Source organism: Myiozetetes cayanensis, unplaced genomic scaffold (assembly GCF_022539395.1).
Source record: "Myiozetetes cayanensis isolate MyiCay16 unplaced genomic scaffold, myiCay2020 scf1, whole genome shotgun sequence".
In the NCBI taxonomy this organism is placed as follows: Eukaryota; Metazoa; Chordata; class Aves; order Passeriformes; family Tyrannidae; genus Myiozetetes; species Myiozetetes cayanensis.
The window spans coordinates 141472895-141594374 of NW_026086604.1; the positions used below are offsets into that span (position 1 = coordinate 141472895).

Below are 121480 nucleotides of genomic sequence, written 5' to 3' on the forward strand. Positions count from 1 at the left end.
ATTGGTAGACTGCCATTCCCAGGGCACTGCCTAAAAGCAGCTTGTGGAGCAGTTTAAGCCTCCCAACTAGAAGGTGCACACTCAGCTACTCTTCGTGCCTCTGGACAGCAGGACACCCTTGGGATGCTCACATGGAAGAGAATGGAAAAGATGAGGTGACACACTTAAGGACAACCTTTCCTTAGAAAACTCTCCCTCTGCACGTATTGCTTCTTTGTCTAAGAGAAAAGCATAGGGTTCCAGAGACTACCTGGACATGAGACGATCAGTAACAGCAGCTAAAGTTCAAAATAACTGGAACTACTGAACACCTTCTGGAGCTGCAGAGAAAACACCCTGATTAGTTTGTTTATTCAGAGACTCTGAATTTCACCTCCTCTTACTGCAGCTACAACATCTGATGCAGGAGGGTTGGACAGTAGTATCCCTGTGCTGCTTCTCAAAGGATGGTGGTCTATCTGTATGTTCCCTGGAGCTCTGCCCAAGGTCTGAATTCCTGTTGTCATGAGCAAGACGTGCTATTTGCCCCACTCAGGCATGGCACCTTCTTTGTTGCATTCCATCTGATCATTGAGAGAGGCTCAGTAAGATCATCTATGTTAATAGTTACTGATGCTAAAATTCGATGGAACTTTAATTTTCTCCAGTTAAGATCTTAACCACACTTACTCTAGAGCCACAATCCCCTTTTCCTGCAAACCCTCTCTAAAATCTATTTCCAAGGCTGATGAAATCTTTCCTTAAGTAGGTGGACTACACAGAAAACCCCAAACAACCAACCTAACAAAATGCAGGATGACATTAGAGAGAGCATTTGGGAGGTTTAGGAATACCTGATGAAGACCTAATATCTTCACAAAGTGTGAAGACTTAGGAAGAGCACTCCTTTTGCAAGGAGACTGACGACAGCATTTCACATAAACTCCCTGTAATCTGGAAAGCAGGACTCAAAACACATGAAAAGGTTAAACAGCTCAGGAGACAGCCACTCTTAAAAGAAGCACATTGTCCAAGATGGCTTGTACACATGCTTTGAGGAAATCCTCCCTAGTTTTTCATATCATTTGGGTATTTCTGGCAACTGTATGTTATGCATCATGTGAACAATAGTTGTTAGATGGTTGAACAAAACTCCTTTTAAACAGTGAAAGCAATGGATTTATAGTCTTTATACACTGACATGAACAAGATTTGTGGATAGAATACAAATTGTCAAAACATCTTGAACTCCATAAACAATTTAAATAAGAATTGAGCTCAAATGGGATTGATGTCATTGCTTCACTATGGAAAGCCTAAATCAGCTATATATTGCTAAAACCGTGTATTAGAGGGTTCTGAAGAGAAAGGTGGCCAGGCAGCAGGTACTTGTTACTTATAATTCTACTGGCATGTACTTTTCCTTGGTAGGCAGACTTTGCCAACAGCTGCGATTGGAGAAAAGCTTTTGGCTCCTGCGTGTGCTGTGGGAGCAGAGAACTTACAGTTCCTTGGCACTGCCTGCCACTGTGTCCATTACCTGCCACTGAACTTTCCATTTCCACTTTTACTGACCTCTGGCTCTGCTGATTCAAAATAATATTTATTTCAATCAAAATGCATTTACTTTTCTACTACCTCTACTGTGATGAATTTCTATCCATGTTTGGACTCCATCCTTTCTCTCTGTGTTCATGCTGTCCTTCTGTCACTCCTGGATACCTCTATAAAATCTTTCCTTTGAACTTGATGGGCCATTCTTTGAAATGGCATCAGATCAACACTGACTGTCTACTGTCTAAAATGTTATGACTCGTTTGTTTCTTCTTAACCTATCTGCTCTTTGCTGTGTAAGAATATCAGTCTTGTTTGTATATATCTCCATTCTTGTTCTTTTTTTTTTTTGGCTCTCTACATCTGCTATATTAGGCCATTGAACTGTGATATGTTTAAGTGAAAAGAATTGTAACTTAATTTTCTAGACTTCATCTATCAATAATTTGATTTTTTTCTCAAGAAAAAAAAGCATTTAGCTATTTCTAAACAAAAATATTAGTATTTGATACATCGCCTTCATCGGGTGTCTTTTTCATGTTAAAGAGTCACTGGGATTAGCAACAGAGGAAATGGCTGAGAAATAACTGATGATATTTCTCTTTGCCTAAAAACGCTGATTCATTGAAAACAAACCATCACAAAAAGCTGACTATGTACAGTCTTGTGATAAGAGAGAAGCAAGTTTCAAAACTTTATTGCCAGTTTTAGGATATGTGGACTGCTACTACCCGAGATACTGGTTTCTGTCATTCCACAGAAGGAATAATGATGACTATTCCCAAGACAGTTTCTACACAGAATGTTATCACTAATTTGTTAATTGGTTTCCCAGGCTACTCAGCTTCAGCAGCCTAATGAATCATTTACTCGGAGAATCAAACAGTGGATTTTGGTGTCTGGCAAATCCTGTGTCCTCAGCTGCTGGGGCAGCCCCACTGGGGGACAGCCTGAGGGACAGATCCATGGGGACTGCTCTGGCATTTACTGCTCGAGCACCTGAGGAGCCTTGATGTGTATACATTTCACTGGTGAGAACAGCTACTTTCTTAGCAGGGTGCCAGTCATCAGAAAGGGCAAGAAAGAACTTCTAAAGAGAGAGAAGAGAGAAAGGATTTTCCAAAGCCTTGCAATAACGATACACCAGAATCTTGTGAAAGATAAGAGAAATGGTTCTGAGATTTTTATTTTGGAAAAACCTATAGCTCTTAAGAAATTGTGAGGAGCACATCCAGACTGCCAGTGTCCAGAAGCCCAAAGAGGAGCCCAAAGACGAATCTTGCACAGAGGTCTCAGGAATCAAAGGGTTGCACTGTACAGTTCTCCATGTCTAAGAGTTTTGATCTGAGAATCTACCTGGGAATATCAGAGCTAATGGCATAACCAGGCTCTTCTCCAATCCAGCTGCTTCAGGAGTAGGTGCAATTTGGCATTTCAGTTCACCTGTCACATACAGATTAAAGTCAATCCAAAGAGGTATTATTTTCTGTGACAATGAAAATGCTTTCATTACCTGATCATATGCCATCCTAGAAGTTTTTCTTTCAACATTAATGTTTCTACATTCTTTCTGCTCTCAACATGTAAGTTTTTAACACTGCTCATTACAGTTCATATTATTTCTCTTTAATGATATCACACATTATAATCAGAAATTTCTTCTCAATATATGACAATAATTTTTGCATATGCATTAAAAAATGAAAGTTGTATTCATCTTTTTCGTAGAAGTGTCCTTGGTTTGCTTATGGCTGGTTATTTTGGGTGACATAAGGCTATTTAGTAGAATTTTATGATGCCTTCTCAGTCTGTTTTAATACTTAGTACTCATGTTACAGTATACATAAGACAGTGGAAAGGACACTGTTTTATATTCTCATTCTCAGCTAAAGGCCAGCATATAAGCTTTTCTTTTTCTATAACATGCCACTTAACTACTTACTTTATATGCCTTGTGAGGCAAAACCCAGATTCATGGAAATAATATGGAGTGGCCTTAAACTGTTGGTCCTCTATTGAGATCTCGGAAAAAAGCACCCTTGGGGGGAAGAAAGATTTGGTAATACAGCTGTTGACCCATACTGGGGTAAGATTGACCCTACCAGGGATCACTTCACTCACCCCATATCTGTATGGGGTTTTCATGTGTGGCTGGCTTGAGGGGACCGTGCTCTATATCTTCATGTTTTCACAGGCAAAAGGCACTCCAGTGAGGGCACCGGTGCGCTGTCGGGACAGGCTCTCAGCCCCCTGGGCGTGTATGCGTGGGAAAGGGGTGTTCTCCGGCACCTCAAAGCGGGCAGCGAGGGATAAGTGCCATCCACAGCCCGGGAGAGCAGGGGAGCATCTGCGGGGCGGCGGGATGGGCGTCCCGGCTGAGGGGAACGACCCGCACCTCTTATGGGGGGAGCGACGGCGAGAGGGAGGAGGAGAAAAGGACGGCGAGGAGAGGGGCTGTGGAGACGCGGGCGGGCAGGAGCCGGGGGCCAGAGGAGGAGCTGAGCGCAGAGCGGCGGCGGGCACGGACGCGGCGGGGCCGGGAGCTGGCGGCGGCCGGAGCGGGGGCAGGTGCGGGAGCCGCCCACCGCCGCTGCCCCGCCAGAGCCCCCCGGGCCCTATGGTGCCGCGGCGGGACCCGCATCCCGCTCGCCGCCTTCCGACGGGCCCCGCGGAGCGGCGCGGGGCAGCGCAGCCCGCCGGCCCCGGGAATCCGCGGGCATGAGGAACCTGCCGATCCTCCTCCTCTCGCTCTGCTGGAGCCTGGGGCGGGTAAGTCTCCTGCGGGCCCGCGGCACAGGGTAAAACTCACCCCCTCCAGACCTACGGCTGTTCCTCGAGGTGCCCATGCGGAGCCCCCGGGCCGGAGCTTCCCCGCAGCTCCCCGGGGCGGGGGCTCGGTGGCAGCCGCGGCAGGTGCGGCTCTGGGACATCGGTGCCTCCCGGCAGTGGCCCTCACTGGCATTCCCTGGGCGGGGATGTCGAGGGGAGAGGGTCCTCAGCCCCCGCCGGCATCCCCGGGCGCTCCCTCTCCGCGCCCCCGGGGCGGGCTCCGTGCCCGCACCCGCATCGGCGGAGCCTCCCCGCACCCCCGGGCGCTCCGCAGGGCCGGGACGGCTCCGCCCCGGCCCGGTCCCCATCCCCGCCGAGCGGGCACTCGTTCCCCGCAGTTTCCCCCTGACCGGTGGGGCAACAACAGTTTGCAAAGAGTTTTCACGGAGCGCTGCCCCTGGGGCGGTCCAGCGGGTCGCTGGTGGTCATCGTGGTGGGGAAACCCCGGCCACTGGATTGAGACCTACAAAGCATTCAGAATATTGAAGCCTTCTTTAGGGCGCCTGCTTTTAGCATCTTTATATTTTCAAGCGTTTCTTAAGTAGTTTGTAAAAGTCAGTTACGCTGGTGGAAACATGATATACAAAACAAAACAAACCCCAAAAATAAACCCCAAACAAACAAAAAATCTGCCCTCTAAATCTTTCCAAAGATTATTACTGTACAACACCAAAAATCAGGAAACCACTCTGAAGGTGAGTGTAAACTGCTTGTCAGAGGAAATGTTAAAATTGCTAGTCTGGATGCCTTAGAAATTGTTAAGCTGCTTAAAAGGTAGAGAGACTCCTCAGCTGGATTTCCAGCTCAATGTGCATCTTTACACTGTGCAGCACACATGGTTCTGTATTCACTGGTGACAAAGGATGACCTACCCTTGGTTAAGCAGAGGGACAGATGGATGAGCACCAGTCCTGAGAGGTGGTGAGCGTCCTCAAAATCCACTTTGGGGTTCTTAATGTGTTTTGGGAAGCGGTCAGAGCCCCATAGACTTGAACCTTTAATCTCTTTAGCTTTGTGAAGCTGAAGGAAACAGGTGTATTAGAAGTCATACAGTGTAGTACAGTTTGACATGCATCCCAGCTTTGAAAAGTAATGTTGTGTTACCTTTGGCTACCAGCAAATTTATGTTTTCAAAGTAACCTTCTCTGGTTACGTCACTGTTACTGGAAAACTTGCACTTATTTAAGAAGTACAAGAGAGAGTTGTTTATGCTGTTGGTTTCTTAATTGCAGTAGCTGCTTTGATTTATTCCTTATTTAACATTTCTATTTACTGGAACCTTCTTTTCCAAGACCCAGTAAGTATAATACTTTTTGATGAGAAGGAAATCTACTGGTGGTTACCGAATGTTTGCAACTGGAAAAGGAAAAAATAAAACTAAAATATGTTATGTTAAATGAAAATGCTATTAAAAACATTACGTATACATGGGACTTTTATTTTACGTGGGAGCTATCTGCAAAGTAGATAATACATAACAAAAGGTAGATATTTTCAGTATAATGCTGAACTTTCTGTTACGAGTTCCAGACGTTCTAATTTATGTTAAATATCTGTCGTTATAGAGGAAAAAAATCTGCACTGAAAACATATAATTTCAATAGTCAACATAGAGAAAAGACTGAAAAGAAGGCAAGGTTCCGATGTTGTAGATGGTAAAAGGAGACATTTGGAGAAGAGACAGATTTCTGTGAGTTTTAACAACAGCTCCTGCTGTTGTGCTTATGGCTATTACACTATATTTTTAATAGCTGGGAAAGTGGCTGGCCCACAAGAAGCCTGCAGAATCACCAGGTTCTCAGTCCTACCTTTGGGTCCAAGGTTCTGGGTCCACAATCACAGCTTAATTAAGTAGTGCCATTTGAAAAAAAAATTACTGTGTCATGCATCAGAGATTGTTACCAAATTCTGTTATTAAATATCTCCTAAAAAAAGTGAGACGAAAGAGAAAGGAACTTGGAAGGAGACCACCCTTTTCTTGGTAACTACAAGTGTGAGGATGAGTGAAGTACTGCATATTCCCATTCTATTTATTTAAGATGTTATTCCATTTGAGTTAATCAAACAGTCCCATTAGCTCCAGTGCTGTTTCCAACTTTCCCATTTGTCACCTACCACAGTAACTTGCTCCCACGCACTCTCTTACGGACTCTGTGTGTTTCTCTGTGAGGCTCTATCTGTCTCTCTGAATCCAACCAACTGCAGTGCATCTTCCCTGGGTCTTGTTTCTCTACCCAGTACTCCTACATCTGTCTCTGTGGACATATATAACCTTTTCTTAACATCAAAGAACTGGGGGCAGGGCTTTGAATGAGTAAAGGCATTAAGTGCTTTAATTTTTAAGTAGTGGGGTTCTCTTCCTGAATAGCACTTGCTTGAATCAAATAATCATGCTCTGGGACCTCCAGGAGATAAAATATACACGGTGAAAAGGGGAAGAAAAGCAAAATTTACCATGTCAAAGAGAATGCAGTTTCATCAAGTTTCACGTTCTGTGATTTGCATTAAACTTTCAGCTTCCTAACCTAGTACAAAAGGGGGAAAAAAGGCAAATGTGTTTACTCTCCTGCTTCAGTTTAGCTCACAGTTTTTCTGTAGAAGGTCTCATGACATAAAATTAGGGAATGCACTAGAAAGCTAAATGAAATGCTACAGGAAGGAGCCACTGAATGCTCTAGTAGATTATTTCAACATTTTACTATGAAAAGTCAATGTGTGAGAAGCTAAAATGGGCACTGAGTGTGTTAAAAAATGCCTAGCACATGCTTGGGCAAAACCAGTGCCAGTTAAAGTTGTAGCTTTCCTTATTGGTAGTTGCATTCTTCATGAAGCATTTTAATTCACATTTCAAGACAAAACCTGTTTGTTAATTCGACACAGGTGAATGGTATCCATCCAGAATGCAGATTTCAGCTGGAGATTCACAAGGAGGAAACAAGGTGCATGGAACTTCTAAAGAATGCGAAGCCAGTGGACTACAAGGGTAAGAGAAGATAAGGTGTAATGTACAGATAACTGGAGAGCCAAAGTTTTTTTCCCTTTACCTTCTTTACTGTTGCAGTTGTGGTTTCCATACTTGTCCTCACTGTGCTGATGATTTTATGGTTTTCAGAATTCATAGGATTTTGCATTAAAGATACACCTGCAGCAAGGATGTTGTGAGAGGTGTGCCAGGGGCTGGTGTTTTCTGACTGGCAGAGGAGCTGCAGGTTGGTGATGACGGGACAAAGAAAGAACAAATCTGAGGGAAAGTTGAAAGCCTTGGGTCCAAGCATCTCTCTCGAGTTATGCTGAAAGTAAAGAACTAGTGGGAGGAATGATCTCTGGGTTTCCCAGGCAGACAATGTTTCAGACAGAAGATCAGATTCGTGTTATATCCAAAAAACAAACTCTCCCTGTTACTTTGTTGTGTTTTTTTTTTTTTTCTTTCTGCATAGAAAGATAATTATGTAGCAAACTGTAATTTAATGGAAGAAAGAAGGAGGAGTAAATGAAGTTAATTTTTTATTATTTTTTTTTTATTTTTTTAGATTTTATTAGATTTCTTTGCTACATTTTCATGTGAGGAGAACAAAATTTTATGGAAAAATTACATTTTTCTTTTAAGTTGAAACTGATGATAAAGCTATTTGTTCAGCAATCGGAATACAAAGGCAACAGATAAATTCAGATGGGTGGTATGTAGGTTATTTGTCTTTTTTGGTGTTCAATCTGTTTTAAATGCACTCTGAGGATAATTATGGGACCTCCGAGACCTGCCATCTGCAGTGTCCTTTGAGCATAAACATGAGCCTCAACTTACAATGCTTTCTCCCCTCTCCTTGATTTAAATGTGTAACTGCCTCAGTTCATATTCTAATATCAATTTATATACAATAAAATAAGTCAAAGGATCATCAACAGTTTGTATTTCACTATAATTTCTTCTTTATGTCAATTCAGATCACTAATTAGAAAAATACAAAATCTTTCTGGAATAATTAATCTAGATTTCTATTTTTTTATTTATATGAGTGATGAAGAGAGATGGTTGTTACATAAATAATATTATTGTGCAGCCAGATGGAGAACTAATTAGTAGCCCAGCTTAATGAATGAAATCTTGAATTATTAAATTCACTATTAGCTGTTATAAGGCTTTGGAAGTCAAGCTTTCCTCAAGATACACTTTTGTGATCCAGATGCCAGATGGCTCCAAGGGTATCCTTGTGATGCACACCAGTTTTATTTTGAGTTCCATAGGGAAAGAAATGAGTTTTATGTCAATATTTGCTTCCCAACCTCTTTCCACTGGAAGAGGGGTGCCTCCTGAAGGCAAACTACTGTGAAAGAACTTCATGTCTTGGAAGGACACAGCATGTCTGGTACTGATTCAACTCTGCAGATAGTGATAAAACAGCAGTGATTTATACATTTGACTGAATTCCTGTCTGAAACTAAAGGAATAGTCCATTCTGTTGGAGACTAGAACAAAGTCCCTGTGGTAGTGGACTTTTACAACAGTGTGTTTAATGTTACAGGAGAGTTTATTCTATGCTTCATGTTATAGATACCCTAACCAAGAACCTTTAGAGAGTAGCCTATGTTAAATATAGGTATTTACACAGCAAAAATAGCCATTCTCTGTGTGTCCTTATTTTCCTAATAAAGTCTCTGTAATCATATGTTGAATAATTATGAATAATAATACTCTGCTGATAAAGAAGAATTACTGATGAAAATTGGAAAGCTGGAACTAGTCCAAGTCCTAGCTCCACATGTAACTTGTAGTAAATTTGAAACATAATTCTTTATAATAAATTCAGAAATGTTTTTCCTGAATGGCAAAGATGGTTATACAGCCTTTGTCATGCCTTTCTAACTTTAGTGTGTGCTACCTGACTTACAAAAGCTGTAACAAAATCTGAAGGTACTGTCTTGAATTTGAAAATAAAGGTTCCCTGAGATTTTCCACCAGAGGCTTGGTCCTCCATTATCAGAATCAGGGGAACATTTTCATTAACTTATTGGGCACCTGAGAAACTTTCATACTTCTGTGTCACATGCTCCAGAATTTGGCTGGCATGTACAGCTACTGAATTTTGGAGGATCCAAACTGTATGGGACAGTCAGCTTCTCCTTTCAGCTGGATGGCAATTATGTATTGAATACCTTACCTAATCTTCTCAGCTCCCAATTAGGGAGACATAAAGGAAATATTTAAAGGCAATTAAGTTGGTATGTTTTTGGTTTTGTGGTGTTTTTTTTTTTTTACATAATAAATGATCTTGCCTGAGCTGCCTCATGACATGGGCTGAAGAATTTCACTGAGTAATTTCTGTAGTGCACCTAAAATCACTGACTATGAAGTCTATAAAGGACTTGCTTACTCCAGGGCTTAATAAAGCAATAGCGTGTTTTGCAAGGAAACACTGCATAAAGACTGTGTAAATATCCTTTGAACAGTGCTAAGGATATACTAAAACCACAGGACGAGGTCTGAGACATCCAGACCTCTTGCTTTGCACCCTTTGGGGGATTTTCAGGCATTAGCACATACCTTTCCATTAGTGGGCAGCATTACACTCCATTTAGGGAAGGAGTCACTCTCCAAAGATCTGTGGCAGTGCCTTCCTCTCTGTAGTGCTCTTTAGCACATCTAGTTGTTTATTTTATGAAGACTGCATTAGCTTCTATCCACATTTGTTTTCTTCTTTCCACCTTTAATTTGGCCCCTGAGGTATGGATGCACCTTAGCTGAGAGCCTAGCAGAGGGTTTCTTTTTTTTTTCAAACTTATTTATTTTTGAAGGGCAGATGAATTGCATTCTAAATAGTTTATAGTAGCTACGGATTTTGAGGTCCATATCGAAAAAACCAAACTAATCTGTTTTTTATCTGCTACCCATGGCTTGTCTTCTTACAAACAAAAAAACAAAACAAACAAAAAAAAACCCAAAACAAAACAAAAAAAAAAACCAAAACAAAACAAAAAAGAAAAACCCAACAAACAGAAAACTCCCAATAAAGTGAATGAAAAGACAAAAAAATTGTTCTGCTGCAAACTTCTGCCTTTATTCAGTATTTAGAATTTTTCCTTATAAAGTAACTGACTCATTTTTGTTCACCTTATAATGAAAAATGAAAACTTACTGTCAGAAATGTTAAAACTCGGTCAGTAGACTTTTCAAGAGGGTTTACATCAGAAAGTTTTAAAAGGATTTCATTATGAAAAAATGAAGTCTAAGGTATTCATCTTGGTCTAAGTGGCTGCACAGTTAAATGTGTCTTTTTGGATTTTGTATTCCAAAATGTGTTTTTGTGAGACCATATGTCAGACAACATTTTAAATTTTAGATATGACATCTTAACTTTGAGAAAGGGATGTAGAAAAAAAGAAAAATGGCTTTGGAAAGAGAAGCTTCATAACGCAACTAGTAATGGGAAATTAAAATAGACAAGACTACCAAAATGGTGTTCTTAAGTTACTCATAAATTTAAAGCAAGAAGGACCAATGTTGCTATATAATCCAATCTCCTGAATTACGCTGTCAATGGAATTTCACTCAATGATTGCAGCACTGAGCTCAAGATCTTGTGGCTGAAACAGAGCACATTTTTCTGAAAGCTCTTCAGAACAGCGGGATGAATATTCAGAAGTTGAACCTGCGGCAAATTGTCCAAAAGCCTTTTTAATCCAACTCATTTAGCTCTTAAGGTTATTTTTCCAGTAAGAAAGGTGCCTATTTTGCATTTCCACACACCCAGCACACTGTACTACCACACGTCTGTGTATGACACACACCCCTCTGTGTATAACAAGGCCAACCTGACAATCACTGTCTCCTCCACATTAGTAAACAAAAGACTTACACAAAGCCAGATGAGGCCTTTCTCTTGCTACATGAAATCTCCTCAAGGTTCCCCTTTCTTTATCCTCCCTATCTCATCAAGGTCTTGCATCAGGTTTTGTTTGGTTTTGCAGCTATTTTCTCTGCAAAATGAGTCAGTATTTCAGCCTGCAGTGTTGCTTACAGTCATCTGAGGTAGCATTCGAAGTAGAATTAAATGAGATAGTGGGATCATGTAACTTTTATGCAGCACCAGTAGCTCTTGGCAGAACAACTTTAGCTTTCTTGAATCTCTGTGCTGCTGCTTTTCTAGCTGTAGTACAAACATGTTGCTACTTTTTGGTTCACACATTTTTTAATGAAGGGAGCCAAAGGAACTGCTTTGGATGTTTGTCTGTTTTGGCTTTTATTAATTGAAGTCTCATCATTAATGACACCATATGAAACTGATCATCCTCATGGTATTGACAATGTCTGGGCTTTGTGTAAGCTGTATTTAATTCTTTGAGGGCAGAAGAGAGGCAGAGCTGGTTCCTCTTTGGAGGAGGCTGGTTGAGAGAGACGGGAAAGAACCTTGGATGAAAGGAGTTGCCTACCGAAAAACAACCAATGGGAAATAAAATGGTGAAGACAAGAAAATGTCCTGATCAACCTCATTCAAAAATCTCATATAATAAAGGTTATTAAGAGTAGCAGTAGCAAACTCTTTTGGAAAGAAGAGAGGCAACACTTGTCCACAGTAATTTTGAAGACCTGAAATTCCAACTCCACCCAAAATGTAAACAGAAATTCAGCAGTAGACATTAATAAAAGGCATTTGTATTCCAAGGAAAGTGAACAGCCATAAGTGAATTTATTGTGTTTTCCAGAAGACTCTGAAAGAAATACTCACCCACATAGCTTTGCACTTGAGTCCTGATAAAGACGGCTGTGGCCGTGGCAGTCCACTCTCCATGGCATCCAAAGTTCAAATACCACAGGGAGAAAGTCTTGAGTACCAAAACACTGAAAGAGCTCCAGCTTAATACAACAAATAGCACATGGGTTAGACATAATACAAACTAGCAGAAATATAAGGTCTCTATACCTTACGGAGACTTTTAATATTTTGTGGTGCTGTTTATACAAACCAGAGATTGATATTTATTGGTATTTTTGGAAGAATGTGCATCATGTCAAAATTGTGTCAACATGAATGTGAAGGTACCTCTTACAGCTTTGTCTATACATCCATTGAATGAGAATAGAAAATGGTATTCTCATGGTATGAGTAAAATACTGTCCAGTCATACAAAAATAAATGCTCTTGTCTCCGAAGCACATTTTGAGTGACTGGAAAGCAGGATTTACTTGAAAAATTCAGAGGAAAATCTGTTTTCTTTTTTGTGAGGTGGGGTTTTTTGTTTGTTTGGTTTGGTTTGGTTGGTTTGTTTTTTAATTTTTTTGCTGACAACTTCTGTATTTCCTTATAGAACCCTAAAAATATGTAGATTACATTAAATTTAAAATTGGCTAATAGATTTTTGATTCTCTGGTGAGAAACTGTTCTTCAAAAGGGAAAAGAAACTTTCTTCTGAAGTGTTTAATTTAGTGAAAAGCCAGAAAATCCTCAGAAATCTCAGAAACAGTATTTTTGCTATTACTGATAATAGAGTTGGCTTTTGAAAAACCTATGAACTGCAAACATTTTAGGTGAATATGAGATAAACTCTATTGGTCTGATCGTTCCTTTAACTAGTTCAACCTGGTGTATACCATAGACTTCGAAAATTCTGCTTGCTGTCTATGAGTAGCGTTTGTTAATTAAAAGTTTTTACATTTCCTCTGCTCTGGGGAGGCTGAATCCGGTACCACCTGAAGGTCCAGACCTGAGCACGGACGGGGCTCTGGGCAGGGCCATCACAGCCTGTTTGTGCACTCAGGGCCCTGACAAAAGCAGATGGCAAATAACTTCAGTGAAATATCATGGAGCAACAGCTTTTTTTTACAACTGTCCTATTCCTATTGCTGCTCTAAGCAGTTCTGCTGCTTTGCTTCCAGTTTGCCAGCTTGCTATTTCTTTAACACCTCCTTTTCCTTTCTTTTTTATCACTTGTGTGAAAATGCAGAAAGAATATCAGTCTGTGTATCTTTGTAATTCCATGCAACCTAAGTTACATGCTGTGGTGTACAGACCTGCAGTCTAGAAATCATCGCCCATAAGAGGTGAGATGGCTCCTGTTCTGTCAAGTTAAATACAAAAATCAAAACATTTCCCTGTTTGAAAAATAAACCCTAGGCTAGCTGTCGACTTTCTGACTCATTTTCAAAGCACTCTTTTGTTGTTTCATGTTTCATGCACATCTAGACAGCTTAAAAAATGCTCAACCTCCCTTGGAAGTGGCAATTTTTAAATCCAAATGCAAAGTGCCACCTAGTGGTTTTATATACACAAAATGTGTCTATAAACAAAACTTTCTAGTGCAAGTCCAGTGTTTCACTTCTTTATAGACAAAGAAGCACACGCAGGTAAACGAACTTATTGCTCAAAGACTGGATCTCAAACAGCAGGATGATGAATGTGGTGGCAGTGCTTATGTAAGCTGGAGAAAATAAGAAACAAAACGTAGTTTATAGTCTGTTATGTTTCCTTTCATTATGAAGTATCTGCAAATGCATCACAAGAATTCAAGACCAAACATTCAAATAAAGTAAGTGATCTCATTGAAACCAGCTAGCAATAACATCTGCAGTGTCATCTAGAGGAATAGGAGGGAGGATCAGCAGAGGAGTGACTTTTGAGAGAGTAACTGAGCAGAGGTTTTCTGGGAATTTTGGTTGTTTCCTTGGATATGCAGTGAATGACATATCAGGGAAAAAAATATGCAAATTAAGAGACTTTAAAGGGATTGTTATACATAGGGTGCAGTTGTGTTCTTCTAGACACCACAGAAAGAAGGATGAAGAACCTTTTGGTTTTTTTGCTAGTCTTACTAACAGTTCTCATGGTTTAACCCCAGCCAGCTACCAAGTACATGAGGCCATGAGTTCAGTCCCCATCCGTGGGGTCAGGGAGAGAATTGGAAGGGTAACAGCTGGAAAACTCATGGGCTGAGATGAAGACAATTTACTAGGGAAAGCAGAAGCCATACATGCAAGGGAAGAAAAGAAAGGATTTAAATCACTGCTTCACAAGGGCAGGCAGGTGTTCAGCCATCCCCAGGATAGCAGGGTCCCATCACATGTAGTGGTTACTTGGGAAGACAAACACCATCAATCTGAATGTCTCCTGCTTCCTCCTTCTTCCTCCCACTTTACGTGCTGAGCATGATGTCATATGGTCTGGAATATCCCTTTGGTCAGCTGGGGTCACCTGTCCTGGCTGTGTCTCTTCCCAAACCTCCAGGCACACCCAGCTTCCTCACCACCGTGTCTGCATGAAACGCAGAAGAGGCCTCAGCTCTGTGTAAGCCCTTCTCAGCAATAACAAAAACAGCTTCTTTGGGTGTGCATCAACACTTTCATGCCTCACCTCAGCTCTCACTTTTAATGGAAATGGGGATGAAATAGAAAGGTCTGAAGTACCACAAGAGGATGATTAATCTTGTGTACTCCAGGGCTTGTTTATGCTGGCTCATGCAGTCCAACCATCAAAGCCAAAGGAGTTTCATTTTGACGCTGTAGTTCTGAGTGCTGGCAGATGAAGAAAATAGTTTCTTTGTCTTTCTGATTATTTGTATGTCGTGTTGTTGAAGTTGTTTCTGGCTTAAAATCAATTGGGAAGGAAGCATGACCTGAATTGGCTGAGGTAAACATTCTTTTATTTTGCATAAGCCCTGGTGTTGCATCGTAGAGATTTGGACTTGATCTTGACCCAAAACTGCAACTCAGGAAGCACCCATGCATGTTGAAGTTCTGTTGACTTCAAAGGCTGTGAAGGCGACTTGCTCAGATGTAAACCTCTTAAACTGGGTAGAGATGGCCAAGTCAATATCAGAGATATCTCAGAGATGCTGTTAGTAACACCCAAAGAGGCTGATCCAGCATACAAGGCAATGGAATAAGACATTACTTTATCTACAGAGATAAACTTTGTGAAGTTTCCCTTTAGTAATCCCTTATTTTTGGCATCATCCTTCTGAATATAGAACAGAGGCTGCATTTAGAACTGTACAATGCTAAGAGGAGTGAAGATAGACTCAATCCCCATGAGCAAGTGTTTCCTCTGGAGAATAACATTTTCTTGGGAAACTGTATAAAGAGAGCTCTACGGAATTGGTGACCAAATGCAGAATTGCCCCCATCATCCTCCTCTCATCATCTCCAAACCCTGTTCTTGGTACCACAGAGGATCCCTCCCAGCTATAACACTTGGATGGAGTCTTCCTAAGAAAAACAAGGCCCATGGGAACGCTGTGCCACTGGGTTTTCTTCTTGCTGCATGCTACATGCCCCCAGGACAAATCCAACTGCTGGTCCCATAACACATTCTTCAGTTCCCTAGTTTATGTGCACTTAGAAAATTAACTTTGAAAGCAGGATGCTGCACATTTTATGTTAACACAAGTTGTCCAAGTTTAATTGCACTAATATGGTCTAATACAAATATAGAACTTCTAAATATTCTTTTTCCAGCTTCATTTAACTCATGTGGCTTGATTTTGGGCATGACCTCACTAGGACAGAATAAATTAATAGTGAATTGCTAATACTATAAATATTCTGAAGAATAATATAGATGTGAGCAGTTCCTAATCCAAGTTTTATGTTCTCTACGGAAAGGAACAAACTGTCCCTTAGACTTCTAATAATCTCATGGAAATAATACTGGTAGGATAAAAGTTTTATTTTTCTCTTTTGCATAAGTTAAAAAATTTAAATTGTCAATTGCCTTATTTGAAGACATAAATGCCAAGAATTTTGCACATGATTTATTTTTATTCAGGATAACTTGAACTGCATATGAATAACATTTCCTTACTTCTTTGTCCTTGTAAGGCTTATATCAAGAAACTTTCATAACTCTTTGCTTAGCTTAGAAGACAAGGATTATAAATAGACACCTTTAAACGTGGCATGGTTGAGCCAAGTGCCTTTAGCAGGCTATAGAAAGCTTTGTGCTCATTCACAAGATACTGCCTTTGAGCCACATTTATATAGACATCAGCACGGGAAAGGCTGTAGCAAATTACTATCTACTTGTTATGCAGCAAGTTATGCACCAAGTCACTGTCTACTTGTAACAAGTCATTACTGCCAGTATAAAACATACCTGTAAAATTTGAAATCCCCCTCCCCTTCCTGATGTCAATATAAAGAAGCATTCTTTGTTCAAATGCCTGCTATTTAGTTTGAGAGATTATTTTGTAAGTCCATGCCTATTGTTCCAAAAATTCTCCGTGGGTTCCTATTGTATATGTCATGTTGACTCCTATTAATTACTTAAATATTTCTTTGTGCTGTTCAATAAGGTTATTACTGCAGATAGAAAACTTCGTTTTGTGATTAAGAGATTTCAAAATTTTGCAGTTGTTAATAATCATATTCAATAATCAATATCAATGCTTAGAAGTCATTTTTTAAACACTTCTTACCGTTTCTTATCATTCTCACATCCAAATGACGTAGTTTTAATGAAACATTGTGCAAACAGTACATTAACTGACCCAAAAATAAGCTGGTTAATCAGCAGACTCCTATGATTTCTTTAACATTTTCATAGAAAATACCATCTTTGTAGCTTTCTTGAAAGAGTCTAACATTTCTTGGACCACTTATCCAAAACTTCCACCAGGTCTTTATAACGTAAATACAGGAGGGGGATTTGGATCACACTGAGATTTCAAGTCTGTTACTGCTGGGTTTTTTTCAGGATGTGTTGGAGTTTGGGATAACATCACCTGTTGGCGTCCTGCGAAGATTGGAGAGACTGTCACTGTCCCTTGCCCAAAAGTGTTTAGCCTGTTTTCTGGCAAACCAGGTATTTTATTCTAAGGTGTACTTTTACTGGCTTCTTTATGGTATTTGTAGCATGTGCTAAAAGTGGTTTATTTGGAGTTTTTGTTTTCTTTTTAAAGAGTTAAAATTCTTTTCAGAGCTGTTTGTGATACACCATGAAAAGACCAAATTGTCGTCTTTGTGGTCTGTACAGTGTTCTTTGAGCCTGATACTAAATATATATTCTAATACAGTGACACTCACCAAGGCTGGAGACATTGCTTGCTCTTTTTGACCTATTTTTGATTATTATTAAGGCATCTGAGCCTGACTGAGATCTCTAAAAACTACCAGAAGATCACATGCAGATTCTCCCTTCTGTGATTAGAAGGGGAACTCTGCCTTGCTATCATGAGAATAATGAGCCCACACTAATACATAAGACCTAAAAAATATTACTTTTGCATTTTAAGGTAGTTATTATGAACCCTTTTATTCTGCTTTTCAATAGAACTTGAAAAGAGCTCATCAGTGTCTCAGGCTGCTTGAACAACTGTTTTAAACCTACCATATTCTGCACCATCTTGTCAATTCATCTTACTTTGATTTCATTTTGCACTGTGGCATGTTATAGTGGGCTTTTGGAAATACATGATGCACGTAGAGTGTTTCGCGTGTATCTCATAATGCAGTAGGAAAAATTTTACCCCATTGCTCAGGTGAGAAACTGTTGTCGTGAGGAGCTGGTGAAAAATGTGAAAGTCATCACAGTGATTTAATTGTGTTTTTGAGGTTAACTTGGGGTATGACTAAAATACCTTTTTTCTCAAAACTGTTGATTAAGTCTTGTTCCAGTAAAAAATAGATAACTAAAACAACCTACACATGAGCAAAGGTTTTAATTCCAGGAGCTGGTGAATGTTGGTTAGTTTATCATGGATAGTCTAAACAGTTTATAAAGGGGAAAGTATGTGTAATCTTTACTAAATCTTATGAAATCTATAAAAGTATTCAAATGACTCAGAGATATTAAGGTGTTGTCATGAGACAAAGCAAACTAATAAATATCAAAAATTCAAAATCTGAATTAAATCATTCTTCTTCCATTTGCCAAAGGTAGAGCGTGCACTCTCTCTCTGGAGTTTATTTCATAACTGTTAGTTATTATTGCAACAATATTTTAATTTTGCTGTAAAACAATTACAATAAATATTTAAGTCTGAAACCTTCACAGTACACTACAGCTCTGTCTCACCTTAACATGGTGTCAGCAAGTAAGAGTACTTCCTTTTCATAATTTTCTATAATTTTCCCAGATACAGCTTTTTTCATGCCTACCTGTTTACTTCTTACTTGTGAAACTAAAAGGGTGTTTTTTAGAGGTACTTGTTCAATTTAAGAGTGTTTTTAAATCTTATCTTTCTATAATTTCAGAGAAAGAAGACAGCAAACATCTTGCATGGTTGATTCAATTAAGATCTAACCAAGTATCTTAGCACCTTTAAAATTGCTCAAGAATATATAATTTATTTAATTTATACACAACACGTTTCAAATGAACTTCATTCTTATAGAAGAAAATTATAAAAATATATTTAAATAAGAAATCTAACTCTTTCTATTTAGCCAGACTTTTGAGATGTATGCTTTAGCTTTTTAGTGTTTAAAAGAAGTTAAAATTCTACAAGATGATCTAGACTACCCTATTTTTATGCAAGTATTGCAATTCAAAAGTAGGCTTTTATATGCCATTATTCTTTAAAGAATTTCTTAATTTAAATCATGAATTTAAAGAATTGGTTGTCTTCTTGTCCTTACAACTTTTGGAGACCTGACTCTAAATTTCTTCTGTGATGGTCAAGATTATAGTTTAACCATACCACATAATTAACTCTTTATTGAATATTAGTAATTTTTTATTAAAAGACTTTTTACTGTAAAACAACCATATTATCCTATAATGTTTTTCCTGTATTGTACCTGACAATGCAAGTTTAGGAGTCTCAGAAAGTTATTCAGTGAAGTTCTTATTCACACGTATACGTCTAATTAGAGGTTTTAAAATCAGGTTGCCTTCTGAAATACTTAATTGTGTGAAAAGGTGGTGCAGAAATAAACAATGCCTTCCACAGAACATTGCCTTTAGGTTAGAAGTACTTTAGGTTAGAGTACTTGAAGCAGAAAATACTTCAGCCCCTTGAGTACATAGAGTCTTTTTATTGCAAAACTGGCTTTGACGTAATTTGTGGTTCTGTTAAGACATTCCTCTGCTCCGCCTGGTCAGAGAATCCTGATGTAAAGTGAAGACTCTTCACAACGTATAAATAGGTTACATTTTCTTTTAGAAATGTCATGTCTATGCCAAAAGGCAGAAGTGGTCCTGTTGTTTGAGGAGAATACTGTGGATTTAGGTCAAGGCCTTTTTACTAGCTGGAAAGATGAGGTTGTTGGTTGGTGAACCATTTGTAGGATATTTACAACTTTCCACTGAAGACTTTATACAAAGACGAACTTCCAGTAACCAGTCAGCAAGATAAAAATCACAAAAGCTTTAGTTTGGAGTGTATATAAACAAGTTTGGTTATTCTTGGCCAATGGTGATCTGTGACACATAAATTTATTTCTCTATGGTGAAAAACAGGCATCTTCAAGTCACTTAAAGACCAGTGGCAAACTCCAGACCAAAGCAGTATATTATTATGCATTTCAAGCATTATGGATATACAAGTTGCTTTAAGAAATGTGAGGGGAATTTGGACATGAACTAACATTAGAGGAGTAAGTTATATTACCGTTAATGACTATTCTTTAGTCTGACATGTGTCTCTTCAGTTTTTCTCCATTGAAGCAGTTCCATAGTACGTGAACATGAATTCGCTTTAATTAAATTAGGAAGTAGAATCATGGGTTACCCTTATCTCATCTGTGTGACTTCTGTAAAGAGTTAACTTCTCTCAGTTCCAACCAGAAAACCATTTCTGAAAGAAATAGATGTACAGAATTCCTTTCCAGCCATACTTCTACCAGTCCTGTATGTTCCTTGAACTACATTGTTTCAATATTGGTTCAAAGGGTAAGATTAAGCATACATTTTTATTTCATTTTTCTTCAGCATACAACATGATTTGGCCTTTAAACTTCATTACCAACCTTACCAATATTTGCTGTGGCAGCAGCTCATCACCATAATGTCTAAGAGCTTTTATAACGCCTCAGCATATAATTTAGTACTGGCTTCTCAGAAAAGTTTAAATAGGATTAATAATTAATAAATTACCCCTTTTTAGAGTGAACCAAAAGACTTTAAATAAAACAGCAAAACCCTTCAGGCTGTTGCAGCTGTAACAGAAATATCTGTTACACTGAAGGAGAATCCTGCTATCACAGCTTGGGTTTACTCTTGTTTTTCTGTAATGCAAAGGCAATTCCAAGCAAGAGTAAAAGCCAAAGCAGTGTGAATGAAGAGCACATGAAAGGAAATGGCTGGGTTGCTTTAACAGGAGTCCTAGGAAATACAGGAAACAGAGTTATTTAATGACAAAATTAGGTTGTCTAAAGATTTATTATGAGAACACCTTTGAACCTTTCTGATTTAAACTTTCAAATTTTTCTTTACAGGAAATATTAGCAAAAATTGTACAAGTAATGGATGGTCAGATATTTTCCCTGACATCTTAAGTACCTGTGGATATAATGACTATGAAGACGATTACAAGGTAGGAAAAATACTTTTTCTATTCATTTTGATGCTGGTGTTCAATACATCTATCAGACATGTTCTGCTCTTAAATAACTCCCATTTTACTCAGGCTCAATGAAAATCAGACTGAATGAAAATTCTGCAGTAATATTTGGTAGCATTGGTTGCAATATGTTTGGATTGCAGTTGTCTAATGAGATATAGACATATAGAATTCAGTAACTGTTTGAAATTCAAGGCTGTAAGCAGTTGGTAATTGCAGTAATGCATCTGTGTTTCTAATATTGCAGTGTTACTCAGTTTATGCACCATATGTTTTGCATTGGGTTATTTCAGTAAGTTTCATTTATTTCAAAAGAATATTCAAAAGAAGTTATTTCCAAACTGAATACTGTACTAATCTATCGATAGTACATGCACCACTTGATTGCTTGTATCTGTTCAAGTTATAAGTAAAATAGAATTAATTTAAGTCATTGGAGTTATTGCAGATTTATACTGGGCATTAAACTGCATTAGCATTTGGAAGTGCTTCAGAAAGCCATCATGGTATCTTAAATATACTATGCATGGAAACCCAAGTTTGTTAACTTTGCAGATTCTATTTCTTGTTCTTTTTGTTGAGGGGGTGATTTCTTTTCCACCACATTTTACATATTTTCTATCTGTTTTCCTGCTGAGGCTAACAGAGTAAGATTTTGTTTACAAACATGAGCTCATAGTGTCAGTAAAATTCTTGTTACCCAAAACAGATTAAGTCCTCTTATGAATAAAGATACTTGGGTGGTTGGGGTTCTTTTTCTGGATTTCAATTTCCATAGAATAGCTGTAGCAGATCTGATCTGTCTGGTTTGCAGAGATGTGCATGCAGTTTTTGCCTTCTCTTTCTGTGTTGAAAAGCCCAACCTTTACTGTAGTTAAAAATAGATAATACAGAAAATTGAAAGAATGGGTTGTTTCCCCAAATTTTCTTAAGACACATTATAAAATGTGTGTCATCTGACAACTTGGGAACACACTGTGTATTACTGCTAAAACAGCCATTTTAAACATTGTCACTTGACCCATTGTCATGACATGAGAAAATGGGTCAAGACATAAAAATTCAAATTAACAAAAGATGATATTTCAACAAGTGAAAAACACTTAATTAGCAGATGAAGTAGTACAACAGAAAACCAGTTCTTGTTTGACATACTCATTAATAATTTGAAAGAGGCGAATGAACTGCAAATTGATTACACTTGCAGGAATTAGCCTAGAAAACTGGAAATAGGAAGCAGCAGCAACATTTACAAAAGCCTTGAAAAAAAAGCAAAAAAATAAACGTGTTAGGATGAAAATCAGAAGAGAGATGTGGGAAGCAAGTACTGAAAAAATCACTAGCAAAAGTACCATAGATAGAATATAATAGGTATATCATAGGGACAATAGAGAAAAATGCAAGTGTCATGCAGTTGTGAGATTTCAGGAGGCATTTGAGGTTCTGCATCAACCACTTTTTTACGCACAGGATATTTCCTTCATTTTGGATCTTAGTGCTCAATGGTAGCACCTCAAACCAAAACCTTTACTCAGCATAAATCAATATAGCTTTTCAGGTTTTGGTGTGTGTGATTTGTTTTTGTTGGGGTTTTTTATGTAGTATTTCAACTCTAAGAGCTAAAAATAAAGTCCTAAGTATTTGGATACTGAATATTCTGGACACAAAAATGTCATGCAACCATATGCTTTGTAGATGGTGTATGAAGTTGCCCTCAAAGTCACAGTAACTAAGGAGATAATATTTTAGGGAAGGTGGCAAAATGTTTTTCCTATGGTAAGTCCTAAGTTTTCTTCTATATGCTTTCCTTCGAAGATGATGTTAGAGGAGTAGGTAGAAACTGTCTTTGGTGCCAGTTTGATGCCTGCCTCTTCATTGCTGAATGAGTTTCCATTATAGATCCAATGTAGTATTTGTTCCTGGGAGTTTTTTCTGTCTTTTAAGATATAGACTTGTATTTTTAATGCAAGAGGGGCTTATTTCTGTACATATTTTATACTTATTTTATATATATATATGCAGACAGACACATCTATCTCTCCAGATTCTGGACAGTTTTGAATCTTTCAGAGAAGGTTTAAATGATAAAGATCGGTGAGCAAATACTGAACAAGCAATTTATTAACAGGCATCAAATGTTTATGCTGAAAAATGTTTATGCACTGAAATGAGGAAGCTTATTTAAAAGCTCTATAAACATGGCACCTGTTATTTCTCTGCTGAAAGAACTTGCATCAACAGTTTACATTGATTTTATGTTCAAATTAAAAAGTTCAATTTTTATTCTGTGTCAGATTGTCTATTAGCAGCTTACGTAAAAAGAAACTATTTGCTTAAAAATTTGAAATTAACAATGAGTGTCTGATACAGAACCTTTGTTCAATTCTATATTAGATCTGTGCAGTGTTTACTGGTCCTGTCATTATTTCTTGGGGATTGATTTGATAAGGATGACTGTCCTGTTTTCAGCTGCTATAGGGTTAATTTTCTACCTCCTAGCTTTTACAGGGCTGTGTTTTGAATTCAGTATGAGTGTAAAGTTGACAACACAGTGATGTGTTAGCTGTTGCTAAGTAGTGCTTACCCTGAGTCAAGGACTTTTCAGATTCCCATGCTCTGCCAGCGAGCCAGGTGCACAAGGAGCTGGGAGAGAGCAAAGCCAGGGGACAGCTGACCTGGACCAGCCAGAGGGATATTCCATACCATAGAACGTGATATCCAGAGAATAAACTGGGAGGAGTTGGTTGGGAGCTGCCTTCTGCTGCTTGGAGATGGCATCAGTCAGTAGGTGCTGAGCAATTGTGTTGGGCATTGCTTATGTTGCTATCTCAGCCCAGGTTTAAAGCTTCCCAGTTCCCCTCCCCATCCTACCGGGTAGCGGGATGGGGAGGCAGGAGGAGGAGGAGGAGGGAGAGATTGAGCGGCTGTGTTATGACACAAAGTATCCTTTGTTGCCGCTGGGGTTAAAGGAGGACAATGACGGCGTCTGAACAAAATGTTTGTATGTTGTTACCACATCAAAACGTAGATCTCAACCTTCCTGATGTACCTCCCGACGCCTTTCTGTAAGTCAGCTAGTTACTGCTGACCTTCAACATCAAGTTTTAGCTTCATCTCAGGTACTCCAATAAGTCTCCTCTTTTTCCATTTTTTATTTCCGTGGAGCTCATGGCAGCACGATTGTAAAATAAAGATCTAGATTGTAAAATAAATTCTAGAAATACACGTCAAGGTGTGTTAACACAACTCATACCCCACTGCAACCTTTCCTTAACATATTTTGACATCATCTATCTAGGCTGAACAAGTTGTAGGCATGTCCTAGTTGTCATCAGAGAGTATTAGGCTCTCTGTGTGAGGACTATTAATATATAGCAAGATGTCTGGTGAATGTAAAGCACTGAAATGAGCTTTAAATTTTTATTTAAGACAATGACTGAATCAGTTAATACAACTCTGTCTAATCTTAGTGTGACTTGGCCCGAGATTTATTAGATCAAACAAAAGCCCAACTCCCACAAGTTACAGGCTATGTGATTTGAATGTGTAGTGTCATATAAAGGCAAATTCATGGAGAGAAGGATCCTCAGGGCTATTAAACGTGGTGATACTGCTGCAGCTTGGACATTAAGGAGGGGCATCCTCCATGGAGGGAGTATTCCCCCATTTTGCCAATCTCCTGAACTGTTCACTCTTAGGCAGCTGTCAGAGAGAACATCCTGGGTGTGCTGCAGACACACCACCCAGGGCATGTGGAGTCAGGGCAGTGAGGTCAGGGCTGACACAAACCCTATCTTGGATGTCTGTAGCTACCTCTAGAAAACAGATGCATTAGTTACATTTATTTATGTATTCTGCATTTTTCATTTATTATTTTCATGAGGAATGATTAAGAGACTAGTACTCCTTAAAATAAATGCAAAATCCTCCACTGACATCAGCTGAGGACTAGGACTGAATATTAGCTGATATTTCCTCTTGTAGAGCACAAAGGGAATTTGCTTTAATTGCAGGCAATTCAATAAACTGCACAATAAAAGTATGGCATGAGAAAGTTTGCATTCACAGATACATCTGCTGACACACATTTACACAGGAAAATGTGGAAGTTTGTGCATTTCTAAAGTTGCCATCTCTCCTACAACTGTTAGGGAACTTTAAATAAGAAAGCATTCTGACTGACATAATTAAAATTAATGATGCCACTTTTATTAAGAGATACTTATGGCAATGCTGGTCTCATCTTTTTTGAGTGATGTTTAGGCTTACGGTGAATTGGAGGAGAAACGTCAGAAAAGGAATATCATTAATTACTTGTATACAGATTATTAAATATTCTGAGGAATGCTGACTTTACTACGTGCTTTTAGTAAACAAAATGAAGAGTGACTTGGGATGATAATGGTCATAAATTCTGAGTAATGATCAGTTATATTTCTGGGCAGATGAATACGGAGGTGAGGTATTTTCTTTTACATTAAGGGTGATCTCTGGTTAACAGCAAAACTCCTTTGGACAAAGAGTCAAGCCCTAAACTTTCTCCAGGGTTTTGTCCTTCAGCGCTGAGGTACCTTCTCACCCCTAGAGGTCCTTCCAAACCAAGGCTGAGGTTGAAAGATCCACTGGGTAACTGTCAATTTTGTCTAGGAAGGTTCTGTGCTATTCTGTAAATAAACAGAAGACTTCTGTCTCCTGAACTTATTAAAAATAATACAAAACTAACTTTAAAGGAAACATCAGCTGAAACAGGTGTCTTTTCAAGAAAACAAAACACAAGTGTGCCAAAGAATAGATTTTGCAAAAAAATTTATTGAAGATAATAAAAATTACACAAACTTTCATTAATCCAATTTATTTTTAAAAGTGTTGGGTTTTGTACCCTTTTACAATCTATTAATATTAGGTAGCCACAGAAGAAGAGGAATCATTTTAGGATTAGATCTTTAGAAAGCATTTACCATTTCTGTGAACATTTCCATGATTTGTTTTCTGAAAATCATAAGCTACTGATTTTTTTCTGTGCCTGAACACCTATTGAGTTTAGCTTAGTGGTTTTAATGTTAATATTTTCCTCAGAACTTTAGAAATAAGTTGTTGGGTTTCAGTTTTGGAATCAATATTGCTCAGATTATCCTATGAATATTTTGCAGAGGCAGCTGTTCTTACTACTGTTGCAAAAGCACTGATTTTGTTAGACTTGCAGAAAAGTTTCTGTCGTTTCAATTTCCTAATGGCATTTCAATTTCATGTGTATGATTCAAATCAGTTTATGCTTTGACTACAGCTGTAAAATCTAAAGGGATTTTGATATTTCTTCCATGTTACAAAGTTTTAAAAGTACAATTTAGTTTGAAATTCTGTTTTGATCAATCCATACTTTTGTTGCAGTCATTTTACTCCTGCCAATCTTGCATATTGTTTTTTTTAAGTTCAGAGGTTAAAGCTGAAGGTTAGTTGAGACCTGGCTAATTACGGTTCAGACAGAGTAGCAAGAAAGAAACAAGGTACACCCATCTTACATAAAAGAGATGGATTTTTATGTGCCATCAGATTTGGTATTGTTTTGCCTGTTTCTTTTGCAGCAATGCAATATAAAGAGATTGTTTCTAAGTGTACTAGGTGAAATAAAGGTGAATGGCAAATTTTTAATAGCTATAACTAAGTCAATATTAATCTAATCAATTTTCTGGTTTTCAAGTGCCCCAACACAATGTGGAATTTAATTCTTTGTCTTTATAGGGGTCATGTGTATATTTAATTAACATATAATTTGAGAACACCATTTACAAATTGTTATTGTTGAGTCAGTAAGAGTTCTAGAGATCTTACAGGCAAATTAAGACACCTCTATTTGTGCTGATACAGGAAATTTAAGTAGCATCATGATTGCATCATCTTTGATGCTGAGTCTGATAAAGTGCTTCATGCTAATCATCTAAACCATTCCAATCACCTCAATCTTTTTTCCGAAAATCAAAACACCTGAATTTGAATAACTGTAATTTTTGATGTAATGGATTAAAAATGCATTAGTGTTTACTTAGCTTTGCGACAGATTGAGGAGTAGGATTAATCTTTGATCAGTAGAAAATTTTAAAGCGTTTAAAATTTCTGACCATTATAAAACTAAACCAGTAAAACTGTTGGAAAATGCTGCCATTTCTCCATGAGCTATTTTACGTTCATCCCTTTGGTAAATGAATGGCCAGCTGACAGATTCAGTCCTGCTGATGCCGACAGGCTGCTGTGCTGGCCTAGAAGTTCACAGAGTTCTTCTTTTGATTTTAGCCAGACTATTTGTTTCAGGGGTCGTGTGAGTGTACAGAACGCCAGAAACACTTTTTTAAAAAATGTGTTGTTTTTTGTTTTTTGTTTTTTTTCTGGAGGAAGACAACCTCTTCTGTTCTCCCTGGGAGAGATGTGGGGAGAAATGACGGGAGTCACTTCCCATGCAGCCTGCCTGGCAGCTCTTGTCAAGCTCAGAGAACAGAGCTAGAGGTTAAATTACAGGCACAGTTGTAGCAGCGTGGCTGGCAACTGATGTTTTATTAGTAAGTTCATGTGGGGTTTCACCTTTTTTTCCCTTCATTTAAGAATTCTGAAATCAGATAGGTCCAATTTCAAAAGTGTCAATCAGTGGAGTTTTTCTGAAATCAAATGTAGACAGATTTTTCAAGATAGTCTGGAATGACAAAAGAGTTAAGCAAATCCAGCTTTCTTGTTGGCCATGTTTCAATCAACCCATTGCAGTTTGAACAGCTACTTTCTTTATGCCAAAATTACAAAACATTCTCTTATTCTATAGTCTAATGACAGGAATAAATTTAAAGTAATATTTTCAATTTTGTAATAACATCTGCCATGCAAGTTTGTTTATAGATGGCAACAATTTTGCTTAGTTTGTGGAGTTTAATGCAATTTATGCATCTACATCCACAGTTGGAGCTACTAGATAATAGTCCAGCTCCCATCCTGAAAACGAGGTTCTATGATGCCTTCAAAACTTGACAAGGTGAAGGATCTTTCAACATTCCATGTTACAAACATAGTGAGACAAGGTTCTGACTGCCTCAGGAGGTGACAAATGGCTTATACAGAGAGGCAGGGAGAATGCAAATATAATTTCTCCGGTATTTCTTGCCAGTGTTATGTAATTGGCCATCAGATATTTTCTAAGGACTAAAATATCGCAGTTGCAAGTTGACTGATATCTAAAGCATGAGACAACTGGAGTCAAGGATGACTCTGATGAGAAACCTTCACTACCTTCAGGGGATTTCTGGACCATTCACCATGTCCTTTAGCAGATGCTTTTACTACTGACTTTGGAAATTCTCTCCATTGACATGAAAATATTCTCAGAAATGCAGTTAGATACATTTGTGTGGAAATCTGAGATTGCCTGCAAATTCACTTGAGCTACTTTCTTCTCTCTGAATGTTTCTAAACATTTTTTCAAATTACATCCTTCTGTTTTTTTGTTTCATATGTTATTCTTTTGGTCTCTTTGATGCCTTTGCAAACTGACAGCCTCCAAAGCTGGCAATTTATCCATTAACCATGAGCACCAAAAGGTTGTGAATTAGATATAAATCTCCAGGAAGTTGTGGAGGCATTATTACAGACAGGTCAGTCAAAAATCTTGTGCAGTACACTTTATTGGTAAAAGCAACAGGTCGGAATCAAGGCTTTCCTATGGGAACATTTGTATAACTGCAATTTCCCAGTGATGACTTCTGGTCCAGAATCATTCCTATGCATCTTAGTGCATGCCATCTAAAGACATCAGTGACAAAGGACCTGTAAATCTGTTGATCCTGAGTTCTAATTTGTGAAAGTAGAACAGGTGTTGTGCCTATGAAAGGAATTAGGAGAGGAAAGGATGTGGAAGAAGTGCAATTCCTTCTGAAAAAGATGGGGAAAAAAGTGAGCAGAAGGCAATGTAGACTAAACATAGACAAAAGCTGGATATATTTGGTACCAAACAATTTATATATTTCCTAAGCAAAAGCTTCCAAGACAAGACAAAAAAAAAAAAAAAAAAAAAAAAGAGAGAAGAATATAAAATGTCTCACTATATCTGGTATGCTTGGACCTTTTAAAGAATTATTAACATAATAAAAATACAATACACAGATGAGAGAATTACATCATAACACAAGTGGTCACCATTTTATTAGCAGTAAACTTGTTGCATTGCAAATAATTGCATCAGAATAAGCAATTAGAAGACAACGAACCCATATGGTTTAGGGTATCCCTTTGGTCAGTTGGGATCACCTGTCCCAGATCTGTTCCCTCCCAAACTCTTGTGCTCCCCCAGCCCCCACTAGTGGAGCAGCACAAGAAGCAGGGAACAGTAACACTTGAGCAATAGCTAAAACATTCCCATGATATCAACAGGGATTTCATCACAAATCCAAAACAGCACCCTGTGAGCTGCTAGGAAGGAAATAACTCTTTCCCAGCCAAACCCAGACAAAAAGGCCCAGCCCAAGTGTCAGGTGGGAGAGAAAGCACAAGGGAGTTTTTGAATGAACCAAGGAGGAGACAGGAGAAAGTTTAATATCCAGCCAGAGGCAACTAGTCTGGAGTATAGAGACCATGGTACTTAGCAAAGAATGCAGCTGGGACAGTTTAGTCACCTGTTTAACAGCAGATGCATGAGTTGGAATGTGTCAGTCTCACATACTTCTTGTCTCAGGGTTATTTCTCCTCTTAGGCAAACCAAAGACTACTTTTGGAGCAAATCATATAATCAACTCATAGCACACTTTGGCTGCTCAGCAGCAAAAAGAAGCCTTAGAGCTGCTTTAAGATTTTCTAGCACAATGAGAAATCTGAAAAGGAGGGAGGAGGTAATTTCTACTGGGCGGTGTGAAGGTCCAGGACAAAAATTACCTCAGAAGTCCAGGTTGAGGTGCTTCCCTTTTGAAGACCATTTAAAAAAATGCAAATTACAGGAGGTCAATGGTTACTTTAACATCTCGGGGTTTGTTAAGCTACTTGGTAGTTCCCCAAGATAAGAAGATGGGAGAGATGTAAAGTTACCCCTGTGTGCACTCCTCCCAGGTGGTGTGTGTGTGGTTTTAGGATACCTGGGGAGACACCTGTCCCTGCTCTGCAGTAACGTGATGTTGAACATCACTGTTATTTTTACAAGTGTAACTCTACCAATCAACTTTCTCATGAAAGTGAAAAAGAAATCTTCCACTCAGCATTAACAATATTGAACAGTGTTTCTAAAATTGTTTTCAAATACAATTCTAAAAATATTTTTACTGAAATTAACGTAACTCCACACAGAATTGGTTCTGAAGAACTACTCTTCAATTCCCTGCTAGAATGGAAGAATTATACTGCCCAGTTTGACTCAGTTTTGAAGAGCTCTAAAAACTGTGCCTACAGACAAGCACTGCACATCACCCCTACTCTTCTTAATTTGGCTTCTGTCATAGTAAAAGGAACATCAGCCATCCTCCAGGCAGTTTTGGGTGAATATAGTGACAACCAGTTTCTCAGGAGTAATTACAGAAGCCCATAGTATCAAGAACTCTACAAATACTTTGAGCATCCTCCTTCATTTATTCAACCTGACATGTTCTGCAAAACCATAGAAAAAGGCTTCTCCAACAAATGATTTAACATTTTGGCAGCCCCATTTCCCCATCAACAGTATTCTGGAAGAAAAGGAGTCCTATTTCCTGACCTTGTGCACATCAGGCATAGTAAATATAGTGTAAAGCTTAGGAATGATGTACAGCAGCTCCACAACAAGCTCTGTCATCATCTTGTTGGCATTTGCGGACCCCATATCTACTGAATACATTTCTACTGAGTGTACAAACACAAGCCTGAATTGCCTCTAAATCAAAAAGTTCTTCACATCCACCGTGTAAATACTGCAGACTTGAGAAAGATAAATTTCATTTGCAAAAAAAAAAAAAAAAAAGTCACAATGGCAATAATTCTGTGCTCAGTATTCCACTCAGAATCATTGCACTACTTAAGAGCCCTATTTGGCAAACACAGGATTCACATGGGCGTCCATAGAAGGGCAAATGTTGGTACACTCTGGGTAGCTACACTTGAATTAGTCACTGTGGGACCTCTTCACTGTCTCTAGAAATATAACCAAAGCAGTCCATGACACAGATACAAGAAGTGCTTCCTAGAAGACCCTGTGAAGAGACCCTACACTGCCTGAGATGTTCATATTTGCAGTGTAGACACCCAATGCTCAGTGAAAGAGAGCCTATGATTCATACTCGCAGTGTAGTAGGGCTCTGCAGATATACACCAAATTCTTTATAGAGTGCAACTAAGTAATACTTCAGATTTTACTATTTTGGCCAGCCAGGGACACCAATTAAAAAAAAAAAAAAAAGACAAGATTTATTCAGGATTTTATCTGAGGAACTCTCTTACAGTCATTCGGATGACATTGGAAACTTTGTTAAGTCCATATTTTCCTTCTTTGTCTCTGAAGTAAAGCAAACAAAACATTAACATGTCAGGACTGTTGTCAAAAAAGGCCATCACAGCTTACTTCTCCAATTTAAAAGAGATTTCTGTTTCCTGTGACACTGTGTACACCACTTTCAGCTCCTAAAAAGCACGACAGTTGCTATGAATGCACTTAAGATCTCTGTCAGTTGTTTCCCATATTTTTCCCCTTTAACCATATCTACAACAGTGCAGTCGTGAGATTCTTCATTTCATTTCACATTTCATTTCATCTTTTCCATATCTGTATAATATGTGTAAAGTGGATCCTCAGCTAATTTCATCATGAATCACGTTTGCTAAAATTACCTCTTTACTTGGCCTTTTAATGATATAAAATAAATGAATTAAGTGATTTGTACTTCCTTTTGCTATCTTAGCTTATTTAAAAGTATTGCTTCCTTGCTACTTTTTACAAACATAATTTGAGAAGGTTAGTGATAACCATGTGCACTAAATATCAAAATTCTGTCTGTTATCCATATCACTTTCTACACTGCTATTAAAATCTTTAATTCCATAACATAATAAAAAACTTTAAATATTTTATCTAGCTTGAGTGGAAACTAATGTCAGTCTAATGACTTTGTTGTAAGTATAAATTAAGCAGACTAATTCTGAGAATATTTAGCACTATTTTTCTTGATGTTGTCATTCAGAATAAGACGTATATGTAACATGAGCTGGTAAATTTACAGATAACTGCAGTCAATCAGCAGGCTAAGCATTCCAGCCTGCTTTTGTTCTGTTGAAAATTTTCCCTTCCAAGTTTTAGCAAATTACTAAAGAAAGAAAAGGTTGTTTGGGGTCAGAATTCAGTAAAGTATTTGAATATTTAGACTGGTAAATTAATGAGACTTAAACATGTCTTTAAAATTAAATTCATGTATAAAGCATTGCAAAGTTCACTGGAGCAGAAGGACTGAGAGAAAATATCTCTTTTAGTGATAATCCATTCTTTAACTGGCTCATTCTTCCCGGTTTGATTGTGTTTATGGGAGTTTATGAATCTGATGCTTGCTTTGAGCTCACTGACATGGTATAATCAGCTGGAATGGTACCAGCTTGTGTGTCTAAGTCTTGAGTTCCTGAGGCTGAATTTTCTACTGAAGTCAACTGGCTAGAGATGCTGCATTGCAAAAATGTGTTGGAGTAGAGATATAACATTTTCATCATGTAATGTAGAGCAAAGAGTGAAAATAATGCTATAGCCTTCAGAGCTATTTAATGGTCAATTACATCACTTCACAGTCAATTTTACATATTAGTAAGTGGTTTCTACATACATATTTTTCTGTTCAGGTCAACTTCTATGTGAGGGTGAAAGCAATTTATACCCTTGGACACAGCGTATCTCTGATTGCTCTTACAACAGGAAGTATAATTCTTTGCCTTTTCAGGTATGTATTTTTCATGAGTAAACTAACAATGATAAGATGGCTTTAACTATTGTCTGATTGCTTATATATTTAGCAAATGCCTTGATTTTACACTTTTGTCAGTTAAAGAGCTGACAATAATGTAAGCTGACAATAAAGCTGACTTGATTTTTGCTAGCACTGATAATATTAAAAAGTCTCAAAGCACTTTACAAATTTACAGGCATTGCAGCTGATTCAAGAAAGAATAGTCATTTAGGAATTGATTATATAAAGCACTTTCTATTTGATTATTAAAATCAACACCTTGAATTGCTCTTGAGAATCAGTAGGATGCCAGGCACAACACTGGACAAGTGGGCAGTGGGATTTTGCAGAAGCTTCTGAGTAGTCTCCAGGGTTACTGTAATCAAGGTAATGGTTAATTTATCCAAGTGGGGTTGTAAATCACAGAATCACCTTCCAAGATCATCTAGTCTAGCAGTCAACCTAGCAACCTTATCAATCATCCCTAAACCATGTGTGCATGTACCACATCCAGGCTCATCCTGAACACTTCCAGAGACAGATTCCACCCTGGAGAACTTATTCTAATACCTGACTGTTCTTGCAGTGAAAAGAGAAATTCAGATATCTAATCTAAACCTCCCCTGTTGCAGCTTAAAGCCATTGCTCTAATCCTTTCTCTTGAGCCATGGCAGAAGAGGCTGAGCCCCAATCACTGCAAACAAAGCGTCATATGTAGGGTACAGCGTGTTGTTTGCCAGAGCCTCATTCCCCTGATGAACTATTCCTATGGCAAGTTCTGTAAGCATTTCAATCCGACACCAAATTTTCTCAATATTTAAATATTCATAGACTATTCAGAGCAGATATGCAACCCATAATTATATTTGGAATACCTCTGAAAAACATTGAGTCACTCGTGGTTATATTCTACCAGCAAATGTTACTGGCAGAACGTGCATTTTCAAAATTGCTAAAACCTATCAGTGCATTTAATACAGACCATTACAGACACCTGAACATTGCCCATCACCAGAAGTCAGTTGTAATACACAGATCAAGAATTTAGGAGGTGAACTCAAGACCTTCAGCTTCAGTTTAAGTATCCAACTTGAGAACTCCCCAGTCTCCTTGCTGAGTCAGTGAAAAGAGAGATTTTTTCAGAGAAGAACACTGGGTCTTCTAACCCCCCACACACTTCGAGAAGCCTGTTTCTCTGTTATCTGCAGGGAATGTAGGGTCACCTAACATAGTGAGTTGATTTAGGAACCCAAATAAGTTGTAAAAATGTCCTGTTAAGTATCCCAAGCACACATCAAGAAGCCAATTGTGGAAGGCTACAGCTGAGGCAGTTGTAAATGAAATAATAGAAGTGAATGCAAATGGTTGTGTGTGTAAGTCTGTCTGTCTCTCAAACATGTTGTATCATTACATCACAGTAATTTTTAAGGACAAAGTTTGGAAAATAAGAATGTGTCTCTAAGTTTTAACTTTTCTCTACTCAGCTGGTAACATCTCCTATCCAAAAAAAAATATAATTTGCCATGAAATGTTCAGAGGTTCTATATAAATAATGCCAATACACTGTTTATAAAAATCAGTCACTCACCCCTGAGACACATTCACCTTTGAATTTAACTAGCAAACGTTCACCTTGCTGTCATTAAAAGCAGAGGAAAGTTCTCCTCTAAGTGAAACCATCTAAAAGAGATTTGGAAGTTAAGAAGTGAGTTAAAACTCAGAAGTTGCTAATGCATTAGGGTTGTCAAAATCCTGACTTCATCCAGCAGGATTAGGGTTTGAACTCTGGATATTAGTAACAGAAGAAGTTATTAAAATTTTGCATTACTGGATTTGTATGTGTATGCTTTACATTACACTAAATTTAATCCTAAATACCTACAGTATTTTCAATGCACAAAAACATGGAATAATGGGGAGTTTAATTGTAGGTAGAGTGTTCATGGAAAGGAAGTGGAAATTAATTTTTAGGAATTGATTTCTGCCGTCCATTATATATGGACTGTCTGGTAGAAGAGCCACAGTCTCAGGGTTTTGCAGGTGTTCACAATACCAGCCTCAAGCACATGAAAGGCAAAAACGGTGTGTCAGGAAAGAAGTGTTGTTTCTTAAAGTTTCCAGGCACTTGCAATATTTTGTTTTGCATATTTTTACAAAGAACTGGACTTGATTTTAACTTTTAGAGATATACTATATGGGTTCACACTCTTAGTATCTGTAAATTACACACCTACAAGCTTTTTAGAAGGTAAAGATTTTATGTCTGGCTACTCTTATAATCTCAAAACAAAGACATAAAATGTGAATATCTATAAATACCTTAACAAACTAAGCTAACAAATTGAGTTAGTATGCTGCCACTCCCCACATGGTACTCTATGTACTTATTGTAATTAAAGTTAACTGGTAACTTTCTACCTCAGCATTTTTCTGTTGGAGGTTGCCCATTGGTCAGGTACATTCATACTTCTGCAAACTCAATTTATAAACAGGAAAGCTAATAATTTTGGTTTAGTCAAAAGAAGTTGCTTTAACCTTCTTAGTATGAAAGTTTCTATTTCTTCATTTTAAGTGTTTAAGAATTAATATATCATAAAGTTCTAGAAATGTGTAAATTGAAATTTTTGAAAATAAATAGTATTTTTAGATATTTTAAAGAAGGTTGGTTTGTTAAGCTCAGTCCTGTTAAACAAAACCCTGAAAAAAGTCAATTTCTCTGATGTGTATTTCTTAACAAGGAGAAAAATGTGAATCTCTGTCATTTCTGTCAGATGTGCTGTCATGTGCATCTGCTGTCTGTAAATGTTCCTCACATGGTAGTTCTGTATTGCAAGGTAATCATATCAAATTAATAAGCATGATAGCTTTTGTTTCAGTTACAGAACATAATTTCTTTGTTATTCTGGAGCATCATACATATCCCAAATAATATTACTTTTTGCCCCCTACCTCCAAAATATCCGTTTGATAGCCTTGTATATATCCAGCATTTATTATTTCAGCTGCTGAATGGGATGAATAACTAATCATCTACATTAGTTACTCAAGAAAAATGCTTTCCTCCCATTTGCAGTTTTCATGTATCTCTGAAATCCATAGGAACGTATGATGCAATCTGACATAATAGTGGTATTTCAGTTTTTCTCAGAACCTGTTTCAGCATGGCCACAGCAATCACTGGACTTTTGGCAACTGCTTCAAGTTCAGCCTGGCATTATTCAGCCTGGTTGTCTTTTGCCAAAGTGGGGAATAGAAAGGTGGATCTGTTATTTATTTCCCTACACTCACTGTAACTATCCTTGGTTTAGTAGTTTCAGAATAGATTATAGAGTGTTTTGTAGAAATCAGAACTGGGAGACTACTTGGAAGTTGCCAGTTCACACTGCCAGAACATCCTGTTGCATCTTCATTCTTTCGCTGCTTGCTAAAATGCCTTGGCTTCTGGCCTGTTTCCAGGTGGAGATCAGGGTGCTGGTTTTGACCACAAAAACCTCTTAGCAGTTTTCTTTCTGGGGATTTGCTTTAAAAAGGATCTTTTAAATGGGAAGATCTTGAAGGGAATGTATTTTAAGTGAAAAGCCCTCAACTTATAGCTTGCTTCCCCTGAGCACTCCTTCACTGATTTGGAATATTTAATCTGTTGTTTGTTTATCAGGCTTTCACATGGCTGATGAATTAAAGAAGAGAAGTTTTACATCTCACTGGATAGAAAAGATAGGAGATCAAAGTTTTGAATACATTCTTAATTGTTCCTGCATATGCTCTCATCCTAGGATGAAAAACCATTACATAGGGAAATACAGGGGTTAAATAAAAGAACTAGAATATAATCAGGAGTTAAATTAAAAAAAAAAAAGAAAAAATAATATGTGAGAGCATGTATCCAAGAGAATAAAACTTTTATTTTTGAGAAAAATACTGTAAAGAATGCACACATACAGAAGGGTATAATAATCTATGTTTATCTCCATCTTATGTTAAAATGTGGGAGAAATACCACTGGGATCTTGGAGTCTGTGATACTGCAGACAGGAGGAGTAAGAGATTAAAAAACTATCAAGGTAGCACTGATAAAATGACAGAGAAGAAAAGGGTAGGCTCTTACTCAGGGTTCATATTACTAAGAAATGTTTGCAGAGGAATAGATCTGTTCAGCAGTTTCTGCATCATAATTTAAAATGCCTGTTTTTAAATCTCTTTGTAGAAAACTTCATTGTACTCGGAACTACATCCATCTGAACCTGTTCCTCTCTTTCATTCTAAGAGCAATCTCTGTTCTAGTCAAGGATGATATTCTCTATTCCAGCTCCAACACAGCTCACTGTCCAGAGGATCAAACTTCATGGGTAAGAAACCTCATTTGCTACCTGGTGTAATATTATATTGTCACTACATTTTATTCCTTTTAAATATTTAGGAATACCAAGCTGTCAGTGTAGACAATTCTGTTAGAAGCAGACAGAGAAAGAAGGTTGCAGCACAAGTAGGAGACATTAATGTTGTTTGCATATCCATGAAGGGAACAAGTCATCTGCCAAGACAAATCATAACCGTCTATAGTGCAGAATAAATATGGTCACTGCATTAATCAGCTGGGAGAGCTGAAGACAAACAGGAGTGGCATCAGCTGGGAGTGATTAAAGGCAGCTGGCCTGGAAGTGTTCCAGCAGCTTTATCAAGGGTGCAGGAATTGGACAGGTATCAATGGAGGGAGAGAAATAACTCAGGAAATTAAATATTTGCAGGAGGTGTCTTCATTAACTCTTCTGTACTTTCAGGCTATGACAGAAGTGTTGTCATCTGCATTCTTAGCAAGCTAATATGTGTACTGCATTTTCATGCACAGAGATTAAAAAATCTCAAGTCTTGCTGTTAAAAAAATGACCACTATATGATATTCTCCATTCTCTGTCCCTGTTGTTTCAGTCAATAATACCTTCTGATTTTAATGTACTGCAATTTAAGCTTGTGAGAAAAAGATGGAAGAAGATATTTTTGTCTTGATGAAGCCATTTTGTCTCAAAATGTGAAGTTCTTAACAGGACATATATACAACATACCAAGCTGTATGTAGAAATTCATAATCTGGGATATTTCTAATGGAAAAAAATAGAAACTGAGTTGGTAGACCCCAAGCAGGCAAGGTTGTTCATAGACAGACTGCCAGGGGTAATCAGAAGTTCTTAGGTCCTTGAAAGATTATTCGATGGTCTACCAGAATACTACTTGATTTCTGCAATTTCATTTATTGTCCAGTTGTTCTTGGCTGCAAAGCCTCATTGCTTGCTATTCGAATATGTCCAATTTTGTGGACTCTTGAATAATTTCTGTTGCTTTATACGTGGGATGATCTGACACAGCTTGGCAAGGCTGTTCTGTCTGGCACTGGCTGGCTGCTGCCTTTCATACATAACAGCACATGGGGTTTGCCCCCTTTGTCACATGTAGGTGATGTTCCACAGCTCTGCTGCATGCACAGATGTCCAAAAAGCACACATTTCGTAGTGCATTGTAACTATCTCCTGGTTCTGAATTACATGGAGTATTAATTTTGGCTAATTTCACCGTTCAGCATCTGCAAATACAGTTGTTCTAGTATGTTAATGGAGAATGTAATACAAGGAACTATTAGAATTTATAAGACATTACAAAACTTTTAGACTTTGCTAATCTGGCTGTAAGCAGTCATAAGCATAAAAGTAAATTTCATCTTGCATTTTGAAATGTTTAATTTTATCCACGTTACATTTTCTGGCCCATTACTGGTCTGCAATGCAGACCCCTTCAGTGGATACAAAGTCCAGAGAGATAAGATCAGTCTTACCAAACAAAATGACTGAACTAAGCTGTTTCTCCAGGCTTCTGTCTTTCTCACAGGACAGTTCATCTCATCTACTTTAAGACTTTCTCTGGACTGGCCTGTCTCTCTTCATGAGCTGTATAAGGAGGTAGTTGGCTAGTAGGCAGCTGGTTTTCACCAGAAACCTTACTTGTAGGCAGCTAAAATTAGGTGAGATGAATTCAAGCCTTTGGGCTGCTACGTAGTTGTTTCTATAGGCATGTTCACAGGCATAAATAAGGGCATGAATGTTACTTGAGATGCACTGAGATATCTGAGACACCACAAGGTGCTGCATATGAGGAAGTACTTCTAATGAGGTCTGTGCCCTTCTGGCTTAGCAACTGGGGACTGCATCTCACTTCTTAGTAGACATCAATGTATAGGGAGAGGAATCAGACGCTAAATGAGTAAGTTTACCTGCTTAGGCATCAGCTGTACTTGGAATTTTAACAGAAAACTGGAAGTATGTAGAGTGTTTAAAATGGAGAAGTGAGTAAAGCTAGGAGATTTTATTTTGTCCTGTTTGTTTAGTCTGCTACTTTTACCATATAGTCACATTTCTCAGCACATTCTCAGTAGAAGTATTTTCACATTCAATTCTCACATCCCAGATTCCTGCTGGAAAGTGCCAAAGTAACAGCAACCAGCACTGTGGAACATCAGCAGCACAGATATCTGAAAATTAATTCTGAAAAGCAGCACACAGACTATAAGTATCATTTTATGATACAAGCCTACAGTTGTTGTTGATTAAGAAACACTAAAGCATTTTCTAAAAGGAAAACATAATTTTTAGATGTCCAGTCAACTTCTTCTTCTATTTAGACTATTCATCATATAAAGTTATATTTTTCACTGTTTTCCATTTAGCTTTGAAAAATTCATAAAGCAGTTTCTTTGTTAATTTTTACTGTGTTGAGGAGCCAGCTGGGATTAGAATACATTTATTAGCCTCCTAATAGATGATCATTTAATCTAATAGCCATTCATTAATGAACTGTTGCAAATACATGCATTTATTTATAACCAACATATTTTTCAATATTTATGCTATGAAATGTCAACATTTCTGAGCTAATTTACAATGAGAGTCATCTAAATATTTACTTAATAATTAATTTTTATATATATATATAGTAACATTTACTATGTACCAATTCAATTAACTGAAGAAAAAAAATTCTACTGGACCTGGATTACTAATATTACACAAAGAGCTGAGACCTATAGGCTATATTAATAACAGGATAATACAGCATCTTTCCTGCAACAAAACTGATCCCTATTCTCGTATTTCAGGTGGGCTGCAAGGCAATTTTGGTATTTTTTCAGTATGGTGTCATGGCAAACTTTTACTGGCTCTTAGTTGAAGGACTTTACCTCCACATCCTCCTTGTGCTAATATTCTCCCCCAACAGACACTTCACAATCTACCTGCTGATAGGATGGGGTAAGAACTTAAGTCTCATCCAAGAATGGTTTTTTTTCTATATGTCTGTATTATTCAGGTTCAATATTCATCCCAAGGTAGTCCTGCTGTTTCTCTTGGGTAACTCCTCAGACTCCCAAATTCCTCAGTTCAACTCCAGCACAGGTTACAGCCAGGAGACAGCAGGCACAAAACTGCTGGAGCACAACTGCTGGCTTCTCCCTGGCACAGTTCTGACCTCTGCCACTCTGCACCATGCCCAAGGGTTGCTCAGGATATAGTTTGGTGCAAGGGCTGCCACAAGAAAACAAGTGATTCAACTCTCCTGGTTCAGAAGGAAAAATAAAATTTAGCTGCAAAGCTGTGAGCTATACTACACTACTTGCCATTTTGAAAAGCTCAGAAATACTGTTCATCTGGTTTTAAATACATGTATTCCTTTCACTAAAAGAAGGTGCAATGATATCTATATGGAGCACTTTAAAGCTTCCAGTAATAGTTGGTCATAAAATATTTAGATGTTGCTGGGAAATGGGAATAAACCAATGTGTGGACAAGGTTCCTTATGAAATGATTTATACTTTGATTTTATATTGCAGTCCTTGGAAGTGCATTGATAATGCATAACTTGTATCTGTCTCCCTGTAAGTCACTCTGAAAGCTTGCAAGAAACCTAAGAAAGGCATAGGGTTTGTGTATTAGTCATTATGGCTGCATTTTTGTAAGAAATAAATCCACTTCCCTGCAGCCTTTGTTTGTAATACTTTGCTGACATCATGTAGCTCGCCAGATGTGCCTCTCCCTCCATTCAATGCACTGTTTATATATGCTGTGTATTTGTGGAATAATTGATTTCTAGCAGGCTGAACTTTTTGTTTAGTGAACTTGCATTTTTGTGATCATGGCTCTTTGGCATTTTTCAGGAATTCCTACCATATTCATTATTACGTGGACAGTGACACGGATCATTTTAGAGGACACTGGGTAAGTGCCTGTGGGAGACAAAGCTTAAAGCCTCCACCTGTGCCAGTACAATCCTTGCCTTGGATACAATGTTCTTCACACAAAGGTGGTTTGCTGTTCTGAGGGGGACGAGCACAGAACTGACATTTCAGAGATGGCAATAAAGGGACAGGTGTTTGGGAGCTCTTCAGTGTGGGTTTATTTGAAAAACTCAGAAGGGCAGAGAGGTAGAGATAGGTTAGGATTAATGTTAGCCCTTGACATCCCCATTTAAAGTTGTATGCTTAGGAAATCAAAGGAATAATATTCAAAATGGCAGGGGGGGTCCTTGTGTTCAGTGCTGCAACACAGTGCAGTGAGGCACTGGGCATTCTGATTTGCTAACTAGCAGCTCAAAAGGTTGAAGTCTAGATAACTTCATGTATATCTAAATTACGTTCCCAGAAGTGAAGTGATGTGATGTAAACTTATGTAAGATACACATGATCAGGCAAAACTCTAGCTAACTAGAGCTAGGTCTGGATCCTGTCAAGGGAAGGGGAACTGAGATAAGAATTTTGTGGGAAGATCAGACTTGATGCTTCTGCTGGCCCCAAGGAATGGGACAGCATTCCTAGCTGATGAGGCAAACAGTTTTCACAGTCATGTTTTGCCAGACTAACTAATATTTTGCAACTGATTCTGTAATTAAACTGAAAACCCATGTCCTACCTAATTTCAAGCCTCTCTTTTCAAGACCTCTAACATGTAAACCAAAAGCAAACTCCTTTTTCCTTTGTCATTATGATTACAGAGGAACTCTGAAGGGTAATAAATCTTTAATATGACTAACCTTTCAGAGCACTGTGAGTATTTGGATCAAAAGTGCTGAGCCCACAGTGAAAATTAAATATTCAGCTTTTCAGCTGAAGCTTCAGGTTCAGTCTCACATTTTCCTAAAGCAGTTCTAACCATCTGTAACCTAAATATCCCACAAGAAATCAAGTCATTTCAGTTGTACCTGTCAGCTGCTTTAGATCTTCCTGCCACCCAGAAACCAGAGTTAAATGTATATTGAAAAAGTGTCCTTACACAGAGTGAAACTGAGCTTGGTGTCCTCAAAGGCCAATGTCCTCCACGATGTCTAATGGTACAGCCCAGCGTGCCTGATGTTTTAGCTGATTTCATAGAACCATAGGATGGTTTGAGTTGGAAGGGACCTTCAAGACCATCTAGTTTCAACTCCCCCTGCCATGGCCCACTAGACTGGGTTACATCCAGTCTGGCCTTAACACTTCCAGGGATGGGGCATCCACAATTTCTCTGAGCAACTGTTCCAGTGTCTCGATGCCCTTGGAGTAATGCACCTTGAGTAGCATGTCCAGTTCTGGGCCCATCACTTCAAGAAAGACATTGAGGTGCCAGAGTTTGTCCAGAGAAGGGTAATGAAGCTGGTGAAGGTTCTAGAGAGTAAGTCCCATGAGGAGCATTTGAGGGAGCTGGGGGTGTTTAGCCTGGAGGAAAGGAGGGTCAGGAGAGACCTTATTGCTCTCTACAACTCCCTGAAAGAAGTTTGTAGGTAGGTGGGGGGTGATCTCCCCTCACAGGTAACAAGCAACAGGATGAGAAGGACATAGTCTCAAGCTGCACCAGGAGAGCTTCAAATCAGACATGAGAGAGAATTTCTTCATAGAAAGGGTTTTCAAGCATCGGAATGAACTGCCCAGGGAGGTGGTGGAGTCACCATCTCTGGAGATGTTCAAGACATGACTGAATGTGGCACTTAGTGCCACGGTCTAGTTGAAAAGATGGTGTTCTAAGGTTGGACTCGATGATCTTGGAGGTCTTATCCAACCTAAATGATTCTGCGATTCTGTGGATAAAGGATTTCTTCTTAACATCTAAATCTCTCCTCTTTTATTTTAAAACCATTCCCCCTTGTCCTATCACTACGTGCTCTGGTAAAAGGTCGCTCTCCCTGGTCCCTCTTCCTCTCTTTTAAAAGCCACCCTTAAGTTCTGAAAGCTCACAATGAGGTCTCTCCAGAGCCTTTTCCTCTCCAGGTTGAACAGTCCCTAGGTCTTTCAACCTGTCTTTGTAGGAGAGGTACTTCAGCTCTCTGAACACCTTCATGGCCTCCTCTGGACCAATTCTAACAGGTCCACATCTCTCTTATTCTGAGGCCTCCACACCTGGCTGCAGTGTTTCAAGTGGAGGAATGGAGTTTGCATATTAAAACAAGAAATAACATTAAAAGCAGGAAACTATTGAATGCCAAATTCTAGGCTAGAACAAGCATAATTTTAGTGTGCTTTGACTTGTATATAAGAAATAATTCTCCTCATAGGTCTTGCTTGCCAGATGATATTAATGTCAACATCTTTTTCCCTCTGTTTTTTTTTGTAGTTGCTGGGATACAAATGAGCATGGTGGTCCCTGGTGGGTTATACGAATACCAATTTTAATTTCTATTATAGTAAGTAAACTTTGAAGTGTGAATTATAGATCTGCTCAGCATTCTGCAGTGCATATAGCCATTATTCTTTACAACTAGTTACAGATAGGCAAGAATTCTGCTTTAATGAAAAGAAATTGTGCTGTAGGAGAAATGTTAAACAGATGCCAAGGCCATTAAAATTTGTTGCCTTCAAAATTTATCTGCCTTCTATTAAATGAGCAGTTGCTTTTATTTGTATGTTGTTCTTCCTTTAGCATCTCTCCTGTTTATGAGCCTAGAGGAAGTAAAAATCTAATTATACTTTTCAATGAATTGCAGATTTGATTTTGTGTGTAAATAGATAGTTCTGCAGTTGAGAATCTGATATTATTGCAGTCATAAAAAACTGTGGCTGTGTATATCTTTCTTTAATTGGTAGCCTACTGAAATATATATTGAACATTAAGTATTTGCAAAATAATACCATTTGAGAAAGTTTCACAGGGCTTTTCCTGTGTGGAGCTCATTAGAATTACTGGGGTAGTATAATGATATTCCTGTTCAGTTTAATGATTGCGTAATTAACTTTGGGCATAATATACTATGAATACATGTCCATTTCTGAAAACAACCAGAGTGCAAATTGATATATTTTAGGTATACTTTCCTCATTTTTGACATTGTAGGCAGTAAAACTAGGGGTTTGTTAGATTACACAAGATTTCAGAAATTCACATTACACTTGGGCTTGTCTTTGAACCTGTGCCTGCTGAAAATCCTTTTGAGAGAACTACCTATCATCTTCATCAGAGCGAATTCTGCAGTTTAAAGTGAAAGCAGAGTAGGGATATGTGTGCAATAACATAAGGTAAGGACTCCCAGAAAAGGTATTCTATGTTATGAAGAAATGGACATTCAACAGCATGAAGAGAATACCTGTACCACAGAGGAGCTGGAAAATGGGGTATGATCCAGAGTGAAGAAAATATGCTGAAAGATAAAAGCAAAACAAACCACCTGGTGTTTACAGAAAGATGAAAGTCTGCTTGTTCTCTGGATGCTCAGTTTAAAGAGCAATATGGTAAAGAGCTGAGACTTCGTGTGCCAGAAAGCAGCGTTTCTCCAAAGGAGAGCTAGACCTGGAAAGGGAAGTTATGCCAGGGCACACTGGCAGGCCTGAACTGAGGATGGAGCTTAGCAAAGACTGGGGAATGACTTTGGAATTAAGTCAGCTAAAGTCCAATCTATCCAACAGTACTGTGAGAGCCAGCTCTGGTACCATTTGCAAGGTGCCAATGGCTCCAGTTAATTCAGTGTATCAGAAACCTTCCGTGACATCTCCTCATGACAATTTTGGCTTCAGAATGGTTTGGCAGACTTTCATGCTTCATGCTGTACCCACTTCAGAGTTATCAGTTGGGGGTGAATATTCCAAATTAATGTGCTCTTACCCACATTCTCCATTCAACAAATGCCTCCACAGCTGCCTTCTCCATAGTTCCATCTCCATAAACTGCTCTCCTTAGGGAAGGAGTGGTGTTTGTGTGGAAACAGTACTTCTGTCCCAACAAAGTAAATGAGAAATGTTTTTCTTGTTATGTCACATTTCAGGTAGGGTAAGGGACTAAATAGAAAGAAAGCAGCAACATGAAGCCAGTTTAAATGATACATGCTCACACAATGTGTTTAGACTCAAAAACATTGTCAGAAGTAGAACAGGGTATAAGCAGCATCTTGCTGTTACTCCACTAAAGAGCCATCATTTGTCTGTCTTGTAGTTTTTCTACATTCTCATTAATTTCTCATGTTCCTGTTCTTAGATCTTCATTGAACAGTATCCATATTCTATGTTATTTAAAGGCATTATGCTCAAATGATTTTATGGGACTAAAAAGCTACAACACTAAAATTCCTGGGCACTACTTGTTTCATATTTTATTGAAAAATACTCTTCTAAATCATACTCATGCTTCAAAGGATTTTTAAATCTATGAATTCAATGAAATCCTAGATAAATTAATTTCATCCACTGTAATAAGTCAGTGGAAGTTGCCCCTGTTAGATCTTAATATCCAGTTTCAGTTAGCTGGATTTGCAGGCTCAGTAGTAGTAACAAGGACTGTTACAGTCTCCAAACAGGAATGTAAGCTTTTCATTAATCCAAAATTGTGCTTACAGACAGTAAAGAATGTGTTTGAAAAAAGAATGTAATACATGAATGTCAGTCAAGAATGTGAGTCACCTGAGTGCAGTTCTGCAGCTGATGTCATACCTCAGAAACCAAGGGGATAACATATTATTCTGTTACACTAGAAACCAGGGATGCCTGTGAAGAACAAGAAATTATTCTGTCATTCCCTTTGTAAACACAGAATAAAGATTTTTTTCTTCTCCTATTTTGTGGCTAACAAATATACAATAAAATGAAAGCTCTCTCCTTGTCCGCTAATTCTGGCTCCTGTGTGTATGACAAATTATATATCCCTTGGTGTGTACACTCTGATGCAATGTCAGTAGATACAATCTGCAATAACAGGCTTCTACCTGTTACCTTTATAGGAGACTTGCATCAAAGAAACAATCTAAGTAATCATGTGCCTGAAAAATGCATGTTAAGCTCAGCAAAAGCCAGCTTTTTCTAATATTTCTTTCTTATTCTTCTTTAAAAACAACAAACAAACAAACAAACTAGATATAATTTTCCCAAATTTTTAGTTCATCCCTGTCAGTTCCTATCACTTCCCTTCACCTGTCATTTCAAACTAAATGTTAAGTACAGAGGGACATGTATTGGTTTGATTGTGGTTTATTTATTAACATCCCAAATTGTACAGGTTGTGCCAGAGAAGATACAAAAATTCATTAAACTTGAAAAGCTTACAGCCAAACTATTAGGACTGGAAAAAGGAAAGTTCCACTGATACATGGAGACAGAGATTTATAGCAGGGAGACAGGCACTGTCTGGTTGGGTACCCCACCTCTAGATTTTGGGCTAGATTAATTTATTCTGAGATGAGTCCATTTGATGCAGCTGTTTATGTAGCTGTACCTGCAGTTTTCAGTGCACTTTGTTGCTGTGAAGGTGGGAATCCAAGTGTTCCCTTACTTTAGTATGGACATGCTATAATAGTGTGAGGTTTTCTTGACTGCACCAAAAAATCCAGCACCAGAAGGGCTGGTGACCACAAGATACCAAAAACCAAGGCTGAAGAAATAATGGCAGTGAGACTTAGGATCTACTGAGTTTTATACTTTGATTTTCTAGGCTGATCATAATCTGGTCATAACTTTTTTTATGCAAGTGCCTTTCTGTGAAAGACAATATGAAATAAAATATGAAATAAAATAATATTACTGTTGTGCCTTAGAGGGCTATCATGAGAATTGGACTGCAGGGATTCAGCTGAGGCTTGGATTACATGACCTCCAGAGTTCCCTTCCAACTCTGACTATTTTGTGATTCCTTCAGTCATAATGTCTGCATCAATATCCAAGGCAAACAGATACTTGTGAAAGACCCTTTTTGTGTTTGATTAGAGCAGGTAGATGAGCTGTGTAACAATCTTCTCTTCCCCTAATTCAGACAGAAAATACTGAAAGTCAAGACAAGGAGCAAGAGAGGTCCAAAACTCTCTCTGGGGTTCTGGTTGTGAATCCACGTGGCAATTTAGGACAGTGTTTGACTGCAGCAAATCACATTCAGCACCCCATCCTGCTAGGAAACTTGTCTTCATCTACACTTTTGGAAGGAGGGTATTTCTGACAACTGGGGCTTTCAGAGACTTTTACCAACCCGACCAGAACCCGTGGGCATGCAGAGGTGCTCTGACATGACAAACCAAGTGTGACCCAAAACAGACAATAGGTTGGACAGTGCAGAGCTTGATTTGTTCTGGTAGGAGTACCACAGCTTACTCCTGGGTTGACTTGTCTGACTTGATGAACATTTCTTTGTGCTGCATATTGAGTGGAGAAGTCAGAAATCACCATTCTATTTGTTTTCTTTGCAGGTCAATTTTATACTTTTCATTAGTATCATAAGAATCTTATTGCAGAAGTTGAGATCTCCAGATGTTGGAGGAAATGACCAATCACAGTACAAGTGAGTCACATTTTCAGATATTATAAACAGAATTAAAATAATCTCTATAAGGTTTCATCTGCTGAAATATTCTAACAATTGCTGTGATACTGTAATTACATTTAATTTAGAACTACTTTTAGATGTGGTTTGAAAAAGGTTATCACTGTGCTGAAATAGAGAAGAATATATTTTTTGTCTAACAATAAGTTGAATAAAAAATATTCACTTTCATAAAGATCAACAAGCTATTCTTGATTTTGGGTTTAATCCATAATTGAACAGGTTGATATAAAATATATGGAGAGTATTATCTTTCTTTTGATATATAAATATTTAATTTTGACATAACAAAAGTTTCAAGTTCAAAACATTTTTCTTCTACCTCCTTAAAAACTTTTTTTAATTTTTCATTTCTAAAATACTTTTTTAATAATATTTACATACATTTTAAGAGCTGAAAAGAAGTTATATTGTTCCCAGAAAGTTAAAAGTTAAGTATAATGTTTGATATTGATTTAAAATACCATCTGTATTTTTCTCTAGGAAAACAGTTGTGTCTGATCTAGATCAATTTCATTTGTGTTTAGACTTCTTTTATGTTTTAGTTTGAATCAGGGAATGTTGAGGGAATATTCAAATACATTGCTAAAATTGATTTTGTTTTTTATTCTATTGTTGTATCACTTGTTGTTGTTTGTTATAATACCTGCTGGATACTGTAATCCACAATCAAGGGTCTGTGGTAGTAGGTCTTATTTTAAAGCCCAGATACAGACATTGAGTTTGATGTTTCAGGATGTCATTATGATGCTTCAGTGACAAAACCTAACATGAACACTGAAAATTCAAAACCATGCAAGTGGCCTTTGAAAATGTGTTCCTCGATAACACCTTTATTTAAAAAATACAGAATTCCTGTCCTCAAAGCTGATAAAACACAGTATGCTGAAGTAAAGGAATAACTTTAAAGCTGAGGGAAATAGAACCTTATGTCTTTCTTAAACAATGTGGTACATTTGATGCCGAAAATGAATATCTGATGGGCCACAGAAGAATCAACATGACTAGACTGACTTTCAGTTCTGTAATTTTCCACAGTTTTCTATAGCACTTTATAAGATGAAATGTTCTCACTAGTAACAACCTTGTCCTTTATTATTCAGTCCTGTGAATTCTTTGCTGTTAGCATTTCATTGCCTGGTTAAGTTTGGATTGTGTGGTCTTGAGCTGATACCCATGGAAAAGTAGATTAACCTCCCCAAGAGACAGTGCATCTACAGAGCAAATTAAAGGTCTGGAAAGCTCGTTCTTACAATTGCAAATGCATTTTTTTAAAATGCAGAGAAGAATAAGGCTAATTTGTCTCTCCATTTCCTTCACTGAAATGTAAGTGAAGTATACAGAAAGTAACATCAGCTAGACAAAAATCATTGAAAAAACAATGGAGTGAAATATGAATCTAAAATGTATACCACTCATTCAAGTCACCATTTTTCTTCCCTTCTTCTGAACCTGCTTGTACCTGGTTCCATCTTTTTTTTTTTGCTCACTTTACTTTTGCAGTGGGTAAGGTTAAGTTCAAATAAAATCAGTTTTCCATTTGACTTGGGAAACCAGAAAATTTGCTGCCAGTGTCATTTCCTCCAGCTGTAAATGAATTTCTTCTGCTAAGGAAATCCTTTTTGTCCCACTTACTGGTGGCATCCTTAGATGTGAGGGTTTTGGTATTCTTGAGAAACTGCTGTCAGAACTGATCATTTCCACATAAACAGATGCAGCCTCTGGGACATTATGAACAAAGGAAGGCCACGAAGACTGACACAGAAAAAAATAAAACTGCTTGAAATACCTTGAATTTTCTGTTGAAATACGTGAATTCACAACAGCAGCCTTTCAATGTTGAATTAAGTTATATTCATCAAGACACTGATGAATTATGGAACTCAACATCGTAACTTCTTGAATTTTATCTGATACCAGACATCCATAATCGTGCATGACTGGCCTTGTATAATATATAAAACTGACGTTATTAGAGTGAAGTAAGTGACAGATAAGATATAATTAGCAATTCATCATTTCAGTAGTTTCACAGGCAGTTTGTCAGAGCTGCTCTGCTTAGTAATTTAAAGTTCTCCTTCCTTAACTTCCATAGTGTCTTCTGCTAAAATATGTTACATGATTGACAACATTGAAAATTAGTTAATGGTATATGCTTAAAACCACCAGTAAGGCTATGAAGTTTTAGTACTTGTGGGTAAATCTGAAGTTGCTCATGAAAATCTCACAGCTGAGATTATTCTGGATTACATTTCCTGGGTATTGTTTGCATGTTGTGCATGTGCAATGTACAGACTTACCATGAAGTTGCACATTTTAAAAAAAATTAACAGCAATTAACTTCAAAAGAGGGATGTTACCCTCCATACATGAGGATCTGTCAGTATGACTTTGTAGGAAGGCATCATTCCTTTCAACTCTGAACTTTTCGTGCCAAGTGAAAAATATCTCAAGAGGTTTGATGTCAGCTCATAACACATTGTTGAACGTGGTCCTGTGGAATAATGCAGTAAATCCCACACCCAAAAAACGTGCCATGGAGCCAGGCTGGGAGGTGGCTGTTGGTCAAACAACCACAGCAGAGAATGGGTCCTACACCCCACTGCTGCACAGAGGGCACCTGGAAAAGGGACTTATGGTTTAGAGAGGCCCTGCAGCCTTTCACCAGCTTTTGGAAGAGTGCAAGAGTCAGCAAGATCAAGTATATTATGGAATTTGATATGTCAGTTTGTGAGGTGACTATGGGACTAATCTCATAGCATACCTGAAAGGAAAACAATTTCTAATAAATTACTCTTACTGTTTATAAATCTGAAGTCATACGAGACGTAAGTAAACAACATTGCATCGTATTCTTATCCCAGTAAAACAAGAGCTTATCATTAAATTTCAGTTTTTTCTCTCTTATTTGCCCAGGAGACTTGCAAAATCCACGTTGTTGCTTATTCCGTTATTTGGAGTTCACTACACAGTGTTTGCTCTATTTCCTGACCGCAGTTCCAATAATTATAAAATAATCTTTGAGCTGTGTTTGGGATCTTTTCAGGTAAATTTTACAGTTTTTATTCAAAAGAAGTTTTATTGCCCTAGGTTTGCAGTGCCTACTAACTGAGAAATATTGTCTCTTTCCAGGGTTTGATTGTTGCAGTCCTGTATTGTTTTTTGAACAGTGAAGTAAGTCTCACCTTTCCTACTGAGAATGTTAAATGTTGTTTTCAGTAAATATATAAGTGCCCCTCTAATTCTACTTTGATACATGGAGCTGTTTTAGGGGTTTGCATTTGTATTTAAAGAATCTATATATGACAGTTCTGATGCAACAGGAGAAATTAGTGTATTTGAGTGAAGAGTTTTAAGAACTATGTACATCTAATTCCTTGCAAACTGAGGTCTTGGTGTTGTCAGTTATTTAACATGATCTGATCTAGCTCTGTTAGAAGCAATGTGGACTCTGCAAGTGAGGTGCAACAAGTGTAGAAATTTACCCAAGACTTGAAACACCATTTAGTAAGTATTATGGGGAAATCTTCTGACAGTATCTAACCCCTAGACCAGCAGCAGATTTTTCAGAAATATTAAGCATGTGGCAGCTTTCCTAATCTCACCTGAGAAGGATGCAAGGAATTCTTTTTGATGTCAGCCACCAAGCAGTACCTGACAGGAAGAAGACACCTGCCTGCACAGGGAATCGCCATTCAGCTTTCCTGAGTGTTATTCTAATCTTTCACATTCATGAGATGCCTGATTTTGGGGATAATCATTTGATTCTATGCTTTAAGGACATGTGATTAATAGCTAGATACCAAAAGCTAATGTTGCAGCACAAGTCATAAAAAACTGATTTTGAAAGTGGCCTTGGGGAATCTCCTCACAGTGTAGATACAGTCTTCAGTTCTGTAAACTTTGTAAAAAGTGATTTTATACTCTAGAGGGAAGGGATGCCATCCAGAGGGACCACGACAGGCTTGTGGAGTGGGCCCATGGGATAAGTGCAAGGCCCTGTACCTGGGTCAGTGCAGTGCTGGCTGTGGGATGAAGGGATTGAGAGGAGTCTGGACTTGGGGATACTGGGGAAAATGGGACATGAGCTGGCAACGTGCACTTGCAGCCCAGAAAGCCATCTATATTCTGCATCAAAGAGGCATGGCCAGCAGGTTGGGAGAGGAGACTTTCATCAGTACAAAGAAGACACAGACCTGCTGGAGTGAGTCCAGAGGAGGGCCACAAAAATCTTCAGCAGGCTGGAATACCTCTCATATGAAGATAGGGTGAGGGAGCAGGGATTGTTCAGCCTGGAGAAGAGAAGACTCTGGGGAGACTTTATGGGAGCTTTCTAGTACCTACAGGGGTTATTATAAAGAAGAGGGTGAAAGACTTTTTAGCAGGGCCTGTAGAGACAGGACAAGGGGTAACAATTTTAAACTGAAATGTGGTGGATTTAGATTGCATGTAAGGAAGAAATCTTTTCCCTGAGGGTAGTGGAGATACTGGAACAGGGATGCTCCATTGCTGGATGTATTCAAGGCCAGTTTGGATGGGGCTTGGAGCAACTTAGTCTAGTGAAGAGTTTCCCTGCCCATGGCGGGGGGTTGGAACAAGATGAACTTTAAGGCCCCTTCCAACCCAAACCATTCAATGATTCTACTCCTAGAGGTCCTCATTTGACCACCAATACATGGGGAAAAGTTCCTCACATAAAGAACATTTTCAGCTCATATTACGCATTTTCTTTCTAACACAGGTGCAGGGGGAGCTGAAAAGAAAATGGCGTAGTTTGTGTTGGAAGCAGACGGCAGGACGGGATTACAGACTCCACAGCTCTTCGATTTCTCGAAATGGATCAGAAAGTGTTTCTCAGCTCCACCGGAATTCAAGGGCTCACTCATTCATGCAGACAGAGACCACCATGATATAAATGAGCTAGGTCCCTCAAAACGTGAAAAACTGTGGAATATATCATTCATTATGCAGCTTGATGTGACATTTTATAAAATGTACAGTTTAGTGCTTTGCTTTTCTACATGTTGGAATTTGGGAAATTGGTTTGTGCAGCCGACCTGTTAATAATAGAGAAACCTGCCCCATGGATGCTTCCTGTTTTGTTTAAATGGTGTTCATATTAATTCTGATGTTCTCTTGCAGTTTACTGGCCATAAGAATTCAGAAGCTCATTTTCCATAATGATCCCTTTACCCTCCAGTGTGGTTCCAAGACTGATGCATGGTATCCTGCTCAGTGCAGACTGCTTTGGCACATGTTGTAAGGGTTAAGATGGGAAGCAGGAAAATTTCTTACACTTTGTTTATACTTAAGGAACATTTATTTCCTTAAGGATAAGGGTATTCTTTTTTAAGTATGGAAAGTACAATAAAAATAAAGAAATCTAAGACTATAATTAACCACAGTGGGAGTTCAGGGTGCTAATCCAGGAAATCATGAACATTATTTATATAGAGAGTAAAAGGCAGTACTTCTTGGCTAATTATACAAATTTCAGAGATTACTTTCTACAGAATTTGATTCTAACCCTGTGGTTACTTTCAGAAGTGCCTAGTTTTAAGTTTAGGTGCAGAAAGTAGGGCTACCTTTGCAGTCCTACAGAAAAGATGACTATAATAATTTTGATTAAAACTTCGGCAGTTTCCAGTAGTGATGTTCCAATCACCAGTTGTTCTCTTCTGTTTAATGTCAGAGGTTTCTGTCTATCTTTCATTATGCAATTTTCTAAAGAGGTGTTTTATTGCTCAAGCAGCCTCACATAGGAATTACAGCCTTGGATAGCATATTAACCATTGAAAATACCATTTTTATATAGTATTTTCATTAAAATATGTCTCTAGACCTACATAATTGGCAGCTAAAACAAGGAATATTGCAATGACATTACAACTCCTATTTAAGGAATAAAGTAAATTCTTTTCATTTTATTTAATTCTCTATCTATCTGAGATGATTTAAAATTTAGTCCTGACCAAATTCTAGACCAAAAAAATTAGGCAGAATCCCTAAAAATTACCATAAAAGGCATAAAGAAGAAATTCTTAACAATACCAAGCCTTTATGCAGCCACTTTTTTTTTTTAAAGAGATAGAACTCGCAAAGTATTACAAAAATACCCAGAACATTTACACTCTTTAAAAGGAATAATCCAAATGACGTTTATTTCTCATGTTACTTTTAACCATGACCACCCTTCATAACATGTGGGAATAATACATATTTGCATGAGTGCCTCCATAAAAGCAATTGCCCTTTTATTTCAGACAACAGATTTTACGGAGCTGGCAGAATTTAAGGTCCTGACAGATAAAGGCAAGAACATCATCAAGGGCATGTCTTGGCAGGCATACATGTACATTTTTGAAAATATTACCAGCACTGGGAATATTGTCAGCAGCTGTCAAAGTGTCCCTACAGCTCTGATTTAATCTAGCTATTTATCAGTCAAACACAATTTATTTTCATGGGATTACCCTGGAGAAATACAAAGTTTTGTTGGACCAAAGACAGGAAAGGCCTCATGACTCTCACGAGTTCTGAAGAACAGGTAATGTAGTAAAATCGCATGACACCAGCCTTTACCCAGTATCCTATGAGTTAAAAAAAACCCTGCTTGATGAATTGCCACTTTGCCAAACTTGACTTTAAAGAAGCTATCAATCACCTCCAGTCATTCAGAGTGTTTTCTGCTGTCAACTGGTGAAGTAGCTGTGAGACTCTAGATGGAAATGGGCTGCACAAGGGCAGTCCCATGGAGGTCTAAAGATAAACCTCTACTATATATTTAAACTAAAAATATTCCCAAAGGCTTTATACTCAGAAACCATTGCTTAACTTTAGTAATTTTCCTGGTTCTCTGAACTACCTTATCACAAACTCTTAATTGCAAATATATTAAGATCCATTGGAACTTTAGGGGTTGCTTCCATACCTAAATTAAACATATCTGTGCACTTCAGGCGTCTTTGTCTGAAGTGACATTGTGGCTGCCCAGCTCCCTGAGGTGTGATGTGCAGGATGTTCTTTTTTTCCCCAGATTTCAAGGGTAGAAGAGCACATGTGACAAGCATTCAAAAGTGCTCATCTTTTTGCTCCAGTGAGGTTATATGAGTGAGTTGACACACAGACAGAATGATGGTGTAGAAACAGAGGTTTCAAGCAATCATTTCCATCAGTCTGTTCTGCATGATGCATCACCAATTACACGTGTTTACAATACATTGTATCCTAGAGAAAACCATCTTTGTTCTAATTAGGTGAGCATGGAGAAAATCTGCATTTAATTATTTCTGGATTATAAAACAGAAAAGCCTTAATAAGAAAACACATCCTAAGTTGCAACGAAACAGCATTGTGTCCTTTAACAGGTTGCAGATCCATTTGGACTTGATTCTACTTTTCACGTAGGGTGTAATGCCATATGAGACAAGTTGCACCAGTGGGAGAACATAGATGGTATCACAAAGTTTGAAAAGGACTATATGGATGTGCAAAGAATGGCACACAGGGAAGAGAGGTGCTGCAGACATTTTCCTTTCACACCAGTGAAAGGTATAGGACTCTGTAAAGCCTCATCCCTCTACTGATAATCTAAATACAGAAAAGATGCTTTCTGAAAGACAGTAACTTCATAGTGCTTTGTGGAAGCATTATCATGGCAGTAAAGGCCCAGAGGGCACTGTGCTCACTTGTTTTTACTCCTCAAAAATTTCCGATTTCCAAACAATTTTATGCAAAGTTACATCAACCCTATCATCACCTGTTTGACTTTCAGCTACCTTTTCATGCACAGCTACACATCATATTGAAATGTATGTAAAAGGTGCAGAACAGTTTGAGAAATCTAGAACTTGGTAAGTATTTTGCATCTTTACAACAACCAGAACAACACAGCTTCTCATAGCTTTGTCTTTCACTGCATTTTGCACAGGAGTATGGAACTAAATACTTTTGCTCTGTGCTATGGTGACTCTTAAGAGTCAAAAGAACAATGCAAGGAAACATCATTTGGCTTTCTGTCATCCCCAAATCTAGATCGTGCTCATTTCCAGAAGCATCAGGGGAGGAAGCAGAGGCAGTAAAGAAGAATATCCTTTCTCTGCACAACCTTGGCCCATAATTTTCCTTCCTTTCTTTATTCCTTTACCTCCTTTCCCCCTTTGGTTGCATCAAGGTCCAAGCTGAGTTGTAAAGTTTTCAGAGCAGGAAACCTGGGGTTTTTTTTTTCCCTACTGAAAAGCCAGTAGCACACCTCATAGTTCTGAACAAGGATGATAATACAGCTCACTCTCTGGTACTGTGGTTAATTGCACTTTACCTTCCTTGGAGGTGCCACTCATTATGAGTGATTTCTGTCAGCATTAACTGCTGCTGGTGCCTGAGGAGCACAGCAACAGTTTGCTCTCTAGTTACCAACCATGATTAAAATCTAAATATATAGCATTGACTTCAGTTTTCCTCTGCTGAGTCTGTTTCAGCCAGGTGCTCCATAAATGCAGGTGAAATTCATCTGCCATGGTTTCGGTATCTGAAAGCTGGATATCTGTCTCTGAGTTAAAGATTCCTTTTAAGTGCCTTCCATAGTCATCTTAAGGAAATAGGCACTAGTTGAAGATTATTCATTCCACATTCAGCAGGGTATCTAAGGTGGGTAAGCTGGATCACCTTTTTTCCTGTATCCACTATAAAATGAGCCCAGGGCATCTGGCTAGTACTTAAATTAATCACTCTACATCTAAAATGAGGCAAGATGAATCTCTCCAGAAGAGATCATTCAGTTGTCTTGGTAATAGTGCCCAGATACTCCTTTTTAAGCCACTAACTTGGGTTGGCCAAAGTTATCCTCCAAGAAATGTGCAGTGTAATTCAAAATTTCAGGCAACGGAAGATCCCACCAGCAGTGCTGTTTTTCACAAAATTTTAAGAATTTGACATCTTTAGGAAGTGCTCTGTGCTGGAGTGCATGAGAACCCAACACACTGCCCCTGAAGGGCATGGTGATGGGTCCTGGGGGTAGCCAGCTGAAGAACTACCCAGTTTAAGCATGTATTGGGACTGTACTGCAGCAGCAATACCCAAATGGTAGTGAATATCATTACAAAAAACTTTCTATGGTCAAGCTGGAGGCAGCCCACCCCATTCAAAAGCATCTGCTTCATGTCTCGATTCAGCCCAGGCAGCTTCCCTTTGCCTTTAACCTGGTGAAAGGGAAAGCAGCAGACACAGACCCTTAGCAAACCAGAGACTCTCTGGGACAGATTTATGAAATAAAGCATTGGCAGGTGCATGTGTCACACACTCTATGTGTAATGACTGAGATGAATCATCTGCATCATTTGCCTCCTATTTTTGTAAGTTCTAAAAAACATCTTCTGTTGACTGTGAATTTACCCAGTTCAGCAAAGCAAAGGGGGGTAAAGTCCACATTCACTATATACGGATTTTTTTCAGACAACCCTAATGAAAAATCAAGGAATAAATATGTCTGATAAAAAGGAAGAACCAGCAAGTAACCTGCAGAGAAATCTGCTGTGTGTAGGAGGGTTATTGTCCAAGCAGTTACTGTCCGTGCATAGTCATACAGGAAATACTTTTACTAACAAAAATACCTTCATGTTACCATGAGTGCCTATACAAGCCCTGGACTCTCAGTACTACCCTGACGTGACCAAATAGCAGAAGTTCGTATGCAGTGCTATTCTATTGATGAAAAATAAAATAACAAAAGGTGTTCTAACATGTATGTTACAAGAGTACATCAGGATAACATTTAAAAGGAGCATTCTGTAGTATGGTTTAAGCACTCTGTGTTGAATCTGCTTCTGCCCAGTGATAACAGTAAATAGTTCAATCTAAGTCAGTAACATTTCCATTGTCAGCTAGAACAGTGACTGAAATGTCCCAATCCCCTCTATTGCCCTAAGCACTGTAACAAGTTTATGATATCCTGCAGCTTTTTTTGTCATGGTACATTAGTATTACTTTGCAATTCTCTTTTGTCGTCTTTGTTGATACCTTTTTAGCTGTCAAGTATGGTAAAAATTAAAAATTATGTAAATGAATGTGATTATTTTTTACAAAATGTACAGACTATGATGTTGTATAGATTAATGTGTGTAAATAGATTTCATACTATAATTCACTATACTTTTCTTCTGGTTTTGCTCTTATTTTCTTTTCTGGTTTCAGTTTTTAATGTCACATACCTAACAGCCTTCTCTGAAATGTTATATATAAAGCTGTGAACAAATAAGTGTTTACATCTTTATGCTATTAGAGATAATAGTTAATAACACCATAATGGACTGAAGAGGAATCAGAGAATAAAACTTTTAAAAGTTTTGCACAAAGCTTCTGTTATTTATGTTTTAAAAAAAAATATTCTGTAAAAAGATGCAGTTTTCTTATTGACTCAGTGGGTCAGGGCCACGCTGAAGAATGTGGATAAGTTAATATTTCACTTTTTAACCCAGCAGCTCTAAGGCACACGTTACAGAAAAGGTAAGCAGAGACTGTACCATGTAATAAGTATCTTCCAGCAACCTAGATGTGCTTACAGGGGCATGAGAATGGCACAAACACAAAGCAGATCCAGGTGTTGTGTATGTCAACATCTCTGTGGTCAGCAGCTGTTTTTTACTTATTATGGCTTGCTTAAAAACTGATTGCTCAGTTATCTCTCAGAAGCGCAGTTATCTGTCTGATATTAGAGTATAATGGAGCTGGAACAAAGGAAAGCTATGAAGTCTCTCCTGTAAAGGCAACACCATATATCACATTTTTCTCTCCTAAAAGTAATGGGAATGGGCACAGGGAAGAGACTGGCAGTGGTGCATTGCTGGTGGGGTCAGAGAGAGTGAGTACATGTGCAGGAGGATGTGGAACCTCATGGGGCAGTGCCTGCCCTGGCAGCAACATCGAGGAGGGAAGTGGACCAGAGAGTCTGTTCCTTTCTGTGTGTACCTGCGTATCACAGAAGCTACACCACACAGAGGGCTCTTCTGACCCTTTGGGACCATTCTCTCCCACTTTATGTGTGCACTTGTATGAGCTGCATCAGTGTGGACCCTTCTGCAATCAATAGCATGTCTGCAGAGCCCTTCAGTGTCCTCACCCACATGAACGTCCCGTGTTCCTCATTGCTAAAGGGGCAGCCCCAGATCACCCTGATGTCTGCAGGTGAGCTGCTCTACAGCTGAGGAGTCTAAATGTGCAGGAGAGCCAGGGTGCAGATGAGCAGGGGCATTGGCAACAGGACTGACTCCCATCAGTTCTGGTAACAGCGCCTGCAGGTTTCCATGGCAAGTTTGAGTCCTGCCAAATGCAGAAAATTGATCCCTTGCAGAAGTTCTGCATAGTAGCTAGAGAAAGTGTTATCTCCAGAATAAAAACAAAAGTCACTGTGGTGGGGAGGGGGAGAGTAAGGGAGCCTGCATTGCAGACACAGCTTAAAGAAGTAACACACTTCTGTGACAACTTCAGCGTGGTCACACCCAGCAGTACTGACTGCAGGAGCCTCTTAGCTCTGTACTCACAAACACTGACCCACAGGAGGTGTGGATATGGCACAAAGCTCTGTTTTCTCTGATTGCATCAAGGAGCTTCTAACTGGGATGTTTGAAAAGGTAAAGGAGATCAGTGGCTGGGATGGTGAAAAAATCAGAAAGACTATCTTGTCTTCATCTCTGTAAGAGAGCTGAACCAAAGATCTACAGCAGACAGCAAGAGAAAAGCTACTGCAAACTCTGTGTGTGTTCATGTGGGTGAGTTTGGGTGTGGACTGTAGAACAATGCTGCTTTTATAGGACATCTTATTTTCCCCTGGAAGTGTGTAAACCAAATCCCCACCTATCTCCCAATTCCAACAGTGTTTACAGTGCTGTTCCCAGTTGGCATTTAGGTGACAGAGGGACAGTCTAAAAGGGAATTTACACAGTGAACAAAGAGGAACAGAGCACTCAATGAGAGGCCTGAGAGCCTGTGCTCAGGAAAAGCAGTCACCTACCCCACAGTCTCAGTCTCCTGCACGAAGGCAGAGTTTTACTGAGGTGACTCTGAGAGGATAAAGGTCATTCCAGTGTGCAAAGGAGGTTCCTTGGGCTGCACAGTGCTATGAGTTAATATAAAGTTCTAAATAATCAGACTCTATGTGTCCAACTGAATGAAACAAAATCCTGTTTGTTAATTTAGTGCTATTATTTATAACTGATTGTATTTTAGTATCGTTAACATAGACTGGGACATATTTTGAGCTAGATGATGGGCAATTTAGGCTAACTATTGGATCAAATCATTTAATAAGTAGGTATATGTTGCATCAAACCATTAGACAAGTATATGTTGTATCAAACTAGTTATAGGTTTTTCACACAGGACAAATTAATATTTTTTTCTAGTAGCATCCTACAGAATATAGTCAGTACCCCAGGATATTCCATTAAATATGAATATTGGATTTGGAAGACAAGAGAAATTTAAACAAAGAGCTGTGCTTTATGTTGAAGCTCTTCTGTATTTCTGAGCTGGTGCCTTTGTAAATGAGGCTGCTTTTCAACACAATCCTGTTAAGCTGTGAAATTCTCTGTTCAGAAAGGCTTTATTTAGCAATAGCCTTTGGCCACTGCTTATCCCTGGTTTCCTGCTTACATTCTTTACCTGCTCTTAATTATTGCCTTGGGCTTTGCCTGCCTGTCTCTGTAGGATATGAAAAAATACTCTGCAAATAATGAGGGAATCAGCAAGCAAGTTTATAACTGTATAATTAATAATGGATCCTGACTACTGGGGGACATTTTGTTATACAGAACTGCATTCGTGAGAAGCAATTTGAAAATTAAAATATAATCTGAGTAATACACAAAATTGTGCTGTAGGGGATGATTGTGCCTTAGCCAGGTGATAAATTAGACAATTTAATCATTCCTGTAGATTATAGCTTCTGTTATTCAAATAAAAACCAAAATCATATGGCCTTATGGTTTTAAAAAACGCTTAACTTGACCTTATTACTCAACAATAAAAACATGAAGAAAAAAACTGTTTCCCTCAAATAGGCAACATCTTTAAAAAATCATTTTCATTTTGCCTATAAAGACCATAACATCCTGTTTCTTGGATTAGGGCAATAATAAATCAATTTAGTCACTTGAAAGTACCATTTTGCCTGGAAACATATGGAGTTAATATTGTTAATAAGCTTCTTAAAAAATCCTTTCCTTTAAAAAGCCAAGCATACCCTGTTCAGGGTATAGCTCTGGTTACCTGTGCTGATGCAGCAAACACCGAGTGAGGCTTGAAAGACAGGAGCAATATTAGGATTCTTTTGTCATTTTGGCCTAGTTAATTTCTATCTAACTTCAACCATCTCAATTTAAGTGTTCCATTTGTAATTTGCCTTTTTGACTGAATGCAAAGCCAAAAATCCAGCCCAAGTACTGCTCCTGCTTCTGGGATGTTCCATGTCCTGCCCCAGTGGAGGCCTTACCTTGTTCCCGTAGAGGGCTCACCAAGTCGTGGCAGTGCTGCTGCTCCTCATGCACAATTTCCTCCTCACTGACAGCCTGGCAGGGCTGTGCTATAGGCATGGTGAGCTTTTCCCACTCTTTCCTCTGCTTATGAAATCCTAGTTTAAACAGAGTGATCCCTGGTTTTATTGTCCCACTCCCACAATATTCAGTAGGAAGGCACTTACTTTACAACACTTTGTGGGGTTCACTGCAGTGAAATATTGAATTTATACCTTTGAAACATCTTAGTGAGGAGGGAGAGAGTTTAATTTGAATGGATTAAAGCTGAGTAACAACTGTTCTTGGATGCACAAAAATCAACAGGAGGAGATTTCTATGGTTCTGCTACCTATTAGAATTTACATACAAGAATAAGTCAAACATTGACTGGCATCACATAAAATGAAGCTGGAAGTTAGGAAGTTGTTTGCAATCACTGAGGGAGTGAGGTTTTGAAAAAGTCTCACGGCATGCAAGGAAAATTCCACTTTTAGATTCCTGTTTATATGGCTTAGGGAGAGTAATGTGGTATGAATCTAAACCAGTAAGGGTTTGGATTAGATATCATGACCCACACACTTATACTTCCTACACTCACATCAGACCATGGGATCTTAACTGCATTAATATGTCCAAAGTTTTGGAAAGAAATAGGGAAAGTTAGAAAAAAAAGTTACAAATTATTACAAATCTGAGAGTTTAGACAGAAGAATTAGTCACAAAAATCATTAGGTTTTTGTCTGTTGTCAATTGCTATCATAAAACTCGCTATTAATGCTATTTCAGTCACTTATTTCAGCTGTAGATTCAGTCTGATGTGGCTCCATTGTGCCTGGATGAATGGAAACTGCTGTGACGTAGATACTTTGAAAGAAATGTGAGCACTACAAAGAGAATTTTAGTCTCAGTTCATCTTCTCCCTCTATTGTGCTCTGTATTCATCCCAAGAGTAGAAAAGTTCTTCCAATTACCTATTCATATACTGATCTGTGAATAGTACAACTGTACTTCTATATATGTTCTCCAAATGTCTGGGCTGAATAGTTTATTTCGTCTGAGTTGTAATTATTCATCTCAGCATTTGGCAATGTTTTCAAGTGGTTTTAACTTTCCTGATTCAATGTGTCATCAGGTTTAAAAAATAGAGATTTCTTTGGACAATCTGGATACTGAAAAATTTGGTTGGCTCACTGGGTGGAAAATGGCTTCTGACCTTCACAACTAACTTGTAGTCAACTACTTTAGAACATTTTAAAAATTCAGGTTAATGTGAAGTAATAAAATAAAAGAAAAACGTAAAGAGAACGGATGTGAAGTTGGGAAATAAATTGAGGTCAAAGCTAGGATCTTACTTTGAAGAAATACAATTACACTCTAGAAGGATAGAAGTGGGAAGGGAAGGTTGGTTTGGGGAGGCCACATGTAGAATAAAGTGGGTAGAAAAAGGGTTGTAATAGAAAGCCAAGAGATCTGTTGAAGATCTCATTTGAGTCAATCACTACCTGAGGACCATTTTCATGAACTGTGAATGATCTTCCAAAATATTTTCCATTGTGTGTATATGAATCTAAACTAGAACCTAAATTTTTAAAATGTGCACTGCACATAAAACCTGAGCAGTTTTGCTCCGGTTTTTGTATCTAAGATATACAGTCTGAAAAAAATCAAGTGTTCAGGTACAATCCACCTGTCATTGATAGTCTACATTTCTCTCCTCCTACCCAGAAATTTTACACATTTTTTGATGACATGAAGGACTTTTTTTGCTTTCTGTGTATGAAAAAATGAAAACATTTCTGAGTAAATAATTTCTGAGAAAATTTCTGAGTAACTTTTCTGAGAAGCACTGATTGAACTTCTAAGACAGAAAAGGCAAGAGGCTTTCACACCATCAGATCAAGAAAGCATTTTCACACCAATAAGCCAATAAGGCAATACATTTGGGAGGTTTTAAATATAAATCATGGTCTCATTACCAAACTTAAACACTCTGGCATTAGCTGTGTCAGCTGATGGATTATATTAGCTGTGATTCACAAAGCCAAAATAATATTCTCTATACTTTCATATGGCTTGAAGTATTTCCCCTGTATCAGAGATTTATTTCTATTTAGACCCAGCATAGCTTTATTCTGCGATTCTCCCAAACCAAAGCACAGCAATTTTGGATCTCATTCTTTCACTGGTGTCCATTTTGTACCTGTTTAATTGCAAACGATTCACTAACACTGCAATCCCAGTAGCCAGCAGGCTGCTAAACAGCAAAATACAGCTCAAAACCAGCTAAGTGGAATGCCAGTTCTTCAGGATGACTCATTAATTTGCCTTTCAGTTTTCTACTTGAAAATAGATAACATTTTGTTTCTTTGTTGATACAGCCTAACGTTTGCCATCTGCCTATGTGAAGTCATAAATTTCAGACATGCTGAGTCAAATTCCTGCAAGGTAACCTGTGACCTATTCGAGTCTCAACTATGTCCCTGCTATTCCTGACAGCTTCATTCAATCTGTACACCACGTCCCTCAGCAACAGTCTGAGGCAATCTTAACAGGGCAAAAGTCCTGTCAGGGAAGATGTTTGTCACGAGCTGTGGCTGGTGAAAGACCTACGCTTTGTGTACAATTCTTCCTCAAGTGGGATTCACACATGTCATGGTATCATAGTAGTGCTTTGCAGGAAAATAGTTGCTGCTCTAAATAAGTCTTCTGTGGTATGTTTTAGTTCATGTCCTGCAATTAAAAAAAAACACAAAAGCATCTAGACATCTCTTTACCATAAAGTTATACTGCTTTAAATATTCACATTTTTGACTTTTGTGTTGTTGTATCTGCTGGGGGTGTACAAGTGTCAGTTTGGTAGCAGCTACAAATATGTGCCCATCTCCTACAAAGGAACCACTTTCTCTCAGGCCCATTCAGGTATCTAGTTGAGCACATTTCAAGCTTTAAGCATATATATAAGCACTAAAACATCAACAGAACTTAAGATGCTGTTTTTGCTGATCATAAACATAGTTTAGAGCATCAGCGCTTGTTCTTCCCTGCTTGTACTTCATGATTTTCATTGTGTAAATTATATATGATCTTGAGAACTCCTTATCAATACTTACCCATCTTATAGCATGTTTGTAACTCATCTTTTGTATCTCCCCAGGACGTAGTTTCTTCTTTTGCAACACTGTGAATATTTTATGATGTTGTAAATATTTCCCTGTAATTTATGTGGACATGTTTGCTGACAATGGTCTGCACCTTATTATGGCCTCTTGATACATTTTCAGAATCGTTATGGCAGGAGGAAAACAAGATCAGAGCTACAGCTGAGACAAGGCAGTCTTGATACCCCTCAGGGAAGAAAACAGACTGGAACACTAAGCTAAGAGGGCAAGTGCCAAGGCAGGGAGCTGGAAGACCAAAGCATGTCAGCATGCAGCAGAAATGAGCCTTGAACACCCACACTGCCATGGGCAGAGCCAAGGAGATTCCTCCAGAGCCTCCCACAGAACGGTCTGAAAGCCTTTCCTAGTGATCTTGGTATTGACATAAATTGACACCCTGCTAGGAGAGCATAAGGGGAGGGCTTGGATCAGCTACACCAGTGCTAAGGGAGCTCTTTTTGAAGGCTTTAGTTGACTTATTTCAGTGGGTGATTAAAACCACAGCAATCTCATCTGGGGCCATTGGACAGCAGTGCAGCCAGCTCCAGACTTGCAGTATGACCTTCCAGTTATGGGTTCCAGCAGGACCTCTGGCTCACACATCAGAAAGTCTCTCTATCATTGCTCAAGTTTTCTGTTTATTCTTTCACATAACTCCTTGAAAATGTTTGTTTGAAATCCTGTTATGGTATTTCAAGTACTGATCTGATATATGGCTTGAGAATATCATGGGAGTTACTTAAATCAAGATGGTTTTTATCATAGTTAGTTAATTACTAAGAACTTGAACTTGAGAGATTTGATGTAGCATTAATTGGAATAGTCCTACCAGGCCTATGACTATGCTACAGTGGAAGAAGAGAGCTAAAGTAAATTAAAAACAGTCTTAGATTTTGAGGATACAGGACCAGCCAAGATGCAGATGTCCAGTAGGCCTGATTTTATTTCTTCTTTTCTTGGTGAATAATAACTTGGAGCAAGCTTCTAGATGAGTTTCAACTGACAGTAAACAAGTAAAAACACAAGTCCATCTAGGTCCCAGTATCACTTAGCATTCTTGAAAAATCAGCCATTCTAATGTAGATGAGGAGTTCAAGCAGAGGGAGGAGCCCACTAGACTTTCCTTGTAACCTCCAATGCAGACCTACTTTTTAAAACTTAAATGTTATGGATGGACAATAACCATAGTAATCCATAGCACTACTTGCACAGAAGAGTAATTCTGAATGACATTTACCTTAATTCCTGTTTCTTTCTGCAGCCTTGTTTCCCATGCACAGTTTTTTCCATCTTTTTCTCCACCCCCACCCTCCATCCCCAGCTATATTGTTTGATATATGACATGCTGTTTTAGTACCAAATTAACAAACCCCAGAGATGATGCCTGGACACTGAAAAATAGAATGTAATTTACTGCCACAGGACATTGAATTAGTGCAGAAGTTTCTATGAAATAATGATTGTACTTGAGAGTGGTACAGTGTACTTAAACTACTTAAGGATCTCTACTGAATCTCACACCATCCAAATGAGATAAGTGTTGCTAAAGTCTTTCATGGGGAAAATAAGAAAGCTAGAAGTTATGATTTTCCCAAGTCAACAACAATAGCAGTGTGGGAACAACACAGATTTTCCTACAGATAAAATTAATGTTCCAGAAATAGACAACTACATGGGCTTAAAAGTGAGAGGTTGACTTTCCATCTGTCTGTATAGTGTCAGATTCTCATAAAGTTACTTCAAATACCATTTTACTCCAAGAGTCATTCAACTGGATTCTATGAGACGTCCCACAAAGGGAAACAATTTGTGTCAAATTGGGATAAAGACTACAACTACCTGTTATAAACTGAGGATTGTGTACATTTGCTAATTTTCAAGAGAGCTTTTTGTTTGGTTGGGGTTTTTTTTATTATTTATCTATTTAGAAACATTTCTAAATGCATTACTGCATCACAGATATGGCACAGCGTGCCATACTAAATCAAATCAATGATCTCACAGTCACCTATGTGAAATGCTTCAGGAAAAACACACATTGCTACTCTACAACCTCTGCTTGGTTTCTTTCTAACCCAAAGAATTCACGACTCACACCTGTAACACATGCAACACCCACCTCCTTGTGTTGCAGTTTAGCTATTCCATAACACTCCTCCAAGATTGATTTTCTTTTTTTGCCATTCCTACCCCACTGTAGACTGTCTTTTCTAAAGGGTAAATTTCTTTTCAGCTATTTTTATTGAGCTGACTAGTGCATTTCTGAAGTGCAATGTTTCTATGCTGTATAATACAATACTTGTATTAGTCTGAAGTGCCAAGTCTAAGACATGGGCTTCTAGCCTCCAGGCTGAAAGGTTGCTCTGTGTTGCTCCATACGGCACACCAAGACATTTTCTTACTATAGCTGGTGGCTGGAAGAAGTTCCTTCCCTTCCCCAGTCTCTTCAGATAGAACTTTCCAGGCTGCTTACACAGATGAAAACACTTCGATGTACTGATGCTTTTCTTTGGGATTTCTACTCCCAGAAGAACAAAAAGCTTCATTACACATCAAATGTCTCCGACTCTTCTGTTTCAGAAACACTACAGATTTGCAAGAACAAATAAAATAGCAAAATATCAGTTGACTGTATTTAATTACAAAAGCTTTATTTGGTTCCTTCATCCCAACTAATTGTGATTTTAAGATGGAATTTTAAGATTGTCCAAAGCAGCAAGCTTCTTCCTGCCTTCCCTTGCTTTTAGCCCTCTGCAAAACAGGATTCAAAAGCCAGAATGTCTGTGTGTCCACACAAGTTGAAAGCTTTGTTCTGCCCATTTGTTTGTTACAAACCTTTACTTCTTTGTTTCTTGCTCTTGCCTTATGATACTTCTTTTCCCAATAAGGAAAATTTTTTTCCTTGAAATTGTGCACTGTTTTCCAGTTTCATATTTTTATTCATTTCTTTTGCTTTCATATGCCATGTCCTTTTGAAAATGGTTAGTCACAGCTTTTGTATCATCATATGAATAATTTTCAAAACACATTTTTTACCAGATTCAGAGCTGTTTTCTCCCTGTGAGGTTGTAAAATGATCTAAGGACATCACAGGTGGTGAGAATGAAACAAAGCTTCTTTATCCCTTTCCTTAACACATAGTGTTTAGGTCCCCATTGCATTACTATGCTATTCTGTTCATGAATAAATCATAGGCATATCGGCTGGGTTTCAGCTCACAGTATTTATTTCTGAGGGTGACATCCAGAATTTAAATAATGTGGCATACCCCATGTATTACCAGCTCTGAGGGATTCTGTGAAAAGAGCAGCTTAGTGCTGGATGGAGCTGGAAAGGGCAATTGAACCGGTTCTGTTGGAAAGGAGTACGACTGTGATCAGGCAGTTAATTAAGCAATCAAACTGTTTTGTTAATGATACTGCAGGGGCTGTCAATTCACATTATCTGTTAGATTAGTTTCACAGCAGTGGAGCTGAAAACCAGCAGCAGATAGCTGGTGCAGAGCAATCTCCTCCACAACTTCCTGGGACAGAGGGCGAGGGAAGGGAATGGCAGCATTTTAGCACAGGCACAAAGTGTGGTGATGATCAATCTGACCTTCTCTGTGATACCTTGGCAAAGGCAGGATTCTGTCTGTGGATATTTTTTCCCAAAAGAAAATCACCCTGCAAAATATGGTTATTTTTACCTTAGAGCAGTTCTGGGCTCTGTTTCATCAGGTTACCCTGCAAATTGTTAATTTGGCACACGGGGAGTTGTTGCAGACAAAGGAATGGGGGTAGGAAAAGGGAGTCAGAGGCTGCTTAAATCAAAAAGAAAGACCTGCCCCTCTGTGCCCATGTGTGGGATAGTATAAAGACCTACCTGTGGCCTTTCAGAGGAGCTGCAAGTTGAATCTCCACAGAACAGGAGCAATCAGTAAAGTATGAATGAAGGGAAATCTTAGTAGCTTCAAGAGTAAGGGCTAAAGAATGAACGATGATGAGAGAAATAAAAGAAAATTAATTTTACTGAGTGAAAGATAAGATTATACTAGTATTTCATGGTAAAAATCTGCAGTGCATGAATAATTTAGACTTCTACCAAGAAGCAGAGTAAGTTCCAGGTGTAGACACCCAGCTATGCACAGTGATGAAATATAATTTATATCAATCTTTTGGGGCTCTATACTGTCTCAAACCAGCGTGTTACAGTACTTGAAAAATATCAGTTAATAAATTCTCCCAGTGTATTACCATGATAGAACTAATCACATTTTTCCTAGGAGGAAAACAGAATAATTCTGATATGCTTAGATCATACAGGAAGTCTGTGGCAGTCCAGGATATAATCCAGATCTTCTGAAACCTAGACTTGCTATTTAGCTATAACTTCAGCTCTCCTTAAACTCCACTTGTTTTGAGTAATATCTTGTACTCTAAAATAGCCTCTTTCTCCTTCTTCCCCCCACCCCATCCTCATTCCCCCAAAAATAAAAAAATCTTACTCTATTCCTTCCTTACCTGCCATCAGATTATCATCGTGATGAAGTCTCTCAAATTCTACATTATTCAGAGCTTTGGAAGAAAAGTAAGAACATACCATTGCCATGTATCTTAAAGCCCAGACTGAAGCCACCCCAGAATCCCTTCTACATTAGGTTTCTTGATAATTCACTCCTACCTCACATTTTTTTCAAATCTTAGTTTAATTTATTTTCTGGTAAAGCTTGATATTGTGTTTAAAATCTCAAAAAATAGTTTGTGTTTTATGATACACTTCCTACAGTTCAAAGGTTTAGGCAGACACTTCCCAAATCCTGGCTGACTCCTAGTCTTATCCTGCTCTTTTAGCACATTTTAAAGTTAAAATGAATCTTTCCTGAGCACAGGTCACTACAGCAGTATAAAGTATCCCACTCAGAAACCCAAATTTTCTTAAATCACTTCCTATTTCTATAAGAAATAACTTCCCAAAGACCTTCTGGGACTGCAAAATCTTCCTCAGAATAACAATGGCAGGTCATGGTCCATGATGTGACAAATACAACCATTTTTTGTTCTCACATTTGTTCTCACAGAAACATAGAAATGTGGTTGGAAAAGATCTCTGGATCCCTAGTTCAGTTCTCCTCTCAGAGAGAAACCAATTGCCAGCTTGCATGATGACAGCTTTAGCTTTGTCTAGCCAAGCCTTGGAGCCTCCAAGGATGGCACTTCATAGCCAAAATTTACAGTAACAGCCCTTTTGCTTAATGGGCTGCCATCTCACGTTATGTTTAATCCTTTTTCTAACATTTTGATCCTCAAGTGCCATGTAACTATATCTTCTTTACATCATAAATCCCTCTATGTGGATGATTTTTCTTGTCTTTGTGTTATCAGCAGGTTTCATTAGTAAATTCCTACATTTCTGGACCAAGGCCTTATGGATTTAATTCATAAGTGCTTTTAAATAAGATTAGTCTCAACACTGATTCCTGAGGAATTCCTCTGATATCTCCTTCCACCCTAAATGGGATTGCCTGCCATTTTAAGTTTTTTCCTACATTGCTTATATTAGTCCCCATCTTCTGCTGTCTAACTCACATTTTTAGTTGTCACCTTTGATGGCAAGGGACACTCTGAACATGGACTGACTTCCATGCTGATGAAATATTTTTGCCAATTTAATGCAGTTAGTCAAATCTCTTTCTCAGAAACACGTATGGCTACATGCTGTTAACTCTTTCAATTACTAGAAATGCACCTGTGGGCTTTTTTTCTGGCCACAAAGGGGCCATTCTTTATGTCTCTCCAAATTGTTTATAGAAAGCAGTGGAGATGTCCCTGAAATGTGTGCCATTGCAAATGAGGGCAGAGTTGGCTCAGCAGTTCCCATGCAGTATGGCAGTGGGAGCATTTTGCTGGAACACTTGAAGTGTGAGCTTTGAGTGAGCTGCACACCACATACATCATGGTCCAGAGTCATGTCCAGAGTCATCCAGAGCCATCACTGTCCAGAGTCAGAGAACATTCCATATGTGCTGTGTAAGTAAAAAGGAGATACCAAAATCATGTGAATGGGTGAGACTACAGCTTCCATGCCTTCCCAACTTGAGGACTTCTGGAGTTCTATGACTACATCATGACTAGTCCCACTGGCTGTGACAGGTTCATTTCCTCCCAAAGTCCACTCAGTTTCTTTACCAGCCCTCCTGGCAGTGCCACGGGACTGCCCTGACACGAAAACCCACTCAAATGATTTGCTGAGTGAGTGCAGCTTGAGAGCAGTCACCATCATTTTTGAAAGTTCTGGTTATCATTTTAAAAGTTAATTGAAATAATATTTGAATGTCGGCTTCTTTTCTGGTTGCTTTAAGTGGGAGATACACAGAGCTCTACCTGTCTCCAAAAGCAGCACAGCCAAAGCAATGTACAACTGGAAGGATAGCTGAAGTGTACACCTAGCACAATTGTCCATGACAGCACAACCTTGCAAGGCAGAGTGGGGGAAGTTGCAGGACACCACAGCATCAGAACTCATCAAGGTACCCCTTGTGAACCTCTCAGAACCTCCTTTGCCCTCTTGGTCCCAGTTCCTTTTCTCTGCTGGTCACAGCTGACCTTCCCAGCTGTGCTGGACTGGAAGTGCAGTGCACAGGACCTGGCAAGCTGCCTGGGAAAGGGATGCACTCCAGCCCAAGGAAAACAGGGTTTTATCATTAAAGACTTCATAAATAATGATCTGCTCATAAAGAACAAAAATGAAGTAGAATAGCTTAGAAACTCATGAGTATTTTAAATGGCAGAAGCAATGTTACCAGCATCTGAAATACATTTAAATTGCTAAAAATGCTGTGGATCAAGGGTGACTAAATTGCATACTGGAAGGATACCAGTGATATAAAAAGTAATGAAAAAACACAGAACTGAACATTAGTAATCTTCTTCATAAAAAAACCAAATTTCCATGACTCATTCATATACTATCAATTACATGTGTTTAGAGGCTGAATTTTAAGATTAAAATAGTCGACTAAATTTAACTGTACCATTATCTTTATATTCTTGCAGAACTGTTTTCCCTGGCAATTGCAGAGAGTAACAAGGCGATTGTGAGCACAAGGTTATGATAACATCCATCCATAACCTACATTTATTGCTTACATAAATGTGTGGATAGCATTGAGGATTTTTTCCGTTCTTCTAAATATTTGCTTGCCAAGGTGACACTGTTTAATTCACATCTTCAAAGAGCCTTATTTTTACAGATGCATTTTCAGTCTTTTCATTTATGTGCAATGTGAACTGAACTCCCTAAGGCTCTGGAGAGTGATGTTTAGGGATGGCTGCAGACACACTGACTCTGCCAGGGATGATGATTTTCACTTCCTCAGTCTTGGTTTGTGTTCATTTGTTAATAACTTCTTGGAGAATAAGAACATAAATGTCATATTGTACCAATCCAGAGATCAGCCCAGGTGATTAGTCTATGTCTGGCAGGAATTTCTGGTAGATGCAGGGGCAAAAGCGATGGGAAGAAAACGATGCATAAAAATATTCTTTCCTGTCTGTTCTCCCAGTTTCCAGCTTATTATAAACCTGGGAGCACCCTGAGTCAAAGTTGCATCCAGAAACTGCTTAATACCCAGTGTTAGACTTGTCCTTCATTAACTGAACCAAACACAATTACATCTTTTTGACTGCAACAGCATGCTCCAAGTCTGAGTACTGCAATTTCACTGTGTGTTGTCTGAAAAAGAAATTATTTTTATCTTAATGCTGTAACAATAATTTAATTGAGCATCCCTTAAGTTTTCTATTGAGGGAAGTCATGAACAACATTACCCTTGTTGCCCCACACTTGAGTTGGCTCTAGAGCACCTCTCTGCAGTCATCACTCTTCTAAACCAGTGCTGGGATGCTGTCCTGGATTTGGCTGAGATTGAGTTAATTCTCTTCATAGCAGGATGTTGTTTTGAACTCGTGACCAAAACAGTGTTGAGAACACAGGGATGTTTTAGCTGTTGCTGAGCAGCCCTTACACAATGTCAAGGCCTTATCTGCTTCTCAAGTTCCCCTCCAGCAAGGGCTGGGGATGCACAAGAAATTGTGAGAGGGCACAGCCAGGACAGCTGATCCCAACTGACCAAAGGGATGTCCCACATCGTATGAGACCGTGCTCAGCAATAAAAGCTGAGGGAAGAAGCGGGAAGGGGGAACTTTTGGAGTGGTGTTGTTCGTCTTGCCAAGTCACTGTTACGTGTGATGGAACCCTGCTTTCCTGGGGATGGCCTGCCCATGGGAAGTGGTGGATGAATTCATTGTTTTGCTGCTTGTGTGTGTGGCTTCTACTTTACCTGTTAAACTGTCTTTATCTGAACCCACAAGTTCTCTCACTTTCACCCTTCTATTTCCTTCCCTTTCACAGTAAGGGAGAGTAAGTGAGTGGCTGTGTGGGACTGAGCTGCCTGTTGGGGTTAACCCACAGCAGCTATTTAATCTGTCTCAGTACTGTAGAGGTTCTGTCCCTCTGATTGTGTTCTTCTTCCCACTTTGGATAACCTCTGGATTTGCTGCACCTCTTTTCCAACAGGAACCAGAGATGCACACAGTGATAAAGAAGTGGCTCCTCCATTGATTCCTACAATGATAATTTCTGTTTGTTAAGAAATACATATTAAGGGATATGAAGTAAAGATCCTTGTTTAATATTTAATATTTTCTTTGACCATCACTGAGCAGTAAGATACCATTTTCCCAAAATTATCTAAAGGTACCTTTCTGTGTGACTATGGTGCATGTCTACGTGTCTCATTTGATGCCACACATACCTACAGCTAGGTACAGGGGTTTACTGCCCATCTGCAGTCTTTTGAAAGGCATATGTCCCAGAATAAAACTGAATTAAAGCAAAATGAACCTCAGTAAAGGATACATCAGGAACCTCATTCATAATGCATTCAATTCCTTCCTTTCAGAACACCCCACCTTGGAAGCTTTACAGCACAGAAGTCCTGTGGATTTACATGAAATAGTTGAGCAAAGATGACTTATTGAACATGAATTTAAATCCTTCTGTCAGCAGAATATTCTTTTCTGTAACATTTGGTTTCTCTTTTTATTACATGACATAGCAGAAGTACTTTGAGTTGATTGAAAAGTAATTTATAATCAGTGGAAAACAGAATGTAGAAACTTGTATATAAAATCCATTTCTTTTCACAACCTTCTCCTGATAAGCCTCTCACTTCTTTCTCCTCACATAATTTTTGCCTTTCTTAGGAAATACTGCAATTAGAGTTGAGTAAAATCAATGCAACCCTTGAGTAAATTGATTCCTAGGGAAATGAAAATAGAAAACCAAACTAAACTAGCCAACCAAACAAAAAAACACCAACCCAAACCCAATCACTAAAAACAGTTACTTCAACTACAGATTTCTGGTATGGCTGTGTTTGGAGAGCTTGTAACAGAAAGCCTCTTCCTTTAATAGAAATGGTTTTATCTAAAGAAATTTAAAAATTCTAATTCTCAACTATTGTCCAAAACTCCTTTTCACTAGCCATTGTGACCAGACACAGTAAGGGAATTTCAGTTAGAAGTAAGTGATGATTATTAGTTTACCATGGATTATCAGAACAGCTTATAAAATTGAAAAATATGAGCAGGTGAATAATCTCATGGAATTTGTTTTAGTTAAATCACATGAATAATAATAATAAAAAAAAAATCTCATGAAAGAATTTTCTAAAGAGACACATGGTAAATGGTGAGGTGTTTTAAACCAAACTGAAATACTACTATTTTTCTTTTTGTAAATATGTAATTATTAGCAACAGCTAAAAAGATGAGGCAATGTCTCATCCTCAGGAACATCTGTGAGCCTAAAGCAAGGCTTCCCAAACTCAGTTTAACTGAATGCCATGACCAAATTATAAAAAATATTTTGGTAGATGAGTGTCTGTGGTTGCTTCCCTCTCTACCCAACCTCAATGGGTCTTGAGCAACAGCTGCCTTTGGAGCCACTGACCTGCAAAAGCCCACAGTGATGAGGTGAAGAGATACCTCTTTAATCACTGTTATTTTGACTAGCCAGTGTCCATCTTTCCAAGTCCTCCCAAAGTCTGCTTTAATAATGAAAATAATGTTTTTTCCATTCTGATTCTCTCTTTACCCTTTCTTCCATATGACAGATTCTTTCCTTGTTCTTTGTTTTTGGTGTTTTTTTCCTATATCTAATATTGATCGGATGATTGTTCCAGCACACACTTCCTATAGCTATTCTGATTTTGGCTCTCTCACCTTTGCAGTTCACATGCAATTATGACACTTCATAATTTCAGAACTTTGGAAAAACAAACCTGAAGTGATGGAAAGGTCATCTTCTGCAGAAATGCTGAGAGGGAGGAATATAGACTTTAAATTCCACTCTTTATATAATTGGCTTAACAGTTCATATTACTTTATTTGGGGACACTTCAGTCATTTCTTGCTGCTGTTTAAGCGTTTGTTGTGTATTTTTCCATTGCACTTACAGTGATACAACTTTAAGGAAATTTTTGTACCATATGCTCAAGTGTCTTTAAGTTCTCTGACACAAAACATTCTATTACTTTTTCTGTGTTTTTGCAATAAATATTTCTTACAAAACCTTCTATTTGTGGAGATAATGGATTACCTTTCTCTAGAGTATTTCCCAGTACAGGGATAGGAAGTATGGCACTCAGAACAGCATTTCTCAGAGGAATTGTGTCTTCCTTGCAGGCCCTGAAGGACTTTACTTCATACCACACTATTGCCATGAAAGTGTTTAGCACTGGACTCATCTCAGTCATAAAGGTTTTGTTGCTTTCAGTGAAGCAGGGTTGTGATTTTCCCACAATCGACCATTCTATACTGCCTTCATCATTGTAATGAAAATCCTCAAAGCAACTTTAAACTCTGAGTTTTAATTTGTATCTTTCAGTCACTTGACTATCTGAGGTTCTTCTCTCATTTCTGCAGGGTTCAGCAGCAGCTGAGTTATTTGTGAAACAAATCAGAATGTTATACTAATATATTAAATAAAATGTGGTGGTCTGCAATTCTCTGGCACTCTTAGTCCTCTCCACAGAATCATGGGATCATAGAACATCATGAGTTGGAAGGGACACACAAGGATCATAGAATCCATCTCCTGGCCCTGCTCAGGACCACCCCAAAAACACACCCTGTGCCTGAGAGTATTGTCCAAACAATTCTTGAACTCTATGGGGCTTGGTGCTGTGACCACTGTAACCACTTGGAGCCTGTTACTGTTCCCAGCAACCTTCTGAGAAGAACCTTTTTCCAGTATCTAACCTAAACCTCCCCTAAATCAGCTTCATGCTGTTCCCTTGAGTCCTGACACTGATCCCCAGAGAGAAGGGACCAGTGTCTGCCCCTCCACTGCCCCTCCACTTCCCCCTGTGAGGAAGCTGTAGATCACAATGAAGCTTCTCCTCAGTCTCTTCTTCTCCAGGCTGGACAACCCAAGCGACCTCAGCCATTCCTTATATGACTTCCCCCTATGCCCTTCACCATTCTTCTTTGTCCTCCTTTGGGCACTTTCCAGTATTTTTTCCTTCTTGTATTGTGATGCCCAAAACTGCACACAGTGCTTGAGGTGAGGCTGCACCAGCACCGAGCAGAGTGGACAATCACCTCCTTCCATCAACCAGTGATCCTGAGCCTGATGTGTCTCAGGTTATATTTGGCTCTTTAGGACAATTTGTGTCTACTTCTTAGATAAAGCCTTTAAATCTTGAAAAGCATCACCAAAAAACACTGTTTCTTCCTACCTGCCCATGCAGGCTCAGTCTGCAGGTCAGTGCCATGCAGTCTGACAGCTCCCTGTGGGAGGGTTTGGGGGTGCAGGAATGCCTGGACAGGCAGCATAGGCAGGACAGGTAGAGTCTGGCAGGACAAGCAGAGTCTGGCAGGACAGGCAGGGTCCATCCTGGTCCCAGCCTGGACACCTGGGAAGCAGCAGTAGCAGCCTCAGCCCTGGGCATTGGCCACCTCTTCAGGGCTGGGGAGAGCCAGGAGCCTGACCCCACAGCCCATGGACAGGGACACCTACAGCCCTGGGCAGCAGCAGAACCTCTGACACAGGGCTGCTCTCAGAGCCATGACAGCCTTTTTTTCTGGATTTAGTAAAGATTGTTCTTGAACAATACCAGATAATAATTTTCCCTCTTAATATAAATTATTTGTACCCTTCCTCATTAAGAACCCCTCACAGCATTCAAGGCCCATTCTCAGTTGTCCATTAATCACGTATTATGCCATGGCAAGAGCTCCCATGAGTAGGTTTGCTTGATGAAGGTTTCCATCAAAATTCATCATGAACATATTTTCAACAGACATTTATCTATGAATATTTACAAGTGGCTATTCCAAAAGTAATCTACAAAACATCTCATCTGCTGAGTAGTTCAGTGAACTAAGTCAAGGCATAAATTGTCAAAGTAAATAAATCTGTTCTGATAAATCCAAGTCTGACTGCTCTGACAGTCTTTAAACAAAACCTGTAATTGTGCTATGTCTCGTGGTTTGCAGTAGTGTTTACTGTGTGCCATTTGTAGAGCTGGTTATCAAATTGCTTCATGGATAGTCTGAAAATTTGCTCAACGTTTAAAACAGAGCTTGGTTTTATGACTATTTCATATCTCAGCATTTAATAAGATTACTGTGAGATAAAACATCAAGGGAAGAAAAGCCATAATTAATTTTTCAAAATTATTTTATTAGCTACCCAAAGAAAACAAGTGGAAAATTTGGACTGTTAATCTCACAGTCAGTGGCTCATATGTTGACAAATGCACCCCATTAATAAAAGTCCCAGTAAAACACATCAGATTGTGGTGACACCAAGGAAAATGAATTAAGAAGATCTTTGCAATGCCAGCTGAGTTGCTGCCAGGTTGCTACAGAGCTATTTAAGTTAATTTAATGTCACAGTATCCCTGGTTCTGGGTATTCAGTGAATTAGTATTGAACTTGTTCAAGTTACAAGGAAGTGCTTTAAAAGCCAAGCAAGACAAGATAATTACCATTATGTGCTGACAGGATAATTTCTTTTTTTCCATCGACCTTGACTAAGCAAATCACTCGTGTGCCTGCTTTGCTGGCAGAACATTTGTTTTTGATGAAGAATCGCATGAACATGAAGCATGTGCCCAAGACACAGTATGACCAGTCATCACCTGATTTTCAGGAGATTTAAATAGACTTTGGATCAAGTCCCAGACTGCAGCGGCCTAGTTCCTTACAACAAACACTGTCCTAACTGGTAAGAACTTGAAAAGGTCTTGAAATTTTATTTTATAAAAGCTACATAAGAGCAAAGAATGGGCACACAACACTCCATATGGTTAGGTATTTGAGGTCCTGCAAATATTATCATATATTGCTAAAATATTACCTTCCAATTCTTGATGCCCATGGTTTGGCACTGAAAATAACACAGGAGAACAGGCTGAAGGATTTGCTTCATTGAGTGTTGAAGGCCTTTGAAAATGTCAGAGCCTAAAATGAATAAGTATCAGAGAGTCTTACAGAATTACATCAACAGCTTTTCTCTAGCAGTAACTGTGTATTGTGTTTCTACCACAGTCAAATAACAAATGCAAGAGCCAATCCCTTTGTTATCCTTCATGTGAGATATGCTGCAAACACCATGCCGAGTGCATGTGTGAAACAAATCAAGTCACTTCACACAGAGCAGTCATGTAAGTGTTCATTTATTTAATCTTGGGAAGTACAACCCATTTCCTTACAGTGCTGAATTAAATTATCCCTTTTGTCTGTTTATCTTGATGGTTTTAGGTTTGAGCTTTTTTCCCGTCACAGAGATGGATGTCTTTAGTGCCCACATATATGTCAGCAATAGCATAAGAATTACTAAACAAAGAATATCAGAAGTTAATTTCCTCCAAATTTTGTATAAAGAGTTAATTGAAAATGTTTGATATATTGTTAGTAAAGACTTATCTATATAGTAAAAGCTTCTTTAGTCAGCTCTGGTCTTTTTTATTTATCTTATGAGGCTGTCAACTCTTGTTAACATCAACACTAAAGGTTTGTATGTCTTAGTTTTGAAGTTTTATAATTTACAGGGAAAAAGGACCTCTGCCATTCGTTTCTACAGAATGGACTATAACCAAACAAGATGAGCAGTAAATCTTAATGAAATATAGTTATATTCAGCTTTAAATGCCTTTTGGCTAATATGTTAACTAGCACGCCATGCAGTCTTAGAACAGAGAGAGAAAAGACATTTGTATCCATAGCAGCAATTCACAATAACCAGTCTCTGGTTTTCCTTATGTCTGCTGTAAGAAAACTGTGTAAAATGGTCTCCTCAGCAGGGAGGAAAGAAACAAGAATCCCATTTACTGCCTTTGTTAATAGGAAAGCAGAGTGATTAATCATTAAAGAACAGAGTGTAATTCATATGTTTTGTGGTAACGATAATATCAGTAAAAGCAACATAAAAGGCACCTACACGAGTAACAAATAAAACAATGTTGGGGATTATGGCATTTGGGATAAAAATCAAGAGTGAGTTCCTAGTAGTTTTCAAACCTGTTAACATATTTCAGTTTTCCAACTCCTATGTAAGTGTTTTCATGTACAAAGAACATCTTCTACCACCTCTGCAATCAAACCCTTGAACATATTTCAGCAATATTTATTCTCACTTTAAAAGAGTAGCTTCACCCTGCAAAATCACAATGTTCAAATATCCTGGGCTGCATCAAAAGAAGTGTGACCTGGGTCACGGGGGCTGAAGCACCTCTGCTATGGAGACAAGCTGAGAGAGTTGGGCTTGTTCAGCCTGGAGAAGAGAAGAGAAGAGAAGACTCCAGGGACACCTTAGAGTACCTTCTGGTACCTAAATGGGGCTACTCGAGAGAGCTGGAGAGGGACTTTACAAGGGCATGGAGGCACAGGACAAGGGGGAATGGCTTTAAACCAAAAGGGAGCAGGTTCAGATTAGATATTGAGAAGAAATATTTACTGTGAGGATGGTGAGGTGCTGGAACAGGTTGCCCAGAGAAGCTGTGGCTGCCCCATCCCAGGAAGTGTTCAAGGCCAGATTGGATGGAGCTTTAAGCAACTGTGGTGAGTGGAAGGTGTCCCAGGGGCCTTGGAACTACATAATCTTTAAGGTGCCTTCCATCCCAACCTATTCCATGACTTACTCAAGCTGTTCAATCCTAGAATTGTATTTCAATACCATCATTTTAACGTGTCCTTTGGTTTCCTTTTCATTAGTTCTTTCCAACAGACAAAGTGTTCTGTGATTATCTCTACAATGGCAGATCAAACACACAAAACCAACAGGCACTCAGAGAAGAAGCAGATGAGAGCCAAGATGATAACTTTTAGTGCAAGAATCCAGATTTTTCATTTAGTTGGAATCATAGTGATAGGCCAATGCTTCCTTATTCTCTAACCTAAACTGGAGACTGGATATGAATCACCTTCTGAAAAGCTGTTTTCAAAAAACTATCTAGAGAGAGGGATAGGCTTTCTCATTTTCTAGAAGGGAATTTTCTCATGTCCTTTTGTGAGGCACAAATATAGGAATTAGAAAACATGAGAAAATAAGATGGGCACTGATGTTTTAGAAGTTATCAGGGCTCCAGTCCTGACTTCCTCTGCTGCTCATGTGTTTTATACTAAAGACCATTAACTAAAATACGTAGGTGATTGGCTGTTGCTATACCCCAAGCCCTTGTTCCCAGAAAGACTGCTCACCAACAAGCAGCACTTTGGTTCCTGTTTTGTGACTCTCCCTATTTCAGTCTAATATCTTAGCTTGACTAGGAGGGACAAAGGGTTGCCATATTCTGTAATCTGGTGTTAGCATTTAAGCAAAAGAATGACAGCACTTATGCATGTTACTGAGTTGTCTACATAATTTTTTCATTAAAATGAGGTTGTTAGATTTTCTCAGTGTTGCACAGTTGCATATTGGCCCCTGTAGTTGACCAGGAACAGGAATAACAGGAATACTGTGATTCTAGGACTATGTCTTTTCTGTTGTCCTCATGAGAACAGGAATCCCTGGACCCATATTTTTCTTCATGGAACCTTATAGATCTTCAAATAAATTCTCCTTTTATAATATGCTTTGGACAAAGTTCCACCCTCCAATTTTAATTTTACACTCAGGGCCATCATGTCCTTGGGTACTGACATCCAAAATTGGATAGAACACGTCACAGGGTTTAAAGCAATTACCAGCTTGACAGGTATTCTTCCTTTCCTAGAAACCACTGGCTTTGGAATCTCCAAAGCACGGGAAGACATCAGGGATATCTATTCACTACACTGAGCTGATGCATGCTTAAGAGATGAGTTTAAATTCTAGCAGTCTGGGAACTGGTCATGTTATCTATCTGAAAAGACAGAATAGTGTCAGTAAGTTTACAATGGAACAGATATATCATAGTTGTAATATTCTCTGAGAAAGTACTTCAAAGAGCTAATTCCTGGAAGAAGAGCACGAAGTCACAGGCGATAAATCCAACTAATGTTTATAAAATATGTAGAGTTTTGAAACTACTGAATAAAATATGCTCACAGAAAATCAAACACAAAGAAGACCTTTTGTTCTTGGCCTTAGGGTTGTTTGGCAGTCCAAATGAAATGTGGGGTGAGGGAAACTCCCACTGTACCAAGGGCAGGAGGTAAACAGGTCACTAGTGGAGGAATTGTATGACCAGAGTCATGTCTAGGCTATAGAGGGAATAGGGCTACAGTTGATGAGGGAATGAATATCTGGGGTTTTTTTCAGAGGCCCATAGCATTTTGCACTGGTCCTGAGTAAATCATATGCACCAGGTCCTTTCTGAAGATGCAGATATTCCTAAGGATTTTCCATTAATTAAAGTTCAGAGCCAGAGTTGGGTCTACCTGAAGACTCTCTGCCCATGTGGAATTGCAGACTGAGATGTGGCACGCCCAAAAGGAGTGGGAGATCATCAAAAGGTGCTGCCCAATGAACCAAAACCCAAAGAGGGCTAAACCAGGTTTTTTTTTCCAAAATACTTCTATACTGGATATATGGAACCAAAACACTGGGCCATAACTGTAAGATACTGGCCAGGGGAATGTTTCTCATTGCAATCTCTTATAGGGATGTCTTTTCTGCAGGTCTTTTTATTTGACTCTGAGGATCTTAGGAAGTGGTCAGGTTTTAAAATCACTGTTTCACCATGTTGTTTATTTTGTTGGTTTGTTTTTAACTGTAAAAAAACTTTATGCTTCTTAATAACCTGAAAATAACAATTGTGTTTGGTCACTACCAGGCAAGTCACATCTTCTGGTGAGAAGCTGCAGCTTCTCAGCAAGTCTGTTGATCAAGCCATTTGGCAAGGAGTCTGATACTGTGATCTTGGAGAAACATAAATATGTTGTCAGATGCCACTGGATGACTGGGACACGAGAGAAAAAACTCACCCTTCCAGATACATCAGTACCACTGATGCCACAAAGACACTTTAGAACAGAGAGCAGCTGTGTACTAAATTACAAAAATAAAAAATCTGATGGAATCCTTAACTGCAATGACTATGCTGCAGTGAACTCCAAACTGCACTGCTCCAATCCCTGCCTCCTTTTTTTCCCAGAACATACAACAGTCAACTCATGTGCCCTACCTGAATCAGGACATCCCACACTCAGCAAGGATGTTACAGCACATACCCCGTATTGATGGGATAAAGTCTGTTATTAATTAGGGCCATGCAAATTTCTGTGCATTTAAGTATTAATATCTGAAATATAATTTTCATAAGCAGCTACAGAAATATCAGCCTTTAAACTGCTGCTGCAGGAGGCTGTTCTAGTTTCATTTATCTATATATATGTTGTATATTCATAATATACACATATACACTTCCTTTAACATCAGAAAAACACTACCTACATGCAACAGATGGTTTCTTGATTCTTTTTTGTATAGTAAAATATCTCTTTAAGGAAATAGTAAAGCCATAATTTAAAAAACTAATAAAATAATGCAGCCTTGTTAATGGCAGAAAAAGAATTGAGCATAATAATCAGTTGTAATTAAATGAAGGGCCACACAGGAGATTTTGTCTTGGAAATAATTTTCACATGGAAAACAGAATAAGATAAGAAATAAAAGGGAAGAGAAACTCTACATAACTCACAATTCAAGAATATTTTCTGCAGTAATCAGTGACAAATTTTTTTCAGAGGTATCTGTCTCTGCAGGAGGGAAAAAACATCTAATGAAATACATGCTGCTGTACAGAAAATTAATTAATAAATTCACTGAGTAGAGAATATGGCATACGTAAAATTAATCAGATACAGGTACATCAGCATCATGATATTTGGATTGAAATATATATATATATATATATACAAGAAAAGAAAGATGATTTCTCAGTGATATCCATGCTGAATTTAAAACAAACAAACAAACAAACAAACAGAAACCCAAACAGAAAGATTATTAGAAAATCTGTTCCAGTTCTAGAGAGTTCTGCCTTGTACATTTTTTTAATCTTAATTTAACTGGTTTTGTAAATAGATCATGGAATCAAGAAACCCCCAATCTTCTGTAAGAGACCTCAAGAAATTAACTGACTTGCAACCTCTGTCCTCAAGGGTCAGCCTAATCTAAACCATTAGTTCAGCATTTTTGTGGAGTGAAGACTGAAGGACCTCTCCTGATAAACCTTGCTAAACAATTTCTGAAACACGTAGCTTCATCTGTATTAAACATCTTCCATCAACAGAAAGTCATAGAATCACTGGGCAACATCCTTAGCAGCCCATTTCTTTTTATTCTGAAACATTCAATAACTTTCAGGGGAGTGGTCCCCTCATAAATTATTTTCTTCTCTAATAGACATAGCAGTTTACACTGAGAAGTGAATGTGTGCCATTAAATTACATTTAGGGATCCAGTGTACAGTTCATTTATACTACATTCTGAATTTTTACAGAAACACCACGAGGCAACTGCAATAGAAACCCTTTCTTAAATCACGTCCCATTGTTATCCCAAAATTTCCCAGGACATTATAGTTCTGCTTGCTTTTAAAAATCCCCATAGAAGAGGGAAAAGGGAAACAAATTATACCATCTTAAATTTCTCACTGCTTAATTACTTTCACTGACATTTACATGGCAACACTTTTCATATATTTCAGTTTCCTCAATACAGGACTGTTTGAGAAAATCACTTAAGTAATCTTTAAATCATTACCAGCATTCAGAGAGAAAGCATTTAAAGTGTCATCACACTGCTTAGCCCATAAATAAAGCACTCAAAAACTGAGTACAGTTTTATGAGGGCCAAGCAGCATTTTGCAGTTAATAACTTTTCTGACAACGAAATATAAAGGGACAGCCCTGTTACAGTCAGAGATGGGTTCATCTTTTATAGGAATATGAACTGTATCACTGCCACAGCTTGACTATCCTCTAGTTTAAATTAAAGTAGTCGGTGCCTTCTTAATGACCATTCTCTGTTGTATTTTACAGCTTGCTCTTGGCTCTAACAAATATATCTTATATCCACTACAGCACTTGAAGGAATACTACACTTCCCATGCAATTTTCCAGAGTACACGGCTCTGTAGCCAGGAGATGAGAACACTACTGCCTTTTTTGTTCACTTCTCTTAATTTTGAGGATTTCCCTCCAGAGGTGGAGCTCGTGCAGCAGGTACTACCAACTCACCCACGGGCTTCTCCTCTTCATTGAAAACACTCCAGGGATTTGCTGCCCCATGTTCGTTACAATGGCATTTCACACTGATTGCCAAGTCAGCTGGTTAATCCGTGAAAAATTGCTCCACCAGGCAGCATTTACTATCATTTCAAGTAGTACTAAACAATAATTTCTATTTTGTTCTCTTCCTCTGTTTTTCTCTCATACACTTTTTTAAAGAGATGATAAAAGAAATAACACTCATATGACAGCGTCCAACATTTTTCACGGCTGATGGTAGAAAGCAAAGAGACCTTTACATTTATGCATTTTGGCTACCACAGAGAGCACAAAGACACATCTGCATTGCTGGTGAGAGCTGAGTTGATTTCAGCTGGCTCTGACACCAGCCTCTGACTGCCCACGCTGCTGCTGGTCCCTCTGACACCAGGGCTGGACAGGGGTTACCATGATCCACGCTCAGGGTCACGCTCTGTGGTTGGGGCAATCTCAGCTCTCAGCATTTTCTCCCAGCTCAGAGTGCAAAAGCCCAGGCCCAACCTGACAAACCTGGCACACACAGCAGTATCCTCCTGAGTGCCCTGGGTCTTAGACTAAATCTGAACCTCAGCGTGCATTTGCAGGCTAATGATGTGAATGTTTAAGGGGACTGGGCTTTAGAGCAGGTTTGGACACACATTTAACCAGTGGTGTATGTGGGAGAGGAAGAGGAGCAGAGAGTCTGGTCAGAGGAAGTTTGAACACAATGCAAACAAGATAGCTGCAGTCTGGAATGAGAAAGCATTAAAGAATTCTTTTTCAGAGATAGAGTCACGCTCATTTCGCTCAGAAGTTTTAATTTTTTTTCCCTTTTATCTACTAAGGTGATAATTACTTGGGATGGCTATCAGAAAAGCAGCACCAATTGTTTTTAGATCGTGCTCAGTCTCAGGAAAGGAGCTGCATCCACCCCAGCAGCACACTGCAGTGTCATTAAGGACGAGGATCAGCTAGAAATGACTGTTCTGCCTCGTAACAAATCTTCCATTTCCTTTGTTATCCAGACAGCCTCATTCCACTGTGGCCAAGGACTGTGTGTTCAGCCATCAACACACAGTGCAGGCCTGCAGGAAGGGGGAGATGCATAACTTGTGCTGTGAGCCAGGACAGTGTCTCGCACACTTTAAAACAAGCACTTCCTATTTCATGGCTTGGGCCAATTCCACAGCTGGAGATGGCTTCTGTCCCACTGCACATAAGCCTCCTTTGCATATTTCAAAGTCTTAGTCCTAGAGCAGATTTTCTGTATTTAAAGAGAAATAAAAATTTCCTTCACACTATCTCAAGCTAAATTATTTTTTTTCCTTTCCAGGCAGATGAAGAGAATAAGTGCTAGCTACCCTTTGTTCCAGGTACAAATTCTAATGATTGGAGAAATTCTGTCCTCATCTGCAACAGCAATTACTCTTTGGGAGGACATAAGCATTTGATTTTCCCTGTTGCTCTGTTAGACCAGGTGTCACTCCAGCCCCCAGCAATGGTGTGTGTCACAGTGAAGCCAGTAAGGATGTGAGCCTGATCACCCAGTGAAAGGCATGCAGATATTAAAATGCAGATGTGTTGCATTTCCATCCTGGAAAGGCCATGAAACCTTAAAGGTGCTGTCAGTACCTAGGGCAGAAATAAATCAGGATTCAATGGTAGGCGGCATAACTGAAAGACTGGTCCTTTTTCCCTCTGCAGCAGCCAAATAGCACCACCCAAACTGATGCCATGAAAGTTTCTTGCTGGAAGGGAACGGTAAAAAGGTAGACAAAAACCAGGACAATTATTTTATGCATCATCTTTTAAAGAATAATGTATTAAGTGGTGCTGTATTCCAGGCAGTTGGTCAGTCAATGACAGATTTTCTTTGCTTAGTGAAAGTTGTGATAGAAATAGTTAATGGCATTTTGAAATAATTTTAAGTGCAAGTCCTTCTACATTTTCATTCCCTTTATACAAGTCATACATCACCATAGACACCCTTTTCATGCCTTTCTGTTGCTTAAAAAAGCAGCCCAACTACTCCTCTAAATTGTGGTAGGCTATCTCAGAAAGTTAAAACTGAAACCTTACCACCACTTGAATTTGATGGGAATTTTTCCACTAGCTTTAGCAGAACTAAGGTTTTCCTCTCACATCAAGGCTAAATGATTTCCAGAATGGAGGACATTTAGCTGGGAACTATCTACAATAATTCTATCCCTTTCAGCTGTGGCAACACAGCCTTGCTTTAAACTAAATGAATAATCTGACTCTCTGTAGTCTGTAAAAGCTCATTTGACCAGACATGACAGCTGTGAACTATTTTCACTGCTTGAGATAGGGAATACTGGGCTTGTGCACTGCTGAGAAGGCAGACTAATATTGTATTTTTTGTTCACCGTTCTCAGCAATATTTTACTGACTCATTTTCACATTTAAGCTTTCTATGGTCTACACGTATTGTAACTAGAGTTTCTTCTGTGCCATTTCACCTCTTAACTTCTGCCTACACTGGTATGTCTGCAGACAGTGATTCACACTTTAATCATCCTAACTTTCCTTTTCCATTACTTCTTATTGTGCATTAAGATGTTCATAGCATTATTCTCTTTAATAGCTCTCCTTAAAGTCTACTTCCACTATTATTGCTACAGACAATTTAACAGCAGTTTTATAGATAGAGTCACCATATGTTACTTATAAATTGCTGTTCTAATACTTTGAGGTACAGGCTCTTTATGAGGTATGAGATCCTATTTTTACAAAGAACTCTGATAAATATTCAAAGGCAAAATAGGCAGCTTGGCAAAATAGTGTCTTGATGATGGAAATCACTTAACAGAAATGCATTAAATCAAAGAAAAACAAGTTGAGATGAAACTGTAAACTGCAGTTTGACAGATAAAAACCATCCAGGGTTGTAGTAGAAATACCAGTGGTAGAACAAAGCAGGAGGAGCAGAAACTGAGCCAAGTTAAGAGGAAAGTGCTGCTGTTGATGCTGCCTATTAACAATAGATTTGAGAAACCTCAATAAAGGTATTTTTAAAATAGCTAGACACAAACCAATAGCATAGAAAGGATTTTTCATTTCAAAAAAGGTTTTTGAATTACAAAATAATAAAAAGAAAATTTCCTGAAGCAAGATATTGCAGGACACTTATGAGTTATGAGCTCACCTGTTTCTTAATCAAAACCTGAGAATTCCAGAAAATAAGCAAACTCATTAAACAAAATTTACCTAGCCTTCCCATCCTTTTGCTGTAACAAGAATTGAATCACTAAGAGAAAAAGTTACTGAATTTGCACACCCCACTGCTTCAGATTTCTCTGCTTAACCTTACTGCATTATCCTCTGGGATGTTCTGTAATCATCAGAATCTGAGCTACTCAATAATACTCCATCCATCTTCACAGAATTACTGAGCCACCACCTGCTTTTTATTTACCTTAACTGCAAAGTGCAACGAGTTAGCTGAAACCACCTGACTTGTGTCATCACGTTTGGGACAGTCCCAAAGTCAGTAAACAACCACCTACAGAAGCTGAAATTTGCTTTGCTGCTTGCAGCTGAGGATGTAACGTGAATAGTTCCAGTGCAAGGACTGTCCACATGCTCAGCATTTATGTCTTCTCATACTTGTTGGACAAGAAGCAGGTGCTTAGGCTATTTTTATGTAGGTGAGCTCCTTTATGTTTAACCTTTCATCCCACCTGTGAGAGTTAGACAGTATTGCTTCTCCTGGGAACAGTCCACACAAATTGCCACCATGGTTACCAACCATAAAGAGAGGAATCTTATCAGTGGACTTTAGTGTGTGCAGGATTATACCCCGTAAACTGGTCTGTTCTGTCATGCTGAAGCACAACCAGGTTTGCACTCTGGTATCCTCACTGTTGTCCATGCAAAGCATGTGCTGGCTCATGTTCAGGCTCCTCTCTGATACAGGGCAGACAGCTTGAGGCAGGGAAATGGAACTGGAACTGGAGGTTGGACCTTTCATAGATTTCTACTATACATAAGGTAGAGTATGACTGGTCACCAATGCACAAGAGCAGTTATGCTCTCTTGAGTGGAGAAAAGGATCAAACTCACCTGGCAGAGACTTGCGGCATTTGGCAGAGATTTACTTCTTAAACTGTGGAGAAAAAGCAATGATTCAATCAGGCACTGCAGCACGTACTTGCTTTTCAGGGGAATGCTGAAACTCACCCTTAGCCAACAAAATCTGAGTACACCAAGGCTATGGTGAATCTTTACCTAAATTAACGCCAAAGGGAGCCAGCTTGACTCTGAGGTCTCAGAAGGAGCTGGAGAAAAATGCTTCTACCATTTGCTTCTACCCACACTAATGCCCTGCACTTTAAAAAAGCAATTGAAGTGTTGCACAGAGCAATCCCAGCCAGATATTGTTTGTGAAAAGCAAACACTGACATGCAGACATTCAGGATTTAGCTATATCTCAAATTGTAACAATGATCAGTGATGCTACAAACCATGAAAAACCCCACCTGAAAGGATGTGTGTGCAAACTGTCCACAGAAGAGCCAGCCAAAGCAAACAGAGCTTAACTTCACCCCCTGACTCTGCAGTGAGTTCATACTTAACAGCTCATGTTGAACTTTTGCAGTCTTTCTTTCTCCTACAATAACTCCAATCTCCAACAGCAGCTGATGGGATTGTGAACTTTGCTGGAGTATTTGGGCTATTCTGCTCTGCCACACATTGCACTCTGTGCCAGCTCCTCGCTCCTGGGAGTCTGTGGGCCAGAGGAAGACAACAGACAGCAGTTCAAGCAACAGCAAGAAGCAGGAGCACCATGCTATGCTCTTAATAGCATGTGTCAAAAGACATTTAAAAGGATACTTCATTGCAGCTTGTACTATGGGACGGTGAAAAGCCATGAGCTGAAAATGAGAGGGCTGACCTGTGTGTTGTTTTTCGCAGAGGGAAGAATTTCAGCACTCAGCAGTGTATCAAGCAGCAGCTCTGTGTGATAGGTGGGTGCAGCATATCATGGCCAAGAGGAATGGTGATGACATGAGCAAAATAAGTGCATTTATGGCTTCAGTCTATCAGCAAGTGCTGTTCCCAGAGATGAGCAAGTGGCACACTCGCTGGCAGCAAATCGTGTACATGCAAGCAGAGGTTACTCACTCCACTTAACCCCACTTTTCCAGAGGAAAAAACCTTTCTGAGTTTCAGTGGAGCTGAATTCAGAGCTGCACATCACCACGATTTGGGTGTGAGAAGTGAGATTAGCTGCATTTAGCCACCGCTCTCTAAAAGTGGCCTCCTTTCCTGTGCTCAGCTCCAGAGCTGCTCCCCCATGACCAGACACCAAGTCAGGCACTGCCTTTCACCATCCTCTGTCCTTTCAGAGAAATAAACCTAATCACAACCTCACTGCTGGAAATCTCACACAATGCTGCTGAAAATCTCTGGAATTTACTTCAGGTTCCACCTCTGGACTTCTGAGTTCTTTCCAGCATACTTGGTTTGCTGCATTTTTAGAAAAACTAGAAAAAAAATCCTTCCTTTTCGTCTGTCTCTTAGAAATCTTGTGCCCATATTGATGTGACCCTGGGGTGACACCTGCTTGGTGGGAGCTTCATGAAACAGGGTGCACACTGACCTCAGTGCAGCAGCCATGTGATAGTCCTAACCTGTAGTTTCTCTTGATGTTGATGTTCACTTAGTGAGACTATTTTACAACCTGTGCAAAGCTGTTAAGTAGCATTCTGGCAATTTAGGGGTACATCCTCATTCTTTTTTGTGTTATCTTGGCAATTTGGTTTGCATGAAGGTACTGAAAAAAATGAAATAAATGTAGTTTGTCAGTAAAAGTTTGTCCATACTTACAGATTTTCACAGATGCAACCCTGCCTCTGTAGGGGAGACTCTGATTTCACCCATCTGAGACAAGAGAAGTTTTGACAGTCAGCATGGAGATGTGAGGGGACAGTTTATACTGCCTTAAGAGAAGTGTTGAAGGTACCTCCTCCCTTCCTCGCTTCACTTAACAGGATCAGTTTGATCCATGTCTGCTGGAAAGGTCTTTTTTGCAGTGCTTTGTTCCACCTGACAGTCGAGCTGCTCCAAGTGTCACAGTTCCACCCAAGAGCAAATGATGCAAGCTGAGAAAATTGTTATAATCTCTTCATGGCTCACCCTAAAATGAGCCCTTTACCTCCTAAATCCACACCACACACTTTTCAAGGATTATAAGCTAAAAAATACTATTTTAGGCAATCCAAGCATAACTGCTGCTGCTGTTTACCCTCCAGATCCATCTGGAAATCTGCATGCAGCTATAAATAATGCCTTTGCTGCTGCAGCAGCACCATCACTCAGGCACAATATACAGTAGCCTGGAAGGAATCCAGAACTCTCATCTGGGGCTCACAGGGACTGAGAACAAGGCAGCCTTCCAGCTTACACCTGGTAGTGTTTGCATGAACACATTTATTTTTAGAAACAGACATAAAGAGATGTTCTCACTATTAAAAATAAAATATTTTAAAAGTAAAGTAAAATAAAGTAGCTAGAGCATTTCAATTTCAAAAGCATTTTCAATAGAATGTTCCAAACAGCTAAAATTCTCCTCCTTAGCCCTGACTGTCCCCTTCCTATTTTATCTTAGGCAGCAGAAAAATAGTTTGTTCTGTTTAGTTGTTTGAAGGAGCAGGGCATTATAAAGTGTGTGCACTATAAATTGAACAGTAACTTTTAACTTATCAAAGTATCAGCAATATCTATTGTAGAATATTACCATTTATTTAAGACTATTATCACTTATGCTTGCATTTTCTCCCCTTATTTTTCCTCTTGTTTACAGTGATATCTTCAGACACAACTCATATAACAGACCAAATCTCTGGGATTTGGTTCACTTTGGCATGCAATCCCTCCCTGTGGTTATGATGCTCAGAGGAAAGTCCTGTACCCTTCAGTCTTTGAATGGAAGTACAAAAGGCTGGTGCAGAGGTGATGGGGGTTAGGGAGAGCCAATCTCAAAATTCAGCTCTCTTAACTGTTACCATAAATCAATTGCTTTTTTTTTTTTCCCATATTTTAGCAATATTTGGCTTTGCAGGAGGGTAAGGGATGAGTGATGTCCCCTCCCACTAAGCTTTGGGCCAAAGTGAGTTTTGCACCCACTGGAGTTTTGCTGATGTCAGTGGATGCTACAATCCCTGCAGTTCCTTCTCTTGGCAATCCTGCAGCTATAAACTCCTTGTTTCAAATGCCAGACAGATTTCACCATGACATAGGTGCAACCAAGACATGGCACAACGGCATTTTACAAGTTTTGAAAGCGAAACTTGAAGAGGAACAAGAAAGAACGAGTTCTACAGGTCCAGTAGAAAATACTATTTGGTGACTGTTGGCAACTTGACAGGTCTGCACACCTCTTATGATCTTCTAAGCACCGGTGGCACATTTCAAATGGACAAAATTCACTGAAATGCTTTTGAAATTCCTACCTCTTTTCACCTGCCCACCTCTTCTGCTTACCCCTGTTCAAGGAAAATACTTTTTTGTGTCTCTCTCCAATTTATTACAACTTTTTTTCAGTCTCAAGGTCATTAAATGAAAGATAGTTGTCTTAAATATTGAATTATAAATGTGTTCTGCTGGCTCTGTTGTCAGTGGCTGCTCCAGAGCTGCACTCAGTGCTCACTCTTGCTAAAACAGAAATAAATGGCAATAATCCAAGCAAAGTCACTGCAGGAGGCACCACAGGAGCTGGCATCCATCCACTCCCAGAGAATGGCTTCTCTGCCAGCAGGCATCATGCTGGCCCCTCCACCCCCTCGAAACATCTCCATTCTCGAGCATTTGAGAAGCACGTAATAAACATTAATGAGCACTGTCAACCGGCTTCCTTCCTCCTCAAGTCAGCTGGCATGGTATTGAAAATATTTTGAGGTAATTTCATCATAACGACACGTTTGATTACTTGAGACATTTTGGAGTGTGGGTTTCAGCACAATTAATTGTTCTCCATTATTCCAGTTATTCATGACGGTGACACAGTTTTGGGAGGTAAAAGGTTCTTAATCACAGTTTATTAGGTAGGCAAGTGCAAAGAAAGAGCAGCTGTCATTGGAAAAAGGGAAGCACAAAGGCTGCCTGTCTGGGATTGCAGATGAAGCAAGACACACGTATGAACTCATTGTGAAATAGCCCCTCTTCACCTGCATGTGCTGCTCCTCCCCACCATGGCCCACCCCAAGACCATGGGAGGAAGACACCCATCCAAGGGGAGTTTTCCTGCATTCGGCTCTTCCCCTGTGTGTTCTCTGATGGCTGAAGCAGTGCTGGCTCCAGGAGCTAAAGACAGGTTTGCTGTGAGGGCAGATAAGGGATAAAAGCATTCTTTAACAATCTTGACATTAAAAGCAGGTCATGAGTGCCAGGGTAAACCAGGCCTGGTGCATTTGAATAGATGATGTCATTTCTTTGCTCTCCCTGCTGCCCCTGTCACCTTATGTGCATGGAAGCACTGCTCTTCAGTTCCCTCTGAGCTGCCTCCATAGTTCCTTCTTGCCTCCTTTCTGGCCCTCAGGAGGCACAGGCTGTCTTTTAGACAGCAATAGCTGAGGCTGAGAAGCTGCTCTCCACCCATAGGAACACACACACCACAGTATGCACTTTTCCCACAGCTCCAGCTTTCCCCACAATGCACACTTAGAATCATAGAATCATAGAATCAGCTGGGTTGGAAAGGACCTCTGAGATCATCAAGTCCAATCCTTGATCCAGCACAGCCATGGTTACCAGACCATGGCACTCAGTGCCACATCCAGTCTCTTCTTAAAAACCTCCAGGGATGGGGAATCCACCACTTCCCTGGGTAGCCCGTTCCAGTGCCTGTAAAGAATTTCTTCCTTACATCCAACCAAAATCTCCCCTTGCAGAGCTTAAGACCATGCCCTCTTGTCTTACTGAGAGTTGCCTGGGAGAAGAGAACAACCCCCACCTGACTACACAACCTCCTCTCAGGGAATTGTAGAGAGTGGTGAGGTCTCCCCTGAGCCTTCTCTTCTCCAGGCTGAACAACCCCAGCTCCCTCAGCCTCTCCTTGTAGGGCTTGTGTTCAAGTCCCTTCACCAGCCTGGTTGCTCTTCTCTGGACCTGCTCCAGCACCTCAATATCCTTCCTGAACTGAGGGGCCCAGAGCTGGACACAGCACTTGAGGTGCAGCCTCACCAGTGCAGAGTACAGGGGAAGGATCACTTCCCTGCTCCTGCTGCCACACCGTTCCTGATCCAGGCCAGGATGCCATTGGCCTTCTTGGCCACCTGGGCACACTGCTGGCTCATGTTCAGCTTCCTGTCAATCCAAACTCCCAGGTCCCTTTCCACCTGGCTGCTCTCCAGCCACTCTGTGCCCAGCCTGTAGCGCTGCAGGGGGTTGTTGTGGCCAAAGTGCAGGACCCGGCACTTGGCCTTGTTGAACCCTCATCCTGTTGGAGTCAGCCCATCTCTCCAGCTTGTCCATGTCCCTCTGCAGAGCCCTCCTGCCTTCCAGCTGATCGACACTCCCCCAGCTTGGTGTCATCTGCAAATTTACTAATGATGGACTCAATCCCCTCATCTAAATCATTGATAAAGATGTTAAACAGGACTGGACCCAGCACTGACCCCTGGGGGACACCACTGGTGACCGGCTGCCAGCTGGATCAGCCCCGTTCACCAGCACTCTCTGGGCCTGGCCCTCCAGCCAGTTCTTAACCCAGCACAGAGTGAATTACTTACAATTCATCTTTCCAGGAACCTTATGAAGGGTTGTTGATTAGGCTTTCTTTTCTCTTAATGTCTCAAGAAATGAATTGGATAAAAGCACACAGACATGTGCCAATTTTGATTTTAATTTATTTATTGCCTGTCGAGACTCAGGTTTTCCTGTGAAGTTTAATGTCCCCTGCAATTGAACTTATTCCTTACATTTTTCACTGGAATATTTATCTCAATCAGCTCACAAAGTATTATTTCATTGCTTCTATCACCAGTAAGTGTCTATCTCCTGGTCAAGACTGTGCACTTGCTCTTTGATTATGTTTTTCCTCCGTTTGCACAGATAGAAAGCTGAACTGACTACCTCAGTTTGGCTTCTCTCTTTGCCCAAATAAAACTGATCAAAGAAAATGGAATGAAAACCCCAGTGACTGTCTCTTGTCCCTGAAAATCCTACAGGGATAGAGAAGAAAGGATAGCAAGGCAATTGGGGTTGAGTACAAAAGGTATTTCCATAGCCTTACATCCAAAGCCTTGCATCCTTTCCATGGGATGGACATGCAGGCAAAACTGGCATGGTCCATCATCCAAGGATGCCCAGGTGGGTAATGTAGCACCAGTGGGTGCTTTCATGCAGATTGAGTGGAAAAAGGTCAAGAAGAGCTGCAGCACTGATACGACATTGGATTGTGGGACTCTTTTACCTTTACAGCCATCCCGATGTTTTTGATCTTTTATTAGCATTTTAATACATGCAAATGATGCAAACACAGGCAAACTCACAGGTATTAGGCAGGAATTTTTATAGAAGGAGCCCTTAATCCTGATGATATCTGTGTGACATCCATAATGTCTGTACCTCCCGGGGCTGTAGCGCTGAGCTGGCAAGAGCCAGCCTTTTGCATGAGGAACCCATTGCTTACTAATTCCATTCCAACTTGGAGTATCCCAGCAGAGGTTTTCCTGTGGCAGAGCAGCAGCCCATGCCAGCCTTCACTCAATGCTGCTGGACATTATGGAGGAGAAAACTAACAGGATACTGTGAATTTCAAACAAAAGTCACGTTCAAGCTTGGTTCAATGGCCCAGATGCAAAAGGCTGCCACCATTGCTAGCCCAGAGGCACAGATAAACAAGCAGATATGAGGGAGGACATCCCTCTTACTCCAGAGCAGGGTGCTTGTGAGCCTGTGTGGATGCTTGAAAGGCAGATATCTGTAATCTCAGGGTAAAAGCAAAAAGGTACTTAGGGCTCTAAAAGCATAGCAGAGACTACATGACATCAAACCCCAGGCAGGAGGAAGGTGAGACTCAAATTCCATACCTTTTTTCTCCTAAAATTTAGTAGGACTGGCTGTGTCTCTGGTTCCTAATTCATTGCAAAGTAAATCGGTGTCACAGCTGAAAATCAGACAAATGAAACATCGTGTGTGTTTTGCACAGCAAAAAGGCTCCCAGATTCTACTCCAACCTGCCTGTTCTCCAAGCCAGTCCCTCACATGAGGGTTGCACATCCTGTAGTTCATTCTTCTATTGTCTAGCAGATAAACAAGTGTCATTTTGGAGAACAGTACAATCGTTCTCTTCATTACTTTCTAATCTCTGCCAACTGACTGTATCAGACAGACTGTTACCATCTTTTATGGTATCAGTAATCTTAAGCTTTTCTTTAGCTCTTAACATAAATCTTTATAGCCAAAGATTTTAGACTGAGATAATAAAATGCTGAAGATTCAAGGTTTTCCAAACACTGTCTCTGCCAGAGGCTATCACTCTTTTGGTTGTGTTTGTTTGTTTGTTTTGTTTTGTTTTGTTTTGAAGAACTGATTCTCTTTAAGAATAAAACTATATTTGACCCCCTAATTTCAGGCAGGTGTGCACATCCACCACCCTCTTCTTACAGGAATAAAAGATGTTGCATTGGAGTGGGTCTTCTAGTAATTGCTAAAGTCTCCATGGCTGGTATGTACTACTGGTAACATTTTACAAGTGCTAAGGGGATTGTGAGATACTGTGTTTGGGGATGAGAAAGTGTCAGAAAACTGAAAATTTCAAAGAATCGCTGAGCATCAACACTCTAATATTTGGAAAATTCTGGATTTGCTCATGATTCATAGGGAGACATAGAGGTGTTATCTTTACACCTGGGTTTTGAAAACACTCATCACTTATCATGGAATTCAGCAGCAGGCTGAAAGCACCAACTTTTCATTAGGGTGAAAACCCCAAAAATTGTCCATTTTCCATTTGAAAATCAGAATGGCAAGTTCAGGTTGCTTTATTTCTCCCTTTTTATACTGTCAGAAATTATTTACCTCACAAATGTTGCATCATTCAAATTCTCAGGAACACTTCTCCTGTTTCAGGACAACTTCATTCATTCATCTATTGATTTTTACTGAGGTCAAAGTAATGGGAATTCAAATAACCAAGATCCAAAATAGAGAGAGGATAGACTATTTTCACTGTAGCTGTATGAAAGAAGAGGACAGATCATATCTTAGAGGGTTGTTGGACTCATTTAATTTGTGAAGGTGGTTGGAGGATGCTGAGGAAAGACAACTGCCAGGTTTGCAGCCAGCCTGGTAGGAAGGATGGTGGTACACAAAGAGCTGGTGCAAGAAGGGGAATGAGGGAATGAAAGGTGGGACAAAGCCAAAAAAAGGAGGCAAAACTATGAGTGTGAACAAAGAAAACTGCTGTCCAGATGAGAGAATAATAGATACCAGCCCATAATGATATGCTGAGGAAGTGAACAAAGAGCTGAATTATGCCAAACCCAGCACCAGCCCCTCTCAGACCTTGTGTCTCTCAAGGCCACCAACAGCCATAGATCCTGATCTGTCAGTGCCTCCCACCTTGTCTTGTCCCTTGCATTCATGCAGAACCAGAGGAAGAGAGACTGGTAGAATTTTATGCTTATTTTCTACTTATTTGTAGTATTTTATACTTATTTTCCACAGGTGTACATTGTTACAGCAGCGAAGTCATGTTGCTCTCACATCTGGGCTTAATTATTTTCCCAGGCTCACAACTGGATGGTCATGGTGGAAAAATGGATTCAATCAGCAGGGATGACTGTGCTGTTCTGAATAAGTCTTTTAAGGCAGCTGTTTCCATGGTGCTTAAGCATTAAATATAGTAAGTGAGATGCCTTGCAAGGCAGCTGGGCAGTCACTGAGCTAGGGGTTGAAAACATAAGGACTTTCCTTCAGATCATTGTCAGAAGTTTATAAGGCAAATGGAAAACAAATGCTATCAAATCCGTGATGTTCCTATGCAAGATCCAGCACTGCAGAGTGTTTAGGCTATGTGTATCTCAGTACACATTTGGATCTATCTGCCTCTCCTTGAAACAACTTGGATAAAATATTTCCCTTTTCTTTCCTTCCTTCTGCTGATGTTTTTATTCTATGTTAGACGCGTTTTTTGAACAAAGATGTTAAGCGATGTTATTGCTACCATTGCAAATTGATAGATGTGCCCTAATGCAAAAACCCTGTGAGAAAGTCCCTGTGCTCCTGACAACATTTTCAAGGCGATCACAGTGATTGTTAAGTAGGCCATTACGGGTGTTCAAGTTTTTTAAAATGTATTGATTTAAATTATGTATGTTAATGCACCTATCAACATTACAAATGTAGTTTGCAGCAAACTGCTTATAATATATGAATGATAAGCCATAAATAATAACTGTGGCTGTAAATTAAATTACTTGATTAAACTGCAAAGATGCACTCTAATTTGGAACAGAAAATTACTTTGAAGTGATTTCAGCAGCTGATAATCCTTTTAGAGTAGCAGAGTTTTATGAGCCATAGTCATCTTTAAGTCAAGCATCAAACTTCCAGATGGATTTTACCCACTAGCCTGGTTGGTTGGGGATTGCTATGCCCTGAATGCAATGGATAAGACAGATTGGCAAAATAATGAGTGAAGACATTTGTTAAACAAAATATAGAAGTGCTTTAATGAATTCTTTTTTGATAGAATTTGAACAACTTTGGTTTGAGAATCAGCAAGAGCTAAGCCCTTAGGAGGACCTGAATTTCAAGAGACAGCAGAAACCCATTGCCTCTAAAGGCAATACTTTGGAATTTTTGAATATGCAAAAGAAACCAAAACCTGGAGCAGAATTTAATATGAGGCTCTGAAATACAAGCTGAGCTGAAATGCAATGCTTAAGCTCTACTGCCATCATGTCTTACATTGCTAGTATAGTAGATTAGATTCTGGACAAGTTTCAATAAATAAGATAACCCAAAATAACTTACCAAACATGGACTACTGTACCCAAAGTCTGTTTTGATGGTTTGCACATACCTAAATGGAAAGGGGTGAAGCTGTGGGAAAGCACTGGAGAGCTTGTGTTCAAGGAGTCTCTCCTGTATATCCCAAGTGAAGCACTGCACCTGCCTCAGAATCACAGGGGGGCATTGTGAAGGCACTTGTGATTGCTCAAGGCTTCCCTGGAGCTCAGGGCAGTGGCAGCACTGCTGTGTATCCATAAAGAGACTCCTTCTCAGACCCTCTTGGTCCTAAGGACTCCCCAGACACTTGCTGGGGAATGTGGATCCCTTGGGGATTGTAACTTGTGAGCTTCAACTTTAGGGTCACCGCTAATACGTCCCAGGTCAGGGCACACCAGCAGAGATCCATCTGGGCTGGATGAACAATCAGATTTCTCATTGCAAAGTGACAACAAAGAGACACTGATAAACAAAATATAAAAACAATTTCACTTTAAGACCAGCTTATTTTTTGATAATCCAGTATCTCTAAATGTCCCACCCATTGTAACTGGGGTTTGGGGGCCACCTTTTCCTTCTGAGTTCTCACAATAGATCTCAACTTGTACATTTGTTGCTCTGAAGCCCATTTCTAGACACTTTGAGCATTGGTTTGGATTTTTTCCCCTTTTCTACAACAAATGCAAATGCTGGAAGATGGTGAGATCATGTATCACAGGATGATGAAGCATGCAAAAGTGTTTTGAGTAAAGGGAACTTAATTGTTTGATTTCTCAGCCTGATATTACAAATCATTCAACAGCAAGATTTGCTTTTTTAATTACATTTTGATTTCTCCTCTGCAGAATCTGGTTGGGCAGCATTGGTTCTACAAAGGAAGAAATGAGAAATTTGAAAAGCTTCATCAGTTAACCATTTGTGGGCTTCAGTTTGGGCAGTTAACAGACACCTGTGGCCCCAGCAACCAACCTGCTGTCCTGAGGCTCCCCTCCAAAAGTAGCATTATTTCAGGCAGTGGTTTCAGAGGAGAGCTGAGCCAGATGTCTCAATGAGGTGTTTAGTCTCCAGTGAGATTCTGATTCAAACACCCCAAATCTGTGCTCATTTTTTCTTCTGCTCCTGGGACACAGTAGCACCACTTCCCTCCCGTGTCATGCTCCACAAAATCTATGTTTTTCAATGCAGTCTCTCAGACTAGTGTTGAGGGTGAGGAAAATAAAGATTTCAAAGCCACATTTGCTCGAGGGCAGACATTTATGAAATATGTGTACCTGCCAATTTTGCCTTGCTGTTTAATTTCATTTGAATTGTGTCACTTTGACTGGAAACTTTTCAGGACCATTCTTGGCCATGAGACACGGAGATCCCCTGGGAGAGCTTGTTTAAAGTCTCAGCTGCTGAATTATGCAAGTTTTAGAAATGTTGCAAGTGATTCTGATATCAACAAACAGATCTGCATAAGCCTGACACTGCAGATTTTCCTTAGGTCGGCTGTCAGCCTTTTAGATGCCTCACAGCCTGTTTGCTATAAATACCTGGGCTTTGGCACAGGTTACGGCAGAGAGGTGACCAGCTGCACAGTCCCTTTGGGGCAGCGTCAATTGCTCTACGCTGCAATATTTACATATTTTATCTCCAAGGAATACATTGCAGAGAAACAATTAAAACGATGTTTCAGAAACTTCAGTTTCAACAGCTTTCTGCAATGAAATTTTTGTTGCAGAGCCTGGTGTCTTGGCTCTGTTTTCTGAGATCTGGAGGTAAACTATACTGTTATAATGAAACACATCTATGTCAGATTGATGATGGGTTGAGGAGAGTAGGTTTCATATCCACAGTGACAAAGATGAAGACATTTGAGAGATTTACAGTGACTAGCATTGTTTCAGTCTCTCTTAATTTCATTTGAACTGTGTCAATTTTACCATGCCACAAAAAGCTCCAAGAAATTTCATGGAGAAATATTTTTCTCCCTCTGTGAAATGCATCACCCTGGAATCCATTATCTTGGGACATCCCAGGAAACTAAGAGAAGGCTGAATCCTAAATCTGACTTGTTTTGCTGTTACTCATAAGTGACACCTCTTGCCTGGCAGAGACACCTGGAATGCCTGTCCCTGGCTCAGGATTGAAGTTCCTTGGTAAGGCAAAGCTTGCCTGCAAGAGGAAGTAATGGCCACAAAACAGCTGATAGCTCCACTTACAAACCAGCTTTTAAATCTAAATCTAAGCATCTTTGTCTATATTAGGTCTCTACCTAAATCTAGAGATGAGGTGTCTAAGTTTTGGATACAGAGAAATATATATATGTTTCTGTTATTCAATTAACATTTATATTTAAAACTTTCATTGGCTGATATTTCTGATATTCCTTTCTCATGTCAGTATTTTACAAGCGTATTTGAAAGCGTGTTCTAAAAGCAAGATAATCATCTATTGTCTTTGGTTCTGTCTTGGGAATTGAATGATGTCTCGATTCTCCATGAGCTTTTGACTTTGAGGATCAATATTGATCAATACCAATCAGTAAACAATGTTTTTTTCCTACAAATTCCTTACAAACTGGTTAAGAGATAGTTCAATGCAATAGCTGCCAGCTGCTGACAGGTTACACGCTGGCTCACTCTCATGGTCTAATTTCCACCTGACAGGATTCAAAATGTTAATATTATGGATCAAACAAATATTATTTACATTAAAAGATGCCTACTGACATCTGATTAAGATAATTAATGATAAATCTTTCTAGCAGTCAGGGAAGCAGTCAGCACCTCAGCCAAAGGCGTCCATTCTTCAACACATGAGCCTTGCTGGGTGCATGTGCAGCTCTGCCGAAAAACCATTAGGAATCAGAAGAACCTGGAGTTTGTCTGTCTCTGAGGTGTGTGTGGATTTGGATCCTGTAATTTAGAGTTTACAAGGCCAAAGTTTCCCCTGGATAACAGGACAGCTGTTCTTTGCCAGGTTCTAAGGATTGCAACCCCTCCACTCACCTCAGTGGCTGCTTGTCCTGCCCCAGCTGCTCTGCTTTGGCAATCTGCAGCCTCTCAGTGAAAACCCCCTTTCTCATTTCTCTGGGGAGATCAGGCTGGTTCACCTACCACATCACTACTCTGATCCTATGCCAAAATACAGATTCTTATTTCAGAAAGTGCTCACTTTAAGAATAATGATGTAGTCCACTACAGCCATTTACTGGAGTCAAATAGGCTACAGATACACTGTGCAAGGGCTGAGGCTCCCAGGCTCTGCTTGAGGCTAATTTCAACACACATCTACTTTCCTTATCTAAACAAATGTCCTTGGAGCAGGGTCTGATGCAATTTACTGATATTCCCAGGTGTAGCTGTTACAGAAAACACCTCTGTAGCTGAAAGTGAGATGTTGGACCCTATATCATGCTCTAAATGCAACTCACCTCAACACAGAGGTGAAAATTTGGAAGAGTTTCTCTATGATGAGTGATAAATAGACAGGTAGTATGGAAAAGAGTAATTTCCCTGTTTATTTCCCAGCCAAAGTTTCCCTTTTCATGTAATACAAGATGTAGGACTTAATGAACTGGTCAGTCGGTAGGCTTAGAATAGAAATATTTATTTATCCAGTGTAATTTTTTGCTGAAACATATTGTCACAAAATTTCAGCAGCCATAATAAAAATAGTTTTTGAAAGCTTTTGGATGAAGTACTGGGAAAAAAATTCCTGCCTTTCTCTTAAATGCTGTGATCTGCTACCATCTGAGTCAGAAAATTCCTGTGGCACAGATTGCCAGAGGCTTGGAGGACGGGCCATACTTGGAAGAAAAGTGTCATTGCGTGCTCCCTCTGTTACTCTGTATTTCTTTTCTTCAGCATTTGCTGTCGGCCTGTGTGGAGGAGGTAAGATCAACCTGCTACCTGAACATGGCCATTTTCATGTGTGGATACATTTTTTGAAAAATCTTATAATTCAGAGATCAGTAAAGACACTAAAGAAGTTTTTTTTGTTTTTAAAAGACACGGATGCAAAGATATGAAATGCAGTATATTGTGAAATCCTTATCTTTGTAAAATATGAAAAGAATGCAAAACAGAGCTTAAACAAGTGTAAACTACTCTTAATGTCTTTGAAGACTGTGGATAGGTAGTTTTCAGTTGGACCTCATGCAGTACCCACATAATTAGTAATGTATGTGCTCAGTGAATTGACCTCGCTGAACTGCCAAAATGCAAAGTATTGAGCAAATAAACTAAAATCCCAAGGGAATTTAGGGAATCTACAGCAATGAAGAGTCTTTCTGTAACCGATGTCCTGCATTCCAACTCAAAAACCCCAGTGAAGGAATTTCATCATTTTGGGTGAATTAATCTTTAAATGAGGCCCTTTGACACTGTCTTAATAACATGAAAAATATCTGGAGATCTAAAGTAACCTAAGTAATCATTAATTTTCTAAATGAAGGTTAGAAGGGCAGTTTCAGATCCATTTTTTCCTTTATCCTACTTTTCTGGTATTAATCAGCCTGTCCTTTGGCTCAACTGCGTGGGCATTAAGAGTATCCTATTACCATTGCAAGTAAATGGAGCAATCAAAAAAAAAATCTTTTCTACCTACAACATATAAGCTCTGTGAGAAAAAGGCTCTTTTTTTGGTCCCTTATTTCAACAGCACAATAGAACTTGATTCCCAAATGGTTGACAAAAATTATTCTAGGTGAGGAAAGTTTATTAAGTTTTTCTCTTATTGCTTTGTCCTTAAGATATGCCAGTGGAAATCTACAGCACTGAGTGCAGGCACAGTAATTCACATCTTTATTGTAAGGGTTCAGTGTTTGCCTCTGCTATTTCAAAATTGTAGCAAATATCTGATTATACACTTCTGGATTGTTGTCCAAGCCTCTGGAAGAGTCTCTCTATGTCCCTAAGTGATACTTTTTTTTACCCAGCTCTCTCATCTTCTCTCTCCAAAAAGTGCCAAGTGGATTAAAAATGGGCTCTTAAGATATGTGCCTAATGAATTGCTGTGTTATGTCGCCTTTTTTTTTTTTTTTTTTTCTGTAAAAGAAAAAAACCAAATATTGCCGTTTGAGGCAAGTTCTGAAATCCCTGATGTGCAACAACTGTGGTCTAAATGAGTTGAATGACTTCACCTGGTCACAAGACAGAAAACATAAAAGAGGAATAGCAGTAAAATGATCAGCTGGTGAAGCAGAGCTTTTGGCTAAGAGGAAAGATCTCTTTAGAGAACATTGCAGCACCTCAAGGTTTGACTAAAAAGACTAATATTATAGTCTATATGCTTTTCATTTATCATATTAAACCTGTTCAGCAGGCACAGATTGTCTGACCTGTGCGTGGGATTAGTTTCAGATGGAGCTGTTATATTTCAGATGCCTAAAAGCAAAACCCACTTGACATCTGGGAGGAAAGGGCAGCAAATATATTACGAAATTTCATTAGTTCAATAGAAGTAAGGGTTCAACTGAAGGTGAAAAATAATCATGTTTTAAATGTCAATGGCTAGTATAGGTTATTACAGCGTTACTTTACTCCTGCTTTTAATAGGGTATCACTGCTATTTTCAATTGGGTTGCACCAGTGTAACCTAGAAACAGAGCCCTTAGGCTGCTTTAATTTATAGTAGGATATAAATTATTTGGAGATGAAATTCCATCAGTTTAATGGCACAGTGTCAAAAAGTTTAAGCAGCATCCATGAAAAATACAGATTTTTCTAACTATGTACAAATGTTGGTGCTTTTATTCAAGTTTGTATTTCACACTATGTCAGGAAGCCCATCAATGCTATCAAACAATTCTCATCTGCCTTCCTCCTCTCAGCTGAGGAGGCTCAGAAGCACATGGAAAAACAAGCAATTGTCTATAAATAGAATATCATAGAAGCTAGTAACGAGAATACGGCTCATTAGCCATTTTCCTGTCCCAGTATCTTCACAACCTTTCCTGGTTTGGATTTCACAACTGATGTTTTACATAGGTTTATTCCAACAATCTGTGTAATTCAATGACACTTTAGTATTTGCTTTAGTCCAGCCAGTTCCTACACCAAGAACAGACCTAGATGGACTTTCCAACTCCTCTATGATTTCAATGTGTTCAGGTAAAAATCATCAGCTAGCAGAATATTCTCTCATTGCTATTGAGGCTACAGTGCTTCTGTGTCATTCTTCAGTCTCAACTAAATGACAGCAGTAATTAATTAAGGCAAAATTGCATTGAGTAGGATGGTCACTTTCAGTACAATTAAAAAGAAATGTTCTGGTACAAATCAAGAGTCGTGCTATTCCTGCTCTCTCAAGACCTGCTGCAAATATAGGCTGACAGGTTAATAAAAGCATTTCTAAACAGTTGTAAGAAATCAGCCATCCAGTTCCAGAATTCTGTTCCTCAGTTAACTTATGATTCAGCTACTGGAAACTTCAGTTTCCCATCTGTGAGACAACAAAATTGAATGAAAACAATATTAATATTTATGTTCTAAATAGAAAAGGCTTTCAAAGCATGTTCATGAAGTGGAAAATAAAAGCAGAAGTTTATCCAGAACTTTCTGGCATTTTGCATATTTAAAATTTATCAGCCTTGCTGCCAGGATTTGTTGGCTGGAGAGCAGGAGATTGTGTTTTATAAAAGTTGTAAATATGGGTGGATGGTAATTTAACTTTTATATAATTTGAATGGTGTCTCTATTATGTGGGTCAGTTAATTTTAGCTACAGTTCACCCTGTTAAGAATATGTATTCCAAAATTGCCCACAGGTGAGGAAAAAATGTCTTTACTTGGTCTGGTTGAAATGTTTCACGATGGCAGTGTTTATGTCCTACATAAAGATCATTCAACAGAATGTGTGTGCACGTGCACACGTAGCAGAGGTACTGGTTAAAATTCTATGGATATGTAAATACAGTGAACTTTTTTTTTCTAATTAATCTTGTTGCTCTCTTATGCATAAAATCCAAGATGTGATGTTAACAATATAAACTTGACAATCATTAGAAATAGCTGATGGATTTTTAAACATTTAAACATCGATACATCCAACTGCTAAGGTGGCATGAAGCATTACTCTAAAGCCCCTCATTTACCCAGTGAGATAACATGCAAAAAAAGAGCAGCTTCAACACATTTTTTTCCTCCCATTCTCATGACAGCACAGGATAAACTCATCTTATTACATTAATTTGCAGTTCAAGAGAGAAAACTCATCCTTTAGGCAAGAAGCATCAGCCCAGTACAGGAACTGACTCTCCAGGCAGTACAAGCATAACTGGCTGAAATACTTGGACAATTTGAATTCAAGCATCCCTACCAACACCAAATCTAAAGTAGTGACAGATACTTCTATGTTAAAGCTGACACTATTTTTTCCTTTTTGCATGTTGAAAAAACTCACCACCGCTGCACAAGGTGGCAACAAGGTAGAAAAAATCCCAACTGTTTACTTCCAGCTTCCATGTCCAGAACTGGGTGCAGTGGAGAAAATTCAGGATGGGAAGTCCTGACGAAAAGGATGAAATGATAATAGATTTCTTTCAAAAGATTAGTATAGTTTCAATACTTAATTTTGATCTTATATTGGGGGGAAGGAATGGTGGAGTGTGTGGAGTGTCAGTCTCTTGCTTTGGGGTGGAAAGAGTGAGAGATTTGGGTTTGCTTTTTGACTGTGTTACAGTAGTGATGCTCTGCTACCTTACTGGAAAAAGGAACTGCCCTTTCTTCTTTATCTGGATTACTAAAGGCATTCTAATTTAACTTGTAGTGTATATGACTGCTGTATAAATCCAACAGTGAAGTTAAGAAGGGTCACTTGTGTTTATGGACATTAAAAAAAAAAAATCCCATGGATAAGCAGGGAACTAGGATTGCAGAAATTATTTCTGCAATATGCATTTCTCCAACAGTTCATCTCTGGATATGTGCAGTGGACAACAACAGACTCACTCCCTAAGTGGTGGATGTTGTTTTTATAAGGTGCTCATTTGTTTTACTGCTGTGACTTGGCACCATCATGTGGCCACTTTTGAGTTTGCTCAATTTAAGTAACAACTTAAACAGAAAAACGTTTGGAATTAATTAATTCGAATTTACAAATATTTCAGTCTATTTTATATGGAAATACTAAATACTTTAAATATATATGATCACTAAATACTAAAATAATTGTCTTGCAATTGTGCTTTTTTTCACTGAATCTGTTTGTTTAATCAAGGTTTTCCTCATGATCTTTAAGCCAGAAGTTGTTAGGTTACAAAAGACATTTTCATTGCTTGGTTTTGATCGAAACTTAATCAATAGTGTACAAAAATTAGTATTGTATGATAAACAGCTATGCTCTTCCTCTGTACAAGAGCTTTGGAAATCATTTGCAGGCTTAAACAGGTCAGTATTTTCTGGTTTACATCAGAAATCCCAGAGGATTTGGAATGTCAGTAAATCTCCCAAGCATATTGTTCACATTGTGTGATCCAAGCAGGTAGTGTACATCTCAGAACTCGAGTTAATCAGGTATTCCTTTTGCAAAGCTTCAGGGTCAAAATCAGAAGTAAGATATTTGTGATGTAAATTTGTATTCTGATATGTTGGCATAACATCTTTAGGTAGGTATGAGAAGGTTTTACGAAGCATTAGTGTTCAAAAGGCCCAGAGCTGGAAAACTCCTTAAATTCAGTTTGTACAGAGGCACAACTTTATGCTTGTTAAAGGATTGTTGTGATTTAGTCGAGTGGAGTAATGAGAAACAGCCATGCAATTTATAAGAACACGTTTTCGCTATTTTTAAAAGACACATATACATTTAGAGTACTCTCAATAATGAAAAGCATTTCAAATTTCTGAGTACAATAATGGTAAATTTTATTCTGACATTTTTATGATAAAAAATATTGTTTCCATTGAAATATTGTATTGATATTCTTTAAAGTATATACAAGTAATATACAAATATAAAATTACAAATATTTTAATTGCAGACAAAAATAATCTAGAAATTTTGCAATAAATTGTACAAGCCTCTTTCTAAAAAGACTGCAGTAAAATAGAATGCAGTTTGTCAAATTCCTTAGGCTGAGGTGATGCCCACTTCTTCTTTACATACTGAATGTCTATCTGGCCAGGTTCCTTGGCCAGCACGATGCCCAACAATCCATTTGCTTTTTCTGGTTCTCCCAGTAGAGCCATAGCTACAACCCTGAAATCAAAAGAACAGGAGAGGTTTTAAATGAGGCAAAATTAATAGAAATTGGTGCTTTCAAACATGTTTATGCCAGGTTACTTGCAGTCAACTGAATGATTCCTTTTTTTCTGCTCAAGTCCCAGCATATTCTTCAGCTTTTCACCACTTGCAATCATTTCATGTAAATATAACATGCAATTCTTTTCCCACGGATTCCACTATCAATTTCTAATCATGACTTGAAAGTTATTTCAAGCTTGTAAAAGTGAATGTTTTATGGCATTTTCCAGTACAGTGTAACAAGTTTTAAAACCGTACTGTTTTCTCCCCAAACCAGCAGCACTTTGCTATAGGGAAACTTTCAGTCAGAGGGACATTCACCAAGGGTAACTTGAGCCCAGGGAAGACAGAGTCCCCCAGCAGGACACTCATCAGGAAGGAAGGAGAATCTTCAGTGCTTTAATTCAGTAAGGTTGAACAAAGCTGCTGTTGGGCATCAACCTACAGGTGACCAGGTCTCTACCCTGGCTCCAGGAACAGCACTGTGGGATGACCCTGGTGTTCTCAGTGGGGAATATGTGCCAGGCAAAAATATTCTTGTTTACTCTGTGACAACCATCACAATGTATTTCTTTAGGTTGGTAACCATACCATATAAAGGCATTTTAAAATGTTGTCCAACATCTTGCCTATTTTGAACTTAAATGAACTTAAAATCCAGCGATTTTAGTGGGAGCAAATTTTTTCTCTTCATATAAGCAGCAGCAGCAGCTGCTCCCTCTACAGACTGTCCCGACTGGTAACACTATACCTGATTTTGATTTCTACTAACAGAACTTCTCCTTTATCAGACTGCATAAAATAATAAGTAAATAAACTAAAATTTAGCCCTCTGTAGTTTCACACCTTCAGTACTTTACAAAACACAGTTAGAAAAGCCAACACTAATGAACATTTAATGTCAAGCAAAAAAACTCCATGTAATAAAATTAATATTTTGTTAAAAAGAGAGCAATGCAATGCACTTACTTCTCTGATGGAACAGTCTCCTTTGCCACAGGAAACAAATCATTTTCCAGAAGATCCCAAATGTAAATGTTGGATGATGCATCCAGGGCAAAGAACACAGCAGGTCTTGTTAAAGCCCACTGCAGGGCAATAACTGGCTGGCCATTTGTGCTGTAATTCCACTGCATGACAGGATACTCTGATGTCATCTGGTGTAATCTAATGCTTCCATCAGAACAGCCAACCTGTATCACAGTCAAAAAGAAAATACCTTCTGGAATAAAACAAACTAAGCAAGATAACAACTGCTGTTCAACTCCTGAGAATAGCAAGCATATAAATAAAATCAGATCTCTGACTCAAGTGGCACATGTCTCTCACATCTCACTCTATGGACTATGTGGATTTTAGCTGTTGTATTTATGTATCAATATGTAACTCTGAGTTCAAAAGCAGTCCCTCTGTACTGCTGTATGTATACCAGAGTATCCACTAATCCTGGGTTAAAGTCCCAATTTCCTGTTTTACAAGAAGTTCTCCAACTTCACTAATACCATCATCCAGCACAAGTTGACAGCAATCTGAACTGGGGCAGGGTCTGCTTAGTGCCACATGTACTCTGTAAAACCAAGGTTGGGTTTAACACTATAATAATATTAAATTGATAAACTAAATCCAAAGAGAGGCAGATACCACTGCTTCCAGTTATTTTCTGATAACCTTTGTCTAACATTTACAAGTTTGCTCTAACCCATGTACAAAAAAAGCTATTCTGTGAAAACAGAAAATGACCTCTTCTTACAATCCTGGGTTACCTCTACCTCTAGGAAGACTTCCTAGAATTTTCAAATTATTAATAAATTCTTACAGTGACTCTGTGATTAGTGCTTACATTTAAAATCTTCATGGCAGATTTGAATTAGTGATGTAAATCAATTATCACATCTAGTTAAATATGTCAAATTAGAAATACTCCCTCAGCAAGTAATTAAAAAATGAAACTTCTATTAAAACTTTTTCATACCAAAAATAGTGGCTTTCCAAAAGGGAAGAAATCAATTGCAGTGATGCTTATTGATCTCAGTCCACTCTCCTGGGGCCTGAATAGCTTTGGAACAACTTTTAAATCATGTCTTGTACCGTGGCCTACCAGACCCTATGAATGATAAAAAGAAAATTAATTAAACAAAAAATCTGAAAATTTGCATTATAGGTATTACAAGAGGAAGTTAAATAATTCACAGAGTTGTTGCCTAAAAGATCCTTACTAGCTAACAAATTTTAATAGCTAACAGATTTTAACAATAGGCTCAAATTATAAATTTTATATACAGCCTACTGGTGAAATTCCAACTAACTGGGACTCTTCCAAAACAAAAATAAAAGTGAGATGAATTTCAGCACATTACTCACTATGTTTGTCCCAACAACGAAATGATTGGGATTAGAAGACAGAAATTTAATAGTCAGTGTCTGTGGCATTCTCTGGCGAACATCCTTTGGGAAAAGGCTGCAAAATCATTAAGGGAAAAGATGACTTTAATGCAGGAAATTGTCTCCAAAAGCTATGCAAGTACATACAGAAACTCTTGATTTAAAATATCTATGGCTAGCTCTAGGAAGAAATGTGTATTAAAAAACCCCTGAAAAACAACTAATGAAAATAATGTTAAATATGTCTTATATAACAGCAAATAAATAAAGTATAGGGGGAATTAGCTTTGTGAGATACACATGTAAAATAGAAATGTCCCAGTGTTCTTACCTGTTATTCAGTTCCATAGTAGAACTATGTACTAACTTCACTTTCCCTCCAGGAACTAAACCTAAAATTATATAAAATTATTATTTAAAGCACTTTGCATTAAAAAGTGTAATCATTAAACTGAATCCTAAGGTGGTAAGTAAAAGGATATTTCATAATTAAATTGTTTACTGTGCATACAGTTTTTGATATGTAAGAATCTTCCATCATTTACAACTTTTTACTTCAGAATCCAAATCTGAAGAGTTGTCATTTTTGACAGAAATTGGAAACATGATTACATGTTTGTTTTAGTTTATCAGCATGAATATAACATCCTGTAATATCACTCCATAAAACCCAATTCTAGCAATGCTTAAAATGTACATTTGAGTCACTTGCATCTTTGACAATGAATTTTAGTAATGAGAAACTGTAATAATGCTTCCACAAAGTTGGTCTATTTTGCTTGTTAGTAGAGAATAGCATAAATAATTAAAATCCTTCAAAGACAAAAATGTTTTCGCAAAGGAAAAAAATGAAAGCTGGTCACAGTAAAACTGTGACAAGACATGATCACAGCTTTAAAATGTACCTCTCCACAGACATAATACCCAGCTTTAGCTGCTTAATATAGCCTGACATTGAACACAAGCCTATAGAAAACTGATCAAAAATTCTGGTTTGTTGGCATGACTTCATTGTTTATTTATGTATTTTCAAAAATATCAGGATTTTAATCACAGCCTTTTCCAGTTAGGCAAGTATGTAAGTCTTAAGTTTGTTTAAAGAGCAAAAAATGGATTTTGCTTTATTCACGTAACTCAAAAAGGGTTGAATGGACTTGGTTCTTTACTTTTTCATGGAAACCTTTTTCTCACAGTAAATTAAGTACCTTACCCAAAAGAGAACTTTTAGGATAATTACCAAATGGAGATTCAGGCAACAGCGAAAGAATTGTAACAGATTTGTTAAAACTAAAGAAAGGAGAACCAAAGACATAGAATCTTATATTCTTCGAAAATAAAGCTTAGGGATATGGAAAACTGCTATGATATTATAAGAAATGTGGTTGTTTAGTGGCAATTACCAATACAGAATTAGCAGATGAGATTCAGATAGCAGTGAAAATAATTCTTATTATGCCTAACCAATAACCCCAAACATCAGATATGTACTGTTCAGAATCAATCTTTTCCTCAGTAATTTTTCCTTCTTCTAAACTACTGCTTGGCATCACTGACTCTCTCTCTTCTAACATCATAGTGTCAAAACTGGAGCATTTTATTCTACCTTTAATGTACAGTACTCACCTAAATCAGTTTGTGAACCAGCTAAATCCACTTTTTGCAATTCAACAACTACCTGAAAAGTCAATATTTACATTAATAAACAATCAATATTTACCAGACTTCAAAGTTTTTTAACTAGTTGTAATAATGGATGACATAACTCTAAAGGAACATTTAGAGAGACAGGTTTAACACTACAGTGATTTCAGGTGGATTCTCTAATCCCTGTCAACCTCTGCAATTCCAGAAATAGCTTCCCATGCCTGCTGGAAAAAAAGACTGAAAACATCTGATAGAAAGAAGAGTTGTCAGGACAGTAATTAAGAGTAACAGACCTCGTGCCTTCCTGGTCATCATATTTTAGGCAAGGCAATCTTAACCACTGATTTTCACTTTTTGTCTCTTGAACATTTGTTTTATATAAATTATGAATGCAATTTCTCCCCTACATTCAGTACAGTCTCTGACACCACTGTGATTCCAAAACAAAGCAGGGTGAAAGAGGACTGAGGTCTGTTATTCCATTAATAGAAATATGTGAACATATTCCTATGACATAAAGCTACTGATTGCCTGTATTCACGAATTCATGTACCTGTTGATAGTTTTTCCTAAGGACAACATTAGGGAGTCAGGTCAACAATTTTAAGGAGAATTCCAAGAGAATGGCTAATGCTGCTGTACTTTTCAGGGAGGAAATTCTCATCAGAAAGTCTGAATTTGAGTTGCTATATTTGAAGTATTTTATTGCTCCAACACATTATACTCTTCATACATACATTACTCACCCACATATTGAGGATTCCATTTTCATCCATTGAAGCTATCTGAAATAGAGGGCCTGACACTTCTATGGAAGGAATGGCAACAATTTATATTTGTACATTGACCTTCGTGCTGAACAATATCAGGGAATTTAAAACATTTCCTACATTAATACATTCTCTGAAACTTCTACAATCCTCTCAGCTGCCTATAAAGGGCAAGTGCTCTAATTCTACCAAGGCAAAATAAAGGTATGAAACTTTCTTTACTGAGAGAGTGGTCAAACATTGGAACAGGCCTCCTAGAGAGGTGGTCAATGCCCCAAGCCTGTCAGTGTTTAGGGGGCATTTGGGCAATGCCTTTACCGTGTTTGAACCTGGTCAGCCCCAGACTGCTCAGGCAGTCGGACTGGATGGCCCTTGTAGGTCCCTTCCAACTCCAACAGTCTGTTCTATATCTCTATCTATTCTAAAATGTGCAGTTTGTCCTACCAGAAAGGCAGATGATCTCTGTTTGCATCTTTTAAAAATGTCTGGATTCTGCATGGACTTTGAAAAGGAACATAAAGGGCAACAGATGAAATGTTGTAAAACCTGCAACATGAAGCACATTTTTTTAACCACTACAGATTTCAAAGTACAAATCTGAAATGGAAGTAATAATGCCTCCTCCAGCACACTGTCTGAGAATTTGAGGACATGAGGATTAGAATGTTTTTTGCCGAGGTTGGTCATAAAAAACCAGGCAAAAGGTACAGGAAAAACCACCAAGTACAGTCACACATTTTATGTGCTTTCAGATATGAGCAAGTTGCTTCACTTACTCAGACAGAGATTTTTTTTCAGGCATTATAGAAGCATTAAGACTTTTCTAAAGGCAGTTTTTGAGTGATAACCAGTTTTATCATGGAATAAAACATTGTCTGGAAAGCAGACATTATAGCAAGCATGCACCCACATCTGATGTGAAACTGCACTGAATGAACATTACCTAAAATTGAGGGCAGAAAACAAGCATGGATTTGTGTGCAGTTGATACTACAGACAAGAGGCAAAGCAGGATTATAAACTGACTTTTGACTGTGAAATATTTGCTTCACTAGATCCTGAAGAAAGACTCAGATGGACTGATGCTCTGATGAGTAGCTTACATACCCTCCTGAGAAGAGAGGCTTGAGAGCCCAAAACTGCGATCGGTGTCTAGAGAGGTTGAGACAGGTTCCACTGCAAGTACAGGAGAGGTGTGGTTCACTGAGTTTAGAATGCCATCTGTAATTATGGACAATGAGAGTTAAACATGATATTGCTTTCAACAAAAACCAGCAACAAAACCTTAATCACTTTTCAGCTTATGGGAGAATGATAACATAAAAAGAATGGTAAATAATGGACTTCATAAAGAATATCTTTGCAAAAGTCTCCAAGAAAATACTGCAAACTGTTTCCTAAACTAACAAAATACTACTAGGATAAATCAATGTTTCAATATTTCTGTTTACTTCTCATTTTCCAAATGACTGCTGCACCGTTAATGCCACTGTACCAGACACTGCATTAAAGTCTTCCATTTCAGGGTTAGCATGAAAACAATTATGATAATGTCAAGCTTCATAAAAAATAGTGGTAGAAATAAATCACTGCTTAACATAAAAAAAGAAAAAATCAAAGAAAAATTACTCTTAATAAAAATTAACTACCCTGAAACAAAGAATTCGCCCTGAGAAAATATGTATTTACCCTTTAAGAACGTTTTAAACTAAATGTGTATTTAGAGCAATTTTAATAAGTGTTCTTTGTCAGATACTCATGATTTCTGGACTTTTCCTGTGCACTGAACTTAATTTCACTTAAGACTAAAAGCATAAAGCTTTCTAAGTATACAGCATTAAACCTGCCTGTTTATATAAGCAATTACATGAAACTGTACCCATACATTTGCCTACCAGCCCAGTGTGCAACATAAAACCAAGCATTTTTGACCTACTAAAAAAATTAGGGCTGTCAACAACAAACTACTGTTTATTTTTACAAGGCTCCTGCAATTAGATACACTTGTGAAGAAAAGAGGATTTTGTGAATGTGTTTAAGTCAAACCAGAGAAATCTTAATATATGTATTTGATGTAGATCAAAAAATGTAGGTTATATTATGGGACACAATATATTGAAAACTGACTAAGCTAATGATTTCAGATGAGGTACTGGTTGAGCAGTCCATTTGAGTATTCCAATGCTCCTTAGGTTTTATAGCCGGTCCACCTCTCTGTTCCCACTGCTTGATGCACACTGAGTTGGCTTACATTTCTGTACAGCTATTAATTACTGACAATTTGTATGAGACTAAATATAAATCTTGAACTTGCTAAAGTGGGAATTATTTCACTGCACCCAAAATGACTAACCAGGATGCACAGATACTAACCTGTGGAAAATGTTGGAACTCTAAATGTCCAGTCAGTTCCACTCATCATCACATGAGGGTGCATTCTTGAGTCTTCTCGAAGATCCCAGACCAGCAATGAGCCATCTATTGTTCCAGCAAAAACTAATGTTGTTTTACTGGGGCTAAAGCAGCAACATAACACCTGTTAAACAGTAAAAACATGCATGGTTGGTATTATGATATAGGGAAATGATATGACAGGCCTGAAATACATTTGTACTTCCTAGTGTCATTCCTATAGAGGTTACACGTGTTCATGGCAAAAGGGCAATTTATTTTAAAAGGGGATGTAGGACAGAAGACTTTCAGTAGGCCTTGCCTTTTCAAGACAATTGTTTTGTAATCTGCATCTACTACCAAAACACTGAAGGGGTGACTCAGCTGGGTGACAGTGATGGGTAGAGAGAAGTCCTGACAACATCTAAACCAGATGTTTTACTTTCATTCACTCTTCAAACATGAAGTAGAGTCCAAGTAAACAACCAAAACAACAAAACACCATGACCATCACTACAACTTTGTTCTGGAGCACAAAATAGAATGAGAAGAGTGTTTAATTCACTAGGCCCTGATGTGTTTCTCAAAAGATGTCATATCTTGCAGCAAGACAAAACCCCCCAAAATTTACATTAGAAAGCTTTTCTTTTTGATGGGTTATATATATAACATAACCCCTATATACAATGGGTATATACAATATATACAACATTATTAAAACGTACCTCTGAGTCACATATTAAAACTTTCTGAGGACTGGAGGGCTGCCAGATGTTCCAAACACATATGAGGCTCTTTCTGTTCAGTAAGTCCACACCAGCCTTTTCAGGTAATCCATGAACAGAAAGTAGTGTCTGTCTCTGAACTTGAGAGACATATAGGCAGGATATTTTTCGGTCTAAACCATTAAGAAAAAGTCAAGAAACAGAAGCAATAAATAAAAAAGCAAACTCACTGCAGATGAAAAAGCACATTTAGCTGCTATAGCAACAAACAAAGGAACTAAGATGCAATTATGAAGAATATTTCTATTAGGAGTGGGTTGCTTTTGAAGCTATGCAATAAAAAAGGAGGGACTAGAGAAGGATTCCAAAATATCATAAGTGAGTAGAAAACAAAAAGCAAGGCAGTCAGGAAGTTAATAGAATAATTATTCTGGGCATAAGCAAGCCAATCTGATCTGACGTCAGTCTGTATACTGAAAATGAAGCTGAGCCTCAAACAGGAAACAGCACAGGCCAGGTTTTTGCTGGGTCATCTCATGTGTTCATGTTAGATTAGGTGTGTCATAGGCCTTCCTAACACAATTACAGATGCTCTATTTTTCATTTTTATTTTCCTCTGAACAGCTACTGTTTATATGGGGAAGATATAATTTCTTTTCCAATATATCAGGTGGTATTCTCCCTGCTCAATAACCTGCCTTTATTTACAATTTGGGCCCTACTGTCAGCATAAAGAGCCCAAACAAAATTACACCCCTTGGGATGGCCCCTCAACAACAGGGGCAAGAAATTACATGCATCATGCTAATTGCTGGCTATATTTCTGATAGGGATAGCTGGAAAATATTTCTTGCAGGATGCTCTGATGTTACCTACGTGAAACCCATCTGCACAGTCACAGCAGGATTAGTGCAATTAAAAGAAAAGTGGGGTTTACATCATCTGTATATCCTGATATGTGCTGTTTGCACAGTTATGACAAAGAGCATGATATTTTGCAAAGAAAGAAGAGTTCACTCTGTACACTAAAAGGTGTAGAATAAAGTTCCCTTACCATGGAGGAATGGCTGGTTAGTGTTTAACTGGAAACAGCTATCACTAATAGACAGACTGGCTTGTCCAGATCTCAGTTTCCTGGGTTGTGTTGCAACTTGATCTTCCTCTAGCAAAACAGCAATCACCTTTCAAACATAATTACATTTATAGAAGTAAAAGGGTCATCTTATCTTTCAGCTTTGCTATTTTTAGCTTTTCCAAAGCCACGTGGATAAATTTAATAAACCTTTATCAACTCTTGTTAATTTTGTATCTTTGTAAATACATCTTTACAGACACAGAAGTTGCACAGCTCTGATTCCATTCCTTTGCAGAGAGATGAATCTCATTGATAATGAGTATTATTTAAGTAATTTACACAAATTAGTCAGAACAAGAGCTGTAAGGGATCTATCACAATGTATATTTATGTACACAGCTCACAAGGGATATTAAGGACACAAAAGTACCTGGCAGGCAGACCGGAGGAAATTTGCTAATCTTTGTGAATCAATTTTAGGTGTTAGAGCTCCATTCACTGACATATCCTGGCTGTTTCTTGGACCTACAGAAAACCAAGAAAAAATAAACAACCAAACTTGAGGCTTCAAAAGGGAATCGGTTAAGGGAAGTGGAAGAACAATTTAATTTTTAAGCAAGAGGAGAGTGGTAGGAGTCAGCTTTTCTTCAGCAGGAATAGTAGTGTTGAAGACAGTACTGGGGAATCATTTTTGCTGCCAACAGAAACAGCAAGCCAGAAGGAAGAATTGTTTCTGCCACTTGTTCTTCACCCCCCTCCCCATGGGGATTCAAAATGCCTCTGGCAGTTTGGTATCAGTGCAGCCTGACACACTACACATTCTGACAATTAATGCACAAAAAAGAGAAAGTTTACATGACACAAACACATCCATAAACGAGTAAGATTAAAATGTTCTTCACCTCCAGATACAAGAGAACTTTCTCCTGGATGCTGTGTCCATTTCTCCAATGTCTCAACTTCCTCAGTCTGAATGTCTCTATCGAGATTGTCCTCGTTGCACTGAACGTACGCCTAAGGTAGAAAGAGATCAGTGAATGGGTGACACAGCTAAGAATGACAGCACATAACTGAACAGGACTTTGTAATTTTAAAACTGATGGGCTCAGCCTCTTCTGTTTGTAAATTCAGACCTAAGCATACTGACACACTGTTCCTATTTTGTGCATGCACATTTCACCACATTTCACACAAGAGTGCAAAATTACAAAATGTCTCACGTGATGCATAAACACCAAGCCAGCATATCTGGGGACACTGAGCCACAGACAGTCAGAAAGCCCTTTAGAAAATGGGGAAGGAAAATGAGAGAGTCCTCTTCTAACACAGAAAGGAAATGGTCTGCCTGGTCAAAAGTTTTGACATTGGTGCTTTATGGTAATTAGGGTTTAGAGATGAAAATTATTAATTGATTACTCTACTGTTCTATTAGCTTTAGGAACTTTCTTTTTAAGGAAAATTATTTTCAAAATGAGCATCAGCACTTTCAGGATTTAAGTATCACTGTACATTTGTTACGCACCTGCTTAGTGTTCATTTTACCAAAATTCCTGATATACATGTCGTACTCATTTACAGGGGGCAAATCCAGTAATGAGAAACTAACTGAGAAATCCAGGTCAATTAGTGGGAGAAGTTCTGAACTCCGTTTTCTTTAGAATTAATTACAAGAGAGAAAAAAAAACAGTTAAGACCAAGTATTTGGTATTCCAAAAGAAAAGCAACGTGATTTTGTACAGTACCAGAGATCTAACAATCCTTTAATCTGTGTGAATTGTACAAAAATTAATTAGCAGATCAAAATATATCAATAGAAGTATATAGAATATCATTATGAGTTTTCATATTTCATAATGATCATATTTGAAAACACAATCCAGACTGTAAATGGCAAACCTGGTTTATTATTAAACCCACACTGTCAAAAGCCCAGTAGATTATCTTTTCTAAGTATTCAGAAGCTGTTCTGTGAGGTAAGAGATGAATTTCTCTTCCACTAGTTAGGATGGTGGCTAATTCTCCTAAACTCCTTTTATTAACTTACATCACTTGTATATGTACATGCTTTATAAAGTTCCTCTCTAATATCCTGGCTTTGTTAGAGACCTGCAAATGTATCTTGAATGACCTCCACTTGCAATAGAACAAACTGCCTGAATTTGTACCTCTTTGCATCATTAGGGAAACAAATAACAGTAGCAGTTTATCAATCCTGAAATATATTTTAAATATACAAATGCAATTTATTGCTGATTCCAAACCCGTGGCCATGAATACTGACCTCTTGCCCTAAAAGCAGGCCTCCAAAAAACTTCAGTTACTGGAGTGTTGGATTTGATCTAAACTGTATGAAAACAAGTATTCGAGATTGAGGGAGACTGTGTATTTTTCCACTTGCATTTTTAGTTTTGAGTAAGATTAGCACCTTGTACAGGATTTGAGATACCTGGATCTCTTTGTCCTATGGAACACCAAATCTTTCCATCTTCCTAAATTCTCTTGCTGGAATGATAAAAAAATAACTCAACTGCCTTATCCATCTTCCCTCAATCCTTTTATTTTCTGCCTATCTTAACTTTTATTCTTTTTCATCTTTACTCACAAATAAAACTATAGTTTGATTCTTAACTGGGAAACAAGTCTACCTTCATATACTGTATCTTACTCTGTAAAGTGAAAAACCACATTTATATGACATTATTATCATCAACTACAAAGAGATTCCTATCACTCAACTTGTGTGGGATGTGTGGATAATGAAAAGACTGACAATCTTTGTCACAATTCATATGACTATCTACCTGCTGTAATGACATAAAGCTGTTAAGATATATCATTTTAAGAGAGAACTGCTTGAATTACATGCAGATGTCAGTTTACAAGTTAATTCCAGGCTCTTCCTATAGTGCAAATCCCTTGACAACGAGAAAATTTTTGCAGTCTCCCTGTCTCTCTCTTGCACTTTCAGGTTTTTTTCTCATGTACTTAAAAACTATAAATAAATACAAACCAGATACATCTCTTTTTTTGCTACTTGATGACATTTTCTTACACAAATTTTATTTTAACTTGTGCTTCTTAATATATCACCTCTTCACAAATGTGGGCACAGATTGCTAAGATCTTACTCAAATACCCAAAAGTTGCTTCCTAATTGCAAATCTGAGTGATACATGCACACAAATCCTTAAAATAAACTAATAAGCTCATATTATTTCTTACAACTCCAAAATGCCACAGCTCATTTAAGGGAAGCTTTCAGCCTATTTACTGGTAGTAATGTGTTATCACAGCATTAAATTCCACAACTCCTTTCTCTCTCCCTCAAAAGGCTTTGTATCTTCACAAGCTATTTATGTTGTCAGCATGCACACAGAGTTATATACATAGCCATGATCAGTCATAGCACACAATCACTAGAGGTTGAAAAACATTCCAGCAGGTCGTTCTTCAGACATGCCTTCCTGAGTTTCCTAATCCATCTCCACCATCTAGAGAGGAAGCCCAGACAATGACCTTGCGTAAAATTTGGGCACATAAATTTAGGCAAGGTGAATTAGACAGTTTATACAATAAAATTCTCCCTATGTGAAGATTAGTCACTGATGTGCAGCCATGAAACAGCAGAATCTGTTATTAACAATAACATTTAATAATCCTGCTTTATGCATCCAAGTACTGCAACAGAAAATTGGAGGCAGATACAGAGCTTCAGATAAACCTGGAGCTCCTGGCAAGTCCCACAAAAACCAAGCATCAATTTGTTTCTTTAAAATAGAGGGATGTCTTAGATATCTCAAATCTAGATCAATTTTAGATCAGTAATAACATGTTTTTACACCAACTGGTGTTATCCCTGAAAAGAAACATGCTATTTTGGCAACAGTATGCACTAAAAAGTGTCTTGATTATTTCAAGGAATCACTGTTCTGCAGAGACCCAACAGCAGCTAAAGGCTTCTCTTTAGTACTTTAGGTCAATATCTAATTAAGTGACTGAAGAATTATGATGCACATAAACTGACACATAGATAAATTTCTGTTACAAAATTTTATGTAGCAAAGCCTGCCCATTACACTTACATAAGAACTAATTACTGTTAGCCAACAAAATAATATTTGATTCTATAAGCCTCAAGTTTATAAAGTTCACATATTTCAAATACAATGAAAAAATGTACATCTCACACAGTGAGCTGCCATTTTGTGTGGATTATTTAGAATACACTTACATCTGCTTACTGGCCATCCTTCGGCTACTTTGTCGTTGGTTTGCCATTTGAAAATCCATGAATATTCCACAAAAAGAGTTTCTGACAGTTTCTGACTGGTTTTCTGTGATATTATACAACATTGTTAGTGTTACAGTACACACTTTACAGTGCATGAAAATGTAAAGCAGTAAGTCTGAAAAGCAACAGATTTATTACAACACAGCGACCAAAACTGACTCATTTGCAGGCTACACAAAGGGCTCCATCACAGCTTTCAGTATAATGAGCTTCACTTCAGCAATGGGCCAGGATATGCCCCTTATTATGGTCTTTTATCAATCAATTCAAAATGACTGGCCATAGCAATTTTTGTTTTAGAAGACTGTGATGCAGAGAGGGCCTCTTTCTTTCTCTTGCCACTAGCAGGTCCCTTGTTCCCCCATGCACAGTAAAATGCCCTATGATCAATTCTAAAAATCCTACCAAATTCACACAGACTTCCCCCTCCAAATGAGAATTCATCACTAGGGGTAGTGGAGAACCCCATCAGCAAAAACTTAACTAATGTCCTTGGATGAATAAGGAAAACACTGAAAACTGTTCTTCAAAAGCCACAGTTAATAGACCAGCTACAATAACTGTTGTCATGTCTATTTTACTCCCTTTTCAGGCTAAGTGGTAGCTAATTGACCTTAATATCCAACTTCCAGTCAGGACTAATGGTGTTTCACTTCCTCAAAGGAAGACTGCCTTTTTAGGCAATACTTGTAATATGCTTTTAAACTTCTAAAAATAAGTACCAGAATGAGCAACAACCATTTTAAGCAAATGAGGTCGAAACTTGGTCAAAAAAAGATGTGTTGTGTAAATCAGAATAAAGTACCAATTTCTGAAACAAATTCTGAAATTTTAAAATCTGATTCTATATTAGAATGTTGCCCTGTTCATTAATGTCCTAATATCCTGTCCTATAGCATTAATGGAAAAAATTTATTGATTCCATAATGCTTATTAGAAAAATAATAATTGCATAAATCTTCTGCAAGAAGAAATTCACATTACTAGTACTGACTGCAATGACTTTTTTACTAAACCGAAAATCTATTGACAGAATCATAGAATTGTTCAA

The 121480-nt window shown here is 38.6% G+C and overlaps 2 protein-coding genes across 2 annotated transcripts in view; one reads left to right on the forward strand and one right to left on the reverse strand.

The window, feature by feature from the left end:
* Positions 1–4068: 4068 nt before the first annotated feature.
* VIPR2 (vasoactive intestinal peptide receptor 2) lies at positions 4069–57906 on the forward strand. Its single transcript, XM_050310611.1, has 13 exons — positions 4069–4302; positions 7243–7345; positions 17043–17150; positions 20726–20823; positions 32659–32756; positions 36967–37108; positions 39904–40054; positions 40957–41017; positions 43382–43451; positions 47424–47515; positions 50474–50603; positions 50690–50731; positions 52299–57906. Exons 1-13 carry the CDS (start codon positions 4252–4254, stop codon positions 52470–52472), a joined length of 1320 nt encoding a protein of 439 aa, XP_050166568.1. The 5' UTR covers positions 4069–4251; the 3' UTR covers positions 52473–57906.
* Positions 57907–106666: 48760 nt separating this feature from the next.
* The window catches only part of DYNC2I1 (dynein 2 intermediate chain 1), a 26560-nt gene continuing 11746 nt past the window's right edge, over positions 106667–121480 (reverse strand). The window contains exons 10-24 of the mRNA XM_050310522.1: positions 120370–120472; positions 117661–117790; positions 117041–117152; positions 116569–116663; positions 116118–116244; positions 115064–115236; positions 114321–114483; positions 113055–113168; positions 111924–111985; positions 111157–111208; positions 109865–109925; positions 109513–109609; positions 109124–109255; positions 108121–108344; positions 106667–107106 (exon numbers count right to left, since the gene is read on the reverse strand). Of these exons, the coding sequence (XP_050166479.1) occupies positions 106935–107106; positions 108121–108344; positions 109124–109255; positions 109513–109609; positions 109865–109925; positions 111157–111208; positions 111924–111985; positions 113055–113168; positions 114321–114483; positions 115064–115236; positions 116118–116244; positions 116569–116663; positions 117041–117152; positions 117661–117790; positions 120370–120472 (1817 nt within the window). The 3' untranslated portion in view covers positions 106667–106934. The remainder of the gene's footprint in view (positions 107107–108120; positions 108345–109123; positions 109256–109512; positions 109610–109864; positions 109926–111156; positions 111209–111923; positions 111986–113054; positions 113169–114320; positions 114484–115063; positions 115237–116117; positions 116245–116568; positions 116664–117040; positions 117153–117660; positions 117791–120369; positions 120473–121480) is intronic.

Excerpts from the sequence above, each read along its gene's own strand:
- VIPR2 (XM_050310611.1), top strand. The coding sequence starts at position 4,252 with ATGAGGAACCTGCCGATCCTCCTCCTCTCGCTCTGCTGGAGCCTGGGG. Across the intron at positions 4,303-7,242 it reads TCTGCTGGAGCCTGGGGCGG|GTGAATGGTATCCATCCAGA; the intron begins GTAAGTCTCCTG and ends AATTCGACACAG. Across the intron at positions 47,516-50,473 it reads AATGACCAATCACAGTACAA|GAGACTTGCAAAATCCACGT; the intron begins GTGAGTCACATT and ends TTATTTGCCCAG.